This window comes from Nuphar pumila, chromosome 7 (assembly GCF_984573655.1).
Source record: "Nuphar pumila chromosome 7, dmNupPumi1.hap1.1, whole genome shotgun sequence".
NCBI classification, from domain to species: Eukaryota; Viridiplantae; Streptophyta; class Magnoliopsida; order Nymphaeales; family Nymphaeaceae; genus Nuphar; species Nuphar pumila.
In genome coordinates, this window is record NC_143255.1 from 23,917,221 (window position 1) to 24,061,399 (window position 144,179).

Genomic DNA, 144,179 nt, shown 5'->3' on the forward strand with positions numbered 1-144,179 from the left:
ACAAAAACCAGAAGCTGTAATTCTAAATCTTTTTTAGTTAAATAGAAAGTTGCAGGCACCTTTTTATAATCTTAGAAACCAGGCACTACTTTGGAAAATACAGAAAATAGAACCACTAACCAGAGAACTCAAAGGATTTAAACCAGAAATATACACAAAATAATATATTGATTGTGCAAAATTACATTACATGTTAATAAAAAGAAAGGGTCAAAAGAGGGTTTGTCGACCCATTCTTTCTAAAAAAGAAATCGAAAGAAGAAGTCGAAGGGACGCCGAAAACCCGAGCCCACAACCCCTTCCTTTTCTGTGAAGAAGTTGCACCGGCATGGTTCAACGATGGCGCATTACAAGGAAGGTGGAGATTGATGCGCTCCTTTGCGCCGCCTCTACGATTTTTCCGAAGAGAAAAAAGGAAATATGAGATTTGAGGGATTTTCCAGCGACCTGCCGGAATAGTGGAGTATATGTCAAGGGAGTTCGCCGCCCTTGACTCGCCGACTATTTTGTCTGTCGTAGACACGTCGGACACTGGCTATCACTTCCCCTTTTGTTTTCTTTCTAATCTCCTAATTCCCTCACGTTAAGGCTTTGTTTCCCTTTTTAAGCTATTCGGGCACCACCGAATCGATCAATGGTTTTTGACTCTATACCGTTTTTGGAGATCTTATATGCCGACTGTCTCTAATGGCTTTCGGCGACCCCGGCTGTATTCGGTGAGCGTTCGGAGATGCACAAACCTTTTTTTAATCGTGTGTCGCCCTTCCTTGTCCTTTTTATTTTATTTTACAGGGAATGCACCGACTTCAGTGATCGGAGAAGACTTCTAAAAAGGTGATACTTTCGGTGGCGAGCATCACCGATTACCAGCCACTGGAAATCGGGTATGTATCGTACCCTAAACTTTCGATTTCCACACAAACAGGAATTTATTCACTGTTTGTTAAACAAAATAATTGATTTACTGACCTTTTCTGCTAATAAATTTCAACGTCAATACGCAAACACCCTGGCCATTTCAAGCCCCGTCAGGTTTTACCGAAGTGCGCTCTGATACCACTGTTAGACTCTAGATGTGCGGAAGGGTTCAACCCGAGTAGTTACGCACAAAATCGCCTATGGACAGACTCTTGCCTTTCTCCTTGCTTCTTGTTTTCCATAAACTTATGAATTTATGCACTTACATGCATTTTAATTTTGACATTTAGGGTCTTAAAAAAATATCTTCAAACCCAAGAGTCACAATTGACACTAAACCATTGAGACAAGGTGAAACAGTTGGGGTGCCTCCCAACGGTTGTCTTATGGCCACACATAAACCATGTTATCCCTATAAGAATACATGACCTTTTTCCATTGTTTATCATCTTGTACTCATTTTTTTGTATAAAAGAAATTTGCATTCTTTTTTTATTTAATGATATGTATGTACACGTTAAAATTTCAATAAAAAGAAAAGTGTCAATTGCAATTTTTTGTATTCACTCAATTTGTCGTCTATTAATTTTATTTGTTTTGTATATAATGTTGTTTATGTGTGCTACAATATTCTAACATGATGGAATTTTTTGAAAATCACCCATTAAATTTTACAAACAACAACTACGCCTTCATCCCAAAACAATTGGGGCCGGCGATATGAACCAAAAAAGAAAATCATTCTGGGTCTTCCACATGAATCCTTCTCCTCCAATCATTTCTATCCAATGTCATGTCCTCAGTGAGGTTCAAAGAATTCATATCCTTTCCTATCATCTCCATTCAAGTCTTCTTAGGCCTACCCCGACCTCTTTTAATTAATATATTTTTTCATTCTCCATCCTTCTAACTGGAGCATCATTAGGCCTTCGCCGAATATGTCCAAACCACCGTAAATGATTCTCTCTTGTCTTATTTTCAATGGATGCAACGCCTACCTTCTTACGTATCTCCTTATTTTTGAATCTTATCTTTTATTGTATTTTTACACATCCATCTGAGCATACGCATCTCAGCTACACTCATTTTTTGAATATGATGTCTCTTGGCAGCCCAACATTCTGTATCATATAGTAAAGCGGGCCTAATTGTCGTCCTATAAAACTTTCCCTTCAACCGCAATGACATTCTACGATCGCACAACACTCCAGTTGCACTTTTCTATTTCATCCACCCAACCTTTATCCTATGATTTACATCTCCAACAATTTCTCCATACTTTTGAATGATAGATCCCAAATATTTGAAAGAATCATCCACCGGTATTTTGTGCTCACCAAGCTTCACTATACTCCCATCACTACTTCGTTGCTTACTAAACTGACATTCCATATATTCTGTCTTACTCTTATTCAACTTAAAACCTCTTGCTTCCAATGTGTGTCTCCATAATTCTAACTTAGTATTAACCCCAACTCTAGACTCATCAATCAAACAATATCATTCACTAATAACATACCACGACACATTTTCTTGAATTGATCTCGTCAGCTCATCCATCACTATAGCAAATAGAAAATGACTTAATGCAGATCCTTGATGTAACCCAATCGTTATAGGAAAATTGGTTGTCACCCTTCCACAAGTGCGGACATTGGTTACTACTCCTTCGTACATATATTTAATTATACTAATATACTTGAGAGAAACACTTTTCTTTATCATTGTCCACAAGAGAACATCCCTACGTACTTTATTGTATGCCTTCTCCAAATCAATAAAAACCATATGCAAATCTTTGTTCCTCTCTTTATATCTCTCAATAAGTTGTCTAAGAAGATGTATATCTTCCATAGTTGATCTTGCAGGCATAAAACCAAATTGATTCTCTGATATCATGACAATCTTCCTCAACGTAGACTTAATCACCCTATCCCAAAGTTTCATAGTATGACTAATGAGTTTTATACAACGATAGTTTGTGCAATCTTGTATATCACCCTTATTCTTATATAGAGGCACCAAAGTACTCTTCCTCCACTTATTAGGCATCTTATTTGTCTGTCAAATCTTGTTAAAAAGATTTGTTAACCATTCTAAACCTTTCTCACTCAAGCATTTCCAAGCCTCGATAGGTATATCATCTGGGCCAATTGCCCGTTTTTATTTCATTTTCTCCAAAGCTTCTGCAATTTTTTTCTTTTGAATCTTGCGCATGAAGTCGCGATTCATCTCATGAAAAGGAATGGAGAAGTCTCCAAGATCTTGAGAATGACTTCCATTAAATAGCTTATCAAACTAATTTTCCATCTCTCCTTAATCTCCTCATCTTTGACTAAAACTGTTTGCATTTCATATTTGATACATCTAACCATATCCAGATCCCTCGATTTCCTATCTTTCATATTTGCAAACCTATAAATATCTTTCTCGCCCTCTTTGGTATCCAACTTGTCATAAACCTCCTTATATACCTTATCCCTCACGTTTCAAACAACTTTTTTAGGTTCCTTCTTTGCTATCACATACTTCTCTAAATTCTCATTATCACGACTCTTACTTAGATTTCTATAACACTCTCTTCTAACCTTAATAACTAATTTGACATCCTCGTTCTACCATGATGTATCCTTACCTAGTGGTGCACCGCCTTTAGACTCACCCAATATCTCATTAGCCACCTTTCTCATGCCACCCGATATCTTATTCCACATTGATTCTGAATCCTCCTTGAGAGATCAATCAACTTCCTTAACTACCTGCTCTACAAAAATTTCTTGTTTAGCTCCTTTCAGTACCCACCACTTAATTCTAAGATCTATCCTATGTCTATCCCTTTTGCGGCATTTTCTAATTCTAAGATCTAAAAATAAGACTCTATGTTGTGTAGCTACACTTTCTTCTGGTATAACCTTACAATCGATGCAACAACCCCTATCTCTCTTTCTAAGTAGGAAAAAAATTCATCTGACTCGTATTAACCTCACTTTTAAATGTTACTAGGTGAGACTCCCTCTTCTTAAACCAAGTGTTTGCTAAGAGCATATCATAGGACAAACTAAAATCTAAAATCCTTTCTTTATTTTTGTTTCTTTTTCTTATACCATAGCCTCCATGGATACTCTCAAATCCATCCCTACTAATGCCTACATGTCCATTAAGGTCACCACCGATGCAAAACTTTTCTCCATAAGATATCCCTTGTACTACTCCAAATAAATCTTTCCAAAATTGACTATTAATGGAATCATCTAAACCTACTTGAGGTACATAAACACTAATAATATTAATAATATATGTACCTAATACTAATTTAATAAGTAAGATCCTATCACCCTTCCTACGTACCTCAACTACATTATCTATAAACTCACGACTAATAACACTCCCTACTCCATTCCTATTCCTATTTATTCTTGTATAGCAAATCTTATATCCTCAAGGTTCTATCACTTTTGTTTTCTCACCTACCCATTTGGTCTCTTGTAGACATAAAATATTAATCTTTCTCCTACACATAACATCTACTAACTCTACCAACTTACCAATTAAAGACCCAATGTTTCAAGTGGCTAACCTAATTTTATGGTCTTGAACTATCTTCTTTACCCCTACCCGTCCAACAAAGTGAGGGAACCCTTGCCTATTTGACACCACACCCGGGCGCCGGTGTGACGCGTCGCTTCTGGGCGATGACCTAGCAACCCTTGCTCATTTATCATTGCCTCCAGGCCTATAGAGTACAACATGTCACTCAATAGAGAATGCCCGAACGAAATTCTCATATTGGTTCATATTCATAGGGTGTGACTAAGTTTTTATGTTGGCTGTCACTGCCCTACCGCAACCCTCCTTCTTTATCCAGGCTTGAGACCGACAGTGTATGGCTAAACGATTATACACAGGCGAAGTTACCCATTAAATTTGGTAAACATAAAATACAAAACCAATGTTTGTAAAGGCCTTGGCACACCTGATTAGTTTGGCCGACATTGAGAGCTCGATACCTCTAGAAGGCCAAAGTAGCAGGCGGGCTCCCTGATGTTCAAGGGGAGCACCCTTGGCTGTTGATTCGCAGGCAACCTGGACAAATACACCATGTCGTGTTCTATATTGTCTTGTTCTGTCTGTGTGTGTCATTGTCCAAAGATGGACATTGATATTTTTTTTTTAAAGGTGTCTAGGGTGTCCTGTCCTTCCATACGTGGGCCCCATGCAATTCGTAGTTGGTGGACACCATTGTCTAACTTGAGGTTTATGTGGATAGGCACGCTGACCATAACTCAGTATAGGACTTTCCAATGCAGCAGGTCCCCTCTACATGACATCAGTTTCTTTGTAGAATAAAAAAAACAAAAATCAACTTATGAATAAATCTTCAATTACCATAATGCAATAATTAGACATGCATGAGTCCTACTCAATCCAAACTTGATTAGATTTGTCTAGATCTAAAATTACCATAATCGTTACATTTGGTCTGCGTACTATTCCATCCAATGGTCTTATAGTCCACACGTATCTAATCCAATGGTCATGTTTGAGCCACTTAATACCCAGATTAAAACGTCCTAAACTTGGATTAGCTGAAGAACCATGTGGATCCTATATGGTACCCTTCTTTCAAAGAAGGGCACAAATCTATAGATTCAACCTAAATATGCATTGATCCATTTCAAACATATTGGTGCCCAATAAGGCTCAAAAATGGCAAGGCTAGGTAAGGGGACAAGTCTTATTGTGGTTTGGTTCATGCTTTGTTTGAACCAGTGAAATGGAATCGACAAGCTGAACACAAATAATAGGGGTTCAGCTTCGCTCAACTCGTTAACCCATAAAAAAACCTAATCTAAGCATATTTTTCATCATGCATTGTTGCATCATCAAACAAATGGCTAGCTTGTGTCACTGGCTTACTTTTTTCAATAAGTCAGTACGACGCGATGATCCTTCCTTACTGTCAAGGGCATAGAATGCTTCGCAAACCCGCAACGCGTTAAGCTGCTCAAGCTGGTTAGCCTAACGGCCAAAGGTCATGTACCAACACCTTTTCATGTGCTGAATCATTTTCATTAGCCCTGCGCACCACCCCATGCGCAACTGCCTAGCGGAAGCTGATTAAGCACATTTCCAAATGCACATTCTATGTAGTTCATGCTGTTTAGTGCATAGACATCCCATACCAGCTATCACTTTTGAAAGAGACACAAATTTTGCCTTAGCATTGCATGTCATGGAGCGTATTGCGACTCCATGCACACGACACAACAAAACCTTACCACCGAAGGAACAAGACCTTGCGGCCTCCAGTCTAAAGATCAATTGATGATTGAACACCATAGCGAAGAGCACCACCTAGACTCATTTGTCGGTGCCTAGGCATTCACTCGTGTAGCCCCGAGTTGCCATACTCAGTTGGAACCACCTAAGGTGATTCCTGGGGGAATTCACCCTAACCCACATGCACCTTTGTGCATTCAATCACTATGCGTGGGACGTCTCTTGCAAGTCGAGAGGTCCTTAATCAAATATCTAAAGGCAACATCCTCTGATCCGTTGGCACTGCTTAACCAAACAACACTCCACATATGTGCCACCACGCAATGATACACTAACGACGATACCGATGCCTATTGCGTGCTATGCTACCATCGCACGTCATCGATTAAGCGAACGCATGCTGCACCTTTCTGCACTCGATGCATTTTTCACTCAGTAGAGCTTTGCACTGCACATGCCCTATACCAAAAGATCAGCCCGGGACAACTTGCTTCTATCTTTAAAGCAATGTATTTTGAGGTTTTGTTGGATTTTCATTGCAATAAATGAGACCAAAACCTTAGAGGCTCACATGAATGACACCTTAAAAGCAACAATTGTCCCTCTAAGGGTGAACCTGAATGCTATAGAGTTGTACACAACCTGGCTTCCAAAATACAATCAAGCCCGCACTTCATGCGCAATACAATTCACTCACAACATTGAGAAGACTTACCACCATGACGCGACCATCCTAAAAAACTTCAAAGATAAGGCATAGAAGAGAGTGAAAAGATAAAGTATGAAGAAGAAAATAACTTTGATTCATTGATGGAATGACTTGAGGCAATTAGGGTTTATATAGACTCCAAAAGAACAGTTAGAGAACTGTATGCATGAGCCCATAAAGGCCAAACGGGTGGCATGCACCCATTTAAAACCCAAATGGGTAGCATGCACCCATTTATGGCCTTAAACAATCACCTAAATGGGCTTCATGTGCACATTCACCTTCTTAACATGTCAAAGACCTTGTGACTAGTCGTTAACATGCATCAAAAAGGTCAAAAATGACTTTGAACTGCCTTGCCAAAACGTGTGATAAAATAATAGTTTTTTAAGAGTTTTTTATGAGGTAAAAAATTATTCAGAATAAGTGAAAAATATTGGTCAAAGTTAAACCAAAACTAAGACCAAACCCAAATCCAAATCCAATTTCAAAGTCTAAAGTTTAATTAAGAAGCTAAGCCTTGCCCTCAAAGCAACTTTACACTTATTAAACCCTTTGAGTTTCTAAATAATGATCAATGCAGGACTAAAAATACTTGAAAATGCTATTTTTCAAAAAGTTAAGTAAAATAGGGGGTTATTTGATCAAAGAGTTTGATTAAAAAAAGCTATTAATTGAGCCAAATAACAACATATTACTTACATCTTAAAAAAATGTACTTTTTAGTAAATGAGCTTGCTTGAGCTCAGCTCGTTTAGCTTTAGCTTGAAGCTCACTATGGGCAATCTCATATTAGTTCAACTAATTACAAGCCTTAGCCAAGCTTGAATACTTTAGGTCAGCTCCTATGGCTTGTTTGCCAACGTAGAAAATGGTTTCAACTATTGAAAATAAAATGGATTTAACCCGACCTACTTTTTTTGTTTTGCTTAGAACAATGAATTCTTTGTTTTTTTGGGCCTGCTTTCCTGTGAGGTAAACCTTGACTGGGGTCATCAACAATCAAGGCATCACGGATGCCTACCAGTTGAAGCCATCAAAGTTGAACCTAGGACGCAAAGGTGAACACCTTCTCCCCCGGCCCATTACCACTTGGGCTCGCCCTGGGGTGTTAGAACTGTCAATTCTTGGTAAAGTAATAGTGCAAAACCCCTCCAAATCGTCAAATTGGTGCATGTCTCAGCCAGCAACTTATGCTTGAATCGAATCAACATGGATACCTTTGGGTCCATAACATATCCAAACCCGTGAATCAGACCGTCCCTACTCTAACCCTACCCCAGTAGTAGATCCAACCTGGGTTCAGTACTTACCCAAAGTCCCAAACCACAATCTCTTCCCTTCATTTCCATCCAAACCGTCCGCTATGCTTTTGATTGGTGATGGCAATGGGGGCTTAAGCTAAAGAGCTCAAGACTGTGGGTGTCAAAAGCGCGAGGAGCACTCAACCCACAAGCCCCAATTTCTCTCTCTCTCTCTCTCTCTCTCTCTCTTGCATATGTCTCCCTCCCCTCCCCTCTCTTTCTGCCTCTAGAACGAAAACCATCTCGCTCTCTCAAAATCTTTTGCACAGTTCTATAACTCAGGCTACGCTTTGTCTGCCAGTATCGCCGCTACCACCACCAGCAAAGAATCTCCTTCTCTCTTAAGTGCAGTAAGTGGATGCTCCCACTCTCTATTTATCCCCATTTCATTACCTCTCTCTTTGATATTTCGGAATTTCTACTATTTTTATTTCGTTTTCTCTCTTACTTCGCATTTGATACGAATTGGCCGTGTTGTACACCGTTTTGGGTTTTGTTCATTACGCTTTAATGCATAATATATCTAAAACCATGCTTTCATCTAGTTTTTTGACCCTAATTTTGCGATTTGGTCGAGGTTTCTGTGTTTTGGTTTGTGTATTTAGAGTGTTTTTGAAGAAACTCAGTTTTTTTATCAGAAAACATGTTTTCTCTCATAATCCTTGATTATCGCTTGTCGTGCTTACTGTTGATCAACACATGGGTAGCCGTTGGTTGCTTTTGGTTAAGAAATTTGATGGCGTTTTATGCAAATACGTATGCAACATCGGCAATCTTCTAGATGAGTTCTTCAGTTGGAAAGAAAATAAAAACTGAGAGGAACTATTGGATTTTAGCGCAATGATTGTTTTTTGTTTGTGTTACACGGATGGCGCTGTAATACTTTTTATAGTAAACTACTGTTGCAACCTACTACGAACTATATGGGAACCATTTTTCTTTGTCCCAAAATTTTCTATTGTTATGGCTCAGAAATGTTTCACTTTACCCACATTTTTTTTCTTATAGTTGTTACTTATTAGAATACGTCAATACCATATTTTTCCTTTTTGGTGGCTGTGATATTTTTTTTTTCATTGTATTTTCTTCACATTTGTTCTCCTTTCTTGTGTATGGTTTAACAATGTTTAGTGAGCTTTGCATTTGCAATTTTTTAGGCATTCAGTTGGGCAGATAGTATGGCTTCTTTTAGACCGGTTAAGGTTGAATTAAAGAAAACTCTATCCCTTGATGAAAGGAACTATCAACCGAGATATTCTGTGAGGAAAACAATAAAAAAAAATTAAAAGAGCAAATAGTAGAGGAAGTCATTACTGTTAAAATGTAATCCTAATTTTCGTTGTATATGTATATATATTATGTATATATGTCTCTCTCTCTCTCTATATATATATATATCTATTTAGCCTATAATACCCGAAAATGGTATTTCTGTAATTTTACATTTTATGCATATTCCATTTGGAATATGATTGTAATTTTATTTTTATTTTTATTTTATCTTTATCTTTTTCTTTTTTTTATTCTTTTCTTTATTACACCTTGGGGGGCCCAATGTAGATGTTGGACCCCTCCAACGACTACATTGGAGCCCCTTCAAGGTCTCCAATGTAATCCCCTATAAATAGGGTCTCTCTCTCTCATTTTTCTAGCAAGCTTGTGAGCTCAAGCTCTTGTTCCTTTTTCATATATATTTCATTTTCATGCCTTTGTGCATGTTTATATTATTTTACGCATTTGTGCGTACTTGTTCAAATGTTATTTGAGTGCCTTTGTGCACATCTCTTGTGAGGTATTAGTGCTTGTATGCGTATTGTCTCTTTGTAGACATTTTTACATGGTATCAAAGCTTGGTTAAAGATTGAAGATCGCGCGATTCTTCATTTTTCGGGTGTCTCAAAAAGCGTGCCTTTGGCTTCTTGGAGATTGGAGTGGGGGCTTCTCTTCCTTCAATATTTACGACAAGTAAGACTTAAAAGCCTTATTGTGGTACGCATTTCCTTTTCCATCTTTTCTCTCTAATGGGTGAAAAAGAGTCTCATTTCTCTCTTGGATTTAAACTTAATAACTCTAACTATCATGTTTGGGCCGGAAACATGGAGGCACACATAAAAGGGAAAGGTCTTTGGGGTTATGTGCAAGGCACAATCCCGAAACCGGAATTAAAAATCACATTGATGGAGAAAGGTGAAATTAAGATCCTTGAAGGGGAGGAAAGAACCAAAGCCCTTGAGGAATATTCGAAGAAGCATGATGAATGAAAAATGAAGAATTTCAAAATATTGTCTTGGATTTTTTCTTCCATTGAGACAAAAATCAACGCGAACATTATCAAATTCAAAAAGGTTTCTTAATCATGGGAGTATCTTGAGAAAATGTATACCTCAAGGGACTTGTCTCATAAATATTACCTTCAAAAGAAGACTCTAACTCTTCTTCAAGGCGAAATGACCATCAAAGAATATTTTGCCAAACTTTCTTCCATTTGGGACGAGCTTGCTATGCTTGAACCAAAATAGAGTGGAGAGGCGATTGAACTTCGCTACAAACAATTAGAAGAAGATCGATTCTTCAAATTTTTAAATGGGCTAAGGCCCAAATTTGAGCAAATAAGGTCTTCTCTTTTATCCTCTTTCACTTCTTCTCTTGAGGATGTCCTCACCAAATTAAGTGGGGAAGAAACCCGTATGAGTATAAGTAAGCAAGGGTCAAATGTACTTGCGGTTCTATCTAATTCCGAAGAAAATGATGGGGTCAATGCGGTATCTAGGCCCGAAAACAATTTAAGAGCCTATCGTCCCCCTCATTTTAAAAATCAAAATCAAGGAGAAAATGGTGGACAAGGTGAAAAAAATGATTATAGCAAAATTGTTTGCCATTTTTATAAAGAACCGGGGCATATCAAACCCGTTTTTCCCAAATGGAAAAAGTTGTTAGCCATGGCCACCACTTCTCCGCCGCAAAAGGAGGAGACTTCTTCAAGTGGATCCCTTTCACTAAATCAAATTGTGGAGGCTCTTCAACCCCTCCTCAAGAGAGCCATCTCGGGAGCCGCTGTATCTACTTTCTCTCCTTCAGGTAAAACCTCTTGGCTTTTGGATTCAGGTGCATCTTTTCATATGTCTTCAAACATGTATTCTCTTTTCGAATATTCAAAAAATATTTTTCCATCTTTTGTTTCTACTGTCGATGGAACTTCTCTTAAAATTAAAAGTGTTGGTAATTTTGAAACTCAAAACTTTTTCATTCCCAAAATTACATTTATACCAAAATTAAACTTGAATCTTCTCTCCATTTCTCAACTCTTGGACCATGAATGCGATATTAAATTTTTCTCTGATAAATGTTTAATACAGGATCGTCGGTCCACGAAATTGATTGGGAAAGGCTCTAGGAAGAGAGACTTATATTATATGGCCTCTCTTCAAGTTCCTAAAAATTCTTTTTTAATGTTGTCCAACATAAGGATATAAATGTTTGACACAAAATACTTGGTCATCCCAATATCACCAAGTTATCTTATTTGCATTTTACTAAAAATCTTTGTAAAGATACTTTCTCTTGTAATGATTGTATTCTTGAAAAAATGAGAAGTATGCCTTTTGAACAAAGATCCATGTTTACTTCTAAATCTTTCAAAATTGTTCATTCGGATGTTTGGGGATTGACACCTGTTGTTTCAAAAGGAGGGTTTGCCTACTATGTGATTTTTGTGAATGATTTTTCTAGGTATTCTTGGTTATATTTTCTTAGACATAAGCATGAAGTTTTTTCATGCTTTAAATCATATCATGTGATGATTAAAAATCAAGTTAATAGTGGCTTAAAGATATTTAGAACTGACTCCGGAGGAGAGTATCTCTTAAATGAATTCAAAAAGTATCTTGAAGATAATGGTATTGTTCATCAAAGATCATGCCCTAAAACTCCTCAACAGAATGGGTTGGTCGAAAGAAAACACAGGCATATCATTGAAACCACTCGAACTCTTCTCATAGCTCAAAATATTCAATTTTTTTTTGGGCCGAAGCGACTCTTGCATCTTTTTACCTTATCAATCGTTTACCATCTAGAAATTTGGGTAGAATTTATCCTTTTGAAACACTATATAAAAGGGAACCTGATTATAACATATTACGAATTTTTGGTTGCAAATGTTTTGTTCTTACAGATAAGAATGACAAACTTTCATCTAAAGCTATTCTATATGTCTTCCTTGGATATTCCGATACTGAAAAAGGATTTCACAGTTACGATTCTAAAAATGATAAGTTATATGTTTCAAGAAATGTGACGTTTTTGGAAAATGAGAGTGGCTTTGAAAAAAATGATTCTCACCATAAAAATGTTGACTATTCTTTCTTATTTGATCTATTATCTAGTAATGATGATATGTCTAGTGATGATGAAATATCATCAAACCACGATAGTGATAATGAAGTAGACATCAATGACTTCAACTCACCTAGTGTTCAAGAAGATAGGGCATTAAATGATCCTATAACCTATTCAGGAAGAGATAAAAGTACTTTTAGGAGTGCTATTGAGCAATATAGTGATTCTATTCCCACATATGATCCCAGACGATCTGAAAGAAATAGGAAGCCTCCAACAAGATTTGTCTCTTTTGACTCTTTTTCACCTAAGTATAGAGCTTGTCTTAGTGCCATTCATTCTTACTTTGAACCAAGGAATTTTGAGGAAGCAAAAAAATGCGTAGAAGTGCAAGAAACTATGAAAAATGAACTCAAAGCTCTTATGAAAGCTAACACATGGGACTTTCAAACTCTACCATTTGGAAAGAAAACTATAGGTTGTCGTCGGGTGTTTAAAGTTAAGACTAAGAGCGACGGATCTCTTGAGAGGTATAAAGCTCGCTTAGTCGCGAAAGGGTATGGTCAAGAATATGGGATTGACTATAAAGTGACATTTGCACCAATAGCACGGATGGTTACAGTCACATGTCTTATCACTATTGCGTCTATTAAAAAATAGAATATTTTTCAAATGGACATTAAAAATGTTTTTTTAAATAATGACCTTAATGAAGAAGTTTATATGGATGCTACACCAGGTATGAAAATTCCTAAAGATAAAGTTCTTCGTCTTTAGAAAACTCTCTATGGATTGAAACAGACTCTCAAAGCTTGGTATGACAGATTTAACAATGTTATGTTAGAAAATGGTTTTTCTTCATGTTATACAGATACTGCATTATTTACCAGAAAATCTGATGCAGGTATTGTTATATTATTATTATATGTTGAATGTTAATAACAAGTGATGATGTCAAAGGAGTCAAGAACATTAAATCCGTCTTGACTTCGAAATATGAAATGTCAGACTTAGGTTTTCTGACATATTTCTTGGGAATTGAGGTTGCTTACTCCCAACGTGGTTATTTTTTATCTCAATCTAAACTTGCTTGTGAGATTATTGACAGATCAGGAATTTAAGATAACAAAATTTGTGAAACTCCTGAAATAGTGGGCTAAAAAATGAAGATTGATAACGGGATTTCTCTGACAGATCCTACTCCTTACAGGCAACTGATAGGCTCACTAATGTATCTTAGCATCACCATGCCCGATATATCACATGCGATCCACATTGCCAGTCAGTTCCAACATGCTCCTACATCGGTTCACATGAGTGCAATTCTTCACATCATCAGATACTTAAAGGAAACTGCAAATAAGAGAGTATTCCTGTCCTCATCTTCAGAATTAAATTTAATTGCTTACACTGACTCTGATTAGGGAGGTGACCCTAATAATCTTCACTCCACCACTGGTTTCTATGTCTTTTTAGGAGAATCACTAGTCTCTTGGAAGTGTAAGAAGTAACAGAAAGTTTCTCTGTCCTCCACTGAAGCTGAATATAGAGTCATGACATCCACAATCATGAAACTTGTATGGATTCGGCGTCTTCTAGAAGATATGAGAGTTTGTATTAAAGAACCAACAAAGTTATGTTGCGACAATAAGAGTGCAATATACATTGCAAAGAATAATACTTTTTATGAGCGCACGAAGCATATCGAGATGGACTGCCACTATGTTAGGGAAGAATACTTGAAGAAGGTTATTGATCTCCCGCACGTGACATCTGAGTACCAACTTGCTGACTTCTTCACTAAGGCACTTTGTTCGCCTAGATTTTATTTCCTTCTTGGCAAATTTGCGGTCATCACACTGTAAGTTTGAGGGGAGGTGTTAAAATGTAATCCTAATTTTCGTTGTATATGCACATATATATATATATATACATATATACTATGTATATATGTATGTCTCTCTCTCTCTCTCTATATATATATAATATTTAGCCTATAATACCTGAAAAGGGTATTTCTGTAATTTCATATTTTACGCATATTCCATTTGGAATATGACTGTAATTTTATTTTATTTTTTTATCTTTTTCTTTTTTTTTATTCTTTTCTTTATTACACCTTGGGGGGCCCAATGTAGACGTTGGACCCCTCCAACGACTACATTGGAGCCCCTCCAAGGTCTCCAATGTAATCCCCTATAAATAGGGGCTCTCTCTCATTTTTCTAGCAAGCTTGTGAGCTCAAGCTCTTGTTCCTTTTTCATATATATTTCATTTTCATGCCTTTGGGCATGTTTATATTATTTTACGCATTTGTGCGTACTTGTTCAAGTGTTATTTGAGTGCCTTTGTGCACATCTCTTGTGAGGTATTAGTGCTTGTATGCGTATTCTCTTTGTAGACATTTTTACAATTACCATGCCAAACCATGATGTGTATGCATGTGTGTGGGAAAATATAGTATGCTATCTTTATCTTTTAGTACTAAACCATCTGTTTGACCCCATATGTTTTTCAACAAGAGGTTATTTGCAATAGATTCATCTCGGAATTGCTCCTTATCAAAGTGATACAATATCTCAATGTGTTCACTGCTCACTGAACAAAGATAGCCAATAAACTATAGTAACTGCATTTTCATTATTTTTGTTATCACTGGAAATCATCATTCTGTTTTTCCCTCTTTATTCAATAATGGTGGCGGATTGCTATGAATGTGAAGGGTGACACTCTTATATGGCAGCGACACACTTATTGGCTCTTGATGTTGCATCCTGTGTCAGTTTTCTTTTGCATTGCCTACGGGTGCTTGATTATAGCATGCTTCTGGTTTCAAAATTGGCTTATGAAATTTTCTTTTACTGCTTTTTAGGCATTAAAATATACTATGGCTTCATCTGCTGATCAAGAAGCGAGCGGAGTGACTGAGGATACACAATCTCATCAAAAAAGGGGACGTGATGATGAGGTAGGTGTTGGAGGAGGTGGGGATAAGAGGTGGCCTGGATGGCCAGGGGAGGGTGTCTTCCGATTGTTGGTTCCTGCACAGAAAGTTGGTAGTATTATAGGTAGAAAAGGAGAGTTCATTAAGAGGATGTGTGAGGAGACAAGGGCACGCATTAAAATTCTTGACAGTGTTCCTAGTGCCCCAGAAAGAGCTGTAAGTTTCTATTGCTCCTTCTAATTTGACTAATTCCTATTGAGTTGATAAATAGAAGTGCTGTATTAGTTCCTACTATAGCTATTTTTTGATGAGCACCTCTCTTGCTGGTAGAGAATTCATATACATGATTATTAGAAGTTGGCCTTCTGTGTCCTTAGCGCTTCTTGATTGTTACTGTTGTAAAGGTAACTTCATTATGAATCAGTCATATTTGCTTTCTGGTGTTCATTTCATCTTCTGTTACTTCACCATGAAACAGTCTTATTTGCTTTCTGGTGTTCATATCCTCTCTTCTGCTTTTGTTTACAGCTTATGCTTCTTCTCCTTGTTTGTTCTTTTTCTTTCTTAAACCTTCTTTTACTCCTCGTTTGATCTTTTCTTTTTCCAGTGGAATGGGATGAGGGATTGTAACTTTGAATATAAACCCCGTAACTAAGTGTCAGCCATTGATCATGCAATTCTGATCCATGTTTGTCTTCTTTCATTTCTTCTTTAGATTATGGTTTAGTGGTAGTAACAGGAATATGTATCTTACTTTTGGCTCATTCATACTTAAAAGAGAGTTTGTTTCCCCATTCTCATAATGTTTATGCTTCTGCTTCTGTTGTCTGAACTGGTTTTTGATTTCAACAAATAACGTAGGCTTCTTTTTGGTTTTGGCACTTTTCTTAATCATATCTGTTTTAATTGGTGCTTTAAGAAACATGAAAAGCCTCAATGCAAGATGATTCTGATTGACATGGTTTCCTTCAGATAAATGGGGCACTACTGTCAAACAAGCATGGAAAACTTAAATTCGAAGAGTTCCACATTTTTTTTTGAATCAAACTGAAATACACTAATTTATGGTGTGCGGTAAGTACTCGTCACCATTGAAATATAATACCTTTTATCTTAGCTCTCCTCACCATCTTCTTAATATCGGTCTCTTGATAATGATAAGATGACATTATCTGGAAAGTGAGATTGGAGAGAGTTAGATGCTTCTCTTTTAGAAGTCTTTATTGTGACAAAAAGCAGTTGCACGACAGAATAAACCCCGTGTAAAAGTGACTAGAGAGTTGATGATTGTTAGGTTTACTTCTTTCTTGGTGATCCTGATTGATTAGGTTAATATAACCTCAAAGTGCCTTCTGTGTCTGCTGCTGGTGTCTCAAGAGGCTATTCATCGTTTGGAATTCCATAACTTTAAGCCATTTGCTCCGAGTCTTATATTACCTTTTCACTGTATAGGGTTTAGCTTTTCTGATATTTAGATTGGCCAATAATATGATTCTATGTACACAAGTTTCTACGGGTTAATGCACTATTTATTTTTTTTTTCAATTCTTTAATCACCATTTTCAAGTTGCCTGCTCCAAGTGCTCGTATTGATCTCACCTTGTAACTTGGACTATGGAAAAGGATGGTTGGTTATCATAGTGAAGTATGTTCTTTTTATAAGGAGGTGGCTGTTTCCATAGAACGAGTAGGAGAGAAGATTCCATGTAAAATAAGCAATCAACCATCCATTGACAATGGACTTTCATGAGAGTAATGAAAATGGATGTTTGCAGGTTCCGTTAACTTGTGGTACTGAACTGATTTGAGCATTCCTCCAGTGTAGAAGCAACAGAGTGCAAGACATTTGCTTTAACCATATCAAGATGTTCTACGATTTGCCAAGTAAGTTAGTATGCTAGTTAACTAATTTTATGTGGGTGCACTTAATTAACTTAACTATTTCTCTCCTGCACTTAATTAACTAAACTATTTCTCTCCAAGCTTAACATAAGATTAAGTTGTTATCCTGGTTATGTTAAACTGTTAAAGAAATAAGTTTCTCCTCCACTAGTTTGCATATATAAAAGAAAATAAACATTAATCATTCAAATAGTTTTTTTCACGTAAGTTTTGCTACAAACATAGACATGCTATGTAATATGTTTTTCTTGAAAAATTTGAACAAATATGATTTAGATTCATGCCTTGTGAGGATGCCAGTTTGAGCATTTCAAGTCCTTATGGGCTTAGTTGTCAAAGGCGCTAGGCAGAGAGCCCCTAAAAAGACTAGTCGGACTAGTCGATACCCCAATTTAAATTTTTTTAAAAATACACAAAATATGTAAACAAACTGCTAAAATTAATAACAAATATGTATACAATATAAAATCAATCAACAACAATCAACAATAAGCAATAGACAAAACACAATATGTTGTCGAACACTATAAAAAACTATACTAAATAACCTGCTCAAAAAAATCAAGAATAAGTGAATAATTGAATAAACAAACCATATAACTAACAATATGAATAAACAATATACAAAAAATAAAATAATGCATGCAAACAAATTAACAACAATAGGCATGAATTATGAATTGTGAAAAAGAACAGTCAAACACATCATATATGAATTACACACACACACACAAATATATAACTCAGAAATATAACTCACAAACATAACTCACAAAAATCAAACAGATTATATATAAATTACATTACATACACAATATATATATATATATATATATATATATATATATATTTATATTTATATTTATATAACACACAAACACAATATATATTATGAAAAAAGGAAAAAGGAAGAAAAACAAGAAGAAGAAGAAGAAAAAAAGGAAAAGGAAAATAAAAATAAGAAGAAGCAAAAAAGGAAAAGGGAAGGAAAATAGGAAGAAGAAAAAAAAAGGAAAAAAAGAAGAAGAATAAAAAAAGGAAAAGGAAAAGGAAAGAAAAAACAAGAAGAAGAAAAAAAAAAGGAAAAGGGAAGGAAAAACAGGAAGAAGAAGGAAAATGAAAAGAAAACAGGAAGAAGAAAAAGAGGAAAAGTGAAGGAAAAACAGGAAGAAGAAAAAAAAAGGAAAAGTGAAGGAAAAACAGGAAGAAGAAAAAAAAAGGAAAAGGGAAGAAAAACAGGAAGAAGAAGAAAAAAAGGAAAAGGGAAGAAAAACAAGAAGAAGAGGGAAAAAAAGAAAAAGGAAAAGGAAAACAGGAAAAAGAAGAAAAAAAAGAAAAAGGGAAAGAAAAACAGGAAGAAAAAAAAGAAAAGAGAAGGAAAAACAAGAAGAAAAAAGGAAAAAAGATAAGCGAAGGAAAAAAGAGGCGAGAAATCAAGAGAGAGGCAGACATCGAGACAGAGAGAGAGAGAGGCAAACAATGAGACAGAGAGAGAGAGAACTCGAGAGAGTGAGGAGCGTGTTGTTCTTGCTGCAAAACACACACACACACACAGAGAGAGAGAGAGAGTCCTTTCCCCTTTTATACCCTGTGGTCAACTTACATAAAAAACAAACAAAAAAGATGAAAATAGGCTTGTAAGCCTAGGTGGTCCGAGCCTAGATGGCGCCTAGGTGAGCTACGTGATAAAATAGGGCCCTACCACCCAAACCCTATCGCTCAGGCAGTGGAGCTGCGCCTAGGCACTGTCATGAAACACTAAAGAGAAAAGATAATGTCACTTAAGTGACTAGGAAATGCACAAGCACACAAGCAATAGGCCACTAATGGGCAAGAATACAATAATCCACAAAGTGGCAATAGACAAATACAAAATAAGAAAGAGAGCTAAAAAATATAAGATATCTTATTGAGAAAAACTTCAAGAAGCTTAACTAATACATGGGCAAAGCCCCTTATTTATACACAAATGGGACCCAAGGAGGGGCTCCCATAGAGACGTTGGAGCCCCTCCAACGGTCATATTTATGACTGTTGGAAGGGTCCAACGACTATGGTGGACACCTCCTATGATGCAATAACTAAAATTAAAAAAGGAAAATAGAAAAAAGAACAAAGAAAAAAGAAGAAAAAGGAAAAAGCATATTCAAATGAATATGCGTGTTCCATATGAAAAGACTATTTTACCCCTAGTGGGTATTACAAATATATATATATATATATATATATATTTGAGTTATTAATACAATTTAACACCCCCCCCCCCCTCAAACACCCAGTGAGATCACCGAGAGTTTGCTGAGGAGAAAGTAGAAGCGAGGCGATGACAATGCTTTGGTGAAGAAGTCCGCTAGCTGATACTCTGAAGTAACATAGGGTAGTTGAATGGTGCCCTGTAAGAATTCATCTCGAACATAGTGGCAATCCATCTCTATATGCTTTATTCATTCATGGAAGGTGTGGTTGCTAGCAATATAAATAACACTCTTGTTGTTGCAGTATAGCTTCAAAAGAGTAGAAAAGAGGACGCCCATATCCTTGAGCAAACTTCTTAATCAGACAAGTTCAGTGGTAGTGGTGGCCATCGCTCTTTACTCAGCTTCTGTGGAAGAAAGAGAAACTTTTTGTTGCTTTTTATATCTCCAAGAAATTAATGACCCTCCAAGAAAGACACAAAAACCTGTTGTAGAAATACGATCATTGGAGTTACCCCGCCAATCAGAGTCAGTATAAGCAATTAAATTAAGAGATAAAGAGGAGGATAATAATAGTCCTTTTGTTATGGTTTCCTTTAAATATCTGATAATTCGCATGATAGCCGCCATGTGAATCGAAGTAGAAGCAGTCTGAAATTTGGCTTGCACTGTGAACAACATGAGTAATATCTGGCCTGGTAATAAACAAATATGTTAGTGAACCAATCAACTGACGATAAGGAGTGAGATCTGCTAAAGGAGTTCCATCATTGACTCTCATCTTAGCGTTGATTACTGACTCAATTTTCTTTTCATCAGTTAATCCAGACCGATCAATAATGTCTGATGCAAGCTTCATCTGAGATAGAACATACCCCCAAAGAGAATATGCAACTTTGATCCTTAAAAAATACCTTAGAAAACCAAGGTCAGACATATCAAAATTTTCTTTGAAAATATTTTTAATAAGCGCAATGCCTTTTTTATCATTTCCAGTGATGATCATATCATCAACATATAACAATAAGATAGTTATGTGATCTCCTACAGTCTTAATAAATAAAGCAGTATCAGTATAACAAGAGATAAAACCATTAGCAAGAACAACTTTGTTAAAAAGATCATACCAAGCTTTTGGAGCTTGTTTGAGACCATAAAGAGTTTGTTAAGTTTGAGAATGCTACATTTACCAATCTCAAGACCCGACGGAGGATCCATCAACACTTCTTCACAAAGATTTTTATTTAAAAACGCTTTTTTAACATCTAGTTGATAGACCATTGTTTAATAGATGCTAAAGCAATCAAGGTTCGTATACTAGTCATCCTAACTACCGGGGCAAAAGTTTTCTCATAATCGATTTCATATTCTTGGGCATATCCTTTATCAACTAACCTAGCTTTGTATCTTTTTAATGTTACATCACTCTTAGTTTTGACCTTATAAACCCATCTACATCCAATAACCTTTGTTCCTAATGGTTGACTTACGATGGTCCAAGTGTTGGCTTTGTTAAGAGCTTCTAGTTCAAGTCTCATAGTATCAATCCAATGCGGATGTTGTTTAGCCTCTTTAAAATTGGAAGGTTCATGATAGGAATGTATCATCATTAGGCAAGTTCTATATGTTGGAGTTGAGGTCTACTATTCCTAGAAGATCGCCTAAGTTGGATTTCTTCAACTTGATCTTCCAAGGAGATGTCTTAAGAGTATCTATCGAAAGCACTTTGATATTCATTGCCCTCACGTCGAGTATACACGTGCATATCATTAGGATCCTCATTGTGAGAATCAACAATTGGATGTGACAAATCCTCATTTTGATGTGAATTGTCATTATAAGTATAATCACAAATTAAATCACTTTTAGACTTAGTTATGAGTAATAAGTCAAATAGAAAAGAATAATCAATCTCTTCTTTAGATTTTTGAATTTCAAAACCATTTTGTTCTTCAAGAAAAGTCACATTTCTTGAGACATAAAGTTTGTTGTTTTGAACCTTTTTGATTTTCATCATAGCCAATAGAAAGACATTCAAGAGCTTTTGGTGATAATTTATCTTGTCCTTGAAAAAGAACAAAGCACTTACAACAAAAAACTCTTAATATTTTAAAATCCGGAGATATTTTGAACAATTTCTCAAAAGGAGAAACATTTTTTAAAGAAGAGGAAGGCATACGATTTTTGAGATAAGTTGTGGTAAGAATAACTTCGGCCCAAAAATTCTTTGGAACATTTTTAGAAACAAGAAGAGTTGTTGTTTCAATGAGATGCCTATGTTTCATCTCGGCAAGACCATTTTGTTGAGGGGTTTTTGGACAAGATCTTTGATGTATAATGCCGTTTAGTTTAAGGTAGTTTTGAAATTCTTTTGACATATATTCTCCTCCAGAATCAGATATAAAAATAACTATGTTGTTTTGAAATTGATTTTGAATGAGAACGTGAAATTCTTTAAAATTGGAAAAGACATCAGATTTGTTTTTAATAAAATACACCCATGTGTATCTAGTAAAATCATCAATAAAAACAACATAATAAGAATAACCTCCTTTAGGCATAACTTGTGCTAGTCCCATCAGAATGCACTAGTTCAAATGGTCTTTTAGAAACAAAATTACTATATGAATACGGAAGTGAATGCATTTTCCCAAGGATACAATCATTGCAATTAAATGTTTTTTCATTACAAAATTTTTCTAAAAATGAGAAAAGGTACAACTTGGAAATACTAGGATGACCAAGCCTTTTGTGCAAAGTCTCAAGATCTTTAGATTGAACATGATTACAAAAGAATTTGGATAACAAAGACAAAAAATCTATGTAATATAGGTCTCCTCTTCATGGCCTTGCCTAATCCGCTTCTCGGACTAGAGATCCTGCACATAGCAATTGGTTGGTGAAAAAGAGATACTACATCCAAAATCGGTGATTTGAGAGATCGAAAATAAATTTAAATTGAGTTTTGGAATGATTATAATTTTTGGAACATGAAATTCTTTGTTTTGACCATAAACTTTTTTAAGGTTTTCCATTCCTTCAACATCTAATGATGTTCCATTGGCCGTGGAAACGAAGGATTTAAAAGAATTGAGACTTGGTTTTGACAAAAGAGATGCATTCAGAGTTATGTGGAAAGAAGCATCCGAATCAAGAATCCAAGAAGACATACCAAGAATTGATGAGATCGCGGCACCTGAGGTGGAATGTGTGGAAAAATTGATCCTCATGAATTGTTGGAGAGTTTCAGTGAGTTGTGCAATGGAGTCTTTTATATCTCCATCTTTTTTTGATTCTTCATTTGAATTGCTTGGACACTCTCCAACGGAAGCTACATTTTTTTTTGAGTTTAGGACAATCCGGTCGAAGGTGACCTGGTTCATTATAATGGTGACAAATAATTTTTCTTCCTTTATCATTGTTATTTTTTAAAAAAATGAGGGGGTTTATATGTCCTCATATTGTTTTCCAGTCTTGATACCACATGAACCTCATAAATATCTTTTTTTAGATCCAAGCGTGTTTCTTGGCACAAGTCAGCTAAAATTTCACTAAGAGGGGTAAAAGCCCTATGAAGAAGGGACTCTCTTAGTTGTTCAAAGTCGAGACGAAGCCCATCAATAAATTGAAAAAACCTCTCTCTCTCCATTTGTTCTTGCCTCATAGCAATAACACTTCCTTCCCATTGCGGTTTTAGAAGAGCAAGTTCATCTCATAATGGGGATAACACATTATAGTAGTCTCTAATGCTCATGTCCCCTTGCTTAGTTCCTCTTATTTTTTCTTGCAAAAAGAAATGCCTAGCAAGGTCTTTTTGAGTGTACATACCTTTAATAATGAACCAAGCTTCATTTGCTTTCTTGAATTTTGCAAGATTAGCGCATATTTTGAGCTCCACATTATTCATGAACCATGCCAATATCTTGGCATGCTCGCTTTCCCAATCTTCAACCTTAGATTGGTATTCTTTAATAGCTTTGGCCTTCTCTTCTTCATTCAATGCCTTTTCTTCATTTTCCTCATTCTTTGTAAGCTTCAATTGTGGTTTCAGAATGGTTCCGCATATGTACCCCCAAAGTCTTTTACCTTTGAGGTTGTTTTCCATGGTGGCCGCGCACATTATATAATTTGTTCCATTCAATTTGAATGAAAGATCGATCTTTGAGTCTTTGTCGGCTATCTTGGAAGAGTTTGATGAAAAGAAAAAATAGTTATACTTAAAGAATTACTCAAATGGAAGTAAGAGTATTCCAATGATGCTTTCACAACCCTACCATGTCACGAAACACTAAAGAGAAAAGATAATGTCACTTAAGTGACTAGGAAATGCACAAGCACACAAGTAATAGGCTACTAATGGGCAAAAATACAATAAGCCACAAAGTGGCAATAGACAAACACAAAATGAGAAAGAGAGCTAAAAAATATAAGAGATCTTATTGAGAAAAGCTTCAAGGAACTTAACTAATACATGGGGGCAAAGCCCCTTATTTATACACAAATGGGACCCAAGGAGGGGCTCCCATAGAGACGTTGGGGCCCCTCCAACGGTCATATTTATGACCGTTGGAGGGGTCCAACGACTCTATGGTGGACCCTTCCTATGATGCAATAACTAAAATTAAAAAAGAAAATAGAAAAAAGGGAAAAAACATATTCAAATGAATATGCGTGTTACATGTGAAAAGACTATTTTACCCCTAGTGGGTATTACAAAATATATATATCTATATATATCTAGATATACACATAGACATATATATGAAATATATATGTATGTCTCTCTCTCTCTATATATATATATATATGAGTTATTACTTATGGGGCAAGTGAAATTATTAGCTTAAGTGTTAAGATTTAGTGATTAATTGATTCTATGAACCAAACATGCCCTGTAAATATTGCTTGAACATTTTGCAAACCAATGACATGAAATATCTTGGTACAAGCCCTCTAATCTACATGTTGCTCCAGTAATGTGATATGTTCCTAATAAAGGATTTCATGGAGTTTATGAGATCAAGTTGTCTAGAGGATTGATGAAGTGTAAGCATATAACATGCAAGCAGAGTTTACTATGATTCTTGATGCTAATAAGATACAGTTGAAGTATGAACATGATCAGGAACATTCATATGCCCACGAGGATTTTTTTATTTAGATACTTGAATCTGGGGGGTGTACATGAACTTGTTTTCAAGAAGAAATGAAGGAGTTCAAGGAAAGAAAAATGGTGGTGAAAAAATGCTTTTGAAGTTAGATGTTTATGTTACTATTTTTTTAAATATATGCATGCCTATTGAAACAAATGTGTTGGTATTATACTTTTTTTCTTTTAAAACTTCCATGAAGATTGTAAAGCTCCTCATTTGTTGAATCCCTTTTTGGGTTGAATATTTTCATAGACAATCTTCAATGAACACAAAGATTTGTTTGACTTTGATTTGTGGATCGCTGATACAATCAGTAGGTGATATTTAGAGCAGTGCTTGTTGCTAAAGCTTGTGAGTGCTTAACAGTATAACTGCTCAAAGCATTGCCTTGATAGGCATTGGCTGGAAAATTACCTTGAGGCCTTTGACCTACTTGTGTTTCATTTGGCAGTCGAGCTATTGACAAGTTGATTTTTCTGATAGGCAAAGTAACAATATTTTCATAATTACTTAAGCAGAAAAAAGCAAAGAGCTTCATGCTTGTTTAGATGTATTTATGTTTTCTTTGTTATAAACAACAGAAAATGTTAAAAAAACCATAATAAATGGTTGTTTGGATTTAAATATTTCAAAACAATTCAAAAAATAAAATGTACTTGGATGCAACTTATAAGTATATGTGCACATACATTATTTAGGACTGACTCGAGATAGTTCTAGATTTCTAATGGTAAAGTGGTTTGGATCCAAAGGGACTTAGTTAGTCATAGGCCTGTTGTGAATGGGGTCCATATTGAGATCCAAATCAAATCCAATTTCAGTAAGGGTTGATCCAGTTTCAAGTTTGTATGAGTGGCCAAAATTTTTATTGTAAAACAGATTCAATTGGGCTTAAACTTTAGTTTAGGCATATGTTGTGAACTTTTAAAAGGCACCCTTGTGGAATTTCAAGAATTGCCAAGATTAGAAAACCTAAACACTGTGTTTGTTCACTTGTTGGTTGATGCATATTTGTGTCTATCTATATGTGTAAAAAACATGTTGAAACCTTGTTTCAATACATGTATCCTGGTCATGTGTTAGCAATGTAGCAAAGCGATTCAGTTTCTTGTATGCAAATTTGTTGCTGAATCACAGTTGCACCAAATGGTTTTGTATTATAAAATATATAAATATCTTTTCTCTTAGTTTCTCTAACAATGTCAATGTAAGAGGAACCATCCTATGAAGAGTATATGTTTATATTTATTTAAGTGGCCATATGAAAATTTTCTCTGAAGTGCAATCTTATGGATATTATATATACTTCTTGAAGGTAATGGTTTCAGCAAAGGAGGAGCAGGATGCTCCAATTTCTCCTGCAATGGATGGTCTTCTCATGGTTCACAAACGTATTGTTGATGGTTTAGATGGTGAGTCTGGCAAAACTCTATCAAGTGCAGGTGGGATGATTTCAACACGACTGCTGGTGGCTGCTACACAAGCTGGAAGCCTGATTGGGAGGCACGGGGCTACCGTAAAGTCCATCCAGGAGGAATCTAATTGCACAGTCCGTGTTCTTGGTACAGGTTTTCTTTAGAAGTTTTATATGTTATATTGTATGATTTTACCCTGACAATCTATTGAATGGTATTGCTCTTTCATCTTTTTGTACACTTTTTATTTTTCGGTAATTCAATTCAATGTATGGTGGATTTTCTTGGGTTGCTCATTGTTTTCTAGATCAGATTTGTTAAATCTGGTAGGTATGCAATGAAGCATCACCAAGAGCAAAGGAGGAAGAGAGGGAAGATGAGAGAATAGAAAATAGGGCTGCGGCCAAAACAGATTCCATGCCACCCATTGTGGGTCGTGGATGGTTATATATCATTAACATTAAAATGTTACAAAACTACCCCATTCAATACACATGAGAATACAAATAAGATAGGGGCAATAAAGAAAAGATAAAATAGTAAAGCACACATTATAAAGACGTCATCATGGGTCTGGATCCAGATTCTGATCCAGACCTGAAACATCACATTCCAATAGCCTCCCTCAAGTTGTGCATGGTAAGGATCATTGACAACTTGCTCTTCAATTACCGAAATCTATGCTTGCTAAATCCTTTTGTGAATAGATCAACCACTCTGAGTTCCAGTGACTTGTGTTGTGATTTCACCTATGTCACATGGGTGCGGGTGCGACACGGGTGCAGCGCAATTTCAAAAATTTTGGACACGGGGACTCGGCTATATATATATATATATATATATAAGACTCGGTCAAAGTTGTGCCCATCAGGGGACAGGTGATGAGTTATGAAGCCTGATTCAGGGTTTTTTTCCTTACAAGAGGGGGGTTCCCCCGACGCGGGTCCCGCTGCGCGGTCAGCGGGGGTCCAGCGCCCCCCAAGATTTTTTTTTAAAATTCTGTAGCCCAGAATTTAAAAAAAAAAATCCAAAAAATGGACCAAAATGACGCTGGGTGCATTGACCGCACCCAGGGTCGGGTTGACCGAGTCCGAGCCGCACCCGTGTCCGTGCGTGTCGACGCGGGTGCGTCGACCTTGGAGCCGAGTCCGTGTGACAGGATTTCACCACTTTCAATCTTGCTTTTGATAAAATGCTGATCGATCACAATATGTTTAGTTCTCCCGTGTTGAATAGGATTGAGTGATGTCTTGATGGCACTTTGATTGTCACAAAATAATATTGAGCTTGACACTTGTTGATTCAAATATGGTGGTAGATATCTAATCCATGTGATTTCAAATGAAGCTGCTCCCATGGATCTATATTCAACCTCAGTACTACTGAAAGGAGCTACGACTTTATGTTTTTTACTACTCAAAACTAAATCCTGTCTAATAAAAACACAATATCCATAAATGAATATTCTCTCATCTGGGTCTCCAGCCCAATCTGCATATGAAAAGGCCATCTTCACCTGCTCATGTTTGGCATTCTGAGTTATCAAGCTCATCTTCACCTTCACTATTTTCTGATATCGTCTCCATCAGGGTCACATTCTGCTCCTCTGTTTGGTCTTCTGAGTCATCAAGCTCGTCTTCACCTTCACTATTTTTTGTTGTCGTCTCCATATAAAATAATGTCATCTAACCAAGGCTGATATGACTGATTGGATTGCAATTTAACTCCGCCTTGAATGTTGTCCCCTTTCTTACTGAAATTCTGTTAATAAAAAATAACACTTCTTGAAATGTGGATGGATTTATTTTCAGCATCATAGCATCAATACCCCTTATAATCATCAGCATACCCAACAGACTTGCAAATATACGCTTTCCTGTCAAACTTAGTTTTCAAAGATGCATCAATATGAACATAACAAATACATCCATACGCCTTTAGAAAGCTATAGTCAGGATGCTTCATAATGTGGTGCTTTATGCTGAAGAATTTTCATTGGTAGCATATTAATTATATGGACAACTATATGAAATGTTTTAGTCCACAAATATAAAGGGACACATCCTTCATGCATCATACCTAGGGTACTTTTAACGATATATCTGTACTTCCTCTCAGCAAGGCCGTTTTGTTGAGGGGTTCGGGGACAACCTACTCTTTGATTAATCCCATTTTCCTTAAGGTATTCAATAAAATCATTTGAAGAGCAGTTGCCTCCACCATCACACTGAAAGTATAAAGGCTCTTAAATATTTTGAGAACTTCATGCTTATGTTTCATAAAATATATCAAGGCATATCGAGAATAATTATCAATGAAGGTAACATAATAACGACTTCTAGAAGAAGAAACATTGGGAGCTGGTCCATACATCAGAATGAACAATGTCAAATAATTTAGAAGCTCTTTTATTAGAAGTAAACGAAAGTACATGACTCTTTAAAACATGACAACTAGGACATCTTATTTGACTCATAACTCAATCTGGACAACTGTTTGGACTCTGACTTATTGACAAAATAAGAAGATAAAGAGCTTCCAGATGGTAACATAATAATGACTTCCAGAAGAAAAAACATTGGGAGCTGGGACCATACATCAGAATGGACAATATCAAATATTTTAGAAGCTCTTTTATTAGGAGAAGTAAACGAAAGTACATGACTCTTTGAAACTTGACAACTAGGACATATCTTATTTGATTCATAACTCAAACTAGACAAAGGAACTAAACCATCAAAAACAAGTTTCTCAACAAAAGCCTTACTACAATGTGCTAGGCGACTGTGCCAGACTCTTAGCGGTTTGGACTCTGACTCATTGACAAAACAAGATAAAGAGCTTTTAGATTTTTCTTTAGGTTTGCTTGAAACTTGAAGTAGAGGATTCTCCTTGAAGAGATACATATTCTATCGTCTCTCTCCTTCAACGAACGTTCTGTTCATGTGAAGATCCTTCACATAAACGAGTAAAAACGATGCAAGAATTTGTATAATCAACAAGTTTAGAAGTAGACACACAATTCTTTTTGATATTAGGAACTATAAACACATTTGATAAAGAAAAATTAGAATCATATATATGGATGACAACTTTTCCGGTGTGAGTGATGGGGTGGTGAGTCCCATCTCCAATAATGACCCTATCTCTACCAAAATAAGGATTCAAAACTTTAAATTTACCTTCATCCCCAGTTATATGATTGGCTGCCCCAAAATCAACGTACCGCACTCCCTGACCATTATGCTTTAAGTTCAGCCTTGCTATGACAACCAAAAGAAGTTGTTTATTCACTGGTAACTTTGCTTGGTGCCTGATCTTCCAGATGAACTTGATGCATTTTTTGCTTGAGAGTTTGCCTCCCTGGAATATCTCGGGTCATCCTTGTACCAACAATTAGCTTTAACATGACCCGTGGGGATCCTTCTATCTGAGTAAGGAATATGAGGTATTAGGAAGTGAAAGCAGTTCACGACCTCCCTGATTTCCTGTTCGCTGTTAAGATTATACTGGATCACATAAGATCCGAATCTAGATCCACATAATAGAACACACGTATTCAACAAAGGGGTAATGTTGTAATATGTCACACACATATATATAATACAATGAGACTTCACCCTAGATGAGGTCAACTTTTCTGTTTCAAGCTTTCTCTCTTCTTCTTCCTCTTGTCTGTTTTCTGTGCAGAATACGATTTCCAACGGTCATCTTCACATGGTATCACAATCCAGAAGAGGTAAGTCCTATTGATCGTTAGCTGCAAAGACGCCTTTAAAAAAATCTTTCATTCTTCTCCTTTGAAGATCTGAAATCCGTAATTCAGATCAGTTTATTATCAGATCTGAAAATCTGTTCTACTTTCTTTTAGGTTCACGTTAGATCTGAATCAAATAAGATCTGGTCGAAAATAAAAAACTTTAAAAATCTAAAAAAAATCATAAAAAAATCAGAAAAAATTCTAAAAAATCATAACACACAAAAACAATGATGAAATACACAAAATGCTGAGGACTCATAGTAATACGAATGTCGGGTTGCACTCTAGGGGCAGTTCTAGGAGGAAAAAACTCCTAATAGATCATCTAGCTCTACCTCCTCTCTAAGAATTCCCTCATCTTTTTTGTGTGCCTGCGGCACTACTATTAGCACTAACCACACCTTTTCCCTTCACTATAGAACTTCGTACTTCTAATGCTACGCTAGGGCTATAGGATCAATAGGGAGCTCATCTTCGCCCCCCCCGGGCTGTGCATATTCCATTTCTGCCTCACACATCTTTTTTTTCATGTCTTTTTTCTCTTAAACCTGTAAGTAATTATTGGCATTGCTATTTCACGCCATCCGATAGAGTCCTTGACGTTCAAGTCGCAACATTTAGATGTGTCCTAGCTAAATGATACTTCAACCGAGAGATACCACCCGATAGTTGCACTCGATTTTTAACCGGTTTTCACTTATTCTAGTGCCTCATTGCCATGCCAAATCATTTGGTGTCATCTTCTCCCAAAAAAGCTCAATAAGAAGCAAAGAATAGGGGTTTCTTACCTTAATTCACTTCCTCGAGTGGAAAAATGGTAGAAATGCACTCTTACTTGATGAAATCGCAAAAGCCCTCTCCCTTGCGCATGGATCGACCCCCAAATCGCTCACGAGTCCTAGGGTGCGTGAATACCTCTCTAATGACCTCTACGCAAATGAGAGAGTCGGCCCTCAAGAGGTCTTTAAAACCCAATTTTTAAGTGCGCCACACACGTAACGTACGATACATACGATACACACTCGTATTGCGGTATGAGTGCGTATTGTTTTTCTTCATAGTTACGATACGTATCGTACCATATTGTACGATACGATACAATATAGACAACCTTGGATTAAACCATCCAAATCTGTCTCTTTATCCATTTTCTTAGATGCTGACTGGGATGGTTCCCTAGATGACTGAAAATCCACATCTGGATATGAAGTTTTTGTTGGTCCCAACATTATTTCTTGGAGTTCTAAGAAACATATTGTTTCTCGTTCTAGCATTGAAGCCGAGTATCGAGCCGTAGCCAATGTTGTCGTCGAAATCTCCTGGGTTCATGCTCTATTTTGCGAACTCGGTGTTCTAGTTCACTCTCCGCCTACCCTATGGTGTGACAACGTTTCTGCCGCGTATCTTGCTATCAATTCGGTCCTTCATAGCCACAGTAAGCACATTGTTGATGTTCTGGACCATGTAGCCAAAGGTAGACTTAAAGTGTCTCGTATACCTTCATCAGACCAACTTGTTGATGTTCTCACTAAAGCACTTCCAGTCTCGTGATTCCAAGCTCTACGATCCAAACTCAATGTTCTTCGCGGCCTGTTGTGTTTGCGGGGGGATGTTAGAGTACTTGATCCAAGATCCAAATCTAGATCCGGTACCCAAAAGCAATCAAATGAAGATCACTCCAACAAGGAGTCAGATGAAGTTCAATCTACCAAATCCAACAAAGCAAAAGTCCAAGATCAAGAAGGAGATTACCTTGAAGGAGTCCACACGTTGGACCATCCTAGAGAACGTCCTAATGGGACTTGTATATCTCAAAGAGAGTCCTCTAAGGACTCTCCATAAAAAACTTCATCTAGAGGTCTCCTTGTAAAACGTGTGAGCCATAATTGCATATCTTGTATTGCTTATAAATAAATCAATGGAGAGAGATCCCTCATTGTATGAGCGTTAAGGTGAGGGCTACCGTGGATGTAGAATCATTCATATCTGAACCACGTTAAAATTGTGTGTTTGTGCGTGTGTGTCATGCTTCTCCTTCTCCATCATGCTCATTTAGTATGAAACTAAGGTTGTTTATTATGCTCATTACCAGTCTTTTAAGTCTTCTTTCTTTCACCTAATATGATGCATCCTATTTTCATACTGTTCTCAATGCAATATTATCTTCCTGGATTTTGTTCTCTGAACTTCTAATAAGTAATCTTTGTCTACTTTTATAATATAACACATTTTTCATGACAAAATTTTCAGTATATTGCCAATTATCTTTTTTTTTGCAATCTTTATGTTCTTTTCCTTCTCAGCTGGGGGAAGTTCATCCTTAGTGTCATCATTCCTTTTCAAATGGGAGTAGAACTTCACATATTATGAAGATTGATAGACTAACTTTTTCAGTTTCATGTTTTCAGTGTATAATGGATCCGATCACCTTAAGAAAATAGATTAACTTAAAGATTGATTTACATTTTGTTGAAACAAACCTAAGCTTGATGATAGGAAGGCTAATACCAAACTTGGAACATAAGTGCTTATTGATGATACTGGTTAGTATGATATGCAATTATACTCTACCTTGTGTAGAAAGTGTTTAGTTATAATTAGGTATTCAAAGAGTGGTTATGTGAACTGTGAAAAACAAAACTCCAGCTGTGTTTATGCAGCATAGTTGTTCTCTCTTAAAGGTTGATGTGGTAATTTATTTGATTGAACAACTGCGAATCTGCCAAACATTGCTTGCCTTCTACTGGGTAGTTTTTCTTTTATGTCTGACATCAGACTAATTTCTTGTATTTCTTTGACCTCCCCCCCTTGCTCTTTTTTTTTGCTGTCCGCAGAGGACCTTCCGCTTTGTGCTTTAGCAGATGATAGAGTTGTTGAGATACAAGGGGAGCCCACCAGTGTGCATAAAGCAGTTGAATTGATTGCATCGCAGTTGAGGAAGTTCTTGGTTGATAAGAGTGTGCTACCACTATTTGAAATCAATGCAAGTCCTTAATCCTGTTATCATGAAGCATAATTCCAACGAAATTGGACCAAACAATGTCAATCTAAGTGATTGAGTTTGTTTGCTTAAATTTATGGCATGTTATTGTTGCACTATTCTGCTGTTACATGCTTTACATTTTAATAATTGGGAAGCAATTAGTTGTGATTGACATATTTTTTCTTCATTTTTATAGATGTCGGTACAAAATCCACATTTGGAACAAAATATGCCACATCAATCCTGGGGTCACCCCCAAGGTGGTCCATTTCCAGGTGCTGGTGGATCAGGCTTTGGGAATAATCCTCAATACATGCCTCCTATGCGACAGCTAGATAGCTATTATCCACCATCTGACCTTCGTAATGTTGACAATCACCCTCACCAGGCTTTGTCTGCATATGGAAGAGAGGTACCCATTCATCAAGTGCCGAACTCACAGCCGCCACAGCTAGTAATCAACCAGGTAGTTGCTTTGTCTTTGCTTATTTGCATTCTGTAATGAAAATCAGGAGATGTTTGGATGTTAAAATGAACCAACACTGTATATAAGTTTGATATTCAGATATGTTCCGTGTGCAGGTCACCCAGCATATGCAAATTCCGTTATCATATGCTGATGCTGTAATTGGAGCTGCTGGCTCAAGTATTAGTTATGTACGTCGTGCTAGTGGAGCCACCATCACTATACAAGAAACTAGAGGTGTTCCAGGAGAGATGACTGTAGAAATTCATGGACCTGCCACACAAGTTCAAACCGCTCAGCAGTTGATACAGGCACGAATGTCTCCCATATGCTCTTTTTAAGCTTTATGTTGTTTCTTGAGGTTTATAATTTTAATCCTATGCAATATTTTCATGCTCTCACATTTGAAACATTGATTTTGATTGTGGACCAATTCATGAGTGTGATTGGTTTCACTGAGGAACATTTTAGGTATTGCGTTGGTTCAATAGGTATTTCGTTGGTTCAATATTTTCTTTTTTATGGCTCAATGTTCTGATTGGAAAGTAGAAACCCATTTCATTATTGTTAAAATATATTATATATACATGCTTAGATGTATATATAATATATATATGTATGTATTTTCTTTTGTAAATCAAAATACCCATCAAGGGTATTTTGGTCATTTCACTCATTTATATAGCTCATGTCCACTAGGGGCATATTTTTCTTTGTTATTATTTATTTTTCTTTTTTATATTGTTATTATAATATTATAATGTAAAGGAGGGTGGCAATATTGTAATTAGGCCATAGAGCCGTTGGACCTCCCCATCGACTCTATTTCTAGCCGTTGGGGAGGCCCAACAGCCATATTGGCCTCCCCACTTCTCTATGAAAGGGGCTTTAAGCCCATCTTGTAAACTATTTAACTATGCACTTTCTAAGTATTCTTAATAAAATTATATATTTTTATGTGGTGTTGCCCTTTGTGGCTCTTGTATTAAGCACTTTAAGTGCATTTGGTGTGTTATTTCTTTGTCCCTTTGTGGACTTTAAGGTTGTGATTACTTTATTGCTTTTATAACATATTATTTGTGATATCTATCACCTTTCCAATCGGTTTGTGACATGGTATCAGAACTTTAGTAAGATTGAAGGAGTATTGTGGATCCTGACTCCTGAGAGCTTCAGTTTATGCATTGGGAAGTGTGCCATCACTCCTCGTCTTCAAGTTCTTCATTCTCTTGTCTTCTTGGTGACTTGGTCACACATTTGGATTCGTTGGAAATGATTTAGAGGATTTGTGGCATGTGTCTTCTCTTGAGGTTGGTGGTTCTACTTGCATTACTCTCTCTTTTCAATATGAGTGAAAAAGAATCCATGACGGTCATTGCATTCAAATTAAATGATTCAAACTACCTTATGTGGTGGCTGCCATGGAAAACCATCTAAAAGGAAAGAAATTATGGGATTATGTGAGTGATATGATCTTTGAACCCCAACTTATACTTACCAAAAGAGATGGGGATCAAATAAAAGCTTTAAGCGATAAAAAAAAAACCTTTATTAAATACCAACAAAAAATTGAGGATTGGGAGGCCGAGAATGCTCAAATTCTATCTTGGTTCCTTAATAGTATGAAACTCAAGATTGCAGCTAGCATTGTGAAATTCAAAAAGACTTGAGGCTTGGATTTTCTTGAAAAATGTGTTGATGAAAAAAGACTTGGCATGACAATATTTTCTTTAAGAAAAAATCTGGATCACCAAACAAGGACACTAAAGTGTGAGAAACTACTATGACACTCACCTTTTTGGGACGAACTTGAACTCTTGGAACCAAAATAGGAAGGCGCGGCTAGTCAACGTTCTAGTCCAGATTTGGATTCATACTGGATTCCGATCGTAAGAATTGTGTCAGGATCAAAATCCGGGTCCAATTGATCTGATCCTGTAACGCCCTCCCGAGGTTATAACCCTTATAAAAATACGTGAAAATTTAAAACTTTTCTTTTATACTTAAAATCATGAGCGAAAACATTTTCAAACAGGGGTTCAAAATTTCAGGCGGGTTACATTTCACTTAAAATCATTATACTGAATTCAAAAGCGGATAACATGACACAATTAGCATACTTTTATTCAAAAGAATGGTGTATTTAAAATATTACAAAACTAATATCATGTATCTGAATTTAGTGTTCGAGAAAGAAAAATGATTGGTTCGTCGACAGCGTCGTAACATCCCGCATCCGCTTTGCATCGTATTCTTTACCTGCAATCATCTGCCCATAAAAATGGTCAGATTTGTGATAGTCTAGTAGGTACATACATCAATTCCAAGTAACTCATAATATTAAAACATATTCAAATGCCATAATTTAAGTCTACTTATGCAACTCAGATGTCACAATTCATCCATAACTAGGACTAGAACTGTAACGACCCCAACTCCTCCTCGTTGAAAAGTGGATTTTTTTTAAACAATTGCGAAAACTAACACCCAAGGATCCGGGGCCTCGTAGACTTAACAAAATTCCAAACCACAAGTGATCTTCACATTGAACCATCAAATAAAAAATAACTTTATTAATCAATAAACCAATGTCTTAGAACAAAATTAAATTAAAGTATAAAATCCTAGAGCCACACTGTCCAAGAATAACCGAAGTGAGTCACACAATCTGCTCCCTGTGGCAGTCATCCCCATCATTGAGCTCCAGGTCCTGAGAAAAACATATGAATTACTTGGTAAGAATCAAAGATTCTTTGTGCGAATTCCTTTAAAAATCCAAATAGGCAAGAAAAAATACAAATCAAATTCATGCAAGTTTTCAAAGGAACATTACTACAACAATCTCATAATTCAATTTTCATTCAAGCATTTAAAAGCAATTATCATGCAATAACAATATTTCACATGAAACGGAACAAGTAAGAATACATGAACTAGTGCAGAACAATAAATATGCATGATTTTAATGCACGTGCATGAATAAATTATTAAGTTATCATCCGAGTTCTCTTTTACATGCATATCCTTATTAAATGCACACAAGTTTAGTTTCACTTTTCATTAAAACCCACGGATACTCAAAACAGTTACAACAAATTCTCGAAGTTCAAGATAGGTTCTCAGTTTGTATTTTATTACTGGATTTCACACTTGTTCCTTGATCGATATCAAGAATCAACACCATCCATCGAAATATTAGAAATCAATATCTAATGTCGGGACACCAGAGAAATTAACATCCACTGATGCCACTTTTCTTGGTATACTAATAACAACAGTTGTGCCACAACACCACCCTTCGACAAAGTGGCTGAAAACTCCCTAAAACCGTGGCCGGGAGGCGAACCACCATATCGGGTTTAGGGGCACAATCACAAACGGAGTTTTAGTATCCTCACGGTTTTCCCAAAACCGCTATCCATGATTCCCACATTATGGAAGGGACATCCATGAAGAAAAAACATTAATTACACTGTTTATCTCTTTTATCTTTTTAACAAAAGTCAAATTCTTTACCAAAAGAATAGTTTTGCAAATCAACATGCAAAACACATTTACGAGACCTGGCTCGCCACAATTTTAACAGTGCAATTAATTTAAAAAGCCAATAATTTCAAAAGTGAATTTTGCAATGCATAACACTAATATCGGAGCCACACATGCTCCTAGCCCACATGGCGACACTAATATTGGGTTTTTTTCCTAAATATGCCACTGGTGGTCATTATCTCTATAAGCATGCCACCTTTTTTTCTTGTAAATTCAACCTACGAACATTAGAATTTGAGCAAAATCTACTTAACTGGAAAAATAAATCTATATTAGTTTCAGCCACTACCAAATAACTAGGAACTCAATAAAGATATCATATTTAATGACCAAAATGCACTACCAAACTTATAACTAGGAACCCAATACATATAGCATATTAAAAAAATAGAACTTGGAGAGTTCCTGTAATGACTAAAACAAGAGAGGGCACCCAAATACAATTGACAAAAGATAATCAGAAGAAACATCGATGGTGATGATCATGATGATAAACCTACACTACAATCGACAATATGTCTAGTTGCTTAGAATTTGGTTTCTCTTTTAATGAATCTTAGTGGGATCAAATATTTTTGATTTTTGTTACAGGAAAACGCAGTGATGCAACTCAGATAAAGTAAGAATTATTAACAATGTTATATTAAGTTATTGGCATCAATGAGATTAAAACAGAGGATAAAGTGCAGATTGCAGGAATACATCATAAGATTCACAACAAGAAACTTTCGGTCTTCCACCGTATCTTCAACAATTTAAAGACAAAAAATAGCAAAAGGGTATGCTCTTATACAAATACAATAACAAGTTCAAGTAATTCATCCAAATAAAACATCCAAAATACTCCAAAAGAGTCCAATGAAACCCCAAATGGGCCAACTGCATATTGTTAAATTATGTATATATAAATATATATTTATACATATACTTATATATATACATACATATATATATAAGTATATATATATATATATATATATATATATATATATATATATATATATATATATATATATATACATATTTTCTCTTTTGTTTTCTTGTACCCCAAAAACCCGATAGGGGTATTTTGGTAAATCCCCATGTAATTTTTTTTCTTTATGTATTTTTTCTTTTCTCTCTTTTTTTACCTTTTCTTTTTTGTTTTTTTACATATTGTAAGACCACAAGGGGCCCCACTCATCTAGTCGTTGGGGCTCCCAACGACTAGATGGGAGCCCCCTTGTGGTCCCTCCTCTTTAGTTTCCTCCTCTATAAATAGAGGAGGCTCTCTCTTGTATTGGCATGGATTTTTCACCCTCTTCTTTCTTTCTTCAATAATATCCAACTTATGACTTTTAGGCACTTTTCTCTTTAGTGGGTTTTGTATACACTTTTAGTGTTTGTGTTCTTGGCTCTTGGCATCACTCTTCTAAAAGAGTGGTTTGCTTTATTGGTGCTTCCACCCTTATTCATTACATGGTATCAGAGCAAGGTTGGTGATCGTGCCTCTCTTCTTGTTGGTGCCTTGGGACGCATGCCTCTCAATTTTGCTTGAAGAAAGAAACGCTATTTTTGCATTCATGGAGCACGAATCTAAAGTGGAGCTCTCTTTTAAGCTCAATGGATCCAATTGTCTCATGTGGGCTTCCGCTATGGAAAATCATCTAAGGGGTAAGAAGCTTTGGAATTTTGTTATGGGAACTACTCCCGAACCCTCTCTTGTTCTCACAAAAAATGAAAGTGGAGTTGAAAAAGCTTTAGATGGTGATGAACACATCAAAGCTATTAATGATCACCAATCCAAAGTAGAGGATTGGGGAAGTAACCATGCTAAAATTTTGGCATGGTTCATGAACAATGTTGACCTAAAAAATTGTGCCAACATTGCTAAATTTAGAAGTGCCAATGAGGCATGGTTCTTTCTTAAGGGTATGTATACCCAAAAGGATCTAGCTAGACAATTTTTTTGTATAGAAAAAATTAGATCCACTAGACAAGCGGATATGGGTGTTCGTGACTATTTTAGTGCCTTAACCCCTCTTTGGGATGAGCTTGCTCTTCTTAAGCCTAAGTGGGTGGCTTCGAAAGATGTTGAGTTAAGAAGAGAACAAATTGAAAAAGAACATTTCTTCCAATTTCTCCATGGGCTTAGACCGGAATTTGAACAAGTTAGCGCATCCCTTATTCATAGAAGTAAAGCCTTACCTATTGAAGATGCTCTTGCCGAAGTATGCCAAGAGGAAACTCGCCTTGGCATAAGTATTAAGAGTGATGAAATTTTGGCCGTTACTAGGCCCAGATCAAATGTAAAAGCTTATAGACCATCATTTTAAAAAAAATAATGGATATAAAAAGGGAGTAATTTGTCACTATTGTAATGAACCGGGGCATATTAAGCCGGTGTGTCCTAAGCTTAAAGGAAAAGTGGCCACGGTTGGAGAAAATTCTCCAAAGAAGGAAGAAAAAATATCAAAGGAGGAGATATCAAAGAAACTCTTAGCCATATTTCCAAAGTTCTCCAACATCTTCTCAAAACTACTTCATCTTCAACATCGGGAGCCGTCGTAGCCTATTCTTCATCACCTCCAGGTATGTGGATTCTAGACTCCGGTGCTTCTTTTCATATGACATCTCATAAAAACTCTCTTTCTAATGTCTTTGCCGAACCCATATCCTCTTATGTTTCAACGACCGATGGGACATCTTTAAAAATTGAAAGTATTGAAACTCTTGATTTAAAAACCTCTCAAAATTTTTATGTTCCTAAAGTTAGAGTTGTTCCAAAAGTTAATATAAATATTTTTTCCGTATCTCAAATTACCGATCATGGATGCCAAGTCTCTTTCTCACCTAAAGATTGCACCATGAAGGATCTCCAGTCAGGGAAGCCGATTGGGCAAGGCCATAGGAGGGGCGATCTTTATTTTATGGATTTTTTGACTCTTCCGTCCAAGTCATTTTGTAACTTTGTAAACGACAAAAGTATTGATATTTGGCATGAGAGACTTGGTCATCCAAATTTTGTTAAAATGTCTATTTTTCCTTTTTTGGACAATACTTGTAAAGTCAAACACATGACTTGTAAAGATTGCATTTTTGGGAAATCTAAAGCTATTCCATTTCCTCAAAGAAATTATGTCACCACTCGGCCATTTGAAATAGTTCATTCCGATGTATGGGGACCTTCCCCTATTTTATCTAAAGGAGGTTTTTCATATTATGTGATCTTTATTGATGATTTCACTCGATTTACTTGGATTTACTTCCTAAATCGCAAATCCGAAGTTTTTTCCTTCAAAGAATTTCATGCAATGGTTAAAAACCAATTTCTACGAAACTTATCCATCCTTAGATTTGATTCGGGAGGCGAATATATGTCTAATGAATTTCAAATGTACTTAAAAGAAAACAAAATTTGTCATCAACGTTCTTGTTCTAACAATCCGCAACAAAATGGTCTTGCGGAAAGAAAACATAGACACATAATAGAAGCCACAAGAACTTTACTTATTTTCAAGAATATTCCCAAATCCTTTTGAGCCGAAGCGGTTCTAACCTCAACATATTTAATCAATAGAACACCATCTTCCGCTTTGAAAAATCTTTCTCCATTTGAAAAACTTTATAATATGTCTCCCGCCTACAAAAGACTAAGAATTTTTGGGTGTAAATGTTATGTTCTAACTCACAAAAATGATAAACTTTTTTCAAAGGCAATAGAATGTATTTTCTTAGGTTATGACAAAAAACAAAAAGGCTATCAATGTTTTGATCTATTAAATAACAAACTCTTCGTCTCAAAAGATGTTACTTTCTTAGAAAAAGAAAATGGTTTTTTGCATAAACCAAATGAACATGTTGATTATTCTTTTTTGTTTGACTTATTCCCTCAAGAAACAAACATAGATGATCATGTTGAAAATATTGAACCTTGTGAAGAACATATTGAACCCCCGGTTAATGAGCAACCTGATCTTCATGAAAACTTAAATGAAAATATACCAAATCACACAGAGAAATGAAAGCAATCCTCCTTGCGCTCTTGAGAAATTTTCTCAAAATGAGTCAATTGAAGAACCCTGTCAAAGAAGATCAAATCTTATTTCTAAAATACCTAATAGATTTGTATCTTATGATTTTTTTTCTCCGAATTTTCGACCTTATTTGCTTGCTATTCACTCTCTCTATGAACCATCTCATTATAATGATGCTAAGCAGTATGCTCATTGGAATGAAGCAATGCAACTTGAACTAAATGCACTTGAAAAGGCTCAAACATGGGAAATCATTGATCCTCCAAATGGCAAGAAACCCATAGGATGTAGATGGGTTTTCAAAGTAAAAACTAAAATTGATGGTTCTTTGGAAAGATTTAAGGCTCAATTATTAGCCAAAGGATATGCCCAGGAATATAGGGTGGATTATGATGAGACATTTGCCTCTGTTGCTCGCATGACTAGTGTGCGAACTCTTATTGCAATAGCGTCCATTAAAAAATGGCCTATCTTTCAACTTGACATTAAGAATGCCTTCTTAAATGAAAATTTGAGTGAAGAAGTTTATATGGAACCACCTCCGGGTATGAATTTAAATGGTAAAATTGTAAAATTTAAAAAGGCTTTATATGGACTTAAGTAAGCTCTTAAAGCTTGGTATGACAAGTTTAGTAATGTATTAATCAATTTGAGATTTATTTCTTGTTATACTGACACTGCTCTTTTTGTTAAGAAAACAAGTGACTTCATTGTTATTTTACTTTTGTATGTTGATGATATGATCATCACTGGGAGTGACAAAAAGGGGGTAAATGATGTTAAGTCCATGTTAAAGAAAACTTTTGATATGTCTGACCTTGGATTTTTGAGATATTTTTTAGGTATTGAAGTGGCTTACTCCTCCCGAAGATACATTTTATCTCAAATTAAATTAGCAGCAAACATTTGTACCAAGTCAGGAGTATCTGATGAAAAGAAAGTTGAAACTCTTGAAGTTATCAATGCAAAACTGAGACTTGATGATGGTGTTCTACTTCAGAATATCAACTGGTTGACTTCTTCACCAAAGCGCTTCCAACTCCACAATTTATGTTTCTTCTTAGCAAACTTTCGGTCTTCTCCCTGTAAAGTTTGAGGAGGCGTGTTAAATTATGTATATATAAATATATATATTTATACATATACTTATATATATATATACATACGTATATATATAAGTATATATATACATATTTTCTCTTTTGTTTTCTTGTACCCCTAAAACCTGATAGGGGTATTTTGGTAAATCCCTATGTAATCCTTTTTCTTTTTGTATTTTTCCTTTTCTCTCTTTTTTTACCTTTTCTTTTTCTTTTTTGTTTTTTTACATATTGTAAGACCACAAGGGGCCCCACTCATCTAGTCGTTGGGGCCCCAATGGTCATATTTATGATCGTGACTAGATGGGAGCCCCCTTGTGGTCCCTCCTCTTTAGTTTCCTCCTCTATAAATAGAGGAGGCTCTCGTATTGGCATGGGTTTTTCACCCTCTTCTTTCTTTCTTCAATAATATTCAACTTATGAGTCTATGACTTTTAGGCACTTTTCCCTTTAGTGGGTTTTGTATACACTTTTAGTGTTTGTGTTCTTGGCTCTTGGCATCACTCTTCTAAAAGAGTGGTTTGCTTTATTGGTGCTTCCGCCCTTATTCATTACACATATATCCATTGTCTTCAATCTTTATCATACTTAATCAACCCTCAGTGGCTCGACGTCACGATCCTAAAAAGAAAACAAATAATTAAATTTAAGTAATTCATTTCGTAGAATAATAAAATAAACAATTAAAATATGTGCTTACTTCAGGAATCTCTATCTTCCGAACTCTGAAATTGATTAATTACACGTCTTCTTTGACTAAAAGTTGATTCTAAGGCAACTATGAAAATATGAACGACAAGAATATGGCAAGCTATCTGCCCAAGGATGGGATAAGTGATTACATTTTTCTTCCTCCAAATTGCATCAAATTTTGGGGTCAATACATGTCTCTTAATTAGCACTCAAATATTTATCAAGATCATTATCTTTCCTAGCATTTAGCGAATTTTTCCGTTGCAAATCAAGAATCAAAGTCATATATGAGTTTTGACCAATAATATTAGAACATCAACACTTAGACCAACAACATTACCATCTTTCTCTACATGTAATCTATGCAAAGAAACTAATGAATCTTCAACCAAACTGAGTTCATACATTTTTCTCTAGAAAACATTCTTGCATGTAGCCCACTTAACCCAACTATTTTGATTCTAGGTTCTAACAGTGTTGCAATAGCAAATAACAAAATAGAATTACCCCAATATTTGTGAAATTTCTCCAACATACTCTTTGCCCATTTCTTGAAAATGTCCTTCTCTTACCTTTACATTCAATTTGCTTTTCAAGTTCCACATTTCCAAACAAAATAAATTTGCAGTTGAATAGTATGTACCTGAAAATAAATTTGTCATCGCATACAAAATCTTCAAAAATTCACAAACATCCGAAAGTTTTTTTCATTGTTCAAATGAAGGGCATAACTTCATAAATTGGGCATCATGTGTCCTGAGTCTTTCAAATAATCTCTGAATGTAAGGGCAATGCTCAACAAAAGTACGTTGAATTCCATCGGGTGGCAACATCCAAACACAATCTTTTCGTGCTAGATATTTTAAACTCTTTTGCCAATTCGTAGAATTTACTAGCACAGTTTGTCGAAGCCTTCACATATTGCACACACAAAGATATCTTAGTTATCTCTTATTTGGTATGCCTAAGACCATCAAATTCAACATATGTGCACAACGCACATGTAAGAATTTTTCAGAAAAATAAAGCTCCCTAGTTCTTGACATATTATCTCTTAGCATTCTCATAATTACATTATTGTTCGTTGCATTGTTCACTCTGATTGATACAACTTTGCTTCTAATATCCCATTGTAGAAGCAACCCTTTAATAACAGTGAAGAGATGATCGCCCGTCTGTGGTGGGGGTGCCTCACAAAAGCCGAAAACTTTTTTTGCTACATCCAATCTTCGTTAAACTAATGCATTGTAAGACACAAATAAACCATATTTTGATTGGACGTCCATAGATCAGTGGTAAATGATACTTTATCTACTTTTGCTAAGGCATTCATCATTTTCTTCCTTTCATTCTCATACATCTTCATATGCATCTAAATCTGAACATGTTTTCTTAAACAGAAACTGCATATACATTTAAATCTGAACATGTTTCCTCAATGAAAACTATACATAATAAACATTAAAAACTGCATATGCATTAAATCTGAACATGCTTCCTTAAACAGAAACTGCATGTACATTTTAAATATGAACATGTTTCCTTAAACAAAAACTGCATATACATTTTAAATCTGAACATGTTTCCTTAAAGGGAAATAATACATGATAAAAAAAAAGATTACATGCCATGAAGTCAAGCCGATACCATGACCAGAAAAAAAAAAACGTTGTCCAGCCAACATATATATATATATATATATATATATATATATATATTTTATATGCAGAAATACCTGACAGTCGATATTTTTCTTGTTCTTAACATCATATACCAGACTGATGACTTTCGGCTGGGAATCGGATTGTACATAATCTGATCAGACCTGTTCCCAGCCGATAGTCTGACCAGAAACACATCAAATCGATCACCAATCATAGTTAGCATATCGGTTTACCAAAGAAATAAAATTTTTAATGGCAATTGTAATATAGTTTTATTATGAAACATAAATAGTGCTGGACATGTAAGCACTTAGATCAGCTGGTTTGCAGAACGCAGCATTTACAAGGACATGCTGGAAACTGCGACAAGTCTGGTTTGGATCAGATCTGGTCAAAACCAGGCCTCGCATGATCTGTCCCACGCACACCCACCCACACACACACACGCATATATATATATATATATATATATGCTGTTAGAACATGAAAAACAGGAGAAATAAGTCATGTGTTTGTAAAAATCGAGTTTCATACCCACGTACATCACGGCATGTGATCGAACATGCAAAGAAAAATCAGATTTATTAATTTTCCATCTAGAATCCCCGCACAAATCTGATTTAAACTATTTCTCCCCGTTCGAATCAAGAGAGGAACCCGTACCTTCGATCGGAGATGGAAAAAGACCGAAAATATACGTCGGATGCCCGGAACGGAAGGAGATCCCTCTCCTTCTTCTTCCTTCCTTCCTTTTTTATTCTCTTCTCTTCTCTTTTTTTTTCTTTTATTTCTTTTCCCTTCTTCATTCTCTCTCTCTCTTTCTAGAAAACTAAATCTAGAGAGGGGCGAGTTAGACCCTTTTATAATTTTTTTTGGTCTTCTAGAGAGAGGGTGACGTCTCTTCTCGAGTTTCTCACTCATTCGGCTATGAGATAGAGTTCTACGTAGTTCTAATGTAGAACTCTATCTCTAACCTCCTCTTTCCTTTTTAACTACCTTTTTATTCATTGTATTTTATTTTGTTTTACTGTTTTACTTTAACCTCATTTGGGCTTTTCTAGAATCCCTACATATTAGGTAGCTGTCATATCCAAGTAATTTCAGAATTAATTAATTTTTAATAATTAATTAATTATTATTTATTAAATAATAAATTTATAAAAAGTTTCAGAGGGTATCTCTACCCTCTGGGAGTCTTTTTAACTTTGAATTTTATTCAATTTAACCTTTACATTGAATTTAAAACTTTAAATTCGTTGAACCTGAACTTTAAATCCGGATCCAGATCCATATCCAATATCCATATGGATCTTAGCCTGGACCAGATCCTAATTAATATGGGTCTTGGATTGGGTCCAGATCCACATCAACTTGGATTATATGGATCGGATTCAATTCAATCCAGAACCGGTCACATCGAGGCGGGTCATTTTTGAAAAAAATGCGATTTTTGGGTCAACCGTAGCCCAAATTCAGAAAAACAAAATATCAATGTTTTCAGAATTTCGAGACTCATCTAATGATATATTACCTAAATTCCGCATTCGAATTTCGCCTAACTTTAACCCGAATTTCGCTCGATTTTAAAGGTAAAAAATAAAAAGTTTTACCAAATCTTAATTGGCTTGTTTAGGTCTTGTCAAGGGGTCCTGGGCCATGCCCAAATTCAATTGATGCCACCTAAAATTGAGGATTTTATCAACTTTACCAAAACACTTGGTCAGATTTTTCTGAAATATCAGAATTTAACATAGTAGAAAAACACACGCTATTACAAATATATGCAAACTCTAGTTTCATTCTGTTACAATGTTGGGAAGTGACAACATACCAATGTATCTTCAATATTTTAACAATTTAATAACATGCCCTTTGGCAGCTGAAACTTGACATAAATGTGACTATTTCTGATGTCAATTGGAACTGAAATTCAGATGGTGTAATTGTATTCCATTCACCAAGATCATAACCTGACAGACTGTGAAAGTCTATTAAATTAATTGGGTAAACATTGCTTAAACTAAATGAATTATATATATATATATATATATATATATATATATATATATATATATATATATATATATATCAGTCACAAATATCGGTATCGAGTGGCTATTGTAATGAAATGGTTATCTTCCATAAAAACACAAAAACTGACAATGGGTGTCTATTAGAGACACTACAAGCATAACCCACAAAAGGGTATAAATGGAAAAACACTATAAAAATAATACACTTTTATTTCTCATGAAAAATGCTTAAGAAGCATTGAATTACAAAGGAGGGGATCACCCCTATTTATACAAGAAAAGGAAGTAGAAAGAAGAGAGCTCTTCTTAAGAGTCGTTGGACCTAGTCCAACGACTCTATTTATAGCCGTTGGACTAGGTCCAACGACTATAAACTAGTCAAGATCAAATGTGATCTTGACTAGATTAAGTCTCTAGTTCAAATTGAACTAGATGAAAAAAAAATAAAGAAAAGAAAAAAAATAAAAATAAATAATAATAATAATTATATATATATATATATATATAATATTTTTAACACTGCCTCTCAAACTTACGGTACAATGAGCGAAAGTTTGTTTAAGAGGGAATGATATCTAGGAGCAGCGAAAGGTTTGGTGAAGAAGTCTGTTAATTGATATTCTGATGTTAACATATGGTAGATCAATGGTTTCATGTAGATACTTTTCTCTGACATAGTGATAATCCATCTCAATATGTTTGGTGCGTTCATGAAATGCTCAGTTGTTGTCAATATAGATCACACTTTTGTTGTCACAGCACATGCGTGAAGTTTGTGTCACTTCAACTCCCATGTTAGCTAGAAGACATTTGAGCCAAACTACTTTCATTGTCGTGGTAGTCATGGATCGGTATTCAGCTTCGGTGGATGAAAGAGATACCTTCCGCTGCTTTTTGCATCTTCACGAAATCAGGGACTCACCTAAGAAAACACAAAAACCAGTGGTTGAGTGCCTGTTATTAGGATCACCTCCCCAGTCAACGTCAATATAAGCAATTAAATCTAATAAAGATGAAGCAGACTAAAAGAGGCCCCGTGAATGGGAGGACTTTATGTATCTAACAATACGCAAAACTGCTCCCATATGAACAGAAGTGAGAGCATGTTGAAACTGGCTAGCTGTGTACGTGTACTATATTATGTTTAGTAATGAAAAGATAGAAAAGTGCTCCAATAAGCAGTCTGTAAGGAGTGGGATCATCAAGAGGTTATCCATCATTGATTCTCATTTTGATGTTGACAACTTCTGGAGTATCCACTTTGTTATCATCTATAATTCTAGACTTGGAAACAATGTCAAAAGCAAATTTAGAGAAGAACAATAATCCCTTCATCAGAATTCTTAATAAACAAAACAGTGTCAGTCATACAAGATTGAAAACCAATATCAAGCATAACATGACTAAACCTGTAATACCAGGCTTTTGGTGCCTGTTTAAGACCATAAAGAGATTTTTCTAAATAAAGAGCTTTACCTTTAGGGATACGAATACCAGGTGAGGCTTTCATATAAACTTCTTCAACTAGATTTCCATTAAAAAACATTTTTGACATTCATTTGAAATATGAGTCATTTTCTAATAGAGGCTAAAGTTATTAATGTCTTAATAATGGACTTTCGGGCAATTGGAGCAAAAGTTTCTTCGTAATCGATGCCATACTCTTGGGCATACCCCTTGGCCACTAATCTGGCTTTATACCTTTCAAGAGTTCCATCACTCTTGGTTTTAACTTTATAAACCCATCAACAACCTATAGGTTTTTTGCCTAGAGGAATATCTTGAATAGTCCAAGTGTTAGCCTTTTTTAATGCTTTCATGGCTTCTACCCATTCTGTATGGTTTTTGGCTTGTGAATAGGATGACAGTTCTACATATGATTGTATTAATGCAATAAATGCCTTATATGTGGGTGAAAAAGACTTGTAGGACACAAATTTTTCAGGAGGTCTAGAAATTCTGGATGACCTGGTTTATACTTCAGAGTATTTTTCTAATGCACATGGAAGATTAGATTCTCTACGTCTTGAATATTGTAGACTAACATCCCTATGAATTTGCTCTTCATTTCAACATTATGTTCAGAATCAATAGTACCTTGATCATTGTCTGAATCGTATTCATGATCATATTCATTAGATTTTGAAGTCAAATCTATTAAAAAGGAATATTCGGTTACTTCCTTGGGCTTTTTAAATTCAAAGAAACTTTCTTTTTCTAAGAAGGATCAATTTCTTGATACATACAATTTTTCATTTTGAAAATCAAAACACCTATAGCCTTTTTGGTTATCTGCATAACCTAAGAAGACATAAGGAATGGCACGGAGAGAGAGTTTATCATTCTTGTTGGCGAAAACAAAACATTTACATTCAAAGACCCTTAATCTAGAGTAATCAAGAGATAAGTTAATAAGTTTCTCAATTGGAATTATATTTTTCAAAGAAGATGGTGGCATTCGATTAATGAGATAGGTAGCAGTTAGGGCAACTTCTGCCCAAAAACCTTTTGGAACTTGATTTGCTATTAATAGTCCTAGTGGTTTTCATAATGTGTTGATGTTTTTGTTCGACCAGGCCATTTTGTTGTGGTGTGTGTGGATAAGATCTTTGATGTGTAGTGCCATATAAATTAAGATAGTCTTTAAATTCTTTGGACAAATTCTCTCCCTGAATCGGTGCGAAAAATGAAAATATCATTTTGAAATTTATTTTTAGCTATTTTGTGAAATGTTTGAAAGTGTAAAAAAACTTCATATTTATGCTTAAGTAAATCCAAGTATGCCTAGAAAAGTCATCGACAAAAATTACATGATATGCATATCCACCTTTTGATATGACCGGTACAAGACCCCAAACATCCGAATGTATTAACTCAAGTGGTTTAGAAGAAACAAAAGTTCTATCATGAAAGGATAATCTTTCATTTTGCCAAGAATACAATCTTTACAAGTAAAACTTTAATAATTACAAAATTTTTCTAAACTTGAAAAATATTGGATTTTAGACATATGAGGATGGCCAAGTCATTTGTGTTATAGATTCAATTCTAGTTTTTGAACATTATAATAGAAAGCATTCTTGGGCAATTCCAAAAAAATCATATAATAGAGTCTTCCTTCTCTATTGCCTTCCCCAATCAGGTTCCTTAACTGGCGATTCTATACCTAACTGAAAAGATGACGTCAGTTTTCTTTTGTATGTATCTTGGACTGGATCCAGATCCAATCTTTTATGTTTAATATTCAGACGCCACTTATAGGTGGACATGTAATTTTTTAAGTATTGATAAGGGTAAACTTGTACCCTAATATGTCTTGTAATACCTATTTATTCAATGAGAAAGGATGCCCGGGTAGTTCCCCTCTCTGTTTCGTGTATTCCCCTTTTCCTATTGTCTTTGTCTTCTGCAGGTAAAAGTCTGGAGATCTGAAAATCTGACATGGTATCAGAGCACGTTAGATCTCGGCGTGAACGTGATTTCCAGAAGGTATGACTGAAGAGACTCTCTATACTCTTAAGTCAAAAAATTTTCTTCCACAGTCTTGTCTCTCTTCCGAAATCTCAAGGACAAAGAAATGTGCCTACATGCTACATATGCAACAAAAGGGGTCATGTGAAGGCCAACTGTTGGTTTAATCCGCATAATAAAGGGAATCACCAGTAAGGAGAGCATAAGGGACTGAACCGAATGGAGAATTAAAAGAATTGGTCATGTCAGCTCTAGCAGCGTTGAATTTAAAGCAGAATGAGCAGGGAACATGGTATGTTGATTCTGGAGCAGCAACCCATGTTACTAGGGACGCAGGTAAGCTTCTCAATCCTATTTCTTATTCGGGCAGAATCTGTATAGTCACTGGGGATGGATCCCATCACTCTATTTCTCATGTTGGAAATTCGGTTATCCCTATGTCAAAGTCCGTTTTCAAACTTTTCAGTGTTCTTCATGCTTCAAATATTAAATAGAATATTGTTTCTGTTTCCAAGCTTGTTGATGATAATCATGTCTCTGTTGAATTCAGTCTTTCTGTTCATGTGAAGGATCTTCATTCGAAGAAAACATTCATTGAGGGCAAGCGACAGGGTAACATGTACGTTTTTCAAGAGGATCCTCCTGCATGTCGTCAGCCAATCAATAATGCCTTGAAGCCTCCGTCTGTGTCTTCCCTTGTCTCATTTGATTTTGTTTTCAGTATCTCAGATTGTAATAAGCCAGATCTATGGCATGGTCGGTTGGGTCACTGTGATGATCATTTTGTTAAAAAGCTTGTCACTAATAATCTTATTCCTAGTAAGAGTCTGAGTCTTAAAAAGAATAAACAAAAATGTTTTAGTTGTCAACTATGTAAGAGCCATGTGCTCTCTTTTCGTACTGTCAATAAAAGAGCTTCAAGGCCTTTTGAAATTGTTTGTTCGGATGTCTGGGGACCTGCTCCAGTCAATTCTTGTTCTGGTACTAGATATTATCTCATTTTTATTGATAGCTATTCTCGTTATACGTGGATATTTTTCATGAAATATAAGTCAAAAATTTTCTCCTTGTTTCAAAGATTTCACTCTTTTGTCAAGAACCAATTCTTCGAAAATATTCAGTATCTACAATCTGATGGGGGAGGTGAATTTTCTTCTAGTGACTTTATTAGTTTTCTCCAGAAAAATGGAATAGGAAGAAAGGTGTCCTGCCCACACACCCCTCAGCAAAATGGAATTGCTGAGAGGAAGCACCGACACATTGTGGGAACGACAATGAGCATGATGCACGATAGTAATTTACCTGTAAATTTATGGACAAAAGCTTTCCATACTGCAGTTCATATTATAAATAGATTACCGACGAATATTTTGGAAAATAAATCTCCATATTTTACTCTACATGGAGTCCATCCCAATTACCATGATCTACGTGTGTTTGGATGTGTATGCTATGTTCATGTTGACAACTCATTAAGGCACAAATTTCAAGATAATGCTCTAAAGTGTAGATTTGTAGGATATGCAGATGACTACAAGGGTTACAGGTGTTATGATCCAAAGACAAAGCGCATCAAAGTCTCCAGACACGTCGTTTTTGATGAGATGAATTTTGATTCTCATCCAGGTTTCACAGATTCCTCGTAGAGTGCTGTTGAATTCTACTATCCATGGTTGAGCTCAGAATTATTTACTGAAGCCGATATCAGTTGTCCTGCAGAATGTAGGCAGGTAACAGAGAGAGTTGAACAACATGACAATTTGAGTCACCAGGAAAATGCAGAAGCCTCACCACAACCCGTCAAGTAAAAGGACATTGTATATACTCCATGAGAACAACACAGGCCAACGGCCAGTATGCTTGGTCATGCATCCTCACAAAATTCTGATCTTAGAAAGTCCAATCGAATTCGACATCCAGTTGAGAGATGGGTTAGTTACGAGAATTTCTCCATGGATTTTCAATTATTTTTAACTGCTTTGGACAAAGAGGATGAACCCATTACCTTTCACCAAGCAGCACATTCTAGACGGTGGGTTGAAGCCATGAACGATGAGATGAAGGCACTACATGAGTGTGGAACTTGGGAGATTGTTCCAAGACCATCAAATAGAAATGTTGTTGGGTCAAAATGGGTATACAAAATCAAATACAAGCCAGATGACACCATTAAAAGATATAAGGCGAGGCTTGTGGCCAAAGGCTTCACCCAAGAATAAGACTACATTATTCTGAAACTTTTAGTCCTGTTATTAAGATAGGGACAATTCGGCTTATTCTCTCTCTGGCCGTTGAGCATGGATGGACACTAAGCCAACTCGATGTTAAAAATGCTTTTCTTCACGGTGATCTAAAGGAGGAAGTTTACATGGAGCAGCCCACAGGATATGATGAAGGAGATCCACAAAGGTATGTATGTAAGTTAAGAAGGGCAATTTATGGATTGAAACATGCATCACGTTCTTGGTTTGACAGCTTTTTGATAGCAATACAGAAGCATAGTTTTTCACGATCACTCTTAGATCATTCTCTGTTATACTGAGACAGAGAGATGTAATCACCTTGCTGCTCATATATGTTGATGATATTGTTATTACTGGGAACTCTAGAGATCATATTGAAAAGGTCAAACAGCTTCTAAGTCAAAGGTTTAAGATGAAAGACCTAGGGGAGCTGCGGTATTTTCTTGGAAATGAGGTTGATAGAAAATCAAATGCCCTAAGTCTCACTCAACACAAATACATCTTAACAAAGGCAGGTATGAAAGACTGTAACCCTCTGAGCACTCCATGCATCCTTCACCAGAAGTTAAGCTCAAAAGATGGAGATTTATATGAAGATCCTACACGATATCGAAGCTTGGTTGGCATGCTCCAGTATCTCACTTTTACTCGACCTGACATAGTTTACTCGGTAGGTCTCACAATTTATGCATGAACCCAAGGTAGGGCATATGGAAGCCATTAAAAGGATTCTTCGATATTTAAAAGGGACGATTGAAGATGGTCTTCTGTATAAACCGAGCCTGTCAAGAACGACTAAACATGAGATTGTTGTCTACAACGATGCTGATTTAGGAGGAGATCCAGATGAACGAAGGTCAGTTTTAGGTTATTGTATTTATATTGGGCTGAACTTAATATCATGGAGCAGTAGAAAACAAAAGGTTGTTGCAAGATCAAGTACAGAAGCCGAATATAGATCAATGGCTGCTGCCAGTGCTGAAGCCACTTGGATCAGACATATATTGATTGAAGTGGGACAACATATTTCACGAACACTCTTATTGTGTGACAATCAGAGTGCGATTAATATGTCTTTCAACCCCATTCATCATAGTCGGGCTAAATATATTGAAATAGACAAGCATTTTGTGAGGCAAAAGGTAGAAGACAAGGAGGTTGAACCTCAATTTGTGAGAACTGAAAATCAAGTTGCAGACTTATTCACCAAAGGGTTAACGAAGGACAAGTTTTGGATACAAAAGGGCAAGTTGTCCATGGTACAAGGCCACGTACAACTTAAGGGAGGGTGAAAAGATAACGTCAGTTTTCTTTTGTATGTATCTTGGATTGGATCCTTAAGATCCAGATCCAATCTTTTATGTTTAATATTCAGACGTCACTTGTAGGTGGACATGTAATTTTTTAATTATTGATAAGGGTAAACTTGTACCCTAATATGTCTTGTAATACCTATTTATTCAATGAGAAAGGACGCCCAGGTAGTTCCCCTCTCTGTTTCGTGTATTCCCCTTTTCCTATTGTCTTTCTGTCTTCTGCAGGTAAAAGTCTGGAGATCTGAAAATCTGACAACCATGAGAAGAGGAGATATTACATCCGTAATCAGATATTTGAAAAACAGATAAAAGATTTAGATTTAGTTTAGGTATATATTGAACTTCTAGAATAAAGAATTTTTTGGATTTTTGAAGATTTTCAAAAATTCCTATTCTTTTAATTTCAAGAGATGTTCCATTGACTGTGAAAACTTTTGACACACTTGAGTTATTGTTAATACATTCGGACAAACTATTGATATTTGGGGTCATATACTCTAGTTGAAGCTTCAGTTGAGAAGGATGCTCCCTTGAGAAGGGGTTGAAGGATCTCCATTAATTGAGCTATAGATACCGGTGCATCTTGATTGATTTGATCTTTTGGTTCCGAACCAACATATGCAACTTTCTTTTCTTCTTTTATCTTTAACTTAGGGCATTGAGGCCTATAGTGCCCCGGTTCATGACAATGGTGGCAAATAACTTTTCTCTTGTCAAAATCACCATTTTGTCTATCAAAATGAGGCGACTTATAAGTACGTACATAATTTCTCGGTCTAGATACGGCTAGAACAAAATCGACTTCATGCTTTGGAATATTCTTTTTGAGTCTATTTTCCTCCATAGTTAGTTCCTCTATAGTATCAATGATAGAAGGAACCTTTCCTCGATGTAAGAGAGCCGATTTAGTTGTTTCAAATTTCGGCCTTAAACCATTTACAAATTGATAAAATTGTTCCATATCGAGTTGCTTTTGGCGAAGCTCGATGTCTTCTCAAAGCTAGGACAACTCATTGTAATATTCTCTAATACTTTTGTCTTTTTGAGTCATAGTCCGAATTTTGTCTTGCAAATTGCACACATGTGCAATATCTTTAAGGAAATACATATTTCTAAGGTATTCTCATGCTTTATCGGCATGCTCAAATTTGGTTAGACTAGAGCATTTCTTGATGTCAACACTATTAATTAGCCATGACATAATTTTGGCGTGCCCTATCCTTTACTCTTTTCATTTTTTTCTCATTTGTCGCCAAAGCCTTATTCTTCTCTCGTTCCGTGGGAGGTGCTTCTTTGTCATTCTCATTTTTCGTGAGAACTAGTTTTGGTTCCGAATTGGAACCATCCACTATACCCCACAACCCTTTTCCCCAAATGTAGTGCTTCATGATTGAAACCCACGTTACATAATTGGTGTCATTTAATTTAATGGGAATGATAGTAACTTTATCATTGTCATTCATCTTTTACAAGGGTGAGAAAAAGAAAGAAAGATAGATAGGAGAGAAAAAGAAAAAGAAGAGAGAAAAAAGAGATACGAGAGGGAGGGAGACAACACAATCACAACTTTGCGTAGTCAATTTGTCCTCCAAACGCCTTCCTTCTTCAATGAGAGTGACACAAAAGTCACTTGAATCACGAACAAGTGGATGAATCACCTTTTGCTAAGGAGGCATAGAAAACGAGGTGGAGATTCTCCAAGATCTAGAAGCTTCCAAGCTTTGATACCATGTAATGAAATTGTAATCTTTCATAAAAACACAAAATCTCACAATGAGTGTCTATTGGAGACACTACAAGCATAACCCACAAAAGGGTATAAATGAAAGAACACAATATAAAAATGATACACTTTTATTTCTCATGAGAAATGCTTAAGAATCATTGAATTACAAAGGAGGGGATCACCCCTATTTATACAAGGAAGTAGAAAGAGAGCTCTTCTTAAGAGTCGTTTGGACTAGGTCCAACGACTATAAACTAGTCAAGATCAAATGTGATCTTGACTAGATTAAGTCTCTAGTTCAAATTCAACTAGATGAAAAAATAAAGAAAAGAAAAGAAAAGAAAAGAAAAAAGAATAAAAATAAATAATTAGTATATATATATATATATTACATTTTTATGTTTTTAACAGCTATATCTTGGCAAGGCAACTTCTTGCGATAATATAGGTCTAGTTGATAAATCTCGGGAAAAACTCGGTGCTTCAAAACATTTAAAAAATATAAAAATTAGTAGAAATATGAAAAAAAAATATTAAAAGAAAGAAGAAAAATATAGTTAAGATATATAAAATAAGTATAAAAAAATAAAAGGTAACTCATAATATCATGATAATATTGTCATGATAATATCGTGACATATATAAATTCCTGATATATTCAAAATATCGTGATATTTTGCCTTTAATATTGTTTTATGAATTTACAACAATATTTTCAAAATATCACCTATATCTATGGCAATGATATATATATATATATATATATATATATATATATATATATATATCTGTGTGTGTGTGTGCAGTGATTGGTTCCTCCTACTGGTAGGAGGGTGTGGACAGTCTCAAATTTTCATTTTTTTGATACTTTTTTTGGAATCTGACCTTAGATGTGATCTACATGGTTTTTGAATCAGATGATTATTGTAATGAAATGAGAAAGAGAATGCCTCTTATGGGCTTTACAAGAACACAATATCCAAGAGTTTCAAGACCACTTGGGTCATCACAAAAACACATGCACATAGGCCACTTGAGGGCGAAGAACACATAAAAAATATGGGATTTTATATAACAATGCTTGAGAAAACATTAACATTACAAGAGGGAGAATACCCTTATTTATACACAACAAAGGGGCCATAGAGCCATTGGGACACTCCCCAATGGCCAGAAATAGAACCGTTGGGGAGGTCCCAATGACTATGTGTGGATTACCATAATGCCCTTAACATTAAACTAAAAATCTAGTTTGTACAAAAAGAAATAAAAAGACTGTTGTGCCCCTGATGGGCCTAATGGGCATTTACCTATTACAATGATAAAGAATATATATATATATATATATATATATCTTAACAACTATGACATGTGATCAGGCTTGTACAAGGATTCAAAACGCAGTTCAGTTTTTTTTTTTTAAATTGTAAAGCTCATAAAATCATATTTTTGGGTCAAAAAAGTACGATCCAACTGTTGATTCCTAGCAAATGGGTCATACTGAAAATATTTGTGGGTCTGATTGATCAAACATGGCTTGGAAAAATTGAAAACTGGTACCATCCACACCTTATGGACAGACTGTTGGGAGCAGTGTTATCAAAAACGCGCCTTGAGGTGCAAAAGGCACGCCTCATCTTGAGGCGCGGCCCTCTGTGCCTCAAGGGGCAAGCCTGAGGTGTGAGGCGCATTTTTTTTTTAAAGATTTCTAAGACATAATCAACATGATTTTTGTAGGTTAATCTCATATATTTTCCAGTTATTTCAGTTATGTAATCAGTTTCTTAGTGTATTTTAACTTTTGTTGGTTAATCTCATATATTTTCCAGTTATGTAATCGGGTTTTATATGTTACTTAAAGTAACTTACTTTTATATGTTAATCTCATATTTTTTAGGATAATTTCATATATTTTAACTTTTGTAGGTTAATCTCATATATTTTTCAGTTATTTCAGTTATGTAATCAGTTTCTTAGTATATTTTAACTTTTGTTGGTTAATCTCATATATTTTCCAATTACGTAATCAGTTTTTTAGTTACTTTTATAAGTTAATCTCATATTTTTAGAATAATCTCATATATTTAAACTTTTGTAGGTTAATCTCATATATTTTTCAGTTATTTCAGTTATGTAATCAGTTTCTTAGTATATTTTAACTTTTGTTGGTTAATCTCATATTTTCAGTTATTTCAGTTATGTAATCAGTTTTTAGTTACTTTTATATGTTAATCTCATATTTTTTAGTACTTATTTGAGATATTCTATTTATTATTGGTTGTTATTTCATCAATAAAGCATTTCTTTATTTATTTGTATTTTTAGATATTTTTTTATAATTTTTTTAAAGTTTTCAAATTTTTTTTTGAGGCTTACGCTTTACGCTTCGAGGCTTATGCCTCTCCTCGATTTTTGGTGGAGCGCTTCGCTACACTTCAACGCTTTTCACAACACTGGTTAGGAGGAACCAATTACTCTTTCTTTCTCTCTCTCTCTCTCTCTCTATATATATATATATATATATATATATATATATATATATATAGAGAGAGAGAGAGAGAGAGAGAGAGAGAGAGAGAGAGAGAGAGAGAGAGAGAGAGAGAGAGAGAGAGGATGGTCCTCCACCTAAATGGTCCACCCACTTGTCCTCTGCTTCAAAAATAAAGTCCAAATGCATTTTTCAGCAAATCTGACCATATGGTTGTGATCTCCATGGTTGAAAACCTATGGACCAACTCTTGACTCAAGTTTTTTTGATGTGTAGATAGGATCTTACAAGGATCTAAAAATCAATGGTTCCGAAATTTTTGAAATCTTTTACATGAAATCCTATGTACACAAAAAAAAGTTTGATCCAAGAATCTATTTGTTGGTTTTTGATCATGGAGATCACATCCATTTGCCGAAAAACATGTTTAAGTATGATTTTTAAAAGTGAGGACAGGTGGGTGGACCGTTTAGGGGAGTACCATCCTCACACACACACACACACACACTCGTGTTGCTGACAATCCCATACTTTCCTAGATCTTATGGATCAGTATTTGAGTTGTGGATCATGGTTGCACCCTCTCTCTTTGATGTGCACATTTGCACACACACATGGGTTCGGTACTCCAGCATGTGTGGACAACCATTTTCTCCGAGCCATCATTGAGGATGTGAATCATGGATCATTTCTGCAAACAAAAGAGAGCCTGTGCCATGCAGAACATTGGCTTTTGTGGGTGCTATTTAGTGCGTTTTTATGAGTACTCTGACAGTGTCATGTATTCTACCTTATAAACATTTTCTTGCTACTGTGGTACACGAAAAAAAGAGTGTTTATGTATTTGAACTTTTGGAGTTTTCTCATCTTAAACTTCTTATGTGGCTCTTTCATGTTCCCCTTAATATTCTTATTGTGAGATATGGTACTTTTTTCTTGTTGATAATACATTATGCTTGCAGAATTTCATGGCAGAAGCTTCAGGAGCAACACAGAATCAGCTCAATCCTGCTGATCACACATACAATTCTTATCCCGCACACGGTTCCATGTACTCTTCACCTCCTTCCAATCCTGGGCCTGCTAATCTTCCTGCTGGAGGTTATGGTTCAGTCTATGATGGCAATTATCGATTCTAGGCAAGAGCGTGGTCCTCCAATTGCAGACACATGCTTTTGATCCTGACTAACCACTAGGACCTGATAGCTTTTGCAGAGGATCCTGTTGCTATAGGCAAATGTTTGGTTAACATATTCACTTCCTTTTAGATTAGCATATTCATGGAGCTCTTACAATTTGTGTACACTAGATGACTGTTTTGTTTGAAGTTATGATTTTTCAAAACGCTCTGGTCTAATGCATTTCTTTTTCCACTTGTGTTTTTTTGGCATCATAAAACTCAGTACTGTTTGCAGTCTGATTGTGCTATGCTGGTCTTTCATGGCTTCCATTGCTTTTATTGTCATTCTTGTGGTAGGGCTGGTAAGCAAGTTGAACGAGCTGAGCTTGGGCTGTTTGGGCTTGGCTTGTTAAGGCACAACCCTGCTCGGGTTCGGTTCTTGAGCTAGTCACAAGCCAAGCCTAGCTTTAGGAGTCAATCATGAGCTGGCTCATTTTCTAAAAAAATGTTTTTAAGTGTTCTTTTAAAGGTTGATAATATACAAATATATAACATGTAAAATGAGCCTATGCGAGCTGAGCCAAGTCCAGCTTGTCATGTTTGTGCTCGAACTCATTTACCTAAATGATCTGGCTTGTAGCTCAGTTCACCGAGCTCAATTTCCGAGCCAAGCCGTGCAGATTGGCTAGCTGTTCATCTCGTTTCTCTACCCTATCTTGTGGTAAATCTGCTGGCCAGTTCTCACAGGGGTTCCACTCGTCTGGTTAAGGTGACTCGAAGTTAATGGGATGCAACAAGTCTGAAACCCATAGGTATCCTCCGTTTCTTGAGGCTGAAGTTGGGTGTACTCTCTGGTTGGCAAAGGAAAACCTGGTGTTTCATGCCAATGAACTTGGTGGATCTTGAGTTTGAAACCCATGTGTATCCAAAATCTGCTGAGCAGTGTTTGCATTTGGTCAAAATCTGTTCGTCGGGCATAAATCTTTGCTGCCAAATTTGCTCTACAGGTTTTCCCTGCCCTCTTGGAGAAAAGTGGTCACACGTTTATCTAGCCATTGCAGAGTCTGGAAAAGCAGGTTCCACTGCGATATCCCTAAGTACAAACATGGACATGAGCTCAAGCAAGCTCACCCAAGCCGAGCTTCAAAACTCAAAATCAAGCTTGATTCAGTCTCGAGCATCGCCAACAAACACCGTGCTTTTCTAAGCTTGAAAATTGAACAGGCTAGGGCTAGGCTGAGGCACTGTTAGGCTCCTGTGCGCCCCAACTAAAATTACCAGAAAACTTTTGAATGCTTGGCACTCCCGATCTTCACTGTTTAAAGTCTAAAGGAAGAGCTAGAAAAGCACAATTCAGTGTATCACTTGTATTAATCCAATCGCTACTCAAATGCACCCTTTCCATCACGTGATTAGTAACCAAGTTCATGAACCCGAAAAAGAAGAAAAAAAAAGACAAAACTCTCCTCTCATGTTTAATCTTATGTCCTGACCTAATTTTTTAAGCTGGGGTAGTCATGAAAGACTTGGAAAGAAAGAAAAAAAAAGAATGCCTAAGTTTTCAAAACTGCATCAGTAAGATTGTTCAAACCTCTCCGCTTTTCCTTTGGAATGTTGCATAACTTATCATATAGTGGCCGTTTGTTTCATGGGAAACTAAACATTTCATATGAATCAAACACAGCCCACGTGGGCCCCATGTTTTCCTTGGGTTCCACTTTTCATAGGAAATACTTCCTCAGGGCCTCTCTTGGGGAAATGTTTTCCCGTGGGAAAACACAAGGCACAAAGGGGCCCCATAGTTTTCTCAAGCAGAGCGCCTTTCATGCGAAAGCCACTTCCTTTCCCCCCCATCACGGGAAATGAACGGGCCCTTTAGCCTGGTGTGGGGAGGCATCTGTCTCATGTATCTGCATGAAAGAGCATATCAAGCAGTCTACTTCATTGGGAACATTTGAAGATGCCTATCTAAGAATATAAAAGAGGGTCAATAACAAAAATCTAGATGTCCACTACCAGATTAAATTTAGCTAATCTTGGTAGTACCGTGCTATCTAGCCAAAAACCATAGGTGCAAGTTTTATGTGCTCAATCTGACCACATAAATGTATTTAACATGGTTAGTTTTTTAGAACCCACATTTTCAATTGAAGTTATTTTCAGTGTAAAAACATGATTTTCATCGATATATTTTGGTGCATTATGTACTGCTCTTAAAAGTCTGTTTACTCATTGCAATCAGGCGATATAGAACATCATTTTAACCAATTAACCATCTAGATCGAACCTATACGCTTCATACAGAAAATATGAAAATCCTCGAAGTCAGATGGTTTTTATTATAATACAGTACAGTCAAGTATACCGAATGTTACACCTGTACATGCATACGTTTGTATGTTAGGTTTCTTCACTAGAAACATACTGATTTTCTAATATTTGAATCTAATCGTACAGAGGTGATATATACAGTCTTTAAGCAAAGAGCATGCATCAAATTAAGCAATTTTGATGTGTAAACAAGCTTTTAAAGGACCTAAAAATTCAAAGCCATAAAAACAAATTGCAAATTTTACATCAATAAAGCACATTTCTTACAGAACAAGCCTATGCAAGTAGATATACAGGGTTTGATTAGCACATAATACCTACTACAGCTACTGGACAAGTAACACTTCAAGTTCAAGCCTTCTGACCAAAGCCACCTGGTGTACGGCAGACCTATCAAGTAACCAATATTCTGTAAAAGTATTGAATTAAAATCCGAGTTTACACCTTATAAAATCATCAAATCAGTGAACTGCATCATCCAGTCAAACTTAGAGTCAGACTGTAATCACTCAAAAAAAAAATCCATTCAATCTGGTCCCATAAAGCCTCACTTCAACACTGGTATATAGAGGCAATCAGGAAAAAGTAACACCAATATAATCTGGCTAGTCAAGAAATGACATGTTCAGTTCCATTAGCTCCGCTGTTTAGAAAAATGAAGGCAAGAGGTCACAGGCTGCGCCATCAAATATCATGCAAGCTGAGAAATGCCTTAAGACACACATATGTGTGTTAATTCCAGAAAATTTCCACATAGGTGAAGCGAATGCCCAGACCTTAAATGGTTTCTTTGAAATGATGAAGCCATCACTTGAATATGGAAATTACATCATTTTGATGATTTTGACAATATTTTCAGCATATCAGTATATAAAGAAACTCATGCTTCATTACCAAATACTGATTTTTATCAAGTCTACAATGTTTATGCAAAATCACTCAAGCTAGAGATGAGAAAGTCCATGGGACCAAGAGCGCATATTCTGAAATTGACACGGCATGCTAGGATAAACCGGTTAGCTGAGAGAAGGCTTCAAAATCACTCCCTTGTGCATCAGCACTGAAAATATCTTCTTGCCCACCCAGCAACAAGTGAAAAAAGTATATAAACAGTAGCCATTGAAGCAACATGAGGGAAGTTCTTGGGATGGTAGTTGTAGACTTCTGCATCTTTTTGGCATGGCCTTTATGCCGATGTCTGTGAATCTTCTTGACAGCAATAAGCTCTTTAGGTGCCACTTGGATTAACCTGATGCTTCCTTGTACATATGTGATATTAGGGGAAACAAGAAAAAGCATAATAGTGAGGTGAAAGTAACTCAACTAAAACGTGATAACCACAATAGAATATTAATTTTAAGCACAGATGAATAGGCATTGGAATAATAAAGTCACATGTGGATTCTATATATCGATGAACAGTGAAATGAATAAGCAAGCGTCCTAAGAGAAATCGGAAAAAGGACCATAAACCCCCAGTTTCTTAGGATCGCCAAGGGAATTCTTGTTTACTCTCATCCTTACCAAGACCCTCCAGCATAAAATCCTCAGGGTACCCCCTCCCCTCTTGCCCACTAGGTAGGTCTCCCTTTAGCTTCTGCACCGAGGAAAAAAGAACCATAAAGTCTCATCCATTTCATTTGAGACCATAAAAACAGCCTATTGATCCGTAATTTAACCAATAAACAAGCACTGGGCAACATATACATTTTAAGATGTGAGAGTCAGCAAAATCAAGGGTAAAAAAATGTTCTGCAGGTTTAGCACCCATGTATGATGGAGGACATTCAATGAAGACAAAATTAATACATTAGATCCTAAGATATCACGATAAAATCAGAAAGAGCATACTTATAAATCAATATCTAAACACATGGTTGCTTTCCTGATTCAGTCTTATTAAATGCAAAATGTCCAAGAGTGCGAGAGAGGATCAAAACATTGCCCAAGTTATCAGCTGGGAGACCTAACCTATCACATGGCATTCTTTCTGAGTGGGGTTGCACTCAGATGCCATGGGCATAAGATACATACCCAAAAGGCATAAAATACTGGGAAATATGATGCAGTTTGATTTTCTCACAATTTAAAAGACTACTGACAGAACATTTATTGGGCATTTGTGTGAAATTTCAGCAGAAAATAGCAAGCACTGGTATAAAAAGATGGCATGATACGGTAGACATGCATCTTTCTTCAATGACAGTAGATGAGTAAGATTTTACCTGAAGACTATTATCTTTAAAACATCAGTTTATTGAATTAAACCCATTTACCTAATCATTTTGAACTGCCATGTTCAAAAAATCAAATTTATCCAACGTGAAGATTGTCATGCACATTGATGCAGTTACGTTGAGTAGCAAACTCCCCAATGAGAAGTATATTGAGATGTGATGCGTTATGGAATCTGGATCCTTGATCCAGATTAACGTCTCTTCATGAAAGGCATTAGTGTAGTACTTTACATTCTTTCTTTACCCCTGCATATATATTATGTTGTACATTAGAGTTAAGGGTAACTTTGTACTTTAACAAAATCAGTTACGTTTATTATATTAAAAGGAAGATTTAAGAGGCATTGACGTTTTGGGTTGCTGCAGCCTCTCTCTCCCTTTATCCTCTTTTCCTACAGTTTCCTTCTCCTTCTATGGTGGTGGCGCTACCTGTTTAACACGGTAAGAGAGCACATTTGATTCTAGATTATTCATCGAGGTGAGATCAAAGGCTTGGCTGCTTCTTTCTTCTGCTTTCTCTTCTTCTATCCTCTCTTTTGATATTCTGTTTTCTCTTCTTCCATCTTTCTTTCTCTCATTCTCTCTCTTGATATTCTCTTCAAAATCCCGAATATTGATTTCTGTTCTTAAAGGCCTTTCTTCTCGGTTTGGGTTTTCCTTTACCCTAAAAAAATATCTCTTTGCCCTCATTTTGGGTTTTATTTTATCCTATATATCGATTTCTGCATCTTCTTTATTGCTGAATCGAGATTCACGTGAAACCCTAATTTCATATGAATATCTTTCTTTATTCTCTTCTTTAACCTTCTTTATTCCAATTTTTGTCAAAACAAAATATCGACCCTAGCTGCTGAATCGATTTTCAGTTTTCGTAACTCTCTGATCTGCAAAAAAAAAAATGTGCAGACCAGTTTATTGTTGAGTATTAATCTTCTTCATATATTATCAGTTTCTTACTTTCAGCGGCTATTTGGGTATAAAGACTCGTTATTTTCTTCCTTTAGTCCTTGATTTCTCTTGAATTTTCCATAATGAATTCTTCTTCCTCATCTTCGGTCCTTTCTGCTGTTAAGATATATATATATATATATATATATATATATATATATATATATATATATATATATATATATATATATATATATATATATATATATATATATATATATATACTTTATTCATTATAATAGGCAAATATCCATTAGGGGTATTTTTGTCTTTTCACAGCCTTGTAATAGGTTGTGCCCATTAAGGGCACAACAGTCTTTTTTATTTCTTTTTGTACAAACTAGGCATTTTGTTTTTCTTTGAGGGCATTAAAGTAATCACTCCATGAAGTCATTGGGACCTCCCCAAAGGCTTTATTTCTAGCAGTTGGGGAGTGTCGAAATGGCTCTATGGCCCCTTGTGTATAAATAAGGGTATTCCCCATATTGTAAAGTTAATGCTTTCTCAAGCATTTTCATATACAAAATTCTATATTTTTTGTGTGATCTTGGCCCTTGAGTGTCCTATGTGTATATGCTTTTGTGTTGATCCATAAGTGGTCTTGGTGTTATTTGATATTGTGTTCTAGTAAGCCTACAAGAGACATTCTCTTTCTCATTTCATCTGCAAGATTTCTAAACTAGTTTGTTTTCGAAAAACTCACAAATATAAATTTTCTCACATGGAAGCGGCAAATCATTCCCTTTATCTGTAGCCAAGACCTTTCAGGCTATCTGAATCGATCAATCCCAATCCCACCAGAGTTTATCGTGCATGAAAAGAAGGATGATAATGGGGCTGTTGTTTCTACACATGTTCGAAATCCATATTTTGTGTCCTGGATGAAGCGTGATTAGACACTCGTTGCCTATATCATATCTACTTTATCTCAAGAGGTACTGATTAGTATTCCTGATAACTGCACAACTAAGGAGCTTTGGGCAAAGTTTGTTCGAACCGGAGTTACTGGAAGCGCCTAGGCGCATGGGGAAGAATGCTTCCCTGAAGCACGAAACATCGCGCTTCCGAAACATGCAGGGAAGCGCGCTTCCCCCACACTTCCCCCTCGCTTCCCCATTTTTTCCATTTTTTTTTATTTTTTCGCTTCCCCCTCGCTTCCGGTTCGCTCCCTAGGTCGCTTCCGAAACGGTTCATAATTTTCTTCTAAGTCATCCCACTCTTCCCGCTTCCTAAATTTTTGAAAGTGCCTCGCTTCCCGCTCCCACTTCCCCGACTGGTAACTTTGGTTCGAACATACTCTTAAGTATCAGAAGCAAGAGTTATGTTCTTGAATAGAGAGTTCTAGAATCTCAAGAAGGGCTCCATGACTATAATGGAGTATCTGAATAAGATGAAGCAGATTACCGATCAACTTGCTATGGTCAGCTGTGAAGTTTTAGAAAAGGATAAAGTGCAGCAGACACTTAATGAGATTGGACCGGTGTATAGTGTTCTTTACACCACGTTGTCTTGTTTCCCTGAGTTGTCGAGTTTTGAAGCATTGTGGCTTAAGTTGCTTCAGTTCAAAATGAATATGTTTGGAGCATTGGAAGGGAATTCAACTGTAATTGATAATCACAATGTCCTCCCTGAGTCACAATACGGAAGAGAATGAGGGGGTATGCGAGGAGGAAGAGGACGTGGATGTGCAGGGAACCAAGGAGGCTGTGGTCTCTCCCACTTCCAAATACTCCACCATTAGTGAACCAAGGTAGGGGGATTCCAACTTGTTTTGTTTGAAAAAAGTTAAGTCATGTTAAGAAGGATTGTTGGTTCAAGGATGATCCGAGGTATAACCCTGAGTTCAAAATGAAAGGAAAACCTTCAAATAAACCAGGAAGATCAGGAACAAAGACTCAAGCACTTGTGGACAAACAACTTTTATTGGTAGCTCTTGCAAGACTAAATTTGAAGCAAAATGACCAAGGAGTTTGGTATGTGGATTTAGGGGCAACAAACCACATCACCGGGGACGAAGGTAAATTCCGAAACTTGATCCCTTATTTTGAAAAAGATAGAGTCATCATTAGAGATGACACTAACCACCCCATCACAGGGACTGAAAAAGTTCATATTCCCATGTTCAATTCTAGTTTTCAGTTGTCTAATGTGTTTCTTGTTACTAACATAAAAAAGAACCTTGTTTTCATTTCTAAGTTAGTTGATGATACTAATTCGTGCGTTATTTTTACTCCTGTTTATGCGAAGGATCTTCACATGAAGAGGACGTTCGCTGAGAGATAAAGGCAAGAAAATAATGTACCCCTTCAAGGAAGACCCATTAGTTGAAGTCAAGAATAAATCTACTAAGAAGTCTAAGAGTCTTCCTTCATCTTCGCGTTTTGTCAATGAGTCTGAGTCAAATAAGTCAAATGTTTGGCACATTCGCCTTGTACATTGTAATAAAGCTTTCATTGAAAAGCTTATTTCTAGTAATTTGACTCTAGAGTCCAGTTCAAGTCAAGAGTTAGAGAGTCATGTTTGTCCTAGTTGTCAAATGTTCAAGAGTCATGTATTACCTTTTGTTCCTATTAATAAAAGAGCTTCCAAGCTATTTGAAATTGTCCATTCTGATGTGTGGGAGCCAACTCCCAATACTTCTTCTGGCTATGTGACCTTTATTGATAACTATTCACGGTCCACTTGGATATTCTTCATGAAACATAAGCATAAAGTTTTTAATATCTTTAGAAATTTTCATGCTGCTCTTCATGATTTGGACTCAGTTTGGGTCAAGCATAACCCCAGACATATCTAACCAGTTTTTCATCCCTAATTGGTAGGAAGACCCTTAACCCTTTTCAAATATAAGTTGTGGATGTGATTATGCAAACCTGAAATGGGATTTGCAGGGAAGTCTACCAAAACTATGAATTATCTATAAATTTCTAAGATTATCTAAGAAAAATTGAAAATAACTGAAAAATGCAAAGAATTAATTAAATCAAATGAAAAAGGAAATTATCTCATAATCCAACTCCAATCTAACTACCGATTCTCTCATTTACTTATAGAAACAAAATACCTACTCTAATAACTTTCCCAAGCAAACCAAACTTTTCCTAAAGATATAGATCAGAAACAATAATCTAATATCCAAATACAAAAGAAAGATCCAAATAACAAAAACAAACTCAAAATACAAAATCGATATGGATGAACAAGGTTCACTCTACTTCACTTCCCCAACCGGCTGGCCTCTTTGAGAGTTGAGGCCACCGCCTAGGGCCTACTATTGTGGAGGGGCCTCAAATCTCATAAAAATTGGAAGGGAAGGTACATGTAAAAAACAAAACAATTGGAGTGAACTTTATTGATGTCTATTAGAGGAAAGGAGTTTACAAAGCTAACTTGCCTTTCACACCAGGTGCATATAGGACATTTTGCCTTTTCCTAACTGAAATGGGAGAAAGGAAAATTTTGTTTTGTACGAGTTTGTTTATCGAGTTTGATGGTGTCTATTTGCATCGTATGAATTGCAATGTATTGAAAATGTTGTTCTGTTTATGTGATTTTAGGAAAAGAAAGCATTATTATCTCCTTACCGCCAAATGATTGGGGCCCTCACATACTTGACCATTACCAGACCTGATATCTCACACGCAGTCCATACTGCCAGTCAATTCCAGCATTCCCCTACCACTATGCACATGAGTGTCGTTATGCGTATCATTAGATATTTACAAAATTCTATTTCTAAGGGATTGTTTTGTCGTCCTCCTCCCCACTCGAATTAATTGCTTATAGGTGACCTTGATTGGGGAGGAGATCCTAATGATAGACCCTCAACTACAGGTTTTTGTGTGTTTGTAGGTGACTCATTGGTGTCTTAGAAATAAAAGAAGCGACAGAAGGTATCGTTGTTGTCCACCGAAGCTGAGTATTGTGCCATGGACACTACAACATCTGAAGTCTTCACTATTGGATTAAAAGGTTCCTCGTAGTCTAACCCATGTTCTTGTGTAAACCCCTTTGCTACGAGCTGAGCTTTATACCTCTCTATGCTGCCATCTGGTTTATGTTTGATCTTGTATACCTATTTTGACCCCACAACATTTTTGCCAAGAGGCCTTGGAACAATGTCCCATGTTTGACACTCATACATTGCCATCATTTCTTTATTCATGATTTCAATCCATTTGTTAGACTTGGATGCTTGAATATATGTTTTGGGATCTTATTCCCTTGAGACCGCAGTCAAGAATGCTTGATGTTCTGTGCTAAAACTCTCATAACTAACTCATTTTTCAACAGGATGTTGCACTCATCCAGATCTTCTCAAAGTTAGAGGCATTTGATCAATATGAGTGGTTGCACCTTGCTGTTGTGAAGTAGTATCAGATATATCCTTATTTTTGCGACTGTATACAATCCCTTTGAACCGTCGACCTCCGAGGCTGAATCTGCAATTTCTGTTGTTTGCTGCCAATCAGCTGAATTCACATCACCATGTTGTTGTTACACATGTTGCTGCTCATAAGTCTCACCCCCATATTCAGTCTCGTTCATCTACCTTTGAGCTGATTCATCAAATTCCCTTGGAAACAGATTTTCACTCATCCAAGGTTGATAATATTGACATGCCTGTAATGCTTCATGCTTGCTGCCCTTGTGCTCAAAATTCATTTCATCAAAAACTACATTTCTTGATATTCGAATGCACATGTTCTCAATATCATAACATTTGTAACCCTTCGCTATTAATCTAGCCTTATGCCTCTTTAAAGTTCCATCACTTTTGGTTTTAATTTTAAACACCCATTTACAATCTATTGTCTTCTTTCCATGAGGAAAATCTTTTATATCCTAAGTTTTGGACTTCTCTAAGGCTAGTATTTCATCACTTATAGCATTCATCCATTCATGATAATTCTTGGCCTGTTTGTACGAGGATGGTTCAAAGTAAGAGAAAATTTTGGCTAGACAAACTCTATATCAAGGAGTAAAGTTTTCGTATGATACAAACCTATCTGGAGACCTATGTATTCTTTATGATTTCTTGAGAGTTTTTTTTTAGGATTTTCTATGCTAGAATATTGTTCTAAGGCAATGAAATGTCTATCATCATGTATTGGATAACTAAATGTTCATCATTAATATCATGAGACTCATCACACTCTATGTCATATTGAAGTTTATCATTAACATCATTGTTGTTTAACACTTCATCATTACATTTAGGAGATAATTCCAAAAGGGAGTAATCATTTTTTTCCTTTAATAGAGACATTTAAATAAAAAAAACTTTTTTTTTTCTATAAAGGTAACATCCATGATATATAAAGTTTATCATGCTTAAAATCATAACATCTAAATCCTTTTTTATTTTTCCCATAACCAAGAAAGACACAAGGAATGGCTCTTGGAGAAAGTTTGTTGTTTTTATTGGCAAGAATAAAACATTTACATCTAAAAGTTCTTAGTATAAAATAGTTGGGGGTAGTTTTATAAAGTTTCTCATAAGGAGAAACATTTTGAAGTTTGGATGAGAAAGTCTATTTATAAGGTATACAACCCAAAAATGTTTTGAAACATGTTTGGAAATAAACAATGTTCTAGTAGTTTCTATTATATGCATGTGTTTCCTTTTGGCCAAATCATTTTGTTGAGGCATGTTTACGCAAGAACGTTGACGAAAGATGCCAAGATTTTTCAAATAATCTTTAAAGTCATTTGACATGTATTCTCCCCTTTAATCAGAACAAAATATAAAATTATTGGCTTTAAGCAAATTTCTAACAAGGTTATGAAAAGTTTTGAAAGTTTCAAAAACTTCATATTTGTGCCCAAGAAAATAAATCCACGTGAGTCGAGAATAATCATCCACAAAAATTACATAATAAGTAAATCCTCCTTTAGAGGCAGGACCCTAAACATCCGAATGCATTAATTCAAGTGGATTGAAAGCAAAAAAAGTTCTCTCTTGATAAAAAATTACTTTTATTTTTTCAAGAATACAATCCGTGCATTGGATTTTTTCATTACAAAATTTTCTCAAATGAGATATATTGGATAATGGTGTAACTTTTATCAAAATGCAATTTTCAAAACAATATTTTTAATAAAAACTTGTGTAAACCGTACACCAAATAATAAGAAACCGACTCACACTAGTGGCAAGACCGGCTCGAACTCAGGGAACAGGAATAAGGTAAACACACTCAGCTCAACTCAATTTCCTACTTTATTAATACCTCAAAAAATAAAAGAAATTACACTATCCAAAAAATTTATACTTAAACTAAAACATGCAAAAATAATAAAATCCTAAACTAAGCTCCGGGACTTCGCTGCAATCCGAAGAAGCCAAGTGTCAATCCTCCAATGCCCGCCCTCCTCCGTATGCGCGTAGAACCTACAAAAAAAAAACCTAATCTATGCAAACTACACTAATAAAACAATAAATGTTAGTACCTAAATTACTTAGACTACAAAGCAAGAAATAAATAAGTTCAGAATTAAGCAAGCAAATAACTAACTAACACAATTAAAACTAGAGAAACAAACTAAAACTATCAATTAAAGAAAACACTAACTAAGCTATACTACAAAGCAATAAAATCAACACTTAAATAAACAACTAACTAACTTAAACTAAAATAATCTAATCTACCCTTCTGGTTTCTGACAAAAACCAGAACCTACTATATTCTAAAAATACTCAAAAAATCAAAGGAATTAAGAATTAAAAACTAAGTCTAAAGAAAATGACTAAACTATCCTAACTACTAAGCAAAACAGGACAAACAAGGACAGAGTTTAGAAAACAGGGGGTTTGAGAGGGCAACCGGGTCAGATTGCTCTAAAATTTTGCTGAGATGTTCTTGAAACCCTCAGGAACCAGACCCAAATTACAGAACTTAAAAATTTCACCGAAATCCCAAGGAAATGACTCTGGAAAGTACGAAACTGCCCCTAGGCTGAAACAGAGTATACAGAAGGACTGCAGAAACCAGTTTTCAAAATCAGAATGAAAACCCTACCAAACCAACTTCAAATTTAATGAAATTTGGTATGAAAATAGTAGACACCCTGATGAAAACAATGGAAAAAACCCCAGGTCAAAATTCGTTCAAAAAGCACATAAAATGACAACCCCAAGTTCAGTTAAAAAAACATGGTTTTCATAGAAATTTTGTTTCAACTATTTCTAATTATCAACTAAATCTAAATGAACTAAAACTAATTAAACTAAGCTAAGAAAGCAATTAAACACTAACTAAAACAAAGCAATGAAGGAATACAAATGACAATAAAATAAATCTAACTACAATGCATAAAATTAAAAGAAGACTTAAACAATTAAAATGAACTCTATGCAACTAACTAAACTAAACTAACTAATTAACTAGATCTAACGTACTTAGACTAATGTAACTACCTTATGCAACTAAATTAACACAATTAACTAACTAAGACTCATCTAAAATTAACATTAATATCAACCAACTACATGTGTAATTTAAAGACTAACTATAAAAGCAATAAGTAACCAACGACTAACTATTCTAAGAATTTAAACTAAATAATATCTATACTAAACAAATAACTAATTCAACTTAAAGCAATGAACTTAAACTAAACACCTACTGGACTTAACAGAAAATACAACTAATTTAACTTGAGTTTAACTTTAATTTAAGGATAAATATAACTTAATTAAAACTAATCTTCAAGCCAACTAACTAGAAAACAAAGTGGGACCGGTTATGGGTTGGTCGCCCAAATGGATTAGAACTCTAATGCTCCATGCCTCCTAGGTGAACCTCTGTAATACCCATGATTTTTATCAGATAAATAAACTTGAGATTTAGATCCTTAGGCTGGCACAAGGATATTTTATTGTTTTAATTGTTTATTCGTATTTGGATCTTGGATATTTTGTTTGGATCTTCAATGTTGGATCCCTAAATATCCTATTCGGAACTTCAATTTTTCCATTCGGATCTTAGATATCGGATCACGAACATTTTAATTGGATAACCAATAAGGGATTTTAGGCAAATGGACCAGATCTCTGTATTCGGATCCTTAGTATCAAGGTCAAATTTGACATTGGATCCAGGTCGAATTCAGTGGATCTACGAAGTTTAAATCAAATGTTAATGAGAAATTTTTTTATTGGACCTGTTGAGATTAAGAGGTTTTAAGTTTAAGTTTTCTTAAACTAGAGGTTATTTGATATTTAGTGTTTAATGAGGGACTTGTGTGTAATTTTTTACTTTGGCCTCTCTCTATTTAACATAGAGATTAGCCCTAATCTAATTAACGAGTTTTCTCATTTTCACTACCGTGTCTCTCTCTCTCTCTCGACTTCTGTGGTAGTTTTCAGAACTTCTACATGGTATCAGAGCGGTAGATCTCGGGAGCGTGATCGATCTACACCAACAAAAGGCGAAAAACAAAACAAAAGGGTTGGAAACAGGTGTGCACATTTAATCTTTCTTTGCATAGATCGGATAACAGATCTGGTGTCTGACTAAGGTCACGACACAGATCTGTCATCAGATCTAAGGGACACGATGACTGTGTGTCATCAAGATCGGAATATGGCATCTTTTAATGGTGCGCAGAAGAAACAAAAGTTTTTTTTTGGCTGTTGTGATTTATATGTCTGAGAGCAGCTGTCGTGATTTCCTGCTTTTTGGCTGTCGTGATTTATGTGTCTGGGAGCAGCTGTCGTGATTTCTATTTTTTGTGTGCTCATATTATCTTTGGTCGTGAATCTGGGTGCCGAGTTCGACGTGGTACTGTTCTTCTCAGATCTCATTTGGTCGTTCGAGCAGAATATGAATAGCAGTAGGCGTGATTCCCTGCTTTGTGGAAAAATATTTTCTGTTTGTGGGAAGTTTTTATCTACTGTTGTGGGATTTATGTGTTGAGTACAGGTGCCTGGTCGTGGTATTGGCTGATGCGTGATTATGAAACACACTATTTTCTGTCACGTGTAGCTTGTCGTGAATTTATTTCTGGTGTGGCAAACTGTGTAGTCGTGGACTTGACTGACGTGTGATTATAAAACACGTTGTTCAAGTGAGTGAATCTGATTTTTTTTATGGCAGCTGAAATAGCATTAAATATTCAGTATGGGTGAAACTTCGAAATGTGATTCCAAAATTGAACATATTGGGGAGTATACGGCTTTTGCAAATCCCTTCTCGTATGGTTCTTTTGTAAGGTTGAATGAAACTAACTATGCCAGGTGGTCCAGAACTTTTATGATGTCGGTATTTGGACATCGTAGAAAACATATTTTGTTGGAAGATACGTTACTTGGGACAAAGATAATGACATAGTTATGTCATTGATCATGAATAGTGTCAAACCCCATATTGCAGATAGTTTAATTTACTATAATACAGCCAAACAGATGTGGGACAATCTTCGAGATACGTACTCACAAGAAACTAATGTGAGTCGTATCCTGCAAGTCGAACAAGAGATATATAATTTGCAGTAGGGAGATCAGACCTTGGCCCAGTACTATGCCTCCGTCAAAGCTGCGTTTGAAAGACTCAATGCTCACAGGCCTCTTTGTTGTTCGAAGCAAAAGGATCATCAAGAACAAACTATGGTTGCTTGGTTTCTTACAGGTTTATCTTCAGAATTCTCTGTTGCAAAAGTCCAAATGTTGACTGGATCAGATGTACCTACTCTTGCTGACGCATACAATCGTCTGAGTAGACTTGCGATCTCTCTTCCACAATCTCATCCTATGACCCAGTCATCTGCTCTAGTTGTCTCATCTGGTTATGAGCATGGAAATATTCAGAATATCAGAGGACGAGGTCGTGGGAGAGGTATGGGAGGCAGAGGAAAACTTCAATGTACATTCTGTGGAAAATCTGGACATTTAGAAGATCGTTGTTGGGATAAGCATGGTCGGCAAACCTCTTCTTCATCAAAGTCATATGCTCCAAAAACAAATGTTACTACACTAGAGGCAACAAATGTACATGATAATACCTCTGCAAGTGAAAGTATCACCCTCAGTCGAGCAGAATATGATGAGCTGATAGCTCTTCGCCCTTTGAGTTCCACCCCTCCTGTAGCCGGTGTTGCCTACTCAATAGAGAATCATCTTCATCTGAATGATAGTAAGTGGATTATTGACTCTGGTGCATCCAGACATTTGTGTGGAAATTCACTTGTCTTTTCAGATCTAAATGATATTATTGTTCATCGAGGAGTCTCATTAGCTGATGGGAGTTCCTCAACAGTTGTTGGTCTGGGAAATATTTCTATATCCTCCACCTTACAGTTGAAAAATGTTCTTCATGCTCCCAACTTTCCTCAAAGTTTACTCTCTGTTAGTTGCCTTACAAAAGAACTAAACTGTAGAGTAATATTTGATCCAATGGGTTGTCATTTTCAGGATTTGCTGACGGAGAAGAAGATTGGTGGAGGCTATAAAGAAAATGGAGTCTACTACCTACATCATCCAGTGGGTAATGTTTATGCTGCGGTGGAACACTCATCCAGTCATGTTCAGTGGCATCGTCGTCTTGGTCATCCTTCATTGTCAAAGCTTCGTTATGTCTTTCCTCAAATTCCTTTTACTACATCATTTCAGTGTGAAGCATGTCAGTTGGGCAAGCATCATCGAAGTTCGTTCCCTTCGAGTCAGAGTCAGAGTCAGAGTCAGTCTAGTCATAAAGTTTTTGAACTTCTTCATGCAGATGTATGGGGTCCTAGTAAGATTCCTACTAGGATTCAGTGGCGATATTATCTTGTTATTGTTGATGATTTCTCTAAGTTGTCATGGGTGTTTTTAATAAAAGGACGATCTGAAGTTCCAAGTATTATCAAATCCTTAATTCTTGAAATAAAAACTCAGTTTGAGTCTGTTGTCAAGATTGTTCGCACTGATAATGCTCTTGAGTTTAAATCAAAAGTTCTGGTACAATTTTACCAAGATCATGGCATTCAACCCCAAACTACCTGTGCCTATTCATCTCAACAAAATGGGGTGGCTGAGCGAAAACACCGACACCAGCTTGATGTTGCCCGGACCCTTATGATTCAGTCCAATGTTCCAACATTATATTTGGGTGATGCGATTATCAGTGCTTGTTATCTGATCAACCGCATGCCTTCATCTTCTGTGGGTGGTGATCAAATTCCATTACATATCCTAAAACCTAATGCCCCACTCTTCTCTTTCTCACAAAAAATATTTGGATGTGTTTGTTTTGTACACAAACTTGGCCCTGACCGTGATAAATTAGTTGCTCAAGCTACAAAATGCATATTTATAGGTTATCCAAAAAATCAAAAGGGATATCGATGTTATGATCCTATTTCTCACCGAGAGTATGTCAATGCGGATGTATCTTTCTTGGAATCCACTCCATATTACTCTAGTATCGGTTCCCCGTTGCAGGTTGATCCAGCTGAGTCTTTTCCATTACCTATACCTCCTTTTCCTTTGGAATTTCTGCCCTTATTACCGAACCAAACTTCATCCTCTTCACGATTTAATAATCCTTCATTGGTATATGTGCGTAGAGCTCCACCTCCGCAAGTGCCTTCATCCTCTTCTTCTCCTGAGGTAAGTACTACTGACAATAGTGATCTTCATGATGATGATAACAGGCCTATCGCTCTACGAAAGGGGACACGACAATGTACCTTATATCCCATATCTCATTTTGTCTCCGATGTCAGAATTGGAAATCAGATGGAAACTTTTATTTCAGCCTTATCTGCTGAAACTATTCCTCTGAACTATCAACAGGCATAGCTAGATAACCGGTGGAAGCTGGTTATGCAAGAAGAAATGGATGCTTTATTGTCTCAGCATACATGGAATCTAGTTGATTCCCCAGTGGATGCTAACATTGTTGGATGCAAATGAGTATATACAATAAAGTACAAATCAGATGGTTCTATTGAAAGATACAAGGCCAGATTAGTAGCAAAAGAGTATACTCAGACTTATGGTATTGACTTCTTTGAAACCTTTTCTCCTGTTGCACGGATGGGCACTATTCGTCTTGTTCTCTCAGTAGTTGTTCATCATGGTTGGAGCGTGTGTCAATTAGATGTGAAAAATGCATTTCTATATGGGGATCTATCTGAGACAGTTTACATGCAACAACCTCCAGGATTCGAGGTTCAGGGGGAGTGTCAGAAGGTGTGTAGATTGAGAAAGGCGATTTATGGCTTGAAACAAAGTCCGCGTGCATGGTTTCAAAAGTTGTTTGAAGTGATGTCATGCTTTGACTTTAATAGGTCAGCGGCAGATCATACACTATTTATCAAGAAAACTAACTCAGGCATAGTTGTTATGGTGGTATATGTGGATGACATCATTCTTACAGGAGATGATGTGAAAGATATTGAAGCCACAGAGGCTCATCTTCAAAAATACTTTGTTACAAAAGACCTTGGTTCACTTAGATATTTTCTGGTATAGAAGTTGCCAGGAGCCGTGAATGGATGGTTTTGTCTCAAAGGAAGTATGTTCTTGACTTATTAAAGGAAACTGGAATGTTGGGAGCTAAACCAACAAATATTCCCATGGATCATAAAGTTCAGTTGTTTGAAGAAGGGTCAAAACCGGTTGATAGCAAAAGCTATCGCTCACTAGTAGGGAAGCTACTTTATGTAATTGTGACCAGGTCGGATATTGCTTTAGCAGTAAGTAAAGTTAACCAATTTATGGACAAACCAACTGAGGTACACTGGAATGCAACTATAATGATTCTCAGATATTTAAAATCTTCTCCTGGAAAAGAGTTATTATTCAGGAAAGGTGGAACTCTGGAAATAGTGGCCTATTCTGATGCTGACTATGCAGGATCTGTAGTGGATAAAAAATCTACCACAGGATTCTGTGTGTTTTTGGGAGACAACTTAATTTCATGGAGAAGTAAGAAGCCAAATGTGGTTTCTAGGTCGAGTGCAGAATCAGAATATAGGGCTATGGCCCAAACAACTGCTGAATTAATGTGGGTTCGTACTGTTCTTCATGATCTACAGGTGAAGGTTTCCTCTCCTATGACCATGATGTGTGATAACAAGGCTGCCACATATATAGCGAACAATCCTGTCTTTCATGAGAGAACAAAGCACATTGAGGTTGATTACCACTATGTAAGAGATATGATTCAAGCTGGTCATATCACTACCAAATATCTAAAGTCGGAGGACCAAGTTGCAGATATGTTTACAAAGCCTCTTGCTAGACCAAATTTCTCAAAATATTGTGACAAGCTGAGCATGATTGATATCTATGCTCCAGCTTGAGGGGGAGTGTTGAGATTAAGAGGTTTTAAGTTTAAGTTTTCTTAAACTAGAGGTTATTTGATATTTAGTGTTTAATGAGGGACTTGTGTGTAATTTTTTACTTTGGCCTCTCTCTATTTAACATAGAGATTAGCCCTAATCTAATTAACGAGTTTTCTCATTTTCACTGCTCTCTCTCTCTCTCTCTCTGCCTCGGCTTCTATGGTAGTTTTCAGAACTTCTACAGGACCTATAACACTTTATTGGGATTTGTAATAGCCTAGGCGATGTTTGGATCCACATTACTTCGTTTGGATCCTGAACGTTAGAGATTTAAATATAGTATGGATCTAATTAAAAATTTTAATGTTTGGATCTATAATAATTTGTTGGAATCCACGATAGAGTCTTTTGGATCCATGAATATTAATTTGGATCCATAGTTCTAATTTATAGTATAAAGAAAACCTTGGACCCTTAGATTCAGATCACTTGTAGGATTTATAAATAAATCAGATCCTGGATCCATCATAGTTACGTGAAATTCAGGATAACATAATAATTCAAGTTGGATCCTTCCTCTGAATTTTTAAATATTTGTATTTGTAAAATGAAAAAGAAATAAAAATAGTAATATAATAATAATTATTATATATATAGGTTAATGAATGGATCCATAGTTGGATCCATATGGATCCAACCTACAGATCCATATCCCGAGCAACCTGCAGATCCACACCGCAAGAGAGCCGCGGATCAAAAACGCGGTTGGATCCCGGGTCTTAGACCAGGACCCGGGCCGCGCCCCGTGTAAAGTGGTATGTTAAAAAAAATGAAAGAAGCAACAGTGTGGCCCGATAAAGAGGGGCGTTAGGGTTCACTCAGAACCCTAACGCTGGTTGAAGGGCGAAGGAGGGGGATGCGCAGCCGCCGCAGGTGAGGGTAACGGCCCTCCCTTTTCGGGCACCCTTCTACAAAAGGGGTCCCTGAACCCCTTCCACCCATTCACCTCTTCTTCTCGCTCTCCTCTCTTCCTCTCACGCACTCTTTTAAACCCCTATCCCTTTCCTCTCGTTAATACCCTCTCTCCCTTTTCGTTCCCTCTTTCTCTCCCTCTTGTTTTCCTTTCTTTCTCGCACCAGCCGGTGAAAAGGCAGACGACTCACACAAGCATGGCGGTGAGGGAACTCCCTTGGATTCACGGCGGCAGAGGAACTCGACAATAGGTGGAACAACTTCGAAAATAAGTTAGGGTACTGTATTTTTCTTTTTAGTATGGCATGGGGTCACGCATGCTATGTGGGTTGTCCGAACCCCCAAATCCATCGAGTTGGAGATTTAGACTACTGCGGAAAACCCCAAATCGAGTTCCTCCTTTTGCTCAGTTTTTGGATTAATGTTATCGAAAACCCCAAATCACCGATTTGGGGGTTTTTGGATTGCTGTTAAGGGTGGGTTTCGCATTTCTGTAAAAAAAAAGGGGGGAGGGGTTTTCGATTCCTACTATAGGGTTTCATTTTCGGCTAAAGAAAAGGGATTTTTTGGATTCTGTTAAGGGAGATTACCTGTGGTGTTCGGCATATACATGTCGATTCAAGCATGCAGTGGGTCTGTTATGAATAATTACCAAAAAGGGTATCTCGATAAAGTTTGACCTGTGATTCCCGTGTGATCAGTCACGCTTTACTGATAAACTTGTTTATTCACATTACATTTTCCTACTGTCTCGTTACACCGGATTTGCTAAAAGACCGAATCTTTCTTTTTGGTTGAAATGCTCTCTTGGTATAAACTTTAATTAGATATGTTGTGATTCCTAGTTAGATCAAATAGTTTTGTTTCCAATATAAATTGAAGTAGGGTTTGCTATGGTTTTCATGGTGTACCTGTTTCAAGTATGTGGGTTATTACAGCATAGTTATCTGTGGGGGTTTATGTTTTGAGCAATATAGAGGTAGGGTTTAAATGATTCTGTAGTGTATTCTGTTGCAAGTAATGAAATGGGTTGTTGCAAAGCCAATCGGTGTGACCGAGCCTATGTAGACGTCTCTCTTAAAAGTTTTAATTTCTCAAATTGCGATTTTCTGCATAAGTTGTGTGCTTGGTTCTGCAAGTGTGCTCTACCCAGATTTGCTTTTCGGTAAGTATGGATCTTAGGGGAAATCCCTGTTGTGTCATTTTTTTGGGTACTTTATATGCCTAGTGTTGTGAATGAAGGTTTTGGTTTGGAATGATCGGATTTCCTCTGCATTCCTGGTATACAGCCGGTATATGAACCTGGATGTTTTCCGAAAACAATTATATATAGGTCCCTGAGTATGAATAAGTCCCCTGATGTAAGTTTTGTGCATATGATTGAGTGTTACGTTTGTCCAATACTATTCATGATTCCAGTTTTGTGGATTCAATACTATTAATCATGCTTGTTAATGGTATATATTTTTTCTCTTATATACCCTGAATTAGCAGGTCATATACCTCTGTCCGACATGTTATTGTTTGTCATGGAAAGATATTTTCATAGATGATTTGCATATAGGATCTCGATTCCGGTTACACCTTCTAAGTGCACAAGGCTACGTTGTAACTGTGTTACAATGTCCTGTTGGGTACTCTGCATATTTTTCCATTCCATTAAGTGCCAACTCAACCTAGGAGGATGTCTTTTGATTTTGTGGACTGTCGGTTTAATAGTCGTGCATGACCTAGAATCGGGTATATTTTTTCACAAAATCTTGCCAAGTAAATCGAGGTACCTGGATTGCGGTCTAGCTACCTCTCCATATGGAAAATGTTCAAAGCTGGCGTTTCTTGTGAATACAGCAAATCAATACGGTAGTAGATATTATGCAGCAAGTATCTGCATCATATAGGTGTTGGTGCTGGTATATGACAAGATGCAGTGACCTTCCCCAAAAGGATCATGTGTTGCACCTATATTATGTATACACGGTATAATATGTACTTTAAATACAATACTCTGCTTCAATAGAGAAAACGCAGAAAGTACTCTGCCTAGATAAATAGGTAAATCTCTGATTAGATTGTAAGAACATTACAAACATGGAAATGTTGTTTTAAATGCATAGTATTGTATTTTGTGGTTGTCATAGGTCATATAAAAAAAATTGGATCTCATTGGTAAAGCCACGACTGGTACGGGTAGGGGTGACAATCGGGTCGGGTTGGCGGGTCAGCATACCTCAACCCGAACCCGACCCGTTTATTAAACGGGTCGACTGTGGCAAACACAAACCCGACCCGTTTATTAAACGGGTAACCCGACACGACCCGCCAACCCGTTTAATAAACAGGTTGGGTCGAGTAAACGAGTTGGCGGGTTAGCGGGCGGATCGGGTTGGTGGGCGGGTTGACCCGCCCGCCCAACCCGTTTATTAAACGGGTCAGCCGGGTTGGCATACCCCTAACACGAACCCGACCCGTTTAATAAATGGGTTAGTTTAAGCCCAACCCGAACCCGCCTAAGAGTCGAGTTGGCGGGTCGGGTTAGGTTTTGCCACCCCTAGGTACAGGTACGTACTTAGTAGAATCGATCCTTGTAGTCACCATGGAGAAATATGTGATTTCCAATTCCGGAGATTAAATCACATATAAGGTTGATGTTCAAAGGTATATTAAGCCATACCTTATCTGAGTACTTGTACTTAGCTGATGATAAGTTTGATGTTCAATTGCATAATAAGTGGCAGAATCTCTATTGTTCAAATTAAGCTGCATATTCTCTTATGATAAAATGCCTATTAAGTTGCATATTCTCTTATCATCAAATGCCTATTAAGCTGCTTATTCTCTATTGTTCAAATGCATGTCAAGTTGCATATTTTTTTGAAGTGCAAAGGCCTAATAAATCACATATTTTTTGAAATTATCAAATGCCAACTAAGTTGTATACCTTGTGGAATGTTCAAATGTGAATGTGTTGGAGAAAAGCATATAGTTGTATTACCAAATCTTTGAGATTACATTGCATACTCTGTAAAGAAAACAAGCGGGTCTTTGTTTATTTGGCAAGAGTTGTCAGTGCACGTCACCTTGTGTTGGGACGTTGTAAGTTTAAAACCTAATGGTAGGTTGTGGCAGTTTGCTATTAAAAAAAAACATATATATATATATATATATAATGATGATGATGAATGATGATCTGATAATCAAGCCTGATTGGTTTAAAGGTATCGGAGCACTCATGCTTGACGGTTTAAAGGTACCGGAGCACCCTGGGTGGGTCTGCATAATTGAATAGTTAAAGTTTTGGGTTAACATTGGTACAAAAATACCAAGTTTGGTGCTTGAGAATCTCGAGTGGATCTCTCAAATTTGTAGACCTCATACAAATATGAAACTTAAACTTAATATTCCTGCCTGACTGGTTTAAAGGTACCGGAGCTTGTGTGCTTGACGATTTAAAGGTACCAGAGTACTCTGAGTGGGTCTGTGCAATCAAATAGAAAAAAAATGGTTTGTATACCCTTGTGAGATAAAAAAAGGGTGTGGATCTAGTACTATGGTAGTAAATTTTGGGAAAATGCCCCTGTACATCAGGAAATTTAAATAAATGAAAAAATCAACCAACTCAGTTTTCGGGCTTACCTTGAAGATGGTAGGTGGTACAAAACACCGGAGACATGTGTTTCTTGTTTCGAGCAACAATAACTCGTTGGTTCCTAGTCCTCGGAGTTGGGGGACCCGGACTACCAATGTGTCATAGGTGGTAGCTCTTTATTCTTCTGCAGAAGTTAGGGATGCATCCTGTTTTGGTTTTGGGCCTTTGAGAGGTTCTCTCGGTCACTGGCCGCTCTCTTAGGATTTACAGTTTCAGTTAGAATATTCGGGTTAATTAAACACCAATGAATAATAAACCCCCGAATGTTCTTTTCTGTTACGGTTGTCTCAGCCCGCGTGTACCCGCAGGATAATTAAAGATAAACATTTGAATTAGATCATCTTAGGTATCACATTTGAATAAGTGACAGGTTTGCAATTTTATACATAAACAATTACTTTTGATATGTGGTCATTTATTTTTAGCATGCAATGGACTATGTGGCTATGAGATATATGAAATCTGTGGCTATGAGATATTTCAATTCGGCTAATGCTTTGACCTGTTAGTTTTTTTTATAAACTGTTGCTGTCATAGCGTAGATTATTTTACTTGTTCTTGTATATGCTGAAAATCACACACGGCACCCACATCACATACTTGACACATGATATACCTGCAAGAAAAATTACAGTATTTCCTACTTATACAGTTGTAGTCTAATTCTAATCAATTTACCATTTTTCAGGTGAAGAATAGAGTTTATGAGCGGCTGCAGGATGAGGCTTCGATCGAGATTTGATTTACTGTTCCCGGGATAGTTTGATTTCTTCTTGATTTATTAGTTCATGTCATTAAAACTCTGATGTCATTATCTACTTGATATTTGAAATAAAACCAATGATGTTGTTTGGTCTTTCCTGTAATGTTTCAGAATGCTTACCCTCATAATGATTATTGTTTTCGCTGTTATAAAAAAAAATTCCTCAAAATTTGGGTTAAAATTTCGAGGCGTTACAACCTCACTAGCTAACTAACCTCTAATTATCGAAAAATAAAATTAATTAATTAAATTTTTAATAGATAAAAGTAAATAATTAATTACTAAAAGAAAATAAACAAGAAAGGAAATTACCTAATGTGAAAGAACTAGAACTTACCTAAAAAAACAACTAAGGTAACTTTCTAATTTACCTAACGTAACTTTCTTACTCTAATTAAAATAACTAACCTAAATTATAGCAACTACCCTAATAAAGTAAAATAGAAAACTAACCTAAAACTAAGGAAAGCAAAAACGACTTACCTAACTTTCAAAAAAAAATTGGCGTGTTCTAAAAAGAACTCCTCACGTCAACTTCTAATTGAATCTATACTAAAAATAATTATCTTTTGATTAAACACTAAACTAAATTCTAATTGTAATATTGTGTATTTTCGCACTTAGTCATTTTATGATTTTGTTAAAAATTTGGCTAAGTATAGAAGAACAGTCGTTTGAACCTCGATATTAGATTGATGCTTTTGAGTCCAGGCTTGGCCCAAGTCTCATTAACTAGGTCTAAACGAGCCATTTAAAATATAAGAAAAAATTTCAATTTTGACCTTTAAATTCGAGCGAGATTTGGGTTATTTTTTTGGCGAAATTCAAAATTTATAATCATGTGATATATCGTTGGATGTGTCTCGGAATGCTGAGCGCAACGATATGTTACTTTTCAGAATTTGAGGTCCGGTTGGTCCGAAAATCATATTTTTTTGAAAAAAGAGTAGTTTATCGATTAAAATCCGGATTTGGATCAGACTGGATCCAACAGATTTAATCCAAATTAATATGGATCTAGACTCTATCAAAGACCCATATTAATCTGGATTTGGTCCAGTCCAAAACCCATTTGGATTTTTAGAGATGGATTTGGATCTTGTATTCATATCCAGATTTGAATCCGTGCCCAATGATTTTTTAGCTTTAAATTCATTAAAAGGCTTTAAATTGGAGTTAATTAAGGTTAAGAAGCCTCCCAAGTTAATATGGCAACTTTTGGAAGCTTCTAGATTTTTATTTATTATTTAATATTTAATAATTAATTAATTAATTTTATTTAATTCCGAATTTTATTCTTATGGTAGTTTAGGACTTCTTAATAGAGTTCTTATACATACCTAAAGAGACTTAAGAAGGTTTGAGAAAAGACTTTTAAAAATTGGAAACTTTGAAAAAGTCAAATTAAGAGAGTTTTAGAATTTTAGAAAGGGTGAGAGAGAGAGTCCTCAAAAGAGGAAACTCTCCATCTCCAGCCCATCTGGAAAGGGCTGGAGAAAGGGGGGCGTCACCCCCTCATTATGTGAACTCATGCGGATGCATATGAATGTTATTGTTTCATGTATATTGTTAAGTTGATATCATTGCATATATGGCATGAAGTTATGATTTTTGCATATGATGCATCGATGATCAAATAATAGATCACAGTGGGTTGTGTCAGCCCTGAGCTTGGATTGCTTCTTCTTTACTTGTTTCTAATGCACCACAAAAGTCACATTGATATTGTTTCACTATGTTGCACTGTTCTATATTTTCTACGGGTTGTGGTCTCGTGATGGGTCTCGCATTGGGATATGCGAGTTTCTGTATTGATTTTTGCATGCTGAATTGTAAATTAATGAATTTACTATTAATAACAAGATAAAGAAAGAGAATAATGTAATATACATTCTAAGATATCTCGTCGTTAGAATGAGACTCTTAGAGTTGCAAATTTTGGGACCTATGAGGATACAAAAACTTCATGTGCATTGTTGTTACCCCTGAACCCGATATTAAGGTTCTTTCTCCTGACCACTTTGTAATGAAGTGTCAACCGAGAGAGGCAAGAACTCCAAGAGCAAGCACGGAAGCACGCACATACACAAGAGGCCACTTGAGGGCACACAATAAACCACAAAAAGTGGTCAAGCACACAAAGAAGAAAAAAATATATTTCATTCACTAAATGCTTCACAAGAAGCTTGAGAATTACATGGGGCCATGCCCCTTATTTATACACAGCAAGGGACCCAAGGAGGGGCTCCCATAGGGACGTTGGAGGGGGGTCCAACGTCTCTATGTGGGACCCCCTTTAACAATAAAAAGAAATAAATAAAAAACAAAAAAGAAAAAGAATAAGAAAGGAAAAAGAAAAGGAAGCATATCTAGGATATGCGTGTACATGTGAAATGACATAAATACCCCTATCGGGTATTACAATATAAATATATATATTTATATATATAGATAGACATATAGACATATATATGACTATATATATGTGTATATGTCATAACCTCTCTATATATAAATATATATATATACAACATATTTTAACACCCCCCCTCAAACACACGGGGAAATCACCGAGAGTTTGCTAAGGAGAAAGAAGAAGCGAGGCGATGGCAAGGCTTTGGTGAAGAAATCCGCCAGCTGATATTCAGTAGGAACATATGGGAGTTGAATGGTGCCCCGTAAGAACTCATCACGGACATAATGACAGTCCATCTCAATGTGCTTTGTTCGTTCATGAAAGGTGTAATTGCTAGCAATATAGATAGAGCTCTTGTTGTCGCAACACAACTTTGAAGGAGTTGAGAAGGAGACACCCATATCTTTAAGCAAGCGTCTTAACCATACAATCTCAGTTGTGGTAGTGGCCATCGCACGATATTCTGCTTCGGTAGACGAGAGAGAGTCTTTATGCTGCTTCTTACACCTCCATGAGATAAGTGAATCACCAAGAAACACACAATAACCTGTGGTAGAAATACGATCATCGGGGTTACCCCCCCAATCGGAGTCAGTATACGCAAGTAAAGTAAGAGGTGAAGAAGAGGATAAGAATACTCCTTTAGTTATGGAATTTTTCAAGTATCTGATAATCCTCATTATTGCTGCCATATGAATAGTAGATGGAGCAGTCTGAAATTGGCTTGCACTATGAACTGCATGAGAAATGTCGGGCCTGGTGATAGATAAATATGTTAGAGATCCAATCAGTTGACGGTAAGGCGTGGGATCTGCTAAAGGAGTGCCATCACTGGCTCTCATCTTGGCATTGATTACTTCTGGAGTCTCCACCCTTTTGTCATCTGTCAGCCCAGACCTAACAATAATGTCAGAGGCAAGCTTCATCTGAGATAGGACATACCCCTTGGGGGAGTATGCAACTTCAATACCTAAGAAATACCTTAGAAAACCCAGGTCAGACATATCAAAATTTTTCTTAAGAATATTTTTAATAAGGTCAATACCTTTCTTAATGATAATCATATCATCAACATATAGCAATAAGATAGTTATGTATTCATTAGAGGATTTAACAAACAAAGCAGTATCTGTGTAACATGAAGAAAAGCCATTATCAAGCACTACTTTGCTAAAAAGATCATACCAAGCTTTTGGTGCTTGTTTAAGACCATAGAGAGCTTTGTTCAACTTTAGAATATTTCCTTTCCCAATTTCAAGACCCGGCGGAGGATCCATAAGAACTTCTTCACACAGATTTCCATTTAGGAATGCGTTTTTAACATCAAGTTGATATATCGGCCATTGCTTAATGGAAGCTAGAGCAATTAAGGTTCGTACACTAGTCATCCTAGCTACGGGAGCAAAGGTTTCTTCATAATCAATCCCATATTCTTGGGCGTAGCCTTTCGCAACCAAGCGAGCTTTGTATCTTTCTAGGGATCCATCACATTTGGTTTTGACTTTATATACCCATCTACACCCAATTGCTTTTTTTCCTAGTGGTTGAGGAATAATGCTCCAGGTTTGGGCTTTATTAAGAGCATCTAATTCAATTTTCATAGCTTCAATCCAATGTGGATGATCTTTAACTTCCTTAAATGACGAAGGTTCATGGTACGAATGTATTAACATAAGACAAGACCTATAATTCAGAGAAAAGGATTCATAAGACACAAATTTTTGCGGTGGCCTACTAGTACGAGAAGATCTCCTAGGTGGATTGTTGTCAATAGATTCTTCTAAGGAGAAGCCTTGAGAGTATCTGTCAATAGCAGGTTGATGTTCATTTCCTATCCGCCGAGTATATATATTTATATCATTTAGACTTTCATTTTGGGAACCATTATCTTGTTGTGAGATATCATTATAGTGTAAGATGCCATCACAAGTAGTATCACAAATAACTGTCTCAGGGGATTCAAGTCTAGGAGCTAAGTCAAATAGAAAAGAATAATCAATGTTTTCCCTAGATGTGTGGATATCGAAACCATTTTGTTCTTCAATGAAGGTCACATTTCTTGACACATACAATTTATTATTTCGAATATCATAGCATCTATATCCTTTTTTATTCTCCCCATAGCCAATGAACACACATTCAAGAGCTTTAGGAGACAATTTATCTTGTCCTTGACTAAGTACAAAACATTTGCATCCAAAGATTCTTAGTCTATTAAAATCTGGAGTAATTTTAAATAGTTTTTCAAAAGGTGAAATATTTTTTAAAGAGGAGGAAGGCATACGATTTATAAGATATGTTGCGGTAAGAAGGACTTCGGCCCAAAAGTTTTTGGGAACATTTTTAGACACAAGAAGAGTTCTTGTGGTTTCAATTAAATGTCTATGTTTCCTTTCCGCAAGACCATTTTGTTGCGGAGTTTTAGGACAAGAACGTTGGTGCACAATTCCATTTATTTTAAAGTAATTTTGAAAATCTTTAGACATATACTTTCCTCCCGAGTCCGATCTAAATATGGTTATATTGTTTTGAAATTGGTTTTGAATAAGAACATGAAATTCTTTAAAATTAGTGAAGACATCGGATTTATTTTTAATAATGTAAACCCAAGTATATCTAGTAAAATCATCAATGCAAGAGACATAGTAAGAATAACCTCCTTTGGACATGACGGGTGCCGGCCACCATACATCGGAATGCACAAGTTCAAAAGGTCTCTTTGACACAAAATTACTATATGAATATGGAAGAGAGTGAATCTTTCCAAAAATACAATCATTACATGTAAATGTATTTGTATTACAAAATTTTTCCAAAAATGGAAAGAGATTTAACTTGAAAATACTAGGATGTCCAAGCCTCTTATGCCAAGTCTCAATATCTTTAGTTTGGACATGATTACAAAATGATTTGGATGGCAAAGACAAAAAATCCATATAGTAAAGATCCCCTCTTTTATGGCCTTGCCCAATCCGCTTCCCGGACCGGAGATCCTGCACATAGCAATGAGTAGGTGAAAAGGAGACATTACACTCAAAATTGGTAATTTGAGAAACGGAAAAAAGATTTAGGTTAAGTTTTGGAATAATACGGATTTTGGGAACAAAAAATTCTTTATTTTGGTCATAGATTTTCTCAAGATTTCCAATGCCTTCAACACCCAAGGATGTTCCATCGGCAGTGGAGACGTATGATTTAAATTTATTGAGACTTGGTTTTGACAAAAGTGATGCATTTGGGGTCATATGGAACGAGGCACCCGAGTCAAGAATCCAAGAGGTCATACCTGGAAAAGAAGAGATGGCGGCGCCGGACATGGAGGGTGAAGACGATGATGAAGAGTTCATCTTTATGAATTGTTGGAGAGTCTCAGTTAGATGAGCGATGGACTCCTTTATGTCTCCATCCTTCTTTGAATCTTCATTGGCGTTTGGAGGAGTTTCACCAACGGAAGCCACCTTCTTTTTGAACTTGGGGCAATCCGGACAAATATGGCCCGGTTCATTACAATTATGACAAACGATTTTCCTTCCTCCACCACCATTATTCTTCCAAAAATGTGGTGGTTTATATGTTCTTACATTGTTGCCGGGTCTAGACACGGCATGAACTTCATCAACATCTCGTTTTAAAGCCAAACGAGTTTCTTCTTGACATAAATCGGCTAAAATATCACTTAGAGGAGTAGAGGCCCTATGAAGAAGGGATCCTCTAAGTTGCTCGAATTCGGGGCGAAGCCCATGAATAAATTGAAAGAACCTTTCTTTTTCCATTTGCTCTTGCCTCATGGCAATAGCACTACCTTCCCATTGAGGTTCGAGAAGGACAAGTTCATCCCATAGAGAGGATAGGGCACTATAGTAGTCCCTAATACTCATATCACCTTGCTTGGTAGCCCTTACCTTCTCTTGAAGAAAAAAATGTCTAGCAAGGTCCCTTTGAGTGTACATGCCTTTCATAAAAAACCAAGCTTCATTAGCCTTCTTGAATTTGGCAAGATTTGCACAAATCTTCAATTCGACATTGTTCATGAACCATGCTAAGATTTTAGCATGCTCACTTTCCCAATCTTCTATTTTAGAAGAATAGTCAAGGATAGCCTTCTCCTTTTCTTCTTCATTTAATGCTTTTTCCTCATTACCTTCAAATTTAGTCAACTTCAATTGTGGTTCCGGAACGGTTCCACATACATAACCCCAAAGTTTCTTACCTTTGAGATTGTTCTCCATTGCGGCAGCCCACATGCGATAATTGGTCCCATCCAATTTGAATGAAAGATCGATTTTTGCATCCTTGTTTGTCATTTGTAGAAGAAGACTATGAAGGCAAGAAGGAGAAGGATATTGCTTGTCAAAAGAGGATCCGATGAAGCTTTTTCAACCAAGGCTCTGATACCATGTAATGAAGTGCCAACCGAGAGAGGCAAGAACTCCAAGAGCAAGCACGGAAGCACGCACATACACAAGAGGCCACTAGAGGGCACACAATAAACCACAAAAAGTGGTCAAGTACACAAAGAAGAAAAAAATATATTTCATTCACTAAATGCTTCACAAGAAGCTTGAGAATTACATGGGGCCATGCCCCTTATTTATACACAGCAAGGGACCCAAGGAGGGGCTCCCATAGGGACGTTGGAGCCCCTCCAACGGTCATATTTATGACCGTTGGAGGGGGGTCCAACGTCTCTATGTGGGACCCCCTTTAACAATAAAAAGAAATAAATAAAAAACAAAAAAGAAAAAGAATAAGAAAGGAAAAAGAAAAGGAAGCATATCTAGGTTATGCGTGTACATGTGAAATGACATAAATACCCCTATCGGGTATTACAATATAAATATATATATTTATATATATAGATAGACATATAGACATATATATGACTATATATATGTGTATATGTCATAACCTCTATATATATATATATATATACAATATATTTTAACACACTTTACCTGAGGGTGGTGTATAAACACATCTGTTGTTTTGGTATACCAAGAAAGTGACACTTGTGGATGTAGAAGTCCCTAGTGTCCCGACATTAGATGTAGATGTCTAATGTTCCGAAAGTTGATTCGGTCGAGGGCTAAGTTTGGATCCCAGTAATAAAATACAATTTGTGTGCTAAGTTACACTGAGAACCTTACTTGACTTTGAGAATTCTTACCCGTTTGGTGTATCCGCGGGCAACGGTAATAAAACGAGAAACCTAAGTTGTGTCATCCTAATAGGGACATGTATATAATAAGAAAACTTGTTAAAGATAATAATTTATTCATGCATGTGCACTGACATCATACATTTTTCTGTTATGCATTATATCATGCATATTTACTTGTTTCCTTATGATACATAATTGATATTATGATATTGCATCCTGTTGCATGCTGAATATCTTTATTGCTTAAATGAAATCATGAAAATTGTTCTAGTAATGTCCCTCTAAATTGTTGCACGAATCTTATATGTATTCATTATGCTTATTTGTTTCATTTGAGGGATTCATACACAGAATTCTTTGGATTTCCGACATCCCCTACTTTTGTGTTTTTCGTAGTCTCAGAGGCCTAGTGAGACGATTTGCTCATGAGAGAAGTTACGAGAGGACGACATGGCTGCTTGACAGACCCTTTGAACAACGTAGCTCTTTTCTTTTCATTTAATTTTTATGCACTCTGATATTTTGCAATTGTCTCATGACTCTATTATTTCTTAATTAATAAAGTTGGTTTGCTATGGTTTGAAAGATGGGTGTAAGATCCCTTGTGGTTCTTCGAGTTTCATAGTTGTGTTGGAACTGTAAAGACCCTGGGTCTCTAGGAAGATTTTCGCAATAGTTAAAAAAAAAATCTGCACTTTTTCTTGGGTATGAATTGGGGTCGTTATACTAATTTTTAATTCTAATTAACTGAGCTAAGACTGATTTAATTAAATAATAAAAAACAACTAATCAACAAAAATAATGCAATAAACTAAACTAGATTACTCGAATAAATCTAAACTATCTAATACGTAATAATCAAATTAGCTAATTAACTACAATTAACTTAACTAATCTATCTAAAATAAAACTGATTAACTAATATTAACCTACTAACAAAATCGTAATTAAAACAACTAAATTAACTATTAACGTCTAACCAATTGAACCACAACTAACCTAGCGACTCACCCAAACCGAGCCCACTATTCAGATCGGGTAGACCTATACCTAAATCCGGCCTGATCTAGGTTGGATCTTGCTGTGGCCAGATCACGACAAGGACCCTAAAACAATGAAATAAGAACTTAATTAACTAAAAAAAATTAATAAATTTAAAAGTAACCTTAGCTAAAATACCCAGCCGGATGAACCATGGACGACCGAACCTGGCCGGCCCGACCTAGCTTCAATCGGCTAAACCAAGATCGGTTCTTGTTCATGCAAGAACACAATCTGATCTACGACACACTACCTAACCTTAAATAAGAATGAATATTAGGAACTCGCGTTGAAACTCCAACGAAAGACCCACGTTCGAACTTGACTCGATCCTAACTACAAGAAGTAGATGGGAAGACTCACCTCATGGGCTGCCCGATGATTTGGAGGGAGAAAAAGTGGTCCCTTGTGATGAACGACACCCCACACGTCCTTGATATGGCTACTGCACTCCTTATGTTCCTGCGTCCAAGTGGAAACCGAGATACGAAGAGGGAGAATCGTGGTGGAGAGAAGAAGGAGAACTGATTGAAGAGAGAGCACGACTGATCCTCGATGGTGGTAGACGGCGAACCGAATCCGAAGCAAGTCCTCCACTTGGGCTGCGGCAACTTGCAAAACACAGCAAACCTACCAAGGAAACACATCAAAGAACACAAGAGAAAGCAAAAGAGATGGAAGAAAACAAGGTGGGACGCTGGGAAAGAAGATGGTGCACACGGTGGAAAAGAGTTTGAGAAAATAGGGAAGAAGAAGAAGGAGAAGAAGAATTAGAAAGAGAGAGAGAGACGTCAATTCAACCGTAGGGGACCTGAATTGTAATGAAAAGAGGCAGAAGCACCAATAGAGCAAAAGTCACTCCTTAAGAGTGACTACAAGAGCCAAGAACACAAACACCAAATGTGCACACACAAAAACTCACAAATATAGGAAATGACTTAAAGTCATAAGTTGGATTTATTGAAGAAAGGAAGAGAAGGGTGTAAAAACCCATACATTTAAGAGGGGAAGACCTCCTCTATTTATAGAGGAGGGAAGCACTAAAAGGAACCACAAGGGGGGCTCCCTTGTAGTCGTTAGGAGCCCCAACGGTCAGAAATATGACCGTTGGAGCCCCAACGACTACAAGTGTGGGGCCCCCTTGTGGTCATTACAAAAAGGAAAAAATAAAGAAAAAAGAAAAAGGAAAAAAGGAAAAAAGAGAAAAAAGAAAAAAATACATATGTGGTTTTATAAGAATACCCCTATCGGGTATTTATCTAAATGAGCAATAGTATATATATACATATATGTATATATATACTTATATATATACGGATGTATATATATATATAAGTATATATATATATATATATATATATATTTTAACACGCCCCCTCAAACTTTACGGGGAGAAGACCGAAAGTTTGCTAAGGAGGAACATAAATCGTGGAGTTGGAAGCGCTTTGGTGAAGAAGTCAGCCAGCTGATATTCTGAAGTAACATATGGTAATGAGATAGTCCCTCTGAGATATTCGTCTCGAACATAATGGCAATCCATCTCGATATGCTTTGTCCGTTCATGAAAGGTGTGATTGCTGGCAATGTATATCGCACTTTTGTTATCACAGCAGAGCTTGGTAGGAGTGGAAATGAGGACGCCCATGTCAGCAAGGAGACTTCTGAGCCATACGATTTCCATAGTTGTCATTGCCATAGCCCGATACACAGCTTCAGTAGATGATAAGGAGACTTTCTGCTGCTTCTTGCATCTCCACGAGATGAGAGATTCACCTAAAAAGATACAAAGACCCGTAATTGAGATACGATCATTGGGATTGCCTCCCCAGTCAGCATCAGTAAAAGCAGTCAATTCAAGAGATGAGGAAGAGGATAAGAAGAGTCCCTTTGAGATGGTGTTTTTGATATATCGCACAATTCTCATTACGGACGCCATATGAACCGTGGTAGGTGCGTGCTGGAACTGGCTTGCTGCATGAACCGCATGAGCTATGTCAGGACGGGTGATGGATAGATAAGTGAGGGATCCAATTAATTGACGGTAGGGAGTTGGATCTTCAAGAAGAACACCATCTTCAAGTCTAAGTTTTGCATTGATAACTTCGGGAGTCTCAACTTTCTTTTCATCAGATATTCCTGATTTGGTACAAATTTCAGCAGCTAACTTCATCTGAGATAAGATGTATCCACGTTCGGAATAAGCCACTTCAATACCTAAAAAATATCGCAAATAACCAAAGTCAGACATATCAAAGGTATCTTTTAGCATAGACTTAACATCATTTACTCCCTTTTTGTCATTCCCAGTGATGATCATATCATCAACATACAGCAGAAGCATAATAATGGAGTCACCTGTTCTTTTCACAAAAAGAGCAGTGTCAGTATAACAAGAAGAAAATCCTAAATTTATTAATACGTTACTAAACCTATCATACCAAGCTTTAGGTGTTTGCTTAAGACCATATAAAGCCTTTTTTAATTTCAAAATTTTTCCATTTAAATTCATACCTGGAGGTGGTTCCATATACACTTCTTCATTTAAATTACCATTCAAAAATGCATTTTTAACATCAAGTTGAAAAATTGGCCATTTTTTAACTGCAGCTATAGCAATAAGAGCTCGAACACTAGTCATTCGAGCAACGGGGGCAAAGGTTTCATCATAATCTACCCCATACTCTTGGGCATATCCTTTGGCTACCAACCTAGCCTTATACCTTTCCAATGAACCATCACTCTTAGTTTTTACTTTAAAGACCCATCTACATCCGATGGGTTTCTTGCCATTGGGAGGATCAATGATTTCTCAAGTTTGTGCCTTTTTAAGAGCATTAAGTTCAAGTTGCATAGCTTCATTCCAATGAGCATATTGCTTAGCATCATTGTAATGAGATGGTTCATGAAAAGAGTGAAGAGCAAGAAGGCATGCTCGAAAGTTAGGCGAAAAAGAATCATAAGAAACAAATCTATTTGGTATTTTGGAAATCCGATTTGATCTTCTTTGAGAAGTCTCTTCGGTGAACTCATTTTGGGAAAATTTTTCAAGGGCACAAGGAGGATTCCTTTCATTCCTTCTAGAGTAGACTTGAATTTGTCTTGAAACATTTTCTTCAAGGTTTTGATCATCGTTTGGATGTTCAACAAGATCTTCACTAAGAGATTCATTAGAATCGATATGATCATCTATGATGTTTTCTTTAGGCAATAAGTCAAATAGGAATGAATAATCAATATTTTCATTCGGTTGGTGCGAAAAAACACTTTCCTCTTCAAGGAATGTGACATCTTTAGAGATATAAAGCTTATTTTTAAGTATGTCAAAACATCTATACCCTTTTTGTTTTTCGCCATATCCCCAAAAAATACATTCAATAGCCCTAGGAGAAAGTTTATCATTCTTGTGAGTTAAAACAAAACATTTACATCCAAAAATTCTTAGTCTTTTGTAATCGGGAGACATATTGTAAAGTTTTTCAAATAGAGAAGATTTTTTAAAGAGGACGAAGGGGTTCTATTGATAAGATATGTAGAGGTTAGAACCGCTTCGGCCCAAAAGGATTTTGGAATGTTTCTTGAGATTAATAACGTTCTTGTAGTCTCTATTATGTGCCTATGCTTTCTTTCCGCAAGTCCGTTTTGTTGTGGAGTGTTGGGACAAGAACGTTGGTGGAAAATTCCATTTTCTTTTAAATAGTTTTGAAAATCATTGGACATATATTCTCCTCCCGAATCGGATCTAAGAATAGATAAATTTCGCAAAAATTGGTTTTTGACCATTGCATGAAATTCTTTAAAGAAGGAGAAAACTTCGGATTTACGACTTAGGAAGTAAATACACGTGAATCGAGTAAAATCATCAATAAATACCACATAATACGAAAAACCTCCTTTAGACAAAATAGGGGAAGGTCCCCACACATCGGAATGAATAAGTTCAAATGGCCGAGTGGTAAAGTAACTTCTTTGTGGAAATGGAATAGCTTTAGATTTCCTCAAAATGCAATCTTTACAAGTCATGTGATTGTCTTTACAAGTATTGTTCAAAAACGGAAAAAGAGACATTTTTACAAAATTTGGATGGCCAAGTCTCTCATGCCATATTCCAATACTTTTGTCTTTTACAAGATTGCATGATGCCTTAGATGGGAGAGTCAAAAAATCCATAAAGTAGAGGTCACCCCTTCTATGGCCTTGCCCAATCAACTTCCCTGACTGGAGATCCTGCACGGTGCAATCCTTAGGTGAGAAAGAGACTTGGCATCCATGATCGGTGATTTGAGATACGGAAAAAAGATTTAAATTTATTTTAGGAACGATTCTTACTTTAGGAACAAAGAAGTTTTTGAAATCAAGAGATCCAATACTTTCAATTTTTAGTGATGTACCATCGGCCGTTGAAACACAAGAAGATATAGGTTCGGAAAAAATATTTGAAAGAGAATTTTTATGAGATGTCATATGAAAAGAAGCACCGGAGTCTAGTATCCACATACCTGGAGGAGATGAAGAGTAGGCAATGGCGGCCCCGGATGTTGAAGGAGAAGTCTTGAGATGATGTTGAAGAACTTCGGAGATGTGATTTAGAGTTTCTTTGATATCTCCTTCTTTGGTACTTTCTTCCTTCTTTGGAGAAGTTTCCCCAACCACGGCAACTTTTCCTTTGAGTTTAGGACAAGCCGGTCTAATGTGACCCGGTTCATTACAATAATGGCATATTATTCCCCTTCTAGACCCATTGATATTTTTGTTAAAGTGGGGAGGTCTATATGCTTTAACATTTGATCCGGGCCTATTAACGGCCAAAACTTCATCATTCCTAATGCTTAAGCCAAGTCGAGTTTCTTCTTGACATACCTCGGCAAGAGCATCTTCAATAGGTAGGGCTTTGCTTCTATGGAGAAGAGATGCCCTCACTTGTTCAAATTCCGGGCGAAGTCCATGAAGGAATTGAAAAAAGTGCTCCTTTTCAATTTGTTCCCTTCTTAGTTCAATGTCTTGTGGAGCAACCCATTTGGGCTCAAGAAGGGCAAGCTCATCCCAAAGAGGAGTTAGAGAGCTAAAATAGTCCCGGACACTCATATCCATTTGTTTGGTGGAACGAATTTTTTCTTGGCAAAAGAATTGCCGAGCAAGATCCTTTTGGGTATACATACCCTTAAGAAAAAACCAAGCCTCATTGGCTCTTCTAAACTTGGCAATATTGGCACAATTTTTAAGATCTACGTTGTTCATAAACCATGCCAAGATTTTGGCATGGTTGCTTTCCCAATCCTCGATTTTGGATTGATGTTCATTAATGGCTTTGATGCGCTCATCGCCATCTAAAGCCTTTTCAACTTCATTTTCAATTTTGGTAAGAACAAGAGAGGGTTCGGGAGTAGTCCCCATAACAAAACCCCAAAGTTTCTTACCTCTTAGATGATTTTCCATAGCGGAGGCCCACATGAGATAGTTGGACCCATTTAGCTTGAAAGAGAGCTCCACTTTAGAGTCACGTTCCATCGGCACCAAATATACTTCATTTCTTCAAAACTTTGAGAGGCACGCTTTCCAAGATGTCAAAAGAGAAGCCCAATCACCAACCGAGCTTTGATACCATGTAATGAAAAGAGGCGGAAGCACCAATAGAGCAAAAGTCACTCCTTAAGAGTGACTACAAGAGCCAAGAACACAAACACCAAATGTGCACACACAAAAACTCACAAATATAGGAAATGACTTAAAGTCATAAGTTGGATTTATTGAAGAAAGGAAGAGAAGGGTGTAAAAACCCATACATTTAAGAGGGGAAGACCTCCTCTATTTATAGAGGAGGGAAGCACTAAAAGGAACCACAAGGGGGGCTCCCTTGTAGTCGTTGGGAGCCCCAACGGTCAGAAATCTGACCGTTGGAGCCCCAACGACTACAAGTGTGGGCCCCCCTTGTGGTCATTACAAAAAGGAAAAAATAAAGAAAAAAGAAAAAGGAAAAAAGGGAAAAAGAGAAAAAAGAAAAAAGAAAAAAATACATATGTGGTTTTACAAGAATACCCCTATCGGGTATTTATCTAAATGAGAAATAGTATATATATACATATATGTATATATATACTTATATATATACGGATGTATATATATATAAGTATATATATATATATATTTTAACACTGAATGCCATTAGGTTTTCAGCTTTTAAACTCTAAAAAATTATTGCTAATTCCTAAAACAACCTAAAACAAAATTAGTTTTTTTAAAAAGAATACTACAACTAGTCCTAATTACACAACTAGCCTAGGCGCCACTTTTTTTAGGGAGTTTCATTGAAATTTTTATATTTCAAACCTTAGATCACATGGATAATGGATAAATTTGGCTTGAGAATTGATCCATGATCCAAAATTGAACCCTTGGGTTGGATCTGGATCCAAATTACCTCGAGAACCGCTCTAAATACCTTGAAAGTGCTCTATTTTCCTCATTTTAACTTGGATTCAAGTGAAATTCGAACCATGGCTTCCTTGCACCTCATTCCACATAAACATGGGTTTATCCTTGAAAATACATATAAATGCATGAATTATTAATAAAAATAATATGCATTTCATGCATCATCAGATAATTTAGAGATGCTAAGATGACCTAGTCTGCAATGCACAAAAACATATCCAATTTTTGTACATTTAAATAAAAAGTATCTTTGGGAATAATCAACTGGTCCATGTAATAGAGGTCTCCTTCTCTATGACCTTCCCTAATCTTCTTGTCGGACTGGAGATCCTGTATAAAACATCAGTTATAAGTGAAGGAGATACTACAACTATGGTCAATAATTTGGGAAACTGAAAAAAGATTTATATTAAGTTTTGACACAATTATGACTTGGAATAGAAAAATTTGAAGAATTTATAAAATTTTCAATTCATTTAATTTAAAGAGATGATCCATTCGAAGTAAAAAGCATTAGATCTACTTTAATTAACACTATAGTCAGAGAGTATAGTTTTATTAGGAGTCATATGAAATGAAGCACCAAAATCTAAGAGTCAAGAGATCTTACCGGGAGGTGAGGAAGAGGAGACAGCGACACTGGTTAAGGAGGATGAGCCTTTGAGGAGCGGTTGCAAAGCTTTTGCGAGTTGAGACAAAGACATGTTTTTGTAACCGGAGTTGTTGGTATCTTTGTCTTATTGAGAAGCTTCTTAGGTAGCTACTCTTTTCTCATTCTTTTTGAATTTTGGGTAAAAAGGTTTGATGTGCCCCGATTCTTCACAGTTATGACAAAAGATTTTCCTTTTTCTATTATCATTTTTTTAATCATATCTCCCATCATTGTTCCTTGGCTTCCAATTATTTTTGTTCAAACGAGGAGACCTATAAGGATGAGTATTGGCACCAGGTCTAGAAACTACCAATACATTATCCTTGGACACACTAGATTCGGTCATGGATTTTAGCCTTGTTTCTTTCATGCAAACTTAGGCTAAAATCTCATGTAAAGGTGGAAGCTCCTCTTGATTTTTGTTCTGGTGGATGATAGATACTCAAACATGTTCAATCTCGGACCTAAGCCCTCTCATAAATTGAAAAAATTGCTCACCAAGGATTTATTTTTTTCTACTGCGATCATCATCAATGGTATCCCAAATTGGCTCCATTTTGGCCATTTGGTCCCAAACTCTTTTAAGAATACCATAGTGCTTGCAATTGTAAATCTTATCTTGCAAGTCCCAATTATGGACACCATTATGTTGGGTGTAGGTTTGTTTGATATAAACCAGAGTTACCGGAAGCGCCTAAGCGTATGGAAAAATGCACTTTCCTGATACGCGCTTCGGAAGCGTGAAACGTCGCGCTTCCGAAACACATGGGGGAAGCATCCTCCTTTTTTGGGAAGCGCGCTTCCCCCATTTATGGGAAGCGCGCTTCCCCACACTTCCCCCATGCTTTCCCCTCGCTTCCCCATTTTTTCATTTTTTTTTGCTTCCCCCTTGCTTTCGGTTCACTTCCGGTTCGCTTCCTAGGTCGCTTCTGAGATGGTTCATAATTTTCTTCTAAGTGGACCCCCGCTTCCTTAATTTTTGAAAGTGCCTCGCTTCCCGCTCCCGCTTCCTCGATTGGTAACTCTGATATAAACCCACGCTTTATCGGTTCTCTCAAATTCCAATATATTTTCACAAGGTTTTTCACACATACTCCCCATAAATATGGATAGAACATTGGCATGACCAACATCCCATGCTTTGATAGTTTTTTTAAGTCTAAGAGAGCTTTTTTTCTCTTTGTCTTTAAGAGTTTCCTCTTTGATTTCACCATCTTCTCCACAAATAGATTTTGTGAGAATAGGTTGAGGTTCTGATATGCAGCCATCAACATAGTCCCACAAGTCTTTGCCAACTAAGATTCTTTTCATGACGGTGACCCACATATTATAGTTTTTCTCATCAAATTTGATGGGAACAACTGTAACTACTTTTTCGGCCATTGTACCATGAAAAGAAAGAGTAGAAAAAGACAAAAGATAGAGAGAAAAGAAGAGAAAAGGAAGACAAAAAATGTGTTGAACAAGTTTGATGACACTCTCCTTGAGGCAACGAACTAACGAACCAAAGCTTCACTCCGCTCTTCATGATCTTCCTCTTAATCTTCATGTATGAGATACAACCTAAGAGCATCAATGCTCTGATACCATGTAATGAAAATACAAAAAGAGTACAAGTGTGTGCCTCTTATGGACATACAAGAACATACACAATCAAGACCACTTATGGGTCAATACAAGATCACAACCATACAAGCCACTTAGGGGCTAAAACACAAGTAAAAAATATAAGAATATTATTAAGAGAATGCTTGTGAACAAACTTAACATACAAGAGGGGTTACACCCCTATTAATACACAAAAAGAAGCAAAGAAGAGCCATTGGGAAGTGCTCCCAATAGCTAGAAATATAGTTGTTGGGAGCACTTCCAACAACTCTATTCCAAGGGCATTATAAGGACTATAATGCCCTCGAGAAAAAAATAAAATACATTAAAAAGAAAAACTCTAAAGTGCCCTCTAGAAACACCACTAATTACATAATGTGTAATGACCAAACTACCCTTAAAAAGTTTCATTTATTACATATATATATATATATATATATATATATATATATATATATATATATATATATATATATATATATATATATATATATATATATATATATATACTTTAACAGCACGTTCCAATATAGAAGCTGAATACTGAGTCTTAGCTGCAACTTCCTCATAAGTGACTTGGATCAGATATTTGTTGAATGACTTGGATCAAAAAAATACCGTATTCAATTTTGTTACCTGAGTCTTAGCCCCTCTCACCCTTTCTCCTCTTGTCTCCTTCTCCTTCTATGGTGGTGGCACTACCTGTTTAACAAAGTATACATGACAGTAGAATGTTCTTGTCCTAAAAAAGGGGGATCAGGGGCGTGTTCCCAGCGATATGTGATCTCAAGTTAAGACCCTAAATGATAACGTCATGCTATTTAAAGTAAATTCTGTGTAGACCATTTTAATGCCACATAATCTTCAAATGGAAATAATTTAGACCAAAAATAGTAAGAAAACAGAATGTTTCATAGGGACCAAAAGAAACCAAGGAAAGTAGCTATAAAATATGTAAAAGAAAACAATAAATCAAGCTTAAAGTAATGACGTTACCATGTTAGAGAAATTTTATCGAAATAGTGTATCCAACTTATAAGGACAATGGAATCCGAAACAGTTATCTACAGGGGCATTTCGCAACTTACAAGCACAGTGGGTCTGAAAGAGTTATGCAAGAGCATTTCCCACAAGTGGCAGGTGAAACCATGTCCACAAGAGAAGTAATAGCCCCTTCTGCTGGACTTGGCATTCTACAACAAGCTACTCAGAACATGACAGAGGTTCTCATTTCAATCCATAGAAGCTTTCCTTTCAAGAAGTGAGAGATGCTCAGCTGTCCATAAAACTTGCATTTTCATTATAATTTAGTAATTTACCCACTGGTCATGACATGCTTTCCTTCTGCTGGACTTGGCATTCTACAACAAGCTACTCAGAACATGAGAGAGGTTCTCATTGCAATCCATAGATGCTTTCCTTTCAAGAAGTGAAGGAGATGCTCAGCTGTCCATAAAACTTGCATTTTCATTATAATTTAGCAATTTACCCATTGGTCTCCTTAAAAGGAGAAACTAATGAATCAACGTCACTTTTTCTTGGAAGCTTTGTCATAAATTTCGGCAGTACCTGCAGATAATTATGAAACTGATCATTCTTAGAAAGAATATCCACCAATATGGAAGCAGTGGATGCATCAGGCAGCTTTGTCATAAATTTCGACAGTACCTGCAGATAATTATGAAACCGATCATTCTTAGAAAGAATGTCCACCAATATGGAAGCAGTGGATGCATCAGGACGAATGTCCCTCTCAACCATTTTATGGAGAAAATGCTCTGCCTTTTGGATTGCATTCTTCTCGCAGAATGCTCTGATGATTGTGTTGAATGTGACAACATTCGGTTGGTGGTCAGTTTTCTCCATTTGTAAGAACAACTCCTCTGCCTCTAACAACAAACCTTCTTTACATAGGCCATTGATCATTATTGTGTAAGTTACAACATCAGGAAACGATCCTTTTGTGAAGATGTTGAAGAACAGCTCCCTAGCAGTCTGCAGCTTCCCTGCTTTGCACATTGCATCAATAAGGATATTGAAGATCCTGATATTAGGCTTCAGTCTACTACCATCAATGGCCTTAAACAATTCCATTGCATCCTCCAGAGAATTCTTCTTACACAACCCATCCAACAAGATCGAGTATGTCAAAAGATTCGGATTCTGCCCATGAGCTTGCATACGATCGAAAATTTGTAGCGCCATACAAATTCTTCCATCTTGGCAGAGCCCGCTTAACAACGTATTGTAAGTAACGATGCTCGGTTCGAACCCCTTCTGGAGCATTCCATCAAACATCTTCACTGCTTCATCTATCCTCCAAACCTTGCAATACCCGTTGATCAATATATTGTAGCTGATGACATCAGGATCACATCCCTTACCCACCATTGATTTAAAAAGCTTCACTGCATCATCTGTTCGACCAACCATACACATCCCATCCATCAATGTATTATACGTAACCGTGTCAGGCTCTTCACCTCTTCCCATCATGACCTCAAACAACCCAAGTGCTTCTTGAGTCTTCCCCTCTTTGCACAATGCATCTATCAACACATTGAATGTTATCTTATTCGGAGGAATTCCTCGATCCACCATCTCGTTGAAGAATTCAGTTGCCTCCTTCCACCGCCCCGAATTACAAAGACCATGAATCAAAGAACTATAGGTGACAACATCAGGAAAGATGTTCTTCCCAACCATTTCTACGAATAGCGCCTTTGCCGAATCGATGGAACCTTCTTTGCAAAGGCTGTCGATAACGATGCTATATGTAACAATGTTGGGCCTACAATAGCTATCTTCCACCATCTTCCTATGCAGCCTAAGCGCCATAACAATGTCACCTGCTCTACACAGACCTCTAATAAGAGTTCCACACGTGATGACATTTGGCCGGCATCCATTCTCCACCATTTGCACGAAAAACTCTTTCGCCTGCGCGAGCCGATCTTCGATACAGAGGCCATGAATCAAGGAGGTGAAAGTAACCGCATTTGGTTCATAACCCCTCTTCTGAATCTCCCCGAAGACGGCGAATCCGCAACGCACTCTACGCGTTTGGCAACAACAATTGAGCAAAATGTTGAGGGTGTAGAAATCAAACCCGATTCCGGCGCACACCAACCTCTTGCAGAGGGAAATCGCGTCGGAAAAACGTTTGTTTCTGGCGATTGAGCTCAATAGAAGATTGAAGGTGTGGGTTGAGGGGGTGGGTCGGATGGAAACGAGCCGATTGAAGAAACCCAATGCGTTTTGGGGAGTAACTGTTCCGGATTTGCACTGATTCTTGACAAAATCTTCGAATTCGTGGGTGCCCAAGATTTGTAGACTTGGAAACTTTGGTGGGGTGTTTGATTCAGCGGGAAGAGGGAGAGTGGTGTTAACTGGTCGGATTCTCTGATGCATGAATGGGTTCGCTGGATGCGTGAAGGTTTTGCAAAGAGTCCCTCCAAATTCAGTGGCTCGAGCCTTTTTCTTTAGCCTGCACCAGGTCACCCAAAAGAAAGTTTATGCAGCGACACAGGCTGCATGATTAGCATGCAGCTCCGCTGCTGATGGCCATCCATCTCATCATTTCTCGAGAGCCGATCAAGTGATCAGTCAAATCATTTTAAGAAAGTGATTTAACATCTTCGCCGTCTAAAAGTGTACTTAGCAGATCACTTGATCTGCTCTCCCAGATTGGACTGTTTTATATGTATTTTAGTTAAACTTCTAAAAATTACAGAGATGCAAATTTGGGATTTTATTTTCGTGAACCAGCAAAATTGACACTTGACAATTTGTTGTGTGGATGAGTTTAGATACACCTTGATGGGTCAGGTACCCGATCCGTTGACTGTCCTAACTTTCCCTTTTTTTTTTAAAGGCAACCTAAGGTTAGGCAGACCCTTACCAGTTACTATTCACATGCCATTGGGTTTGAACCTGCAATGTCCCACCACAAGGAGACGTGCACTGACAGCTCCTACCAACCACGGAGCCTCCTTGGTAACTTTCCTTTTGTTGATAATACCTGACTGTAGAGTTTTTTTGGTAGAATACATAGGAAGGGTCAGCTTCACTCCAGCTTACCTTTTGAAAAAAAAAAAGTTGGGGTCGAACAAGATAGCTGGCTCGTTAAGTTGCACTATCATAATTGAGGAGTCTCTGGTTCGAATTTTATCGGGGTTATTCTTCAGCTTGCCCATCAAAAAAAGAAAAATAAAAAAGCGAAAACGGTTGACTGATGGTCATAATTGCTTTGAGGGCCCAAACGCTCAACATTGCAGCCACGTTTGAAGAACAAGGAGCAATGCAGCCCTTTTCAGGAGGTCAAAGTTTAACCACATGAACCTGAGCCTGAACTGTTTGAGCTCGGCTGGTTGCAGTCACACCTGTATTCGAGCTCAGCTAATTTAAGCTTATTATCATTATTATTCATAGAAAGGGAGAGAAACAGAGATTTGAACCCGTGACCTCACAGTTAAAAGACAAAGTAAACAACCACCCTCATTCCCAACACTGCTTTGTGTTATACAGGACTAGGGATGCAAACGAATGGGATAGGGATCAGCTAAATACATAGAAAAGTCGGATCTGAATTGGGTCTAAATAACCAAAAACCAAAAGTGGCATACTAGATCCCGTTCATTTGCATCCCAACATTGTACCCACATAATTAAACAAGCATCAAGCACCCAATAAGATGAATTGGTAAGATGAATTGGTGATGCAAAACATTTTTTTTTAGAAAAATCACATAGCTGATACCAAAGTCTTTAGTAAATTTGTAAATCTCTTGTGCATTATTTGCAAGGTTTTAACATGTTTCGGTTATAGAAAATTCGTAGATACATTTGTTTGTACTTCGTTCTATATATGTGAATTTTATGAATATATGTACAAAGTTCGCACGATATATCGCTCCACTCATTGAGTATCGCAAACTCTCACTTAAAAAAAGTTTCACACATTTTTTTAGACCTAACGAAATGCGCAAAAAATTATGTCATTTATGCAGTTTTTTTTGTTGATAACAATTCCTGCGTGGCGCAAAACTGAAGTAGAATGTACAGAAAATGTAGAAGAGTTTGCAAACACAATCAGGTCTCCCATCCTAGAAACATCTAAGGAGGGGGAGGTAAAGAGAGATTCAACAAATAAGAAGTTTGACAAATGCGCTCACGTTGAGGTTGTTGTTAACCTTAACGACTAGATAGATGAAGTTGAAGACGCGGCCATGAAGAATGTGGAAGATAGAAGGGCGACAGCCAAAATGACGTGTGGCATTGTTTTTATCACATAGCTGCATATATTCACATGAAGCACATGTGCACACACTCAAGACGATCATTTTCAGGCTACAACCACTCAAAATTGATTATGATTAAAGATGCATCCAGAATGAAAAACATAACCAGATTGAGTTCATGAAAGATTGAGAAGAATCAGAGCATGAATGAGACTGTCACCAGTCATTGCTGATGGTGCTCAATTGTGCCACTTAGTTGGCCAACCAGTGACAGTTCCCATATAAGTTTCATACACAGCAGTCAAAAAGACAAGAAATGGGCATATTTCATAGCTGCTTCTGTCCCTCATAAAGATCATGAAGCACAAAGCAGATACAATGGCAAATTACCAACATGATTACCTGACTCAAAGCACAAGTTAACCAAATTACCAACATGATGCACCCAGTCATGTTGATCTTACCTCGGACGTGTAGCAACTATTCCTAGTGAATCTTTACGAGTCATGATAAACTAACCATTACGAGTCAGTTCTGAAAAATCAAAAACCTGACTAATAAAACCAACATACAATGAAATCCAACCATCTTCACATTTTTTGGCATGAAAATGTGAATGGCCAGAATAACTCAGAGCAGAGGTTATAAGAGTAAAGTTGTTAAAAAGACCGCTCTTGCCAAAAAGGCTGGTTTTATGTATGATGGTTCGACCAAAGAAGTGAACCACTCATACAGAGGATTACTCATTTACTATTAACATAAAATATTACTCGGGTCATGAGTTACACATGGTTGGGTCAAGATATCTGCTAATCGATAACATGCTACAAAGGAAGATTCCTTTGAGATGACAAGGATAGGATACAAGAAAATCTCCAATCACAAAATAAACAATCGAAGGCAGCAACATGTGGATGGTTCCCCATTCCAATGATAGAAATTTCAAATTCTCGCTTAGATGGAGGATATCAACTAAAAAAATCATAAAAAACAAAGCAAATGGATTGCGGAAGCAACAGTAAAGAAATACAAGAGCTTGCAAATGTAACCAAAGCAATTTCAGCTTTAGTAACCATTCAGGACTGAAACCAAAATCTGCAAATAAGTAAAAGCAGTGAAAGCCTAGCAAAAGATCCAAATAGCTGTACAGGATAGCATAAATGACACCAGGAATTGTTTAAAGAATGTAAAACCATAAGTACACAATCAATTTACCATGTTTTTATATAAGTTTGAGATAAAATCATCCAAAATGAGAACCAGAAAAAACCTATTTGCATCCGTTAAAAAAAGAAAAGATAACCACATGTAGCAGAGGCTAATTTCTTGAGAACTGCAAGTTTGAAATTATTAATTCTTAGAAATATCTAGTCAGGATATGAAAAACAAAATACTGTAGGAATAGATGCACATATGCTACACAGCACACTTACTAGATTCTTCACGTTTTGATCATTTCAGAAACTTGCATTCCACATCAAAATTGCGTCCATTGGTTCTCTGTACCCAGATAAAAACATCTTGTGGCCAAGATATGATAACATGTATACATATTGATAGAGAGCTGACATTTGCAGAGGAAAGAAAAACAAAAAGTTTAGCACTCAGGCACAATTGGTCTAGGACAAACAAATACTCACCTGCCTTTTTAAGTTGGAAAGCCATCTGGGTATCATTGAGAACATGACCAACAAAACCAATGAAAGTTTCTGATATTACTGGTGCTGGCCTGTTGGGATCATTCCAAAGATGGGGAAGGGGTTAAACTATGTCACATGGGTGCGGGTGCGGGTGCGGGTGCGGGTGCAGCACTTTAAAAAAACTTGGGTGCGGGGGTGCAGCAAAAATATAAAAAATTATATATATATATATATATATATATATATATATATATATATATATATATATATATATATATATATATAACCACACCCCAGGGTCAGGTTGACCGCACAGGGTGCTGCACCCGCGTCACGTTGACGGGGTGCGGCACCTAGTTGGCCGAATCCCTGTGACATAGGGGTTAAAGCATAAATCCTAACAGTACTCCCATCTGGGAGCACAATTGGTTTAGGAGGAAAGAATGACCACCTGCCTTTTTAAGATAACATGTATATATATTGATATTGAGAGATGAAATTGGCAAGGGAGGGGGAAAGAAAAAGTTTTAGCTGTTAGGCACAATTGTTCTAAGAGGAAAGAATGCCCACCACCTGCCTTTTTTTGATGAAAGCCTTCTTTGTAGCACTGTACATGTCCAACAAAACCAATGCAAGCTTCCCATATTACTGGCACTGGGATCATTCCAAAGATGGGCTACGGGTTAAAGTTTATATCCTAATGATACTCTCATTTTCAGGCATAATTATGGCGCCTGCAAGGTTAGAAATTGGTGCTAGAGATTCAACAATAGAATATGCATCTCACACCAGTTTCTGTCATTGCAGTTGCTAGAATCATGCTAGCAAATGGTAAGGACCAAAAATGCATATGGCACCAGACATCCATGAACACCAATGCGTCAAACAGCTATCCACAACCTGCTTGTTAATGATTGGCTAGATGTAGTAACCTGGTCAATCTAAAGACTTAAAAATAAACTTGTACCCCAGATGACTGCCATAAGGGAAGATGCCATGAGGCAGACAGCAGGGGAAGGTGTCACTTGTCTTCAGCCAGCAGTTGCAGATGTGTCACATTGTTACCAATAAGAGGATACTTCTATAATTTTTCTGCATTAGTGCTCCACCTAAGAGCCAAAATGTCAAGCTTATCATGAACAGGATTCCGATCAATGGTTCAATACAATATCAGCAACAAACCAGGGCCTGGAAAAATAACTGCATACTCTTGATGTGACAGTCAAGTGTCTTATTTTTTATAGGAAGTGTAACTACCCACTTATCGAAAAACAGTAAAACATTATTAAAGTCCACCACCACATAATTTTTCTTGCTAGTTTTACTCCTCCCATCCAATCCCCCAACTATCTGTGTGTAAAATTATTAAATTACTAAAACAAGCTCCAATGGATAACACCTTGCTTAAAATGAAATGAGCAAACCACAGGACACCAGTAAAATATTAAAACATTATAGCTTACAAACTGAAGATGAAAAATCCAGGTCAAACTGACACAATGACTTGGACAAATTGGCTATCTTGTAGAACCATATCATAGGTTCACTGTCAGTAAATGTTCTCATATGTTAACAAACCGTGTTACAATGTGAATAAGATGCAGGAATACTAACAGAAATCTGACCCGATGGTTTCTTCTAAAATAACTTCAGCAAGAAACCATAACATCTTTTTGTTTTTTGACAGGCAACCACTATATCTTTTGAAGCCAAGGAATGTAAGGATATGAACTCCTCTACCTTAGGTATGCTAGAATTTTCTTAGAACTAACATCATCTTACCATCAACCAATAAAGATAAAAAAGAATGGATTAGTTAAATACACTTCTCTTTTTTACATGTTCATAAAAACCATAAAGGAAAGAAAAGACATCCTAGGCAGCATCCAGAACAAGGTTGCATTGCCAATACGCATAGACAAAAAGGAACTAGAAAGCGTGTTAGATACATCTTTAGTTGTCAAAAGCACTAGTAAAAGGACTAGCCGAGGCCTAGGCGGGACTAATCGGCCTAGGCAGAACAAAAAAGTAAAAACATCAAGAAAAGCAAAACTTTTACAATAAATAGTTAAATTTAGCAACATATGATTGTAACTAGGGGTGTCAATGGGTTGGGTTTGGTTCGGACCCAGGTGGAACCAGACTTTGACCAGATTTTTGGGTATGGTATCGGTTCTGGACCTAGGTCTAATCGGGTCCACTATAAGAAAAACCATACCCGAACCCGATAAGAACTATATAAACCATACCAGGTAAAACCATATTTTTTATCATTTTTACATTGAAAAATTGCGGGTCTTAATCGGAACTCGGGTCTGGTATAAAATTTCACAAACTATATTCGGGTCCATGTATTAATCGGACCTTCGAGTCCGGACCCGGGTCTTAATCAGGTTTTCTTATTTATCATCATACCCAAACCCTACAGGGTTTGGTTCGGGTAGGGTCCGAGTAAACCAGGCTTGTTGACACCCCTAATTGTAACTATGGATGAAGTGAGTAATTAACATGTCACAAAATTCATGAAATTGCATAATATTGAACATACACCAAAACTTGGGGCACACCATCCGATTATTATTATTATTATTATTATTATATATATATATAGAGAGAGAGGATTATCCCGCTCCTGTTTCGTTAGGCCACTATTAGGCTTAGTTGTCAAAGGCACTAGGCGAAGCCTAGGCAGTGAGCCCCTAAAAATACTAGGTGAGGCTTACGCAGCGCCTAGGGAGACTAAGCAGTATCCCAAATAAAAAAAATAAAAAAAACATACAAAATATGTAAACAAACTACTAAAATTAATAACAAACATATATACAACATAAAATCAATCAACAATAAGCAATAGACAAATAATATGTTGTCGAACACTGTAAAGCAATTATATTACATAAAAACAGTCAAATGGATAACTCCAACGCTTATAAATTATAATATGAATTAAGTACACAAATATGTGTATATATATAATTATATATAATATAAACACAAAATATTGTAAATTTATAATATATGTTTATGATATGTTAATATATATAATTATATATATTTATACCTATGTCACACGGACTCTTCGAACAGGGCACCACACCCGCATCGCACCCGCACCCAAGCGAGTGTGACACTTGGACACAACTTCCTTTATGTTAGGTGAAGTCAACCATACTGAGGTCCATTTCTATCCAAAAGTAGATTCAGTTAACCCTAATCAAGTCTATTTTTATCTATATATATAAATACATAAATACACACAAATACACATAGTGTTAACTTAAAACTATTAAAAATTATATATATATATATATATGGGTTAATCTAATACATTAGATAAATTCAACCTTATTAAAATAACTAAAAAACCATTAAAAGAATGATACTTTTGAAAATGCATACTTACTTTTATGGGCATTATAGGTCTTTTGAACTTGGACATAATTGAAAAGTTAAACACCTTTTTAAAAAAGTAACTTTATGAATCTATCGAAGTTACCTTTTTGACCTCAAAAAGTAATCATGTATTTTAAATAATACATTCTTTTAAGAGTATTTTAGTTATTTTAATAAGGTTGAATCCATTTAATGTTAAACACTAGTTTAATGTTAGATTAACCCTATAGATAGATAGATAGATAGTGAACTAAAAAAATAGATTTTATACATGTGTGTGTGTGTGTGTCAAAAACACATGCACACATGTAAACAACAAAAATAAAAAAGAAGAAAAAAAGATAAAAAGGGAGAAAAGGAAGAAAAAAAGAAAAGAGTGGAGGGGTGAGATAAGAAGAAAAAGAAAAAAAAAGAAAAGGGGAAAAAAGGAAGAAGAAGAGGAAGAGGAAGAAAAAGAGAAGCGGAGAAAGGAAAAAAAGAGATGGAAAAAATAAAAATAATAAGGTAAAAAAGAAAAGCAAAAGAAGAAAAGAACAAAAAAGAAAGCTTTTGACGCGGGAGGAAGGAGACAATTTTTTTTTTTAAAAATGATAACCATGTCCCTGCGTCGTAGGCAGGGATAACCTAAGCAGCCTAGGTCGAAAAACAGGGCCCTACCGCCTAGACCCATAAGCCTAGACAATAGCCCTGCGCCTAGGCAGGGTTTTTGACAACGAATGATATATCTAAGCAATGAAAAGTTCAATGTGAAAAAGGCCTAGGATAATAAAGGAGACAACAGGTCAAGCAACTGAAACTTTGAGGGTATAAAACGAGAATACACTTGCATGCCCAAAATATAAAGCAACCAGCAGATAGCCTACCATTTGGTGCTTGCCTAAATAATTCTCCAACACAGAATTCCATTAATTTAGACAGTAAATAACCATGAGGAACAAGAAGGAACTTGAACCTTAATTTCCAATAAAATAGAAGGGCGTAGGTCTGGATACATAAAACATCCCTAAATTTTTCACAAGAACCTAAGAATACCTCAATAATCTAAGTACCATCGACAATTAAATCTTATATAGGAGTAGTGCATGTTGTCCTAAAGTGCCCTGTCTGATTGCAGCGGCTACAATGGACAACTCGCTTCACACGGCCACGGTCTTCTGCACGGATTCTCTTCTTCCTTGGACGACCCGGGGGCCGAAGAGACTTGGGTGGGGCAATGGCAATTTCAACTTTATTGCCACCATTCTGTGCATTCTCAGACAACTCCTTCCAGAGAGTTTTATCTGGAACAGGATGGATTGTCTGAGAGTAGGTCTTGCGATAATTTGTGACAGTGAAACAACTCTCAGTAAAGCGATGAACATTTTGTCGGCAGGAGATGAGCGCTGCAACAGCATGTGAACATGGCAGACCATACAGCTGCCATCCACGACATAGACAGCAACGATTTCGGATATCCACTATGTTGGTTCCTTCATGAGATATAACTTCAAATTCTGCTTCATTAGCACGAAGAACTTGGTAGGTACGAGCCCGTTCAATCGCATCTGCCACACGCCTTTCAGCAGATGGTACAAGTATCGAGTTCCACTGCATGCTAGTCTCCCTCCGTTCATTGAACCATGTCATCAGCTGCCGACGAATAGACTCCATCATCTGAACTATTGGTAATCCAGAAGCCTCGAGTATCCATGAATTCAAGGACTCCACAATATTTGCAGTTAGATGTCCAAACCTTGTTCCCTCGAAATAAGCAGTAGCCCAAAGACGAGGTGGAATACGTCGGATCCAATAGGCAGCATCTTGTGATATTTCCTCTATCTCTAGTATTTTAGCCTCAAACTCAATAACAGTGAGAGCGTATGCAGCCTCCCAGAGAAGGTTCACGAGCATTGGATTGTTGAACTCTTTGCGGAAGCTATCACTAAGGTGGCGCATGCAGAATCCATGGAATGCAGTGGGAAAATTTGCCTCAACCCCATCTATGATGCCTTTCTGCCGATCAGACAAGATGGTAAGCCTGGGCATGTTCTCAGTGTTCACTTCAAGAAGATTATGCAGTTCAGACAAAAACCACATCCAGGCATCCTCGTTCTCCTCATCAACAACTCCAAATGCCAATGGGAACAATGCACCATCACCATCAAATCCAGTGGCCATGAGCAAAGTCCCCAAGTATTTGCTCTTTAAAAGTGTTCTATCAAGCCCAAGAAGCGGCCGACAGGCATTCACAAAACCATAAATTGAAGCATGGAATGCAATAAAGAGGCGCTGAAAGCAATTTTCAGGCCCCGTACCATATACTGAAGCAATGCTTCCAGGATTGGTCCGCTTGATTTGATCACAGTATTGTGGCAGAAGGCGATATCCTTCCTCAAAAGACCCACGAAGAGCAGCCATGATACGCTCCTTCCCACGCCAAGCTTGCTTGTACGTCAGGGTGATACCATGCATTTTGTGAATGTCTTCAAGTATATCCTTTGGTTTGTACTGTGGGTTCTCTCTAAGACGGTCCTCCACAGAGTTGGCAACCCAACCAACAGAAGCTTGTTGATGCCCTAAGTGTGTGATGCCCCCACAGGAATGCTGTTCATTAATGGTCCTTATTGTAAAGGTAGGAACACCTGGAAGCTTTGCAGCATGAATTCGCCAGGGGCAACCTTCACTAGCACACTTTGCTGTGAATCGTGTCTTGTCCGACTTCACGGTCTGAATCTCAAAGTGCATGGCTATAGCAGCATCCCTCAACGCTCTTCGGCAGCTTTTAACATCCGGGAACTCTTGGCCGACTGTCAGCTCATGATTTGGGTTACAAGAAAGTGTGCGAATCTGACGAATGGGCGTAACGAGTTCCTGAGTTGACACAACTGGAGGGTCATTCACAGGTGCAAGAACCAGCTCGTGGCCCTGTACGCCACCCATATCTTGATTCTGGTCCATTGCCAATTCATGGTTATCCCCGACAGCCAAGACGTGATTATCAAGCCCGTGGCTCTCTGAGAGGTCCAACTCATGCCCCTGCCCGAGCACCATCTCCTGGTTCTGCCTGAGGGCGAGCCCGTGGCTCTGGCGAAGACCCAACTCATGCTCATGGGACTGGCTCAGATCCAAGTCATGTTCATGGCTCTGCCCAATGCCCAAATTGTGATCATGGCTCTGGCCGAGCCCCAAATCATGAGCTTGGCTGAGGCCGAGAGTGTGGGCACGGCGCAGATCCAAGTTGTGGGCCTGCCCAAGAGCCAGTTCATGGTTTGCCATCAATGGAACCCAGAAATTTCACACACACAAAAAAAAAACAACCTTCTTTCTCCACCAACAATCTCACGAAACAATCCCAACTCAAACAAACCCAAGAATTCCCAATGTTCTTCAAGAGCGACCTAATCAATGAACTCCAGAACAGAACCAGCAACCAGAGAAGCCAAATCATCAGCAAAAATCCCGCCTTCCATTACAGTACACAAGCTGTCGTCTCTCAACCGCAGGGGTGCAACAAATCAAAAACCTCGTCGAATTCCCCACATATACACAGAATTGCCCGAAAACTCCAAAAAAAAGAACCCAAATTCACATTTCAGCAAAACACAGAACACTCAGAAAGAAAAACAGAAACGAAATCAAGAAATCCGCATATGGTACCTCGAAAGATTAGGGGCAAAAAGGAACCCCAACTCGAAACCAGCCGGAAAACCCTAACTCCCCACCACCAAAGTTTCCGAAAACCGGCGACCCCGCCGTTCAAAATTCAAATCCTTCTCACGATAACAGAAGCACAGCAGAACAAGAAGAGATCCCCCCTCGAACCGAATCCCCCCAAAACCCTAAAACCGGGAATTAGGGTTAGGGTTTCCCTCCCCCCCACAGGAGTGAGGGAGAGTGGATTTGCAGAGTGAGTGGGAGGGAAGGGAACGGAAGCGGGGTAATGGTTTTTGCTTGGTAATTTCTTGCTATTTTGGGGGCAAATTTTTGGTTTGGGTATAATTGGCAGGCAGGGAAAGGAAGAAAGGGAAGGGCAGTGGGAGGGAAGGGAAGAATTGCAGGGGCAGGCGAGGGTTTTCGTGAGGGGGCAGAGAAAGAAAGAGAATGGTAAGTGGGGGGAGGGGAAAAGACGTGGGTCTCCCTAAAATAGGCCCCTGAGTTACCTTTCGCCCTAAGGATCAAGAGGTCTCCTCTCTCTTTCTCTCTCAATAAATAAATAAATATATTCACAAATCTATATATAAATTAAAAATTTATTTTGCTCGAGAAAATATCAGTACATTTAAATTTTATTATATGAAAGACTTCATATAATATGCAGCGACCTGCTTGACAGCCACTCATCTTGGCATTTCTCCATATGAATGTGGTGTTCATCCCCAAAAATGTTGAGATGGATGGTCATCAGCAGTGCATAGAGAATGACCTCTATATGAAAATATAAGCGAAACAAAAAATATGTAAAATAAATAAAAAGCATAGTTATTGCATAAATAACGTGACAATATCGTGTCAAAATGTGATATTTTAAAATAAGCACATTTTCCCGGAATCATATTGGTTTTTTAAACTCTCATGATCAAATCGGTGAGATTTTTAAAAAATGGTTAATATTTGCGACTATGATATAAGCAGTCTTACAAAAGGTCCTACACTGAGATTTTTAAAAAATGGTTAATATTTGTGACTATGATATAAGCAGTCTTACAAAAGGTCCTACACTTTAAAAGACAAAGGTTTCACATTATTGCATAATTTAAACTTAAGGATATATATATTTTTTATAGCTTAATAATATAAAACATGTATTAGATTAGAATATTTCATGTTTAGATGTTTTTTTTTTAATAACTTACCTCTCATGTTACACTAAAAAATTGAAATAAAAATCAACATTTCTCACTAAATTCCGTTAAAAAGACACAAATTGTAGTGAACAAGGAATGGTGGGTGGCTTAGTGGGATGGGGCCTTGGCTGCTAAATGGGCAGTCAAGGTTTGATTCTCAAGTCGTCCCTCTGCGCAAGCCAATGCGTAGGGTAGGTCTTAGGGGCAGGGGTCCTAGTCTTGGAGTTTTATACTGCCAGCGCCAGGTTTTGGTGATAGCTTGCCCGTTGATTACAAATTTTAGGGATTCTTAAAATAGTATCTTTCCTTTTTTTAACCTAACTACAAAACAATTAGTTTTCCACATCTGCCATCAGGGGGTTTAGGAGGGGCTTGATTTCCTTCTAAAGTTTTGAAAAAAAAATAAAAAAAAAAGGAAAAAGAAAAGAAAAAAGACAAGGTTTTGAAATTTTTTGGATCCCTTTAAGCAAAATTTTAAATTTTTTTTTTGCCCCTTTTAAGCTTTTGAAGACTTTTTGCCCCGGGCCCGTTTAAGCAAAATCCTGGATCCTGTCTGCTACAAATGGCTTCATGGTAGGATCATGAAAGCCTTTGTCAGAGGGACGTGGGTGCGTACTTGATAAAGAATACTAAACTCGAATATACAACTTTTTTGAAAAAAAAAAACTAGGGCAAGAGGACACCGTTTTCATTTATAATTGATAAAAAATATATTTTTGGTAATTTGATAACATACAAATATTTATTAATAAAAAATATTATCTTAAACAACATTAGAATAATGTGAAACATGTCATGGCCCGTCATGTAGCCTATTCACATACCATGTTCTGTCACCTAGACACAAGGGCTTAAACGAATGTGTCTTTGTGATTAGATAAAAGTATTAAGTTTTCTTTGAAAGGCAAGCAGGGGTTAGGCATGGCCCCTACCAGCTATACAACTATACCAGTGGGTTTTGAACCTGCGACGTCCCAACAGAAGGTGACATGCACTAGCTGTCCTACCAGACAAGTGGAGCCCTGTTGGTATATAAAAAGAAAAGTGATCTATATAGAATGCAATGTTGTTAGTATCCGTTTATGAACCAAATCATTTTTCAAAATGATTCAGAGAATCAACTTATTTAAAATAAAATTGGATCTCTTTGAGTTGGGCTTTTTGAAAATTTTAAGTAGTTTAAAAATAAAAAATAATAAAAAAAATCATAAAAAAAGATCTAGAACAAGAAAAATTACAAAAGTAAAACAGATGATGACTTATAGGGCCTAATAAAAAATATGCATTTAATTCATAAATAATATAACAGCAAATGAATATCATAATTATCATAAAAATTTAGGAAAAAAAACACTAATTCAAGTGATTCTCAAGAAAATCTTAAACAATTGATTCAAATCGAATCGGCCTATTCAAGCAGATTCTGTTCGATTTTGATAACATTGGTAGAAGGGTTCAAATGTGATAACTAGATCAATACAGTTACACAATCCCAAATGGAAGGCTCTCCTATTTTGAATGTCTTCATAAGCTCATCATGCATTATCAATCATACATGGAAAAAAAGAAAGAAAAAACAATTTATACCATTTTTAAACAATTTATCTGAAAAAGTATTGAATTAAAAGAATAATTTGCATAGAATGTAGTAGGAAAGCCATTTTTAGAGCATGATGTATGTCATTTATTGTAAGCAATAGGATTCTTTTAATATGGTTTTCAAAGATTGGTTCAGATGGCCGCGCTTATTAAATAAACGTGTAACTGTAGCAGTGCCTCCGGCACCGGCAGCGTGCTCCTTGCTTCCTTTGTCCAATTTAGATAGATTGGTCTGTGGAATGCTGTGAATTTTTGTTGCTTAGTGTAGGTCCTATGGGGTATGACAATTTTCATGTCCTAATGATTATTATTTTTTTATTTCATTGTCCAGCATATAATTTTTTTGAGATAACCGAGAAAAATCACTTCACTCAATTGCGAGCTCATAGTATAAAAACCCAAGTCCTCATTGCTCACTAGGGGTACGTTTGATTGCTTGTTCAAGCTTGGACAAAATAGTTGAATAGAACAGACAAAACACAACCGAGAAAAATCACTTCACTCAATTGAGAGCTCATAGTATAAAAACCCAAGTCCTCATTGCTCACTAGGGGTACGTTTGATTGCTTGTTTAAGCTTGGACAAAATAGTTGAATAGAACAGACAAAACACATGTTCTGTCCAAGAAATAAACAACTGCACTTGTCCAGCATTTGTTTTGATTGGAACAACTTGGATACATGTACAACATTTATATAATTGAAAGATAAAAAATAGAAAATCATGTTTTTTGATATAAACATTTTAAATAGAAAAGTTCCTAATTAAATCAAGCCCTAATTCAAAATTCCTAATCAAATCAAACCCTAATGTCAAAATCTCTAATTCAAACCTTAATTTGAAAAGCCCTAATCAAGAGAGAGAGAGAGAGAGAGTCGCTAGAATATGAGAATTACTGTGTGAATCACACTTTTCATCAACTTTTTGTTCTTTTCTCTTGAATCCAACCATACTACTGTTTACATATTTAGTTTGCCGCGACATCCTGCACAACACGTGGGATGCTCAATCAAACACCCCCTAGGGAGCACACCCAACTTTAACCTTGCAGGACATACCTATGGATTTTGAACATATCACATATGGGTTTTGAACTCATGGCATCCCTTCAGCTTGGGGATGTTCACAAGTGGAGTTGATATTTGAGAAAAGAGAGTTGATGTTCAGCTTAGTTCGGCTTGGCCCTTAATTTTGCCTAGTGAGCCGAGCTACAAGTTAGCTTGTTTTGGTATACAAGCCAAGTTCGAACAACGGAAGCTTGTTTTATATATTATATACAAACATATTAGATTGTAAAATGCAATCAACTTTTCAAACCCTGCATTATTTATTTACTTTTGTCACATCTAATACTGTAGATGTGATGTACCGATTCTCGTAAATGATTCAAGTGAAGCCGATACTGGTTCTCGTGAATTCGTTTTGAATCGGCCAAAAAATAATTAAAAAATATTACATGTCAATCATAATGTAACACATGTTAAATCTATTAAAATAATATTAAAAAACTAATTTTAAGTTATTTTTACATTTATTAAAAATACCCGATTCAGGTTAGTATCGTAGAGATTTCTAACGATACGATAAGTGTTGGCCGATTCTGGCAGATACTGACAACACTGGTCTACCCTTAATGAGCCACACCCGAACAAACCAAGCTTAGCTTGTTTACCAGCTCTATTCATGAGTGGCTCCTACTAAGTACACCAAGCCTTCATGGGCTAACTTGAGATTTTAAGCTCTCACTTGCGGGAGAAAACAAACAAGGGAAAATGGAGAGGAGAGCAAGAAAGCAATTTTTTCAGTTAATTAAAACTTCTAATTACACAATAATAGCTTGTTATCTTAGCATTTAAAATACAATAATACTATCCATCTTTGCAAGGATGGATATGGCTCTACATTTGAATTATAAAATGCAGTGCCATGTCTTCACAATGAGAAAATATTTACTAGTCTTTAGAACCATGTTCTTTAGCAAAAAATGAAGGCCCTTTAAAATATTTTCTTAGTGTTAGATATATTCTATATGGAAAAAAAACATATTTCAAACTGTCTAATTTTGTTGACTAGTAAAAATTTTAAGAACTTTAATAACATGTTTGCTTTGGTCACGAGTGGGGATGAACCATCATAACTGAGAAAATAGAAGTTGTGATTGTTGGTCACAAGTAGGAGTGTCAATGGGTTGGGTTTACCCGAACCTGACCCGCACCAAACCCTATAGGGTCTGGGTATGATGATAAATAAGAAGACCAATTAAGACCCGGGTCCAGACCTAAAGGTTTGATTGGGATCTGGGTATAATTTGTGAAATTTTATACCAGACCCGAGCCCAACCTGAGTTCCTATTAAGACATGCAATTTTTCACTGAAAAATGATAGAAAATATTATTTTATCAGGTATAGCCTGGGTGGTTCATGTAGTTCTTATTGGGTTCGGGTATGGTTTTCCTTATGGTAGGTTCGATTAGACCCAAGTCTGCACCCGATACCATACCTAAAAATCAGGGCCAGGTGTGATTCTACCTGGGTCCGAACCAAACCCAACCTGTTGACACCCCTAGTCACAAGGTCAATCGTGTAATGAACTTTTCACAAGATTCAAGGCAAGAGCGATTCTAACTGGCAATCACAATCACAAGTTGCACTTTTCTCATATTTCACAAACCTTGATAAAGTCTTGTAATTGTGATTAACAATCAAAGGTTATTCAGCTGTAAATGTTTTGTCCCTGAGAAAGTGATTTATGCGATTCACATTCTCAAGCATTAACTCTCATATTTGCTTTCAAGTTATGAATTTGACATTTGTGAAAATTTAACATGTGAGAATATATCATGTCGCTGCTTTTATCACATTCGCTTGCTGTAAAACTTTCACAAGTTTTTATTCAAAATCACATTTAGTGATTGCTTTTTTGCATGTTTACAATGCCTCGATGAATGTTCTAAAATGCAATTCAATCAGAATCACCAAAAACTTGTGAAAGTTACAAAAGCACAAGCGTTTGAAAACATGCTTTAAAGAGTCACAAGGCATTGCAAACATGCCCTAAAAGTCAATACACACAATTAGGGGTGGCGATTTCTGACCCGACCCGCCAACCCACTTCTTAGCTGGGCTCGGGTTTGGCTTAAACGGGTTCGTGTCGTAAACGGGTCAACCCGCCTAACCCATTTATTAAACGGTTCGGGTTTGTGTTAGGAGTATGCCAACCTGCCAACACGTTTAATAAACTGGTTAGGCGGGTAGGGTCAACCCATTTACCCGAACCCGACCGGCCAACCCGCCTGCCAACCCGTAAACTTTTCAATGTAAAAGCTTGAACCCGACCCGCTAACCCGTCAACCCGTTTACCCGACCTGACCCGTTTATTAAACGGGTTAACCGTGTCGTGTCGGGTTACCCGTTTAATAAATGGGTCGGGTTCGTGTTGAGGTAAGCTGACCCACCGACATGACCCGCCAACGGGACCGGGTTGCCACCCCTACACACAATGTCCTAAAACTTTAGGATTAAAACAAATCATGTTTTAGTTCAAAGATCTCAATGTAACATGTACGATTTTACAAATATAATCCCTCATTGAACTTTAAAAAACTGCTAGTAAAAAAGGGTACTCATTGTGGAAAGGTACCTCATCAAATAATGTGGCCAAAGTTGCAACAATTTAATATGTTCATGAAAGCAATACATTGAAAGGGCACTTTGGTACGCCTCCTTTAGTTCAAGCAAAGTACCCTAACAACCATTTTGGTCATTGCCAAACTATGATGTCACTTAGGGCATCCCTTGTCACAAAAATACGAGTATGACCCAACACTCGGATTCCAGTTCGACAAATTTTAAAAACTAGAATAGGACACGGACTATTTATTTTTAATCAGTTAAAAATATTTTCTTATAGCTTTGATATAAAAATGTGTTTTATTAAATTATTTATTAAATCATTAAAAACACTAAAATAATAACCACACAATTGAGGTCATGTGATTTTGTACGTAGTTGATTGTCCTCGCTAACATCGACCGTAAGGAAGCGTTTGATTGGTGAAAGTCTTGTCTGCAAAGACCATTGCATCTCATCCAGTGTGGGCTCCATGTCCTACATCAAGCACGGAACGTCTCTGACACCAAGAAAATGTGACACAAGTAACACTTGTGTCCAATTTTGGTAGGCCAAATTGTTAGGCCTTCAAGGATCCGACAATTTGTTTGGGACAAACTCAATCTGGACGAATTGTTTAGGGAACCAAAATGCCCCAAGGGCACAATTGGTTGTCAGGATGCAACAATGCGGGATCAATGTTGTCAAAATAGGTCTGAATCGGCTCAAAGATGATTCAAAGGGGGTCATTTTTTTATTATTATTAATTTTTAGTGACACATGTCATCTGATGGTAAAAAGGGGCCGATTCAAGGTCAATTCGATTCAATTTTTTCATTTTTTTAAGAAACTGATTCACCTAATGAACCGATTTTTAGCATCATTTTGCGGGACAACTCATTCAAGACAAACTACCAGGACCTATTTATCCGGGACAAAAGAGTGGCACTCCTAGGAGTGCGACTTTGTCCCAAAAAATGGGAATAAAGTGTCCATTTTGGCTGGATGCTTCAACCGTGTGTCCCACATAAAAAAGGGACAGTTCCCGCCAACTTTTGAACCCCGGCAATCGAACACTACCATAAAGGGTAACCCTAGCAAAAGGTACTTTAGTAAGCATCAAGCCATCCCAAGCCTGTTTTAGTCACATCTTCAATAGGGCACACAGAGTTATAAGGGATCAATCTCAGGGTCCTCTGTAATTGTTGCGGTCCCGTTTGAAGTCATAAAATTTCACCAACTTCATGAACGAGTTCCTAAAAAAGGATTTCCGAGTTGGTTATTTCGTTACGAGGGAAAGGGCAGGTCATGTGATTGGACCACACGTGCGGTTACTCGCACGTGCCTGTTAACGTTGTGGTCCACGTGTACATATATCGTACAGATTTAACGGCTTGGATTCGTTGAATCTCAGGTGTTAGAAAGTCACAATTTTGTGTTGTACAACGTTTCTTTGATTGGTGATATGATGTGGAATATTCCACGTGGCCCAATAAACCTTCAGGACGAGACTACCCCTTGGCATATATGGCTTTAAAGCAAAAGTTGGTTCTAAGGTTGTCTGTCGACTGGATAAATTTTCTTCCATTTTGAGAACAAAAATATAAGCATAAAATAAAATACGCAAAAATGAGCAAAACCACATTTTATAGTAAAACCCAAATTTGCCCAAGAAATAGTCGTTAAAGGCATACTTATCATGGTAAAATCATGATATTTTTGGTAACATGATATTTTTGGTAACATGATAATATTGTGATATTTTGAAAGTAAAAGTTGTATCTTGGCCATTTAAAATGGCGATCAAAATATATATAGTTTTGCAGTATCTGGCTACATCCACATAGAAGGATGTGGATGAACTTCAATCCAACTCATTTTACTTATACAAAGTTCCACACCCGCTCGGGTCCCCCGAAATGACAGCAGGCCTGGGGAGAAGGTGCAGACCCTTTGTCCCAAGTTCGACTCCCACCGGGTGTGCGGTGCAGCGGGGCCACTAAGTGACCCACTTCTTGTTAGGGTTCCTTGTCGTAAAAAAAAAAACTTATACGTTCCCAAAATACCATTTTTTTAAGAAATCATCTTTGGCTTGATTTTAAGATGAATTTGTTGCCAGCTTGTCGCTAATGTCAACGTATACTCCACTTAGAATTGATCCTACTTGCCTCAAAACCGAGTTTCCAATTTGTGCTGTCATAAATACAAATAGACAGCTGATTCTGGAAATTCCCTCGTTATATTCATGTATGGCACTACCAAAATTCGATGCTTTGATTTTAGGGTAATATCCTATCATGCATTGACTTGGTTAAGTGGCAAATTTCCTAACCCAGTAACGATTCACGTAGACCTCAAATCTAAACCTGGTTTTGCCAAAATTTTAGGGTAATATCCTAGCATTGACTTGGTTAAGTGGCAGAATTTATAATAGAAAGAAGTTTGATGCTCATTTATGACGTAATAGAAATGAGTTTCCATTGGAGATGGCATGAGTTTTTCAACTAATTGGGATGAATTTGTTAAAGATTGTTTTTTTCCTTTTTTTGATAGTCAAGCTGGGGTTTGGGGTTTGGCGGACCCCTACCAGTGTATTAGAGTCAAAATGCTGTACACTTCACAAAATTAAATAATACAGATTATTTACTCCAAAAATGGAGTCTATCATGGAAGCATATCCTTTCAGCACTTGTCTTGCTCTAGTTGTGCAGCCTGAGCCAAAACTCTTGCAAACACTACAAGAAAAACGTTACTTAGCGACGAAAATTTGTGATGGATTTTTTTCATTACAAATTAGCGACAGATTAGCTAGAGAAAACTAACCGTCGCTAAAATTGGAATTAAACGTGGGATTAGCAACAAAAAAAATCATTGCAAAAACTGTCGCTAAGATTTTGCGATAGAATTTTTTCGTCACTAATTCGTCTCTAATTTTCAATAAAAACCGTAAATTTATCCCTCCCTTTCTCTCTCTGTCTCTCTCTCTGATTACCCTCAAATCGGAGTCCCGACTGTCGCCGTGATGCCTCCTCCCCTCCCCCATCCGCAACCGACCGGGGGACGAAAGATGGAGGAGGGAAGGTCACACCGCTCCGTCTGTTCATCGTTGTCCATCGTACTATCACTATAGTTCTGAGCAGCACCTGCATATCTCTCCTTTCTCTCTCTCGATCACGCGAGTGGGCACTCGGCTAACTTTGATATTGCCGATGATTCTGCCATTCAATGCGAAGATCTCTCCTTTTTCTCCTTTCCGGCGACGCAGAGACACCGGGAGGTGGGCAGAGGGTTCTTTCTTCTTCTTCCTCACCCTCATCATTTTCTTCCTTCTCGAAATGCTTCTCTACACTCCATCTTTCTCTCTTTTTCTTTTGTCTTTGTTCATTTGTCATTTTTTGCTCATTTTTGCTTCATTTTTTTAGCGAAATCCAATGTCTCTTGTGGAAGCACCGATCAGAATAGCATTTTCCTTTTGTTCTCCGTTAATCTTCCTCTTTTCTTTTTTGGCAAAATCCAATGTCCCTTGTGGAAGCACCGACCTGAATAGCATTTTCCTTTTGTTCTCCATTAATCTTCCTCTTTTCTTTTTTTCTTTTTTGGCAAAATCCAGTGTCCCTTGTGGAAGCACCGACCCAAATAGCATTTTCCTTTTTGTTTTCCATTAATCTTCCTCATCTTCGCATTATTTTGTCATGCTTGAAGCATTTTAGGGAAAATCTGGTGTCACTATTGGAAAATACTTTTAAGGAGAATGTTTTCCTAATCTTTTTCATTATTTTGTCCATTTTCTCAGTATTTTCTGTTTGTTGTTCGCGGCATGCTGTCGAACCCCTGCATCATAGTTAATTTTGCTCTACCTGCGTTTTTCTGCACAATCCTTCGTGGCTTGTGGAAACCTTTTTTAGGTTAACATTTTCCTTTTATTTTTCGTTGATCTCCCTATATTTTTGCTCGATTTTTGTCATTTCTGTGGCATTTTAGGAAAAATCTGGTGTCACTCATGGAAAATACTTTCCAGAAAGATATTTTCCTTTTTTTTAGTTATTTGTTGTACTCTATCAAACTCCTCAACCATAGCATGAGCATTGCTGATTGCTTGTTTCTGTCCTTTCTGTTTATTAGAACATTTTCTGTTTCTCATTTTCTTTTTCGTTTCTCATAATTTTAATAGTTTTGTGCGTAATTTTAATATATCTATTGCAAAGTTGGTTTTTTATAAGGCATTGTTTTGGGTTTTTACCAAGCATTTGCAGATAGGAGGAGAAATTTCATGTGATTTGGTATCATGGATGATGGCTTCATTAACTCCACTTTTTTTTTCCAAGTTCTGAATTCATATTTGTATTGTTACGCTATAATTAGATATTTGAAATTTTGAATCTTATTCAAGCAATTGATGCAGTACACAAGGTTTTGTGAAATTTTCATCTTGTAATTACATATTTGAATTAGTATTATGCCTTTGGCATCACATTTGAGTTTTCATGGAATTTTCATGTATCTCTGACAATTTTTATAATATCCTTGTTACCTTATCTTTTCCAGTACAAGTATTTATCTTGTGATGTTATCACTTGTAATTATTATTTTCAAAATTGTTGTAATATTGAAATTTGATTTTTCTTTCCTATTATATAGATATAATTTTTTATGTGTTGATTATTTCAAATTTTATTATGTATTTGATCAAATTTGTTAATGTCATGTCTTTTCCAAATATTCACTCAAGCTGACCTTTTGTGAGATTGCCTTTTGTTTCTATTGACTGATTTTTTTTCCTCAGGTTTGTTATAGGTTTGAGGGTTTTGGACATTACTTGCTTCAAAACTTGGGAATCTATTGTGGCCTATGTATTAAATAGCAAAAATAATGGGATCATTTCTCACTAGAGGCCTTCTGTATGTTATTCTCATTTCTTCTTGTTTCCATCTTCATTTCATGTTTGGTGCATGGTTATGTTTAGTTTCTTTTGCATTTTTGCAGGATGGTTCTTGACTATACATACCATGCTTATGAGTGTTTCAAAACTGTGGAAAAGAACAAACCAGAAATTGAACAATTGAGGTACTGGTGTCAATATTGGTGGGTATATTTTTTTACATATGTTTTTTTTGCATTTTCTTAGACTGCATACATAGAAAGTATTCTTGTTTTTTTGAAGTATTTCTTTTTAATGCATGTAATCTAAAGAAAATTTGAAATAACTGTTCTCTTGGAGATGAACTGCTTACTTTGTAGATATAAAATGGTTCGCTGCACCAACTTGTATCTTATTTAGATACTTTTTCTCTGAATTGAATTATCCTCTGAGTTTTGCAGGATTATAGTTGCGATGTTGACAGTCTTCGAGAGAATTGGAGATACTTTTATATCATGGTATTGTTTTTTAATGAAAAATTCTGTTAATCTGGAATGCTTTTCCATTTATACCATTTTATTGATTGTTATTCACTGCTCTTCTTGGAAGGTTGCCAATGTATGGTGAAGCCAATGTATGCTGAAGGAGAGATATCGACTAGAAAGAGCATGTTCAATGCTAATTAGCGACAGATTTTGTGATAGAATTCTTATGCTTTAAATATTTATTTGAATGCTTATTTTAGGCTTGTTATTATTTCAAAACTAAATTTCTTATTTTCGTTATAATTATTGTTCTGTATTTTTTTGTGGGTGTCTTGAGTTATGCGGTTTTGAGTGGGAAACAAACCCGATCCAAACTCAAGATGTTTTGCGCACAAGGCTTTGTGAAGGTTGAGTTGGGTGGGGCCCACTAGGGCACCCGCCCCCCCTCTACCCTCTTCTCCTTTTCTTCTCAAACCCCAGCAGAATGCTCTCATTTCCCCTTTTCCTTTCATTTCAAACCAAATATCCTAAAAACCATGAACAATCCTATTCCTCTTCTCTTCACACACTTTGGTTTTGCCTCCTTCACGAGGATGACACTGCTCCAGTCGGAAGTTAGGCCACTAGAGCCTCCACCCAATAATGTTGTTTGTTTTGCTAATGCACAGACCATCGACTTGAAGCACGACCGATATCTCATTCCTCCCCTCTAGTTTCTTTTCAAGCCACCACCGAGACCCACCGATGAGCAGCAACCTCATCGACATTTGCTTCTTTTCGCTGGTTCGAGGACACCCCGACGACACCCGTCAGTGCCACCCTCACCAGAGCCCCTCTCCCTCCGAGGTGTTCTTGGGTTTGAGAACCATCAACAACGTCTTCTCCTCCTCTTATCTTCCCCATTTCTGATTTGGGAAAATGCTGCAACCACATCTAGGATTTTGCACTGTTGCATCATATTAAATATGATTTTGGAGCCATACTCTCACTGATATGCATGTCAAAACATATTATATAGACAATCTCATGTCACAATTCTTGAAATTGCCTAATTCATGAACATTGTGTAATTGAATAAGTAGATGTTGATGTAGTTGATCTAAAATAAAGACTAGGACCCATATTTATTTCAACAACTTGATGAGACATATATGAAAATAAAACATGTTTGATTGATTTAAGAGCTATATCATGTTAGGATATGAATGTCTATTTGCCTTCTTTGTTTAAGACCGAACATGATTATTTTGAATTTTCATTTGTGGATCTTGATTATCCTATTTAGATTTAGATCATGAAATAGTCCATAATGTATAAGTCTAAATTGAACTAAATATCAAGACTTTAAAATTAAAATGACACTAATGTGTGTTGAACTCCCAATGTTACTTTATTTGACATATTATGAATCTAAAAGGCTTTGGTTTTATGCTTGAAAGTGCATGACATGATTAATTACTAAAATGCTTCCTTGAATCATATAACTATTATAAAAGTGGAAGCAACATTCTTTTCACTTGGAATGCTTTCATAATGAACTAATTGCATGTTTTATCATATTTTAAATAATGTATGACCTACACTCATGTGTTTGAACAAAAAATAAATTTGGACATATACATCCAAAGTTTATATGTTGATGTAATGAATCACTTTGTGAAATTAGAGCATGGCTTTGAATGCACATGTTTAGAAAGAAATATATTCAAGTTTCTTATTATATACATGAAAAGTTAGAGTAGAATTATGATTGTTAGTCTTTTCAATGGATATGCTCTCTGAATGGATAATTTGGATGAGAACATGATTGAATATTTTTTTACATGCTTTGAATGATTAATGCATATCTTTTGTTCATGATTTTAGATAACAAAACATAATGAATGAATTTAGATACGCGAGTCTAAAGCTGATACAATCATATAGTGATTTACTTTGAGAAAGTAAGAGTATGTAGCTTTGATTTCATGGTTAATAAAGAATATGCTTATTCTTTTCATAATGCACATGAAAAGTGAGAGCGTTTGTCATATTTTAAGACTTAAATAAATTAGCTTGGTTAGATATATTTAAAGCTTACGAAAGTAATTGCATGCAATATAACTAAATTTTTAATGAGTTCAGATAAAAGTGTAGATTATTATTGATTTTAAGCATGAATATGCTTGAAAATTATTATCAATATAGATGTTGACATAGATAACTTGCATCAATGAGTTGATGAATAACTTAACAATGAATCAATTCTTGGATTCAAATTAATTATCTGTACGACAAATAACCTAATGTTGGTGAGCAATATGAGCACTTTGGAAATGAACCAACTATTGGATAGTCTGCCCATAGATGGTCATAAAAGGACCATGCATTCTTTAGAAAAAAAAGGATATCTCAGAAGGATTGGTGGCCATGATGGCATTTCCTAGAGCTCATGTGGTTAGTGGAGGCTGACCAACTCTACTTACCATGTGAGGAAATTTTTTATAACACAAGATACAAGAAAAATATGACATTGCAATATATAGAAAAATATGAGTTGAATTATAACTTGCACATGTATGTAGATATTTATCATAATTGCTTGTATGAATGTATAAAAGGATTTTTTTTATGCTTTAGAAGCTTTATTCTTGGTATGCAACATGGTCATGTGGTGGTTAACCTTATGAGTGTCTAAGCATGTTGCATGTAATAATGATGCACATTGATAGTATGAGTATTGTCTATGGTGAAATCTTGAAAAGTGGAAGCATTGGTCATGTTTGACAAATCAAATTTTTAAGGATTCATGTGATGTTAAATTTTTATCAATCCATGGGTTGATGAAAATTCATAGTATTTCGCTAGTGTGCATGAGGACTTTGTGCAAAGTTATTATCACATGATGATTTTTTATGATATGGTCATAGAAGAGCCATATGAACCTCATGAGTAACTAAAAAAGTGAGACCCTCATTATGATATATGTGCAAAATAATTTACCATGGTGATATGCATTTGTTTGTTCTAGATTGTATAGCTAAAGATGCAACGAAAGTGAAAACGCAAACATATTTTTGCACATGATATTGCATATTAAGGGTTATGATTAAAATTTGAGATGATTAGAAACTTATATAGTTACGTGAAAGAGTGTATGAAAGGATCATAATGAAAAATCAACTTAGTTTGTGAATATCCTTTATGATAGAAAATATCATGAAGGAAAAGTCCAGCTAGTATACGTAAAACATCATGATGTCATGGCTTAAACCCAAACTATATGTGAAAAGAATCATAGTTCATATGATGATGAAAAAATTACATGTCTATGTGAGAAATAATCTATAACATGTGAGAAAAACATTATACTTAGATATTGATATAACCCTTAGAATTAGAATTGTGCAATGTCCCTTGATGGATATTTTACAATATATGATACATGATGCAACAATTGTGATATAATACGCACCCCTATAGTCAAGTGAGATGCGGGATCCAGATATTGGATTCAAATATGGCCATTGAGTATCACAAAATGGAATCCAATAACCACCAAGGTAATGGACCTTTGGTGTGCAATTAGAGGAGGTGGTTATTGGAGAGTGGAACATGCTTCTCCATAAAGAGTGGTGAATCCCTTGCATCACGTAGTTGAGAATGTGAAAATGAAAAACCGAAAGAAGAGAGAGCTCTCTATAGAAGAGATTAAGAGATTCATTATAGAGGAGAAGGAAGCTGGAATAGCTCAATGGTAGAACATCTGATCCTCACAAGGTTGGAAGTTCAACCCTTACTTCGGCGGTCCATCACCACAACCTAATCAAATTTGGAACACAATTGGGGTTCAACACCAGGCACCTTCTAATGAGCGATTCTAACAGATAATTAGGTTAGCTATGAGTCTAATAGACATTGAATGTGAATTTGTTTCCAGTATGGTGAGACAGCAAAGATAAACTCAATTGCCATAAAAACTCGGTCCAATATTTATTTTTCATGTTATGAATCATGAGGATTGAGAAGTTCTATCAATAAAAGGAAAAAAAATTTAGACAATGCCCATTAGGGTAATTTGAACACAATGTATAAAGACCTACTACAACACCGGTATGAAAAGGGAACATGACACAAGTAGATTTTTTTATATGCAAGCTAGGTTTAGGCAGACCCCCCTACCACCAGTTATACAACCGTACCATTGGGTTTTGAACTTGCAACGCCCTAACACAGGGTGACGTGCACTAGCTGATCGTGGAGCCTGGCTGGTGATACAAGTAGGAGAAAATAGGAAAAGAAGACCAATTAAGTCTTCAAAGGAAACAATGCGAGGTGATACGAAGGATTCTAAAGCAGCCAAAAATTGTAGCTATTGGATAAAAAGAGATGGAGAAATAGGACTCATAAAGCCAGCCAGCCACATCTAGTTGAAATAAGGCATGATGATGATGAATCAAGAGGATGGTGAGACATGCCCAACCAAACTTGGGAGAGAGTATCCAAATGAAGAGATGGAGGGTGCACATCTTGAAGAGGATGCTGGCATGGTACATGAAGATTGAAAAGGTCCCAACTTCATTGTCTTGTGTTTTTCTTTTATTTTTGATGGCAAGGAGCCCTTGCTGAAGTAAGGAAAACCCCAAGTGAGGCCCATGACCACCTTGCGTAAAGTGGCCCACCTCTGAAAGCTACCTATACACTCATGCACCAGTGGGGTTTGATCCAGAGTCTTCACCTCAACGCCCCCTCTCAACCACCCCGCTGGCCATGCAAGAGACCCCACGGTGGTCCATGTCTTGATGGTTATGTCACAAGAACACGCCATTTTGGCAGCGTTTCCCTGGTGACACGAGCAGACACACCGATTTGGATACGGAATTGTATGGCCATTATTTTAATATTTTAAATAAATTTGTTATTTTTTAATAATATTTCAATGAAAAGCATTTTTAAGCATTAAAGTACCACAAAACATTTTTTTATTATTAAAATTTAAAAATTCCGTGTCCTTGTGTTCTTTTAAAAAAAAAAAATTAACTTGCCAGTTGTACTTACATCCTGCGACCTTGCGTCCACATATTTTATCAAGAGAGTAGACTCCAACCAGGCAATGCAGTGGCGAGCAAATTATTCCCACTATTTGCTTATTTTCAAGCTAGAAAACCCCTGATGAGGCACTATTCTGTACATTATAGTGGATAATATACAAAATATGATCATACACTGGGAAGATCCGACCGCCTCTCTCTCTCTCTCTCTCATATACACAGACACGACAGAATACAGCATCAGCATTCTAAATAACTCTCTCTCATATACACAGACACGACATAGAATACATCATCAGCATTCTATAGAACAAAAGGTACAGATATTAGACGGTCTCGCAAAGTTCCACTAAAGCAAAATTTTCATTCATTTGAAAATGACACCACATTTTTCCTCTCTCAAAAAAAGAAAAGAAAAAGAAAATGTACGCTACATTTTGTGTGAAGGAAATAAAAAACAAAAAGGGCAGATAATTTTCGAATGTTTACATACATATGATTGGTGTTAAAAGGATCTTGACCAACAAAAATCAGTGTCGAAATGGACAGAAATTTTCATAACAGAATCTCTGGACGGGTTTGATGTGCTTTTTCCAACTCCTGCAGTCTCTTCACAACTTTGCTGGCTATGTCATTGTATGCTTCTGAAACAACAGAATTAGGTGATGATATAACTACCGGGCTTCCTTCATCAGATGTTCTTCGAATCTCTAAATCCAGTGGCATCTGCAATGAGACAAAAATATACCATTGCTTTGATCTAGCAGAAAAGTGCCATACATAAACTGAACTAACCTAAAATCCACACAATGGGATAGGTTCAAATTAGGTCAGATTTACAATATAATCATTGCATCTTTGCATCCAAATTGGTTCTCTCCAGCATAATGGTGCAATTGATTGTTGATTAAAACATCACGTCAACGTGGTCAACTTAAAAAAAAATCCTATGTTGGTAACATTTAGTCTATAGTACCTCTCCAAGAAACTCCATGTTCATCTCATTAGCAGTTCTATGTGCACCTCCATGACCAAATATATGAGATTGTTGACCACAATGAGGGCATCTATAGCTGCTCATGTTCTCCACCAATCCCAGTATCTGCAAAGAGCTGTGTCAATAACAAACCAAAATATCACAATGCTACTTCTCTCATAAATTATATCCTATCAATGATATATGAATTTCAAAATTACACAAGCAAATGACACTTAGAGAATGTCCATTAACAAAAACAGAAGAGGTAGTAGTAAATACTAAATACCCCCACCAAACATTATGCACGCCTGTCACACTAAGGAATAGCGACAACTCCAAAGATTTCTAATGCGCGTTACCCAACTTAATACTGTGAAAAGCAGGATGAGGTTATATCTGCACAAGAGGACAATGTGCACACAACCAGTAGTAGAAGTCAAGAAAGAATATAAGACCAATCAGTGAGCACCACAGGAAGAAATTCCTCTACCATCGCTATTTAGAACATAAGGAGTGGGTTCAGGTTCTCAGGCACACAAAGACAAGAAATAGATTGAGAAATGAGATGCTAAAGACCTGCTTAGGAAAGGATTGGAAGAAATAGAATATTTTTAGATATTTTTTGAAATTTATATAATATCCTTTTAGGTTTTATATCAGATAATTTATATCTGGATGCTTACTGTCCATTGTGTACTATGTCATAATTTTACGCTATTTGTAACTATTAATATTGTGCTTCAATTATGTTTTATTTGTCAGCCAGAAATCTTTTACATGAAGGCAGTAAAGTAACTGTGATTCTCTACCATCTATTATATGCGTAGTTATGAAATATGATTGTGTCATAGGATAGAACCTCTGTCACAGATGTGGGCGATATTTTCAAAATATCGCAATATTATCACTATATTTTTAGCGAATGATATTATAGGTAAAATATCATGATATTTTGAAAATATAGCCAATTTGTTTTCCTTCTTTACTTTGTATTTTTTACTTATTTTCTTATTATATATGTATTTTATTATCCAAACATGATCTTTTTTAAATTATTTTTGTTACTTTTATATATTTTTAATTTTTTTTTAAGCTCTGAGATTCTCCTGAGATTTATCACCAAACTGAGAATATCACGAGAAATAGCCTTGATGAGATATGGCCGATACTGATATTTGTGACTATGGATAGAACCCATTCTCTTTTTCTTGCACCAACTTGCAGAATTCAAAAAATAATACCAATATACAGTATCACATTAATTATTCTTAGAAACATTTGATGCAATTAACTATAAATAGAAATCTCAATCAGCCACAAAAACAACTGTGTTGAGTACTAATACATAGAATTGATCAACAGAGATCTTAGGAGTTCAAGATTTGATTCTACCACTGGAACACTGTGAGCATTAAGCAGGCACTACTTCAGACCAAAATCAACAACCTTTAATGAAAACAAACAAAAGATACAAAAAAAAGCAAAAGAGAAACAACAGAAGAGACTGCAAAATTGAATCCTGCAAGCCTTTTGATGAAGTATAAACAATATCAATATGTCAATCCAATTCCTTTTTATCTCATTTAGGTTACTTAAAAAGGAATTCAATAAAAAGCAGGAACCAGCAGTAGTCCATACAGGAACTTCAACTTTACGGAACATGTTAGCCCCTCTCCGTGCATCCAATAGTGCAATGTCTTGAGGAGTTGAAACAATCAAGGCGCCTGTAGTGAAGCAAAGATAATGTTTAATATAACAGAAATTAAAGCTAATCAATGCTTGCAAATAGAAAATTTTTGTCATAAAACATTTTCAGGTTCATATATACAGAATAAAAAGCAAGACTAAAAAGTTACATGGAGGTAATCAACTTTCCGCTTATGGAAAATGATTCAAACAGCGGATTTTCATTTCATAAAGAGCTATAAACAAATGCCTAAGTTTGCAAGCTTTAAGTTGCCATTAGTAGAGGAACTGTCATACAGTTGGGTTTCAGACTCTCACAATTTACAGCAATTAATAATCCAATTGATTGATCCTATGCTGTGCAATTCAAGAAAATACTTTAAACTTCTAAATGTTCGTCCTGATAAAATATGGGCATTATCTGGTCGTGACACATCAGTTGGTTAAATGATCAGCAAGAAACAGAAAGATATATGAAGACATAAACAGAACAGAATAAAATGCAAAAACATTTACAAGAAATGACATGCAAAGACTCGTGTACAGGCTGTCAATGTGTTGGATTCTGGCCAGATCACCCCTGGACCAGACCCAGAAATGAGTTTGAACCACAGCTACTGGATCCAGTCCAGGTCTACCTAGGCCTGACTTAGCAGGCCAGATCTGGATTGGTAAAACTAGAACAGGACTAATCAGGTAGTGCTCCTATATTTTGGAGAATATGCATACATGATCGAACCTTGGGTTGGGTCCAAATCTGGTTTACAAACACACATACCAGGTCCTTGTCCACAATGGACCTAAAGGAAGAATCCAAAACTGTTATCTTGGGTATAGATTCAACTCTTATTAGGTTGGTTCAGTATCAGGTAGGGTACAGTTTTACCTATGTCAATCGGCCTGCTTCAGTTCAGATGTCAGACTGACCAATTATTGTTTAATCAGATTTGGTAAGGCATTACTGTCAAATCAGTTAAAGGGGTTGTCCTCAGTTACAGGATTTGTAGAACTGAATTTGAAACCGACTAATGTCCCAATGTGTTTACATGTAAAGAGTATCCAATTAGGGCAAATCGCTAATGAGATCTAGGCTCAGTAACAGCTTTTTATTTCTATCCAGCCTCAAATCCAACCAACTGACATAAGATTATGTCAAATTCAGCAATTCCTACAGCTAACCAAAATCTGGCACATTCACATCATTATCACCCAACCAGTTGACACCCCTACTCATTAGGTCTCCAAATATTATCAACATAAAGACTGGATATTAGTTAAATTACATAAAAGTAAAACTGTTGCCCAGGGTAAATTCAATCATGGTCTGTGCCTGAGAACTTACTGCATAAATAAAATAAAAGCAAACAGTTCCACCAAATGTAGATATGTAGTAGAAAAATATCTCACTGAACCTTTCACTAAAGTACACCTCAGCTATTAATTTCAACTAACAAATAACCTGACAACTGCAGCCTCTGTGAAATAGACAACTGAGCATCCCCAGTGCCAGGTGGCATATCAACCACAAGTATATCAAGCTCTCCCCATGCGACTCCCCTAGTCAACTTTTCAAGAGCACTCATTACCTTCAAATACAAGAGATTTGTCAACAGAAATGTGTAAGAAGAACAAACATCAAACATACTAATATCATGTGAAATTCTAGATCGTTCAGAGGTGTCATGCCGCAAACTAGTAATTTATGCTTATCAGTCATAACTTCTCAATGTATATTAGCAGTAAGTCAAAGGAAGATTTAAAAGAACGCCACAATAATGAAATCTTTAAAAGATAAAATTAGGAAAAAAAGGAAAATAAATTATCTTTCAGATCGATCTAATGAAGCATGGGAGATATCACCAGTCCCAAGCAACATAATACAACTCTCTGTTCACTTCTCCTTTGATTGTTCAAAATTTCCATGTGTTTGGTGGATGATAAACAAGTTACTGAATCTTTGTCCTTAACAATTATTAAATGCCAAAGCTAGTGATTTCCATTAATTGGCACTACCAACAATATTTAGTTAATCATAAAACCTTCTGAGTCAGATTTAAGATGTGCATAAGGCAAAGAATTTCACTACAAAAGTTCAAATAAAATTTTCTAAAATTACTAAAATAACCTTTTAGGTGTCAACTTATGCAAGGCACCACTATGATATAGTAGAAAATTTAGGTGAACACGTCAAACTCCAATCATTCAAGCAATCAATTTATAATGAAGAAGGCAACTGAATAATATATAAGTAAATAAACCAAATTGAGAAATCAGGAGTCTGTATCCAAATCTCACGAGACCTTAATGAATACATTAGTAATTTGATTTTCTACACGAACAACAGAGACCCTAGTTTTCTCAGATGAAAAATTGACTGGACTCTATGCTTACTTCAGTATCTTCAGTTGTAGTCATATCAATGCCTAGAGAGACCATGGCATGTTCATCTAAATGAAAAGATAGAAAAATCAAGACACAATAGTAGTAACCATAAGCCACAATTTTTTACTCTGTTTTTCTTCTTCTCATTTTTCTAATTGTGTGTTCTTTGGTCTGCACCTGGACTGATGCATATGAGGGGCGAGAGACAACCAAATTTGAGATATATATCCAGCCATGAAGTCCCAGATCCATCTTGATGAATCAATTCATATTCAAATCCCATTTTCACCAAGATCCAAAACAAAAAATTAGAAATGGTTAGAAATAGAAGTAAATTAGACTCAGAAAATTTCAAGTTACAAGTAAATTAGGATTAGAAGTTTTCTAATTAGGAGCTGAGTAGGATTAGAAACTTCTCATTTATATATAGCAGAGTAGGACAAGGAGAAAAAGGATTGATAGAATTCCTAGCTTTTATTGTTATTTTCCTGAGAAAATAGATTTAATTTTTTCAGTTAAGTTGTAGTTTTCCATGCATTAGTTTGTTTTTTTCTGGTATCAGACCTGCAAACCTTAATGCTCTTCCTGTCATCTCCATCACAAAAATTATACATTGATCCTAGGAATAAATCCAAAATAGGATGGGTCAAGTCAAGGCCTTCAGAACAATCTGCACATGAATAGGCAAAAATACTCGATGTTGTTGAATGTTCAATGATGATTTTAGTAGCATTGTAACAAGGTTGAAGCAACAAAAAGAATAGAGAGGAGGTGGAGTTGAAAAAATAAAAAATAGGAAATAATAAATTATAATAAAGTAGAAATTGACATATCAAGCATAGGTGCCACACTGATAGGCAACAAACTAATAGTATGATACATACATAATATCCAACTATAGTAACCAATGCAAGTAGCTCATCAGGACTAATCCTCATGGAACTGATAAACAGATCAAATAACCTTTCCATAAAACAACACTTACCATGGGACCTCTCCATACAATTGGAGAATCCTTGCCAACAAGAAACCCAATGGACATGCATTTCACTCCATAGTTTTCCATAGGAATCATCTTTAAATCTGCCAAGAGAAATAATATGGAATATTCTTACCAGACCATAACTTAAACGAGAAACTCAGAATATGTTATAGATCAACAAGGCTTTCTTAACCAACACAATTAATAAAAATATTAGGATACATATGACATAGCAACAGCATATGTAGATTGACTAAATGATGCTAGATACGTGTCTAGCACACTCGATGTGAGGATGTGCCAGTTCTCCATATTTAATGATTAAAGCCTTTTTATAAGTTATTATCTATGTCGCAGGGATTCGGCCAGCAGGGTGCCGCACCCGCGTCGATGCGGCACGACTCAGGTGCGGGTGCGGTCAATGCATCCAGGGTCATAACAGTCCAAATCTGGACTCTAAAAAAAATGATGAAATGGGAGCTGGGCGGGGGATTAGGGCAAAAAAATTTACCCCCCCCCCCCCCCCCGACGCCTTCCCTTCTCCTCTGAGCCATCTCCAATCAATCCCATCTCCTCCGGCATGACGACTGCATGTATGTCTCTCTCTTTCTCTCTCTCTCGATCTTCTCGACTAAACCCCCACCTCTCTCTCTGCGTACCTCTCTCTCTTCCCTCTGTGTATCTCTCTCTCCCCAACCTCCTCCTCTTTTTCCTTAGGCATGCCAGAAGGGGGTGGTAGAGGCCACTCACCCGTCACTCGGCTCGGCCACCTATGATGGTGGTGGTTGATCTTCTTGAACCCAAGTCGGGCTTGAATTCCGCCTCTCGGCCATGCCACCAGTGGCGTTGTGGGTTCCGGTCTTCTCGAACCTGAGCCCTGCTCCGCCCCTCTCCCTTCCGCCCCTGCTCCATGCCTCCATCAACTCCTCTACGCTGATCATCTCCAGCATCCTACAAGAGAACCAAAATGTTAGTATTGATAAACAAAATATAATGAAATAAATTATATGCAATGCACCTAATCTAAGACAATCAAAGTAACATGGCTGAATGATACATAGACTAACAATAAAGTGGACATTAACAGAATTCAGAGGCTGTCAAAAAAAATTTATAGTGATGAAAACATGCTTATATATGTTCTAAGGTTGTCAAAAAACTTTCATAATGATTCAATCATGCATATATGTGTTACAAGACAATCATTTTTTTTATACTGATTCAATCATTTATATATTTGTTTTAATGAAGGCTGAAAAAAAATTCATAGTGATTCAATCATGCAGTTATGTGTTATAAGGTTGTCAAAAGAATGTCATAGTGATTCAAGCATGCATATATGTGCTTTAAGGTTGTCAAAAAAACTTTTATAGTGATTCAATCATACATATATGTGTTATAAGGTAGTAAAAAAACTTTCATAGTGATGAAATCATGCATACATATGTTACAATGCTAGCAATAAAAATTCATAGTGATTCAATCATGCATATATGTGTTTTAAGGCAGTCAAATTTTTTTATAGTGATTCAATCATGCATACATGTGTTCTAATGCTAGCAATAAAAATTCAGTGTTTCAATCATTCATACCAGACGGACACCAAAGCTCATATTGAATGCAGACGAAATTCTTCTATCCCAAAAAAAATTGCACAACTCATTACGGACAACGTCAGAAATAACTTCATGTAAAAAGTCACGCACTATGTCCTTAACAAGCTGGCGGATACCATCCCAAAAATTAGCAGGGTCAATCAGACGCTGGGAGTTGATGCTGGCGGAAGAACTCTGAGAGCCCTGGCTGGAGGAGGCAACGATTGATGTGGTGTTCATATTACTCCCAAACTCGAACACACGACCCTTTTTGGGTTCAACGGTTGCAGTAAGCCATGCAACAGGATCAAAAGGCAGATGCTGAGTGGAGTCATCGTTGTATCGCTCTACCATCTGCTGCTCGCATGACTCTTACAAAGTAATGATTACAGTATGAATTAATAATTAAAAATTATAATGTTTATGATAATATATTTCATGGTAACTTGTATATTATAATGTTTATTAATACAATAAATACATACTGTTGTTGCTCTCGCTTTCTCTGATATGAACTCTCCCGTGGTTTTACGTTTATGTGTTTCAATAAATACATCCTTGTAAGACACAATGCCTCCTTTTTCAGCTTCCTGCACAGTTAAATGATAAAAAAAATTAATTTAAAAGTATCACAAAAATACTTATAAATTTGACTACACACACATATATATATATATATTGTCCTACAACCACCTGTGTGTAGATGGGCATCGAGCATCTTTGCTCGGTTTTATATAGCCTTTGCTGAGCGATTTTGAAATTCATGGCTCGCCCACTTGTCGCACATTGCATCTCAATAATCTATCCTGATAGCAGAAGAGTCATGGCCCTTCCAATGCAGTGGATCATCTATCCCACCGGCTGCTTTTATTGTTGTAGTCTTCATATTGTGAAGTATGTCGGCAAATTGACTGACAACCACCTTCTGCCACACTATCCTCGCGTCCTACTCCTCCTTCATAGTCGCAAAGCGATTCGAAGCCTAAAAATAATTTCAGAAAGTTAGTGCACATGACTATAAAAAAAAATAAAATATGAAATACATTAACTATGATAAACGATTGTATACCATGAATGAGGATCATAATCTTTCCAACACCTCATTCGGATACTCTTTCCATTGAGCGACCAGTCTTGATAGATACTGAAGTAGTGACTTCCTAGTTTCTCGTACTACTTCTTGTGGCTCGAACCTCGCACTGCACATGAATTGGCACACATTAACAATTGACTATTGATACACACTATTTATAAGATAAGTATTGAACAAGTGACAATGTAATACTTACGGTCGACTATCAATATACACTATTTAAATGAGTCGTCATATGTCAGACTGAGAAGACTCTGCATCCGACGTTGTCTCGTGATGTGTATGAGTAGCTAATGTAAGTAGGTCATGTGCAGACAAAACATCCTCTACAGAACAATGAGTTAGAAATTCACACAATGCACATATAAATTAATCAACTGTTCATTTATTTAAATGATATACCTATTGAAGCATTACGTGAAGACGAAGGCTGAGACTGACTATCACTGAGCTGAAATCCTATAAAGACGATTAACAAGTAACAATTTTTATATCAACATATAAGCAAAAATATAATGAATTCCTATATTTAAATATAACACAAAGACATCTACCAAATGATGTCCCACGACCTTCACTTGGTCCTCGACCACTAGGTGTTCAATCACTGTGACCTCCATGAATCATATTCTAACAAATAAAAATGTTATTTGGATCAGTTACATACTCTTGATCTTAGCATGAACATGACATATGCATGAAATATAAAGATTTAAAGGTCCTACATGAATCCTTATCACTTGGTATGTATTACAAGATATATTTTACTAGCTCGAATATGCTTCCTCATCACTTGTTTGACTTTCATATTCTTCTTCTTCCTCCTCCTCCTCTTCGTCTTCTTCTTCATTAAGTGCCCATCCACTTGGTATATCATTTTGATCATATTCTTTCATACGTGTGCCATCGAACAATGGAGATGTGACATGCAAACTATGTGTGACATCGTGACCATAAGAGAATTCATATGTATCGTCTGATTGATAGTAATCACCGTATTCAGCAGTCTTGTCTTTTTGTAACTGATTATACTCAGGGTATAGTTTAGATTTCACCTTGCAAACCGCCCACCATTCATTTCTATCTGACTTTCTTGTATTCAAATATGAAGTATAGTAAACTTGTTGAGCTTGCGAGGCTAATATTAATGGTTCATATATTCTAAGCCTTGATTTATGATTCACCTCCATAATGCCTGAGACTTTGTCGACTCTTGTTGTCGTGAGATCAAACCAATGACACTTTAATAAAGTTACTATGTTATTTATGCTTAAGTAAGTCAACTCCATTATTTCTTCAATAACATTGTAGTAGTCAAGTTTATTTTCACCGTAACTGCTACCCTTGACACACATGCCACTATTCATCGTTGACTTGTTTACATTGTAGTCTTTTGTATGAAATCGATAACCATTTATGATGTACCCGTTGTAACATTGCACAACTTTGGTCAGACCATTTTGTAAATCACATATTTCTTGATCATTAACATCACCATGACGGATCTACAAGCATAAACAATGACTGTAAACACGACCAATTAAGTAACATATTATTGTTTACATGGAAAGAATGCATATGTCATCGTCCTTACTAACTCTTTCAACCATGCCCCCAAACTTATTTTCACGTTCTTTTTATACTTTTGAATCAGTGAGATGTGGAAGTTCTCTTCATAACTCCAGATCAAATTGTCTGCACTTAATAAATAATTATATTACCTAACCATGTACGTAAAGAACTTAGTGTAACATATTATGTATACTTACTCGATATAGGGGTTGATCTCTAAGCAATTAAAAAGAATATAGATTTGTATTGCGTCTTGCTCTCGATCTTTCAAAAGTCTTGACCGGCAACTGCCAAAGGCATTCCCAAGTAGTTTAAATATCGATAGTTTGTTAGCCATAATAACTTGTTCTCCATCATCATTACAAGGTGGGCAAGTGTAACGTGTGGGAATGTGAGGTTCAAAGTACATAGATGAGAAATTTAAAATCTCTTCTAAAGTGTACACCTCACAAATCAAACCCTCCACTCTTGTTTTATTTTGAATATTTTTTTTGAGGTCAAACATGCATCTGTCAACAATATACATCTCTTAATACAATAAATTTCCAATAGCATTAGAGATAAAAGTATAAATAAAAACATACCTTTCAAATGGGTACATCCACCGTTATTGCACAGAACCAAAAACCCTAAGTTCATATGGTAAATGTATGATCACATGTTCCATAACATTGAAAAATGATGGCCAAAATATCTTCTCTAGCTGACAAATAATATTGACGACAAAATCCTTGAGATTCTTTACCTCAATTACTACAACTTCCGATGCACACAATGTTCTAAAAAATCTACTCTACTCAGATAATACTCCCCATATAGGTTTGTCTAACATATCATGGAATGCTAGGAGAATCAACTGTTGCATAATGACATGACAATCATGACTCTTTAACCTATATAATTGTTCCTCATCTATCTTCACAGCCCGAGCAATGTTAGAGACGTATCCATTTGAAAATTTCAACTGTCTCAACGACTAACATACCTGCTTTACTTGATCTGGTCCAAACACGTATCTTGCCTTTGGTTTCAGTATTTTGCCATTGTACTCTTAGAGTTTCAATTCTGATATTTTACATATTAGTTTTAAATCCATACGGGCCTTCAGATTATCGTTCATTTTCTCTAACATTCATTACCGTAATGAACACATTATCAAACACATTTTTCTTCATATGCATCACATCCAAATTATGTCGTATCAATAAGGTTGACCAATATAGTAGTTTCCAAAATATAGATTTCTTTGTCCAATTGTGTTCCTTTCCAAATTCAAGGAAGGGCATCAGACTACGAGCATCTGTCAGTCCATATGAAAAGTATCACAATCGTCTTAAAATCTCTATGCCAGACAATCGTGTAGGTGGATCTTTTATTTTAGTTATGCCTGCTCGAAACACATTTCTTTGTCGTCAGAACGGATGATCCGACCGATGAGATCCATTGTACTGACACTTGCCATTGCAAATTCAATAAAACTGTCAACACCATCCATATATTCGAGCGACACCTTATTATCAACTATCATACGGTACATCCATTCATGGTTTGCAGCCATTTTATCCTATGTTGTTACGAATATTATCTTCACCAATTAAAAGAGAATCATAATAATGCTATAATGAAGAAAATATCTAATTTATAATGCATTGATAGTGAATGTAATGATTTGATATATCACACACACACACACATACACACACACATAGACACATATATATATATATGATGTCATTCAATCATAAGAACTATGATGCATGCATTGATAACTTAATATTTTTATGTGCAAAACCATCACATCATATTTACACTCATCACAAGGATATTTAGAATGATGAAATCACATTCATCAACACGATACATTCATTTGAAGCATGCTTTCATGATACAATTTTATATGGAAGGCATAATCAAATTGAAAATAACTTCATGCAAGCATGGATGCAGTCACATCAAACATGGCAATACAATCACTCATTCATACCACAATAATGTCAAACATGTACCTACAACAAACACACTTCAATATCCCGCTAACTACTACCATGACTAGCATAAAATCAGAACTCCAAAAATAAGAGCACTTCTATTTTCATACATTCAAATCATGCTCAGCATGATCTCCTAATTCCAGCAAAGCAGTCCTAGATATCCACAACTAAGTGAGTGTGTGAACAGAAAAGTGTTGCATCTAAAAAAGTAAAGAACCTGTGATGCGCCTGCATCACTTACTCACCACGGGTATTTACCTGATTTGCATGCTTTTGCCTTTGCATTTTTCTTATTTATTTTTGTATGGCATTTTTAACTGCATACAATGCTTAGCACTAAGCATCACACAATTAACTCAGCTACGCACTTGCAAAACACAAATATACAAACAGAAAGTCAGTTTCTCCAAATAAAATGGGAATCCCACAAATCAAAGGGGAATAGGGACTCTGTTTGGAGACAAGAAGGGGGTCAAGCACCTCATGACAAAAGCACAACGCATAGCCAGGACGACATTGGGTACCAAAGCCAACCCCACTCATGCCCAAAGCATGCACAGCAGGCCTGAAGCTCCCCCACTAGCTGACAACCGCCAAATGAGTGAGCAAGCAAGCCGGGGGCACAAGCACGCTGAACGTGAGAGAGGGGGAGCACAGAGGGTCTTGCCCTCCCCTGTCGCAACAGGGAGATAGGGAATACTGGTAGGGGCTTTAGCCCCTGCCGAACTGATGGAATACTGGCAGGGGCTTTAGCCCCTGTCAAACGACCATGGCTATCGAAAAAGACAAATAGGCAGGGCTTTAACCACTGCCGGTCGACAGGAAAGAAAAAGGAGGACAAGAAGAAGAAGACACATAAAGGGGAAAGAGGTTACCTGTAGAGGCGGCTGACATCGCGGGTTACCCGACAAGGGTCGCCAGTGAGAGTACATGTGGGAGGCAAGGAGGCAACGAAGAGGGTTGC

General features: G+C 36.6%; 4 protein-coding genes across 6 annotated transcripts; 1 reads left to right on the forward strand and 3 right to left on the reverse strand.

Annotated features, from left to right (window-relative positions):
- The first annotated feature begins 8,340 nt into the window (after positions 1 to 8,340).
- On the forward strand, positions 8,341 to 59,007 carry LOC149831544 (flowering locus K homology domain-like). 2 transcript variants are annotated; one of them, XM_090013953.1, is made up of 7 exons: positions 8,341 to 8,561; positions 15,419 to 15,706; positions 26,056 to 26,302; positions 32,750 to 32,898; positions 33,095 to 33,364; positions 33,481 to 33,675; positions 58,626 to 59,007. In XM_090013953.1, exons 2-7 carry the CDS (start codon positions 15,434 to 15,436, stop codon positions 58,800 to 58,802), a joined length of 1,311 nt encoding a protein of 436 aa, XP_089870079.1. In that variant the 5' UTR covers positions 8,341 to 8,561; positions 15,419 to 15,433; the 3' UTR covers positions 58,803 to 59,007. The 2 variants fall into 2 exon arrangements, with proteins under 2 accessions (XP_089870079.1, XP_089870081.1); XM_090013955.1 differs by lacking the exons at positions 8,341 to 8,561; positions 15,419 to 15,706 and adding an exon at positions 17,119 to 17,374.
- A 2,976-nt stretch (positions 59,008 to 61,983) lies between these two features.
- Positions 61,984 to 107,163, reverse strand: LOC149831545 (uncharacterized). Its single transcript, XM_090013039.1, has 5 exons — positions 107,139 to 107,163; positions 106,572 to 106,593; positions 101,928 to 103,746; positions 101,348 to 101,828; positions 61,984 to 62,369 (listed from the first exon to the last, which is right to left on the reverse strand). Exons 1-4 carry the CDS (start codon positions 107,161 to 107,163, stop codon positions 101,745 to 101,747), a joined length of 1,950 nt encoding a protein of 649 aa, XP_089869165.1. The 3' UTR covers positions 61,984 to 62,369; positions 101,348 to 101,744.
- Positions 107,164 to 111,462: 4,299 nt separating this feature from the next.
- Positions 111,463 to 114,602, reverse strand: LOC149831546 (uncharacterized). Its single transcript, XM_090013951.1, has 2 exons — positions 114,168 to 114,602; positions 111,463 to 114,073 (listed from the first exon to the last, which is right to left on the reverse strand). The coding sequence occupies exon 2, from the start codon at positions 113,784 to 113,786 to the stop codon at positions 111,597 to 111,599; it is 2,190 nt and encodes a 729-aa protein (XP_089870077.1). The 5' UTR covers positions 113,787 to 114,073; positions 114,168 to 114,602; the 3' UTR covers positions 111,463 to 111,596.
- A 17,288-nt stretch (positions 114,603 to 131,890) lies between these two features.
- LOC149831547 (iron-sulfur protein required for NADH dehydrogenase, mitochondrial-like) lies at positions 131,891 to 137,061 on the reverse strand. 2 transcript variants are annotated; one of them, XM_090013956.1, is made up of 4 exons: positions 136,968 to 137,061; positions 135,060 to 135,186; positions 133,553 to 133,638; positions 131,891 to 132,037 (listed from the first exon to the last, which is right to left on the reverse strand). In XM_090013956.1, exons 1-4 carry the CDS (start codon positions 137,055 to 137,057, stop codon positions 131,903 to 131,905), a joined length of 438 nt encoding a protein of 145 aa, XP_089870082.1. In that variant the 5' UTR covers positions 137,058 to 137,061; the 3' UTR covers positions 131,891 to 131,902. The 2 variants fall into 2 exon arrangements, with proteins under 2 accessions (XP_089870082.1, XP_089870083.1); XM_090013957.1 differs by having other exon boundaries at positions 131,912 to 132,047.
- Positions 137,062 to 144,179: the final 7,118 nt, after the last annotated feature.

Bases quoted from the DNA above. Each gene is read 5' to 3' on its own strand.
- LOC149831544 (XM_090013953.1), top strand. From the start codon at position 15,434: ATGGCTTCATCTGCTGATCAAGAAGCGAGCGGAGTGACTGAGGATACA. The intron at 15,707-26,055 runs GTAAGTTTCTAT...TACTTCTTGAAG, and splicing joins CTAGTGCCCCAGAAAGAGCT to GTAATGGTTTCAGCAAAGGA. The intron at 26,303-32,749 runs GTACAGGTTTTC...TGCTGTCCGCAG, and splicing joins TTGCACAGTCCGTGTTCTTG to AGGACCTTCCGCTTTGTGCT.
- LOC149831545 (XM_090013039.1), bottom strand. From the start codon at position 107,163: ATGGCTTTCCAACTTAAAAAGGCAG. The intron at 106,594-107,138 runs GTGAGTATTTGT...ACTTATTTGCAG, and splicing joins TTTCCAACTTAAAAAGGCAG to ATTTTGGTTTCAGTCCTGAA. The intron at 101,829-101,927 runs GTACTGTCGAAA...AATTATCTGCAG, and splicing joins GGTTTCATAATTATCTGCAG to GTACTGCCGAAATTTATGAC.
- LOC149831546 (XM_090013951.1), bottom strand. From the start codon at position 113,786: ATGGCAAACCATGAACTGGCTCTTGGGCAGGCCCACAACTTGGATCTG.
- LOC149831547 (XM_090013956.1), bottom strand. From the start codon at position 137,057: ATGATTCCTATGGAAAACTATGGAGTGAAATGCATGTCCATTGGGTTT. The intron at 135,187-136,967 runs GTAAGTGTTGTT...TTGTATTTGAAG, and splicing joins TTGTATGGAGAGGTCCCATG to GTAATGAGTGCTCTTGAAAA. The intron at 132,038-133,552 runs GTATGGACTACT...AGCTCTTTGCAG, and splicing joins TCCGTAAAGTTGAAGTTCCT to ATACTGGGATTGGTGGAGAA.